The 137,945-nt window shown below is 57.7% G+C and overlaps 9 protein-coding genes and 1 non-coding gene across 12 annotated transcripts in view; 6 read left to right on the forward strand and 4 right to left on the reverse strand.

Moving 5' to 3' along the window:
• Positions 1-4,091: 4,091 nt before the first annotated feature.
• LOC119111065 (collagen alpha-1(I) chain) lies at positions 4,092-45,906 on the forward strand. Its single transcript, XM_037234891.1, has 12 exons — positions 4,092-4,133; positions 16,925-17,163; positions 37,091-37,189; positions 37,881-38,158; positions 39,113-39,238; positions 39,699-39,706; positions 41,101-42,499; positions 42,711-42,714; positions 43,203-43,386; positions 44,630-44,959; positions 45,284-45,697; positions 45,903-45,906. The coding sequence occupies exons 2-12, from the start codon at positions 16,965-16,967 to the stop codon at positions 45,904-45,906; spliced, it is 3,045 nt and encodes a 1,014-aa protein (XP_037090786.1). The 5' UTR covers positions 4,092-4,133; positions 16,925-16,964.
• Positions 45,907-49,605: 3,699 nt separating this feature from the next.
• LOC119112212 (chromobox protein homolog 7) lies at positions 49,606-52,709 on the reverse strand. The gene is made up of 2 exons (XM_037236309.1): positions 52,673-52,709; positions 49,606-50,919 (listed from the first exon to the last, which is right to left on the reverse strand). Exon 2 carries the CDS (start codon positions 50,877-50,879, stop codon positions 50,070-50,072), a length of 810 nt encoding a protein of 269 aa, XP_037092204.1. The 5' UTR covers positions 50,880-50,919; positions 52,673-52,709; the 3' UTR covers positions 49,606-50,069.
• A 725-nt stretch (positions 52,710-53,434) lies between these two features.
• LOC119111066 (integrator complex subunit 1) lies at positions 53,435-71,867 on the forward strand. Its single transcript, XM_037234892.1, has 26 exons — positions 53,435-53,469; positions 55,265-55,390; positions 56,189-56,316; positions 56,705-56,798; positions 57,140-57,246; positions 57,279-57,343; positions 58,344-58,540; positions 58,826-58,988; positions 59,214-59,342; positions 59,967-60,116; positions 60,321-60,434; positions 60,934-61,080; positions 61,825-62,159; positions 62,567-62,744; positions 63,821-64,032; positions 64,813-65,047; positions 65,337-65,483; positions 66,040-66,267; positions 66,569-66,710; positions 67,258-67,474; positions 68,001-68,179; positions 68,653-68,807; positions 69,097-69,258; positions 70,070-70,195; positions 71,281-71,412; positions 71,721-71,867. The coding sequence occupies exons 1-26, from the start codon at positions 53,435-53,437 to the stop codon at positions 71,865-71,867; spliced, it is 4,050 nt and encodes a 1,349-aa protein (XP_037090787.1).
• A 1,446-nt stretch (positions 71,868-73,313) lies between these two features.
• On the forward strand, positions 73,314-73,385 carry TRNAP-AGG (transfer RNA proline (anticodon AGG)). The gene has a single exon. It is a non-coding gene; the product is annotated as a tRNA-Pro (tRNA).
• A 1,229-nt stretch (positions 73,386-74,614) lies between these two features.
• On the reverse strand, positions 74,615-76,911 carry LOC119113064 (heat shock protein 68). Its single transcript, XM_037237387.1, has one exon. The coding sequence runs from the start codon at positions 76,784-76,786 to the stop codon at positions 74,885-74,887; it is 1,902 nt and encodes a 633-aa protein (XP_037093282.1). The 5' UTR covers positions 76,787-76,911; the 3' UTR covers positions 74,615-74,884.
• Positions 76,912-81,572: 4,661 nt separating this feature from the next.
• Positions 81,573-83,941, reverse strand: LOC119113063 (heat shock protein 68). The gene has a single exon (XM_037237386.1). It carries the CDS (start codon positions 83,817-83,819, stop codon positions 81,918-81,920), a length of 1,902 nt encoding a protein of 633 aa, XP_037093281.1. The 5' UTR covers positions 83,820-83,941; the 3' UTR covers positions 81,573-81,917.
• Positions 83,942-90,560: 6,619 nt separating this feature from the next.
• On the reverse strand, positions 90,561-92,846 carry LOC119113065 (heat shock protein 68-like). Its single transcript, XM_037237388.1, has one exon. The coding sequence runs from the start codon at positions 92,737-92,739 to the stop codon at positions 90,838-90,840; it is 1,902 nt and encodes a 633-aa protein (XP_037093283.1). The 5' UTR covers positions 92,740-92,846; the 3' UTR covers positions 90,561-90,837.
• A 5,100-nt stretch (positions 92,847-97,946) lies between these two features.
• LOC119113066 (integrator complex subunit 1) lies at positions 97,947-102,349 on the forward strand. The gene is made up of 7 exons (XM_037237389.1): positions 97,947-98,024; positions 98,271-98,421; positions 98,882-99,074; positions 99,824-99,945; positions 100,537-100,777; positions 101,194-101,395; positions 101,849-102,349. Exons 2-7 carry the CDS (start codon positions 98,360-98,362, stop codon positions 101,962-101,964), a joined length of 936 nt encoding a protein of 311 aa, XP_037093284.1. The 5' UTR covers positions 97,947-98,024; positions 98,271-98,359; the 3' UTR covers positions 101,965-102,349.
• A 1,863-nt stretch (positions 102,350-104,212) lies between these two features.
• LOC119112493 (COBW domain-containing protein 1) lies at positions 104,213-121,677 on the forward strand. Of its 3 annotated transcripts, none has more exons than XM_037236693.1 (13): positions 104,213-104,247; positions 105,565-105,748; positions 105,992-106,088; positions 106,829-106,920; positions 107,887-107,946; positions 108,870-108,907; positions 109,265-109,320; positions 110,320-110,451; positions 111,971-112,027; positions 114,340-114,385; positions 114,807-114,941; positions 118,132-118,258; positions 120,880-121,677. In XM_037236693.1, exons 2-13 carry the CDS (start codon positions 105,577-105,579, stop codon positions 120,960-120,962), a joined length of 1,095 nt encoding a protein of 364 aa, XP_037092588.1. In that variant the 5' UTR covers positions 104,213-104,247; positions 105,565-105,576; the 3' UTR covers positions 120,963-121,677. The 3 variants fall into 3 exon arrangements, with proteins under 3 accessions (XP_037092588.1, XP_037092587.1, XP_037092589.1); XM_037236692.1 differs by lacking the exon at positions 104,213-104,247 and adding an exon at positions 104,259-104,360; XM_037236694.1 differs by lacking the exon at positions 104,213-104,247 and adding an exon at positions 104,414-104,518.
• Positions 121,678-127,868: 6,191 nt separating this feature from the next.
• Positions 127,869-137,945, forward strand: part of LOC119111067 (forkhead box protein D3-like) — a 19,744-nt gene continuing 9,667 nt past the window's right edge. Inside the window, exons 1-2 of the mRNA XM_037234893.1 lie at positions 127,869-128,589; positions 128,866-128,936. Of these exons, the coding sequence (XP_037090788.1) occupies positions 127,888-128,589; positions 128,866-128,936 (773 nt within the window). The 5' untranslated portion in view covers positions 127,869-127,887. The remainder of the gene's footprint in view (positions 128,590-128,865; positions 128,937-137,945) is intronic.

Consider the following 137,945-nt stretch of genomic DNA (forward strand, 5'->3'; position numbering starts at 1 on the left):
TGCGGCCCGGCGCCGCACGTGGAAAGTGGGCCGGCCGAGCGGAACAAAGCCGCGCTGGCCGGCCGCCCCCAGAGCACGGGGGTCGGACGGTCCCGCCACACCGGCTACTGCGCACCCGGTGCCGGACGTCTGGGGCCGGTCTGCTGTCAGCCGCGGAGATGGGGATCTAGCTGGCTCTCCTCCCCAGCGATGTGGCCTCTTGTCCGGCGCATTCGGCTCCTCCAAATCGAGGCCTGAACTCACTGTGTTCTGTCGTGGGCTCGGAATATGCTTACCACGAGGCATGCCGTGGCCGTGGCCAGTCTGCGGTCCGAGTGTGATACAATCCAGGATCGTCTGACAGCGGCCGATCCAGGACGGCATGTCGTGGCCGTGGCCAGTCTGTGGTCCGAGTGTGATGCAGTCCAGGATCGTCCGACCCCGGCCGATCCAGGACGGCATGCCGTGGCCGTGGCCAGTCTGTGGTCCGAGTGCGATGCAGTCCAGGATCGTCCGACAGCGGCCGATCCAGGACGGCATGTCGTGGCCGTGGCCAGTCTGTGGTCCGAGTGTGATGTAGTCCAGGATCGTCCGACCCCGGCCGATCCAGGACGGCATGCCGTGGCCGTGGCCAGTCTGTGGTCCGAGTGTGATGCAGTCCAGGATCGTCCGACAGCGGCCGATCCAGGACGGCATGCTGTGGCCGTGGCCAGTCTGTGGTCCGAGTGTGATGCAGTCCAGGATCGTCCGACCCCGGCCGATCCAGGACGGCATGCCGTGGCCGTGGCCAGTCTGTGGTCCGAGTGCGATGCAGTCCAGGATCGTCCGACAGCGGCCGATCCAGGACGGCATGTCGTGGCCGTGGCCAGTCTGTGGTCCGAGTGTGATGCAGTCCAGGATCGTCCGACCCCGGACGATCCAGGACGGCATGTCGTGGCCGTGGCCAGTCTGTGGTCCGAGTGCGATACAGTCCAGGATCGTCCGGCAGCGGCCGGTCCAGGACTTCTCCAAGCTGGGGTGGGGAACGTTTCACTTTCCAAGTCGTTGCAGTAGGATGGGGTCCCATGAAGTGCGATGGTCGCTTATATCAAATTGTGAACAGAATATTTTAAAACAAGGCGAGGCAAATGTTGAAACGTGACAATGCAGTGGAGCGTGGCATGCATTTCGTGCTAATTTTGTATACCTTTGGGGCAGTGACGCTAGCAGGAAAAGGGGGTACAAGGGCACGTGGTCCGCTTATGTCCCGAAGGGCCTCTCGGGATAAGGGGCTTGATTTAAGGACGCGAAGAGCTGACCGGAGGTCGTATCAAAGGGCCCCGGTCCGCAGGGCCCTCAGATGCCAATCAAAAGGAGGGCCCTTTGCGCCGATTGGATGCCGCTGAGTCGATGAGGGCCTCTGTGTTTGTCAGGTGCCACCACGGGTTGAGGGGGTCCGAAGGCTGCCTCGGGACCGACGATCAGGAGACATCCTTGAGGACCGAAGGGCCCAAACGGCTGTATGTAGGGAACATTAAGGGCCCCAGCCTTTAGAGCCGGGACCTCAAATGTCAGTCAGAGGGCCTTTTGTACCGATTGGGGACCCCTGGAACAATGCGGGCCTCTATGTCGACCAGAGACCACCAACACTCAGCAGCCGGCTCCGTGTTGGGCTGGGCCCGAGGGCCCATTTGCTAAGCAGGGACAAGGCTGGGCCCGCGATTTTCGTTGGGCGGACCCTCTGACAGTGAAAGAAGATGTGGGAACTTCTGATTGGAGCGTGCAACAAAACAATGGAAGGGCCCTGTGCCAGTCATGGTCCCTGGTACCGAACCAGTACCAGTACCTAGTACCCCTCTACCCCCGCTCCAGACAAGGGCCGTTAAGTTGAACTGGTGTCTCTGCCTGCGTTAATGGGCCCTGCGTCGATCCGGGACCAACTGCCTCGGTCAGAGGGCGTGCTGCGTCAGGAAGGGGACCAATATATGATGTGTCCCTCTAAGGGTCTCCAGATCGATCAGGGGCCCCACCCCCCGTGCTGCTAGCATGACAGCAGGTAGGCGCCCCGCGCTTGGACGACATGGCCTTCAGGCACTGACGGGAAACCATAATGTTTCCCCGATTGTTCTATCCAATATTTTGCCAGAATTTAATGAATGAGAAAAGTGTTTAGCCCTCGTGCTCATAACCTTAGAAGCGAGAAAACAATGGCACGGGCTGTAATTTCAGTAAAACCGAACATCGTTGGTCGCGGTCAAAAAAGCTGTCGCTGGGCGCTGGGCGCGCAAGAACGACCATGTTGAAATAATGCTTCCGATTGTCTTTCAGAATTAGTTTGTACAGTTCATAGATGAGACCGTGGCGTATATTTCACCCGTGCCATTTTGAGGTTGTTCTCTGAACAGATGAACAGTTCCATTAGCACTACCAGAAAATTCACATTTACAGTAGCAGCTTAACCCATGGCATTACAGCACCAGTTCGCGGTGCTGTAAATGCTAATCTGTCCCTGTTATCAGTCTAAATATCGCGCAAGCGAAAAATCCGGACTACCCGCTAAACTTACGCATTGATGCTCAAAAACGTTAAAAGTGCCCTCGCGGGGTATGCGCCGCGCAATTAATGGAGACTTTACGTGGGGCGTCCGGGTTGTTGTTAGAATACCTGCGAATCCACGCGCTCGTTTAAGGTATGCTACGTAATTGTTTTCACTAATCGATTCTGAATGCAGGTCAGACACCCTCAAACGAGCATGGGTGGGCCATGTCAATACAAATGCTTGGCCCCATTTGGATCTGTTTCAATTTCGAATCCCGTACCTCACTCTTACCAAGACTGTCTGCGCCCCTAGTGTGGGACACGCAAAAGTTCTTCGGGCCTCGTAATTTGTGTTCGTCGCGGTGTACCATGTAGGCAGCAAGGGAGGGGCCGTGACCCCCATGGCCCCTTCCCTGGATCCCCTTGGATCCTCTGTTGTAGTGGGAATCATGGCGGCCTCCTGTCGCTCACGGTGTGAACAGACGCGTTCAGAGGAGCATCAGTGGACTCCCTGCTCCACAAAGGATGCAAGAGAAGGGAAACAGTTGCTGCCGGCGTTCGTGTCGTGTCTGGTGGCACCCTGAACACGCTGAACGGCTGCCTAGTGGGGTGCGGGTTCAGTCACGTCATGCGTAAGAATACTTTGGTGGGTCGTGCTCTGGTTCATTTCGAGCGCGGTCCCCAGCGCTTCTGCCTGCAGACATCCACGGTAAAATGCGCCCACCATGGCGCGGGATGCATCGCATGATGTCTCGCACCCTCCGGTTCTGGCCTTCGTGTTGATCGTGGACCGAGTTGATTTGCTGACTGCGCTGCAGCTGTGGCAGGCTTGCCATTCGCGCGGCGCAGGGTTCTCGGTCCCGGAGAACCGCTAGCCGTTCCTCGGCGCCGCGTGCCCGCCGTGTGCTGTAATGGCTGCCCGCTGTGTGGGTCAGCCGGTGTCGTGGCCGGCCGAGCGGCGCAGCGGCCCTCCTCAGCGCCGGAGTGCTGGCATCCTCTGCGCTGGAGTGCTGCCCTCCTCAGCGCCGGAGTGCTTCCCTCCTCTGCGCTGGAGTGCTGCCCTCTTCAGCGCTGGAGTGTTGCCATCTTCAGCGCCGGAGTGCTCGCCTCCTCTGTGGCAGATTGCTTCCCTCCTCTGCGCCGGAGTGCTGCCCTCCTCTGCCCTCCTCTGCTGCCCTCCTCAGCGCCGTAGTGCTACCCTCCTCTGCGGCAGATTGCCGTCCTCCTCTGCGCCGGACTGCTGCTCTCTGTCATGTCATTGGGGCCTTACGACGCACTCAGCTGCTGAGGCTATATGGCGTCGCCTGCCTCTCACCCTGGCAGGAAGGGCGGGCGCCGCGGGGAATCGAACCCCGCACCTCTGGTTTCCCAGACGCGCACTAGTGCTGCCCTCCCCTGCGCCGGAGTGCTGCTCTCCTTTGCACTGGAGTGCTGCCCTCCTCTGCGCCGGAGTGCTGCCCTCCTCTGCGGCAGATTGCTGCTCTACTCTGCGCCGGAGTAGTTGCCGGGCGTCGCTCACCGCGTCTCTCCGTCCTGTTGCAGGGCGCTGTCAGCTGATGGACGGGCGCCGCCCTCGGACGCCGCCGCTGCCCTGCTGCCGACGGTGTTGGAGAGCCCGCCGCCGACCGGCCCCGGAGGTAGGCGCGTGCGGAGCCGAACTGGGGGCAGTGATCAGCCCCGGTGCGGTACGCAGCGTTACGACAGTAGCTTCTACAGTGTAGGAGACGTTCAGCGTTGTTTTGTACAAACGCGCGGCTAGAGCGGTTTTGCTCACACTCTGGGGGTGGGGTGCATTACTTTATCGCACACGGTACATACAGCAGGTGCTGATGCAAGCGGAAGCATTCCGTGCGTAAGCGCTCCGACCTGGCTTTATTCTCGTGACCTGCCTGGGGGGGGGGGGGGGGTACTCCTGTGTCGGGTGTCTGCTCTCGTTCGGCGGGTCGCGCCATGTCCGTGCCATAACGACGATCACGGCTTTAAATGTCCAAGTTCTAGTAGAGTGTGTCCCCAGGTCTGACGTGTGACCGCCGGTGGGGCCGCAGCGGCTTCCGTGGCGGCGGAGTCGTGTTGTTGGTGCCATTTCCGCCAGCCGTTGGGAATGTTCCGCGTTCACAAGTGGCTTTGATATGCGTGCTGCGCAGTGTGAAGTGTGCGTGGGCTGGTGACGGGAGCAATTAAACAGCGTTCTTCGAAAACAACTGTACGCACGGGGTAATTGAAATGGCAAGTCTTTAACAAGAGCTGGCATGGTTTAAGCCGCAATGGCTTCCAAAGGGAGGCCGCCCAATGCTGCCGTGACCCGTCCACTTCCTGTTCGGAACAGCTGACGCGGACAGGCATCAGGACCGTCACTACTTGTCTGAGATAATCTATACTGTTCGGAGAACAGTGTCAGGCGTGTCTTTCTTGTTAACGGAACGTCTGTTCTATATTTTTTTCCGAAAAAAATAGAGGGTCCACCACAGCACATATATGTGCAGTTCGCCGACGTTACGCACCATCGCTCGGGTGCCTGCCAACGAGAGAAGGCATGGCCTGGCAGTTCACCGACGTTACGCACCATCGCTCGGGTGCCTGCCAACGAGAGAAGGCATGGCCTGGCAGTTCACCGACGTTACGCACCATCGCTCGGGTGCCTGCCAACGAGAGAAGGCATAGCCTGGCAGTTCACCCACGTTACGCACCATCGCTCGGGTGCCTGCCAACGAGAGAAGGCATGGCCTGTCGAGCTGGATCATTCCCACAGGTTTGCAGCTTCCGGCTGCAAAGAGCTCTGACATTTGGGGTGCGTCCAGGCGGTGTAGTGCCACCATGGTGCTGCTGGCGCGACCATTTTGAACCATTCTGAACACAAAGAGCTTCGTTTAGGCGCATTGAAGGTAAATTTTACGATAATTGCTTCGGAAAGGAAGCAAACACACGTCGGAACTTGTCGCAAACCAAGGAAACGCTGGATGTCAGCAACACTGTTTCGTTAACGACGTATTGTAAGGTCTTAGTGGCATACGTGTCCTTGTTTGGTGCTGTATGTCGCTGGAACCCTGGCGCATATATATATATATATATATATATATATATATATATATATATATATAAACGATAATGAACCCCTGTGAATGGCTGTCACAAGCTGTCTGAAGGTCTGAGCTTGTTAGGAAAAGAGCAAATTGAGAAATAACCTTCCTTAGCTTGTATATGTCATTCCCACATGACATCAATCAGTTATTCGTTCCTAATGGTGTGTGGAGCCTACGAGTTAGGCAGAAGAGCGGACAAATCATATGATGGCTTGTCATCTTCGGATGTAATTGTGCTGTTGCGTCCATGGGCACGCCTGTCTAAACACCATATGACGTCAGACCATGTTGATATCGTGCGGCACCACCACTGCCGGATGCCGCGGATCGGAGCAAAGTATGCCGGTTTTACAGCTAAGACTTTGCATCCCACGTCCTGTTTGTGCTGACGAATGATGCGGCGCGGCGCTTCAGATTCGGATGATCGCCGTCTCCGGGGGACAGTTTTCGGTTCGGCTTTGGAGATACGAGTAGTAAATACGCGCATGGCCCGGCAGTGCTTTGGCAAGTTCCTGCGGAGACTCATGGATGGAAGTGCCGTCTGAAAATGGCGTCATCCTCCAGGCTGTGTTCCACGTTGCGTGCCGTCTCGTCCCGGGCAGTAACAGCTGATCCTCCAAGGAGAGGGGCAAATCAGCGCTCACCTTCCAGCGCCCGAAACGACTTTCCGACACTTTCCGGTTTTTACCGGTCACAACCGGCACGAACTGGGAGAAACTGAAAGCTGTTCTGTCGGAAAACCAGCAATAGCATAGAAATAAAAACGCGCAGTCAAAATGTGCGGTGTATTTGTGCTGAATTGGCACATAATTGGTTCTGAAACCTGTGGCCGATAACCATTGACCATGGCTTGCATACACACAAGCCATATATCACATATGTGAGATATGAGGGTTCGTTTTACGACCTGTTAACACCCAGAGCCATGGATTTGCTATCCAGCGGTTAGTGAAGACGCGTAATCACATGCGAATGCACTGCACAAAAACAGAGCAGTCTACAGCTTGTAAACATCACGCAAAAGGAAGATACATTGCTGCCACTGTGCGGTCCACATCTGGACCCACCTGGCCCCAAATTCACAAGTTGTTGCAAAAGTCGTGAGTTTCGTGCTCTTTCCGGATTTAAACAGCTGCTTCTTTCATCTGGTTGATAAACTGAAATTGTAACCCCTACGTTTTGCTATTCAATAGCTACCATGCAGTTATCGGTCAATGGATTTGCCTCGCTATGATAATTGGTGCGATTTAGTCGCATGATAAGGCAAACAATAATAATGCCTTTGTCGTGTCAGCGCATGGTGGTGCTGTAACCAGCGCGTGGCGGTGTGGCATTGTGTGAACAGGCGGTGTAAGTAAAGTTTATCTGCTTTGTCATTTGTCCAACTATTGCCTTTTCTAGTTCGGTATAACTTCGGCTGTTCGGCTGAGTGTGTTCATCGACCAGTCCTTATTGTTACAGTGGGCGAAGCCGGGGTTGGCAGCGGGAAGGGCTCAGCAAGGCTACTGAAGGTATAATTTGTATCGTCCTGATGTCATCGTATTTGGCTCCATTAGCGATGAACCTAGTTTGCCATCTTCCAGTTATTGTCAATTTCGGCCTTTTTTACCAGCAGCTTCTGCCAGGCGCTTTTAAACGACAAAAATCGGGCAGCAGATACTGTTTCAGGGGCCTGCTGTCAATCCTGGGGCACATGCGACACTAGCTCACTCCTGTCTTTGCAGCAGCATGAGGATGGCGTCAAATCTGTGGTGAGATGGCCCCCTCTGTGGGCTGACGTCCTCCGTCCTTGGTGACAAGCGTGACGGGTGCAGATTGCGGCGCGGGCCTTCCGGTCCGAGGTCCACCCCTGCGGCGCCACACGTCCGGCATGCCTCCCGAGCTGTCGCAGCCGGCCGCCGCGCGCCGAGCCGGACCTGGCCCGGCCCACGTGCAGCGCCGGCCCGGAGATGTCCGGCCGCACGCCCGCTGCGGACGCTGCAGGCGGGCAGGATGGGCAGCTCCCCCGCTGCTCGGCCGCCGTGCACGGGTCCGGCAGTCCTCCGCCGCGCGGCCGCTCTGCTCCGCTGGCGCTCTGTCCTCTGTCGGACAGTCCGTTGTCTGCTCACAGCCGCTGTTTGGCGGGCTATGGTCCGGCCGCCGTCTTCGTCTGGTCTGGTCTGGCCTGATCTGGTCTGCGGGCCGGCTGGCTGCACCGCGTCCGCCTGACCCAGCGCGGCGCCGCTGTCACGGGCTCCAAGCATGCCAGACGGCCGCGGCGGCTTGGTCGCACTGCGGTATAGCGAGGCTGGACGGCAGCCTGTGCCGGACACACGGCGGGTTACCAGGACTGGTCGCTCCTGCCAGGACGCAGCACTGCCAGCCCGTTGGTACCCTCGGACTGGGCCGCTGAACCCGACGGACAGGTGGCAGACTGGCGGTGGCTGGTGGCCGGGGCAGTTCGATCAGGACTAGAGCCCACCGCAGGCGGGCGGGGTCGGCCGGCTCAGAGTCGAGCCCGCCGCCACTGGCCGGGGCAGCCCCGTCCGCACGCGGACCCACTGCCGGCTGTCGGTACTCGCGCGGCGCCAGGCTCCGAACATACCCATCTGGGTCCGAGCCTGCTGCGGTAGCGTGGAGCCGGCGGTTCTTATGCTGAGCACCGCCGTGGTGCGGTTTGTGGCCGTGCTGCGGGAGCTGTGCTGTAGTTCCCAGTGGGGCCTCCAAGCCGCAGCCTCAAGGTGACGGCCGCCGCTTATTCGCATACGAAACAAGTGTCTTGTCGATTGCATTGAGTACCCCACCCCTACAGGCTGATCTGAGTTACCTTAAAACTGGCCCCCGAGAGAAATTTGCAGCGACGCTTTGTGGTCTCTCACCTGCACTATGCACTGGTGCAGGAGATTTGCATGATAGCTTCATTTGTTTTTGTTCAAGGCGGAAACTTTCCCCAGACACGGCCATGATTTTCTTGATGGTGTTTTTGATAACGAGCTCAAGACAAGCGCAGACAATACAATCGCTAACAAGAGGTGCACGGAAGGGAGCAGGACGCTGTCCAGTCTCTTACATGGCAAATAAAATGCGAGGCTATAAACATCGGTAAAAAAACATGAAATCGGAGTGCTTGAGGCACCTCAGATTTCACGGTCCTGACTATAGCATGTCCAAACATAACGGCAAAATGCCCCAGGAAAGATGTTTTGAGTACAAGTATCTGCAACTTATACCAGGAGCCGCCATGAGAGTCATGGTCAGGAACCGCTCGAGATCCAGCCCTCCTTGTGAAAACGAGAGGTGGAGAAAATGACGCGCACGTGCCTGCTGCTAGCTTTGCTCACTCTATTAAAAGGCAAGCTGTATTGGTGCGTGGAAAAGAGACATTCTCTGCATACAAGGCCCCCTTGGATGGAAAATGGGTGGACTACGGAAAATTGCACACCTTGTATGCAACACTGTGCCTGAAATTATTTTCACCCGTTAGTCTCGCCACCAGAGCGTCTCGTGCCAGACCGAACTGACACAGACGCTAGATTGAGTCCGCGATTGTTATCAGCTGAGCGGTGGTCAAACAGCTTTTGATTTTAAAACCGTTTGATCTAACAAGCACGCAGAAGTTGGCTCAAATTGTCACCTGATAACGGACTGGTTGGTCGTGCGGCCGGCGACGCTTTCATTTGCGGAAGAGCCAGTCCCCTCCCCCCTCCCCCCCCCCCCCCCGAGTGGCCGGCCAGGCCCCAGCATCGGATCGGAAGCAGAGCAGGACAGAGCGAAAATTTGTTATCGGCTTAGTCTAAGGGAAAGCCCCGCTGTATTGACCTTCTCCGTCACCTGAACAGTTGTAGAGTTTCCACACTCATCCATGCAACGCTGTATGTACAAAGATATTCTTGCGCTACGTTTCGGTCAAACTGCCACAGGAGAAAAGAACAATTCAACGTGAGCGACACCGCGTACGTGACAAGTGCAGTCTCTGTACATTAGCCTACGCTTAAAATATGTTCTGATCCCAAAGCCATGCTTGCATTAGTTTCATACACATGTATAAAGTTTCCTGCTCACTTGTTTCTTTTAAGGAGGCTGGAGTCCACCTCGTAGAGGAAATGTAGAGAGCTGTCTTTGGTGTCGTTTCTTTTTGTAGAATGTTTTAAGCCATTTTTTCCGTGCTGAGCTCCCCCCCCCCCCGCTCACGCACACAAGCATATATTTTGTGATAATACAGTCCCTGTTTTTGCGCACAGCGTTGTGTTTGGGTGCTAACATTGGTTTGGGCGCAGCGAAGGGACCATGATTTTAGTTTCCGGACCTGAGGTTGGTGAGAACATGATGCAAAGGTTATCGAAAGACTGTGAACATGTATTTCCACAGTTAAAAGCACATGTATATGCGTCGAGAATAATATTCCGTTTCAACACTGCGTGTTGTATCGAGAACAAGCCCAGCTTCCTGACTTGTATCACCCGCACGTAATTAAGCCATTGATAACACCATAAAACGAGCTCACTGTCCTGGGGCATCAATCCACATTCCAATATTTACCGCACGTGCGCAGCATTCTTGAATCACGGCTTTAAAGATGCAACTTCTGGCAGACTCTGCTCGAGGTTCGACCATTTACCAGAATGCATTTCGCATTCTCCGTGACACACACAAATCTAAGTTGCTATCAACCTGAACACAGAGCCGGGATCCTCTGTTACTGGGTTTGGATGATTGAGGGATCCTTGCACGGTGTGTGTGTGGGTGTGGGTGTGGGTGTGGGTGTGGGTGTGGGTGTGGGTGTGGGTGTGGGTGTGGTGTGGGTGTGCGTGCGTGCGTGCGTGCGTGCGTGCGTGCGTGCGTGCGTGCGTGCGTGCGTGCGTGCGTGCGTGTGAAATCGACTACTCAGTACTTACTGGTGTAACCAGGCTGGGCTGTATGTATGGTGGACTTTTTATTTATTTGAACTGTGAAAACAAGACAAAGCTATGTCACCCAGTTCAATTTTGAGAAGTTTCTCATGTTCGAGAATCTTGAAAACAGTCCAAATGGCTGACCCTCGCCCCGTGATCTCTGTTTTTCAACTGAGTCAGTGATGGATTAATCACGTTTGAGTGGGCGATACTGCTCGTCAACACCACTGCGACTGAAAGGTCAGCCAGTGTGACCCGGGGGATGTACCCTGTCATGGTACGGAGTGCTGCTGTGGGGTAAAGAATGGAGGGGGTTTTGACCTTCATTTTAGCGGACGGTGTCGGTTGCGAACCTGTTTTGAAATGAGGCCCGGCAGATGTCGGGCAGCTGAAGCCTGCGACGCATTGCAGTGCAGAGGCACCTCCAGGGAGGGCGAGCCGCTGCTCGGGGTGGGGGTGAAGGGGGGGGGGATCCCATGGAGTGAGGGAGACCGTTGATTTTGGATGCCACACTGTTAACACTTGCATCGTTGCTAGCTTCAGGAGCTAACCCAAGACCCAGGGGGGTGATAAGTCCCCCACCCCCACCCGCACCGGCACCCCCGCCCCAAAGCCCACCCCACCAGCGCCGCCTCGTGAACGTCGAGTTGTTGGGATAACGGAGCTATGCTGCGATAAAAGGCCGGTCGCCGGGACTGATGCATCATGCAGGGAGATCGCTCGTGATATGGTCGAATTGGTGGGATTAATGTCTTTCATATTGTGATTTTTAGCATGACAATGTCCAATTGTCACTGTTTTGTGGTTTGAGGCTTGGCATTTTCTGACAGCGCCTGGCGGTAATCAAACTTAGTTTCCCATGGATCATGGTAATGAAATTATGCATGATACAGTGCCTAACGTTTGTTAGAACTAATGTTAGATAATGTCTTTGTGGTCTAGTGGTCGAGTGGCCCAGTGTGCCCGTGGTCTAGTGTCATTGTCTCCGTGGTTTAGTGTCAATATCTCTGTGGTCTAGGCGGGATCTTCGCCGTAACCTTGGTCTAGAATAAAGATGCTGGGCTGGTAACCCAGAGGCTCGGGTACGGGCCCAAGTGTGTGGCCCAACTGACATGGAGAGGTCAGCTGGCAACTGGCCAACGAGGGTCAACCCAGGCCTGGGGTGGCCGTGCCGCAGCATTGTACGGCACGTAAAACCCTCCGCTGTCCTATCTGGCGACCAGAGCCGCCCATGCAAACCATTCGGAATCATGGTATATTAAAAGGTGTACATGCTGTTTTTCACCTGCGCAAGGAGGAGCGGGGGACCGCGTGCCAGGATCATGACGGACAACCCCGAAACGCGCTTGTTTTGGAGCTGGGCGAAACTAACGTGGAAAAGGAAAATAGGAAGAATTAGGACACTTGCTGTGGGTTTTAGGTTATTTCGTAGTGATATGTCCGTATCCCTCTCAGAAAAAAATCAATGCAAATGTAGGTTTCCAGCCCTGTTTTTTGTTCATGCTATTTCTCAGGTGATCGAAATTGGTTTGGAAGTCATCACATTCGGGTCTTCGTAAACGATGGAGGAAAGCGTTACAGGTTACGGTCACTTATCGGCGGGAGAGAATGGGTTTTTATGAAGTCATGTGCTTTGGATCTCCAACTGTTCCGATCAGATCAATTTATATTGGGGTTTCGATCAAAGCAGCTAATGTATAACGCGGGACGAACCTTCAACAGGTTATTCAAATAGTTGTATAGTTTTAAGGTAATCAAAATATCTTAAGCGGGTTTTGACATGGGCTTCTGAACAAGGATAGCCCGGAAAGGAAAACAAAACGTTGACAAATATTCACAACGTAATCCCCGATCCGAATCCGATCCGAATCCCCGATCTTAAAGACCGATCTAAAAAGACCGAGTATCTGAATTTGAAAGTTTTAGTTCGGGGCATATCTCACTAGGGCTATTTTTATAATATGACAGCCGAAGTGAGAAAATTTCTGATTGACCGAGCGATGCGATGTGCACGTGCACTTGGATGTGATTGGTTGGAATGTGATGTCAAGTGCAAGACAACGGAACTGGGCTGAATCTCTTTTCTGCAAAAGAACATGTCTGTTTTCGACAAAAACAAAGAGCATGGTCGGTCCCAGCGTTTCATGCATTATTGTGTTCTATATTATTCTGGATACTCTTAAAGGCAAAAAACGTGTCCTTGCGTGGTCATACTGATGATTTTTGTCCAGATATTTAGGCACGCTATGGAAGTGCTCTAATTTTCAGATTATGTACGGCGTATTGGCAGAGCTGAAAGGTTAAGATGGCTGATCGGCGACAGGCCTACTTTTGTGCACCATTTTAGTAGAGAAGGTATGTCGTGCTGAGCCGGAGGGGATTTCAAGCTGACTTCTTGAGTTATTTGCGCGTCTCAGCGGTTCCAGTGCCGACTTAGTGACGTCGGAAGACGTCACTTAGAATGTCCACGCTGTAGCTTCTAATCATGGGTTACCCTAAGTCCACGCCGTAGCTCATAAATGTCCACTCCGTAGCTTCCAACCACGGGTTATCCTAATGCCCATGCCGTAGCTCATAAACGTCCACGCCGTAACTTCTAACCACGGGTTATCCTAAAACGATGTCTGCCGTTTACTTACAGGCTTTACATCAAGGCCCCGCCCCAGTGGACACATCGTGCCAAGCAGTCGTTACCATTGCAACGTCTTCTTGCGAAAATCATGATCCTGCCCCTTGTTTTGCTCTGCAGCTTGCAGCAAACGGTTCTTTTGGCATTGTGATATATTATTATTGTTATGCAGTGTGTGCTCGCTCATGAGTAATTTACGCGCAACGGAAATTTTAGCGTCGCAATCGCGACTTTTGCAGTCCGTGTGCCGGGTCCTCTAAATGTTGCGCTCGTTCCATGCAAGTTCAGGGTTCTTCCAGGGTTCATTGCATGCTGTGACCCTTTTGATTTGTCCGGCTTTTTGTAAACAAAACTCTCCGGGGAAGCTTTCCGACGATAATAAGGGACCGCTTTAGATATGGCCCCTGTGGTCTTGTGTGCGAGGTCGCGCACCGCTGTCATCACCGAGCTGAGCACATTGTGGGGTCTGGGAATAGAAAGTGGAAAATTGGCCGGTAGTAACTTTTTCAGATAGTAAAATTGATTAAGTGAAATTTGCCTGCGCTTTTTGGTAAGTGCGAGAGAACGGCTTCCAAGAGGCTACTTTTTTAATGCATATTGGTCGCAGTGAACTGGTCTGCATGCCTGCGTAATTTGCAAGGCACGGCTGGTTTCGGTTTTGGCCACAGTGCACCAGTCAACGCCAGTTAAAAATGGTGGCATCGTTCACTTCCAGATCGATAACTGACGTCCCTGTGAGTGAGACGTTGCTTAGGTCACTTATTCAGTTGGGGATGGGGTTGAGGTTCTTCCCCCCCCCCCCCCAATTTGTGTTCCGACCTCCAACTTTGAAATGAAGGTGGACCAAATCCGAAGAGAAGCCCGTTTGTTTGCTATTTTGGAGATATGTTGCGCCTTTTCCAGCTGCTAATCCCTCCCTATTTTATTTTGCGAAACTACGGCCCTGTATGCATCCATATTATATCGTAAGTCACGGAAGATAACCGTCCAGGTACCGCCAACATGCAGGTGCTGACTGAAAGGCGATGTTGCCACATACACTGAGCTGAACATATCTGCAATGGTAACCAAAAGCCGGGGACGGTGTGTTCCTTGACATGGGATGTTTAGGCACGACCGAGATACCGGAAGTGAAATTGTGTGACGTTATGTGCGCTGACCGAATCAATCGCGGCGTAGAACACTTCTCTCTACCTATCAGTCTCGCACATGTCTGTGTTCACTGTAAGGGGTAAGAGCAAACATGGCTTGTGCTAACTGGGCTTTGCTGTTCGAATCAGGATTCGAAACAGGGTTCGAATCCCGGTTGCCCCATGGCACCTGAGCGCTAATTTCGCTCATGTCGCTGGCGTTCAATTAAATGGACTTGACTACGCGCGTTTCGTAAAAAGGACAGGAACGACCTCGAATTGAACGCGATCGTGTGAGTTTTTTTGTGGCTTCTGGTTGGAAGGTCCGGTGTGTTGCTGTCTTCAGATGAATGCCATCAGCTCAAGTTATTCGCTAGTTATTGATTACGTTAAAGCTGGTATGGCGTAGAAATTACGCGCGACGCTGAACCATTGAATCCATGAGAACTACCAAACAAGATAAAAATGTGTTACAAACACTGCAAGACATTTATTAGGTATCATGGCGTCGACTTACAAGCTTATGTACCGGCTGTTCGGACTGATGCCATAGCTCATTTGCCAGATAAGATATGAGCTGAAATGTTTGCACCGTCTTTCATATGGTGTCCAAGCATGGCCTCTGTTTAAATATTGAATCGTCCGTGTTCTAATCTAAGATGTCTTGTTCAGCCAGCCCTGGCGATAAATAATGCAAAATGGGCATGTTCCATTAGGCCCAAACAGTATATGCTAGCCTTTATGGGCTAACGGGGCCCACTGCCTTGGTCGGAGGTCCCATGCCGACCTTCTGTGTGTCGGGGATGGGAACAGTGAAGGCTACCCTCGGAGGCTCTTCCGTCCGCACAGGTGACAGCGACGTACAGGTGTACCCGGAAGGCTCGGAATATCAATCCCGAACATTCGACATTGGCTTGTGCCTACTTGTTCTTGCCTAGCATTTCACCTTGGTGCGTTTCTGGGGAAACATTTTTTACCATGACCAAAGTGTTCTACTAATCACGCACAAACACTTTTTCCGAAAAAATGCGACTGAAATTTATAGAAGCTCTCTCGATTGCGGCTGTTGCCGTGGAATCTCTGCAACCACTTGGCGTATTGTTTGGTGATCTTTGATTTTTGGGGTAGATGGTACATTTCCGAAAAGTCTTGATGTTGATGACGGCGACGGTCTTAGATCGCGACCTCTTCCTACGGCTAGCCAGAATAAACTTATTCTTCTCCCGTGTCAGAACCGAAGTATGGTGAGAGGAATGGCTTTAAATTTATATCGATGTTCCGTCATGCAACAGCAGTTGATAAAAGCTACCAAACCAAAAAAGGCCGGAATGTTTTTCAGGACCTTTGTCTCTGTGGAATTTCTGCCCTCGACCTTTGGTTTTTGACAAAAATTGCAACGGCGACCTCGGCTCTGGGGATTCATTTTTGGTCCCCGTGCGGCATTAGGGGTGAAGTTTCGCAAAATGGATTGAGGGTGGGGGTTTGAACAGTGAAAAGTGGAGTAACCTACCACTAAAATAAACGAGGATCTCCCCGGCATTGTTCTACTTTTTCTCAAAGTTGGAGAGTTCGCCCCCTTCCCCCCACCCGACTGAATAGGAAACTAAACCCGGTGTGGTATGATATAATAATATGAATAATACCTGGGGCCAAGTGAGTGGGTCTTATCCCGTTTTACGTGGATCTTCGTCAAACGATGGATCTTGGCTCATTACGTAGACATCATGCATAAAGATAAAGTCAGCCTTCTGATTTCAGAGTTGGATCTGGGGGGGGGGGGGGAAGGGGTGGAACTGCGACGGCGAAGCTGAAGCCACTGGCTCAGAAATTTGTGCACGGAAAGCCGAAGTGGACGGCTTCAATCTAAAGAAACGGGGAGCTTAAGCTGAATCCATATGTTCGTGAAAATCGTGAAACTAAAGCCGAAGTGGAACCTAGTGTTCAACATGGTGTTACGATATCAAAACCATTTTGGGTGTGCTAAAGCCGCGTGCGATCAGAAAATATAAATCAAGGCTTACGGAGCAATTGAGACGAGTTGTAACAAACGGATGCGTCGCAGCCGGAAAAATTGCATGTATAATGCGGATGACGGGACAGTGAAAACTCGTGTAAGTAACGTCGCAACTGCATGGAAATAATCACCAAGTCAGCGCCGAAGTCTGGTCTAAGGCGGCATGAAACCGAAGCCGGACAGGAAACCGACGCCTGACATGAAACCGAAACCTGACAGGAAACCGAAGCCGGAGCCATGGTTCAAAAATTGTTGGAAGGCGAAGATAGCCGTTTCGAAATGACAAAAAGCTGAAGCGTAAACCAAAAAAAATCGTCAAAAATGCTGCGAACCCCAAGCCAAAGTCAGTCGTGAAAAATGGCCTGAAGCGGATACCGAATCTGAAGCGAAGAAAAGTGCACCCTTGCCAGCTGAGGCCGAGCCCAAAGCCGGCTGCGACCCCCATGCCTGGTTGACGTTCGGCAATATTTGTAAACTCCACATGCTGCCGTGGAATGGCTCGTTTGGTTAACATAACAGCTTTCAGCAGGCCGCAAGGTCGGTTCAGGGATCTTGCCAGCAGCCGTAAATACCCGGTTATTGGCAATGAAGCCACGGTTAGAACAAGAGGGCCTTTTCACAGTCGCGCTTCTTCTGTGTTACCTGCCATCGGCAACCGTCGCGAGCTGCTGAACGACAGCGTACTAACCGAACCCCTTCCACAGGCACGCATGAACCTGCCGGGGGCGCGGTCGTAGCCAAAGCATGATCAAGGAGCCGAAAGAGTCGAAGAAGGCGAAGCGGTCGGGCTCGGGCGGCGCGGCCGGTCCGCCCGACGGCGGCGTGCCGCTGGGGCTGACCGGCTCGCCGCCGCTGAAGCCCGACCCAGAGGGCCTGGTGGCCGCCGGGCCGCCGTCGGCCGAGACGGGCCCGTCGACCGACGTCGCCCCGACCACGCCGCAGGGTGAGCACGGGGCGCGCGTCGCCCGGCCTGGGCACGGCGGCTGACTGGGGCCGACTGGGTCACTGGTCGGGGCCGACGGGGCCACTGGTCGGGCGTCTCTTTCTGGAGGCCAATGGGAGATCCGTAGGGGTCTTAAGTCGAAAACACAAAATCCGGATTAAGTAGAATTTCATGACATTTACGAGTAGAATTGTAATTCCAAGACATTCGATGCAATGCAAAAGTTCAAGAATATTCAGTGCTTTGTAAATCAATGTGAATAACGAGCCTGTGCTCTTATTAAAGAGGAAGTGAAAAGTGTCTACTTTGATTTACACTGTTCTTATTGCCCTTTGTATGATAAGGGCAAAGGCTCTTATATCTTCTTACCCTACTTCGCACTTATTTGAAGTATGCCAATAAACTATATCCGAACTACCAACATCGTAGATATCGCAGCCCAGTCATTCAGTTGGAAGATGTCTCTGCACAGTTCGTGGTTTAATGTATCAAGGTCCCCCTCCACTGAACATTTGCGAAGCTTAGCAGATCGCCGCACGACGCTGTCCTTAAAGGCCGAGGAGATCCACAGGAATGATCCAGAATTCGGGGTCGGGCTCTCGAAGATCCGTTTTGCATCCATTGACCTGTCTGCATGACGGTGCGTTCCGCATCGGCAGGGTTCCGTGGCAGCGGCGGGGCGGCACCTCAGCCTGCGGCGTTCGCTGATGTCGCACCTATGCCACGCCGTCGGTCGATATCTCGGGAGGCACCGAAGCATGCGTCAGTGCAGTACATTTGTGGCGTTTTTGGTCCGTAAGCGTATTGGCCCGACACGAACGGGCGGAGGCAGTTGATGCGGTTGGTTGTGTAGGGGCATGGGGCCGACTTAAAAACACTGAGGAGGTGGTTCGCATGGCGGCGCGACCGCGCGGGCAGGACAGCTGGATGCATGCACTCGCTGCATTTGGTGTTGCAACCTCGTCTATCCTTTCCAGCTGTTCGCTTTCATTTCCAAGTTTTCCTGTATTCACTTGTATCTGTACGTCTATGGAGGAGTTTTAGGTGGCGTCGTCTGCAAATAGTTATGAAGCTTCTGTACGTTTCTTATCCGCGTTCTTACTTTCCTATCTGTCTTTATGTGGCGAGGTGTGGACCACATATAACGCTAGAGTCGTTCTTAAACTTCTTAAGGGACTCATATAGTGTTGTTTGCGGACTCAGCTCTCACTCAGAAGCCTCCAATGTTTGCCAAATTAGTGTATGTCATGGAGGTTCAGATGTATTTAGGTGCGTGCCCATGGTTCAATGTTTGCCCTCCAATGGCAGCCTCAGACACCACTTCGCGCTATGCACTCACCGTCGTCTTTCGTCGCTATTATTTAACCGGGCTGCGCAATGTGCAATGGCCCGGAATGATAATGATTTCTGGTTTTCGAGAAAACGTTTACCCCCTGCACGGTGTTGCGTTACTAGACCGTGAACAGGTGTGCAGCGTAGGATCTTTGCCTCGAGTGCCGGAGGCCATTGGCAATTTTGAGTCGTCCACGCACTGCTGCTAGATTTCTTTTCATTTTCTTCCACTCATTTGCTTCATTTTCGCCTTTTGCTTGGTGTTCTCTTGAAAGGACTATGCCATTGTGCGTGCTCTGTTCCATCAGCTGATTTTATGCGTGCTTTCGTGGCTATCACGCCAACGTTTTCGTCGTGGTGGGATCGTTTTAGAACGGCGTCTAACCACTTGAATCCCCTACGTGACAGTTTTTTCTTTTGCACTGTATACAGCAAGACAAGCGTATGGTGCGCTTTGGAATGTAATGTTTAGTCGACTGCCAGGCTGTTATTATTGTTCTCCCTTCTTCCGTATTATCCTCTGCCTGATCGTACAGACAAAGCTATCTTTCTGACATTGCCGGTCACTGCGCGCCCCGACCATCGCGAAGACTGATGGCTGACCAGGCGTGGCCCATCTGTCGGAGCCTGGCGATATTGAGCTGGGTCGGGCCGCCTTCATCCGACGGCTGGCGTCTGCAGCTGCAGCCTCCGCGCCCGCCCGACAGCTGGACAGTGCGCTCCGCAGACCTGATCTTCGCCTCTTGCACTCTGCGCTCGCAGCTGGACCGGGCCGGCACACGCGCTGCGGCGAGCCTGGCGCTCTGAGCCGGTCGCGGCCGGGGGTGCATGCAGAGAGGCGTCGTCGCGACACTGGCAGCCGCCGTCCAGCCAGTGTCGCGGTCGCTCTTGATCCGTGTATGCGTGTGTTGGGCTTATCGGAGCACTGATCCGACCCGATGAGTCCGCAGCCTGTGCGGATTTCTGCCGGTTCTGTGCGCTTGTCGTCCGCTTCTGTGCGCTCCGTACCGGCTCGTCCGGAACCCGTTGCCTCAATGCGTGTCTGGATAGGTGGTGGGCGCAACGTCAGCAGCCGATGTCACCCGTAAGTGCCACGTCGGCTCGTCCGGCCGCCCGCTCTGGTGATGGTCCCTGGAAGCGTAGATTTTAGGCTTTGTGCACTGCTGGCGTTGCGGGGCGTTCGCCTTGGCTGTCTCCTCCGTTCCTCTGCACAGTGGCCGGAGGGTACGAGAATGGCCTGGTGTCGGGGCTACACTGCCAGTGTTTGCTTCAGCGTCGCTGGCCACCACTGTAATGACCGTTTCACTCGTGAACGCTGCGCCAGCCGTGATGGCGGCTTCGGCACCAACCGAGGCATCGGCACCGTTCAGGAATGGCTGCCTTCGTAGACGGCCGCAGTGGCCCGTTTGTCCGACCGACGGCTGCCGCTCCAGAGCAGCGGCGGCGCCGCCATCGTACGTGGCGTCGCCGCCGGTCGCCGTCGGCCCGGTGTCGCCTCGGCCGGCGTCACCGGGTGGCGCCGCCGTGCAGCCGCGGCGCGGCCGCCGCCGGCGTGGTGATTGGGGTCAGGTGCACTCTGCAGGCAGCCAGCAGACGGCGCAGCCGCCGGCCCGCCTCCCACGGCCGGCCGGTGCGGCCGGGCGCGGGCCGCGCGGCGACGACGACGGCCAGCCTCCCACGGCCGGCCGGGCGGCCGGGCGCGGGCCGCGCGGCGACGACGACGGCCAGCCTCGTACGGCCGGCCGGGCGGCCGGGCGCGGGCCGCGCGGCGACGACGACGGCCAGCCTCGTACGGCCGGCCGGGCGGCCGGGCGCGGGCCGCGCGGCGACGACGACGGCCAGCCTCGTACGGCCGGCCGGCCTGCGGCCGGGCGCGGGCCGCGCGGCGACGACGACGGCCAGCCTCGTACGGCCGGCCGGGCGGCCGGGCGCGGGCCGCACGGCGGCGACGACGGCTGGCGCCGATGCGTGCCACGTTCCCGGCCCGGTCTCTGCGGCGGCCGCTTTTTAGCCGCCAACGGTGGGGTGATATAGTCAAGAAAGGATTGGGCCTCCTTTTGGTTATTGAATGCTCTTATGTTGAAAAGAACTGATCTGTTTTGCAAGAGGAATTGGTGGAAGGCAGATGTCAGGCAATGGCTGGCATATACTATGAAAATAGTTAACGTTTCGAGCACTAGTGGTCAGGAGCAGTCTCCTTATGCTATACCCCAATGATTGTTTGATATCTTCAATCATCGGTCACCCTAGGATTGGTGCCTTCTGACCTTCTCGTATATTTATCGTCTTTCATCATCGACATACGGGCTCATGATGATAACATGATACGTGTGTATCCAAAAACGTCTTTCATCATCGACATAAGGGCTCATGATGATAACATAATACGTGTGTATCCAAAAACCTCCTTGGTTCTCGGGTCTCCGTGTCAAGCGATAGGCATCGTCGCTTGTTGACCCACGCCTTGGTGTGTTGTGTTGGTGTGTTTGGGCTGTAGTGACGCGTGATCCTCGCTCGCGGGCGCTCGTGCGGACCAAGTCACCTCAGTTGATCGGAGGTGTGTATAGGCTAGGACGTCCGCTTGCGGTGTGAGGGTGACGTGATTCTGACGGGCCGTGGATGATCCAGTGAGGGTGACCTTTCCTCTCCGTGTGATGCGGATTAGCGTGCCTGGAGCTGGCCGGCGTTGATCTGTCGGGAGGGACGGGCTCCGTGAGAGGGCGCGGACGGCGACCGACGGCGACGGCGACGGCGGCTGCGCGGCGCTGCCTGAGGGCCGGCGGCTGCCCCGTGAGGTGTGGCCTCGGGTGGGGGCGGCGGCCGTCTGGCTGCCGGGGCTGGCCGGCTGGGTCGGGCCGACCGACCGGCCGCAGTCTGTTTGGCCGGGCGTCGGCCGCCGCCGCTGGAATGCGACTGGAGTGCGGAGGCTGGACGCGGGTCCGGCCGGCCTGTCGCGCGGCGCGACTTCAATCGCGCGCGCGCCGCCGCTATCTGCACGGCGCGTCTCAGCGAGGCCCACCGTCGCACTCCTGATTAATTGATCTATGGTGCCTCTCGCGAGACGCTAAGCCGGCGTGTTCACCAAAGATACGCGGGCCGCCGGCCGCGGTGCGGCGCCGCCGTCAAGGGCGATTATTGCCTGCCGCGATCTCGGCGATGTTTCAATAGGGCCGCCGTCCTGGCGGCGGCGCGTCAGGCGAAACTGGTATTTAGCGCGTGCGAGCGCGGCGGCGGTGTCGCGGCGCTCGGCGGACGGGCCGAGTCGGCGCCGGCCGCCGGGAACAAAGGCGGCGGCGGCCGGCCGCCAGTCGGGGTCCGCCGAGCCCAGCCGAGCCGCCCGCCCGCCCGCCCGCCGCCCGCCCGGCCGGCCACCAACAAGTGGCACTGATACATCAAACCGAGCGGTCGCCCGCCGCCCGATATTGGCCGATGCTTTGTGTCTTATCCGCGTATCCGTCAGTGGAGCGCTGACGGTCGGGGGGAGAGGGCGGTGACGGTGCGGCCGACGCGGCGCGCGGTGCACGGCGAGACGCCCGAGTGGTGCGTGGGAGTGCGTGGCCGTGACCGGCGCCGGCGCCGCGAGCGTCTCGGGTCAGGGATGGCCGGCCGACACCGCTGTCAGCGCCGACCGCTCAGACCATGAACGCCGCGATGACAGTGGCCCATGACTCAGGTGGGTGAGCTGCGCGGGTGGCCCGTGCCGGCTGACACGGGACACGTGATTCGGATCGGGTCCTGGTGAGCTACCGGGTGGTTACACGTGACGTGGGCCAGGTGGTGACTTCGCCGAGTGACGCGCGGCTCGGGTGTGCAGTTGTTACCGCCTTACCGTGAAGTGGTCCGTGATTGCTGGTACCTTGAAGTGAATGACTGATGAATGTCTAGTGTTGGGAATTGCTTGCGACGCAGGTCAGGGATGGGTGCATTGAGTGACCCACGGCACAGGTCTGGGATAAGTACCTTGTACTGACCCACGACGTAGGATCAGGTCAGGGATTTGGAGTGACCACATTGGATTGGCCTATGGCACAGAGTCAGGTGTTGGTACATTGGAGCGAGCTATGACGGTCAGGGATGGGTACCTTGCGGTGGCCTGTGACACAGGGTTTAGTGCATTGGACTGAACTATGACACAGGGTCAGGGATTGGTGTATGGGAGTGACCTATGACAGTCAGATATTTGTATCTTGGAGTGAACTTTGTTACAGCTCAGGGATGCCTTATGACTTGATGACCCACGGCACAGGGTCAGTGATTGGCACATTTGAGTAACTTATGTCACAGTGTCAGGGATTGGTCAGTGTAGTGACCTACGACGCGGGCCAGGGCTTTGTACTTTGGGGTGACTGACAACACAGGGTCAGAGATTGGTACCTTGTAGCAGCACAGGTCAGGGATGGGTGCATTGGATTAGCTTAGATACAGGACATACAGTACCTTGGAGTGGCCTCTGGTTACGACCTGGGATTAATAGTTAAGGTTAACTTATAACGGGGTCGGGGAACGGTGTCGTGCAGTGTCCTTCGACGTAGATCAGGACCTAACGCCGTGGGCCCGGCATAAAGGTCGGGGACGTTTGCCTTGGAGTGGCCTGCTAGGCAGCTGAGGGTTTGGTTCTTCGGAGCGGCTCGGCACTTGGAGTGACTTACAACTGAGAGTCGGGCCTGGTACCGTGGGGTGATCAGTGCCACAGGCTGGAGGAGGGTTGGGGTGACCCAGATCAGCGGTTGGTACGTTGGGCGGTTTATGGGGCAGTCCAGAAATTGGTTTCGTGGAAAGGCCAATGGCTCAGGGAAGGCGCGATTGCCTGGGTTTAACTGATGGATCAGGTCAGATATTGACACACGACGGTACCAGTGTCTGACCTTGAGTCATGACTCAGGTCAGGGATGAGTACTGTGGAGTGACCCATGACTAAGCTCAGCAGCTGTTGCCCAGGAGTAGCGCATGACTCGGGTGATTTCGTGATGTGACGGCGGCCGTGGAGTAAGCGCATGCTCGTGACTCGGGCTGACTCGACGCATTGACCAGTGACCCCGTGAGACCACACAGTACGGGGTACGTCACCATGAGGTCACACTCAGGGCACGGAACCAGGACTGGTTACCGGGCACTGAAGTCGGATCCATGACTCACGGTCTGGTGAAGGTCTGGCGCCACTAGAGGACTAACGGCCAGTGCCATAGTAGGCGCCATTGTAGGGCAGAGCCCAAGATCGAATCAACGCCAGGGCTTGTAGCGTGAAGCGGCCACTGGCTCGCGACCTGTGGCTGGTCGGGATTGTTTTCACGGTGGTCAGGAGGGTCCCAATGAGGATAGAACCCTCTCAGCATGACAGCGTCTCAGAAGTGGGCGGGGCAAGCTAACTACTCTGACTCAATTTGTCTCATGTATGAACACAGCGTAACTGTCACGTCCCCGTCCCCCCGAAATGAGGGTCGTATCCCCCTCGCCCTCGCCCCCCCCCCCCCAACGCTGTTCCCATTCTTAGGAGGACCACTGCGGCCGTGGGGGAGATAAGTGATATGCTCAAGTGTGGCACTACCTGCCGGTGGTCTGCGGTCGGACACCTCCGGTGCGCAAGTTCCCTGTGTGGAGGGGGCTCCCGTTGCACGCGGAGTCCCAGACCAGTTGTCGGAGGGTACCTGTGTTGTGAGCACGCGGAGCCCCAGACCAGTTGTCGGAGGGTGCCTGTGTTGTGAGCACACGGAGCCCCAGACCAGTTGTCGGAGGGTGCCTGTGTTGTGAGCACACGGAGCCCCAGACCCGTTGTCGGAGGGTGCCTGTGTTGTGAGCACGCGGAACCCCAGACCAGTTGTCGGAGGGTACCTGTGTTGTGAGCACGCGGAGCCCCAGACCAGTTGTCGGAGGGTGCCTGTGTTGTGAGCACACGGAGCCCCAGACCAGTTGTCGGAGGGTGCCTGTGCTGTGAGCACGCGGAGCCCCAGACCAGTTGTCGGAGGGTGCCTGTGTTGTGAGCACACGGAGCCCCAGACCAGTTGTCGGAGGGTGTCTGTGTTGTGAGCACGCGGAGCCCCAGACCAGTTGTCGGAGGGTACCTGTGTTGTGACGCTCTGGCTGTTGAGCCCACTATATGTTGGCTCGCTCGCGTAGCTGTGCTTTGGTCGCTTGACGCGTATTGTGAACCTGGGGAATTAACGCAGCAGAGGCGTGGGGATCGACAGTTTCAATGTTTGTCTTTTACGGAATGAAAATCATGATAACAGAAGTGAGCAGCCGGGAAAGGGAGAGCATGTTTGCCCCCACATGACATGTATTTCTTGCTGCCATTTCGTCTGCTAAAAGTCTGTGATTCAGTTGAGGGGTGTTTGGTGCGGCCCGTCGCCGTTGGGGATCAGAGTCCACGCTGCGCCTAACTTGTTTCGTAAGCTCTGACCCTGCTCCCTGAGCGATGTTTGGCTCACGAGATAATATCGATTCGGGCCTTTGAAGTAAATGTCGCCGAGGGTTGTTGAATGTGTCATGCATGTCTGAAGCAAAGTGGTCTGAGTTTTGGCAGTGATCTGCCGCCGACCGCTGCCGCGCGCCGTCAAATGCGGCTGGGCACGGGCAGCCAGTCGCGCTGCGCGGCGTGCCCGCGGCGGTTCTGCACAATGGCTTAAGCTGTCTGTCACCCAGTCTTTATTCGTGTTTCTACGCGCGTCGTTTCTAGCACGCCGATTTGACTGGATTCGGGGACAGGTGTAAAACGAAAGAGAACAGTTGCAGTAGCCCCGAGTCGTGCTCGACAGGTCGGACCGGGCTCGAACCCGTGCATCGGCTGCCCCTGTTTCCCTGCTTCAGTCGGGCAGGGGATCGCGACGTTTGTGGTAGCTTCATGCTTCGCGACATGATCGAAAGAGCACACCGATGCCACCTGCGCTGGTTGAGGCGTTTGGAGGAAAGGAAGGATGCTGACAGCAAAACCGGACGCGGTTTCTTGGTGGGGGACCGGGGGACACTGACAGGTCACCCTGTTGATGGGCTTGCCGTCGCACTCAAAAGCTAGGCTGTAGTGCTTTGCTTTGTTGACATGATTCACTTACCCTGTTTACATGGGCAGCTGTGATTCGAATTGAGCCGGGACCCGTCCTCGATCCGAACTATCCGGCCCATGTATACACTCACGCGCCGTTCCGCTGATTCGAATCGTGCGCCGGAGGAAATCCCTTCCCGTGAGAGGATCATCCGTTCAGGAAGGGATTTCGTCCGAATTATCGGCCGTCAGCTGTCTAAACAAAAAAAAAGAAAAATGCCTGGCGCACGCAGTTCTGTTCACGGCCATTTCAGCTTCGTTTGGTGTTGCCGCTTTTCCACGGGTTTTTAGCTATTGCTCGAGACGGTCCAAGTCCAAGATGGTAAAGGAAAAGAGAAAGAAGGTGAAGTTGACACCATGCTGCTAAAACTACCCTTATTATTGAGGGCCTTGAGGGGCTAGCAGCACAGAAATCCTCACGTAATTTAGCCTTGCTAGGCGCGTGATCTATGCAGACAGCAGGCGTCGGCGGTGCTTGGTGTTATCTTTCCGCCTAAAGGTTAGATTAATTTACATCTGGGGCAGGCTCCATGCTTCCAAAAGCCAAATGGAGGTAATATGGTCATTTTATATAGCTTTGACTTGTTCTCACTTTAATTTTTGGATTGCTCAAAATTCTTGCAGAGAATGCCTCCAAGTTTCTTTCATTAAGTTAATACCTTAAGGCCCCAGGAGTGTTTTTGCAGGTGTTCCTTAAATTAGGATGCTGGTTCCTTGTCAGTTAAATTTGTGTGAGAAAGGTAGCTTAAAAATTGCTGCATGATATGACGGATGAACAAATATAGATCATTGCAGTCAGCTCGGAATGTGAACTTTTTTAATGGTAGGACCGAAATTGCCCAATGACGGGGTCAGAACAGCAAGAAAGCAAATGTGAACACTGGATGAAAATAGTTGTCATCATTACTCTGCTAAATCCAAGTTTGTGTGTTCCATGTGCAGGAAAACAGTGCATAAACTAACACCTAACGTGATGGCACATGCTGCATGGAGAACACGTCTGTTGCATATCATCACCTGTTTTTGTACTGATGATTAAATATGTCACCTTGGTGCTTTTTTGTGATGGGTGTCTGCAGGCCATGAGGTAGGTACTTGAACTGTTCAACAATTCTTGCAGGGAGTACCAATAGTTTTTTGCATTAAGTGAATACATAAATGCCCCAGGATTGATTTTGCAGACATTCCTCCTGTGACTTGAACATTTGGTTGACCACCTATTGGCAGGAGGGATGTGCTGGATATTGGTGACTGGCTCGTCAAGGAAATATGAAGCTACATCACACTGGTAGACCAAATGGCAAGGAAGCCGGGGCTGGAATATTTGTTTTTGATGCGATTAGGCTGCTTGTTGCTTGTCGGTTTAGTGTGTGTGAGATAGGTAACTCAATAATTCCTGCATGATGCAAAGGATCAACAAATATAGGCAATAGATCATTGCAGTCAGTGCAGAATGTGAACTATTTTTAATGATGGGGCCAAAATTGCCCAGTGATGGTTCCAAAATGTCAGGAAAGCAAATGTGAGCACTGGATGAAAATAGCTGTCATCAGTACTCTGTCAAATCCAGGTTTGTGCATTTCATGTGGAAGAAAACAGTGCATAAACTAAGTAAACCTAACATAATGCCACATGAGGTGCAGAGAACATCTGTGGTGCACATCATTACCTGTTTTTGTACTGGTGAGTAAATATGTTACCTCGGTGCTTTTTTGTGACATGTATCATTGCAAACCATGAGGTGGATAATTGAGCTGTTGTTATAATAAATCATTTGTTATGAATTTTGAGCCCAGATTGCATTTGTCATGACAGCTCTGGGGCTAGTTCACATGTTATGATCTTTGGACTGTGCGAACACAGCTGTTTGTGCCACCTAGCCATCAGTCTATATCAGCCAATACTGTTGACTGCAAGGATATCAAAGCAGTATTTCAACCCTAGTATGTCAAGAAAGCAAATAGCTGCATTCTGACTTGCCAGTCCATGCCAAGTCTAAATGGCAATGCTGCCCTCAGGTACTGATGATGCATTGGATGGGGAAAGACAACATAGTTACACAATTTTTGCCACTAACTATGTAGCATTCATGAGTCATTTCTGTAGCTTAGCTCACTGTTGCAGGCTGCTCATAAATGCATTAGTGTGGGAGTAGGTAATGTGTTTCTTGGGCTGCGCAAAGTAGATGACATGATGCTGGGTGGCATACTGATATGAGTGTGGTAAGTTTGTGCGTGTCGTTGGCCAATACAAGAAAATACTGATTTCCTGCTAGCCAAAGTTTCCCGCTAGTAAAAATTTGCATATAACACTGTTTATGTGACAGATTTGGCAGTGCTGACTGCGCAACTCTTGTGTTTCAAGTGCTATGGCTTGTGCTGTAGCTATAAAGCCTATGAGTCCCGCACAGATCATTTTTCCAACGGAGTCCATCTTCCTCCTCGCCCTCAAAGCTGTCTCGCGCCCACCATGGCTCGTGACATTCGCCATCCATACGCAGAGTACCGGCTTTTTTCTTCTTGTTTTGTTCAGTTCGCCTCAAAAGCGCAGTTTTCGCCCATAATCCGTTCCTTGATTCGAACTAAGCGGGATCGAACTATCGACCGTTAATCCGACGTAAAGCCGGTTTCGCCCATGTAAACGCCCCTCGCCGAGAGGGTTAACGTCGCATGATCCGTTCCGATCTTAATTCGAATTATCCTCGGCTGCCCATGTAAACCGGGTAATTGATGCTGATGCCGGGTAAAATACCGAGTCATCAGCCTTGCCACGCGCCCTGGGATCATTCACCGCATATCCATTACTCACTGGCTCTATAATCATTAGCCCCTTCTCTGACATCCAGCAGTCGCATGTTCTCTCGGATCTCCCAGGCCGGCTCACGCGAGCTGCCGGGGGTCCGCGCCCCCGCCCGGCGCCGGGGTGTACCCGCTCACGCGTGGGTGCTGTTTGTCGGGATGGGGAGGGGACGGTGGCGTCTGGGTTCGAGCGGTCGCTGTGGTCGCGGCGGCCGCTCGAGAGGTGCCGGCCCGACGCCGGCCGGCGGTGGACGCTGCCGTGGACGCGCGAGGTCGTGCGGTGGGGCAGATCCGGGCCCCGAAGCTGCCCACCTCTCCGCCGCCGCGCCCTTTGGCGAGCTCCGGGTCTCGCGCCAGGCCCGCCGCCGCAGCCGCCGCCTGGAATGTGTGCGCCGGTGACGTCAGCCGGCGGCCGGGACGCTCCCCTCCCCTCCCTCCCTCCCTCGGTCGGGACCCTCCCCTCCGCGGCCGCCCGGCCGGCCGGCCGCCGACCGGGAGGGCGGCCGACAAATGGCACGTCCCCCTCCGCCGGCGGGCGGCCCGGCCGGCCCGACACCCCGCCGCTGAGGGGCCGGCTGCGGCGTCACCGGGGTCCGCGCGCCCGCCGGCCGCCGCCGGCCGCCCTCCGCCCGGCCGCCGAGGCGGTCGGCGGCGACGCGTCGACCGACGCGCACCTGCGACCGCGGCGACCTTGTGGCGGTGCGCTGTTTTCAAGCAGTAACGATGCCGTCCGCGCAGGTGTTTCATGAACACTTGGTGTGCGCCGGAGTGGCGGTCGGTGTGGTGGCACGTCTTGTCACGAGGGACCCGTTTTACGAGCCGGTTGGAGTCGCTCGCGCTCGCGCCGTGCCGGAACCTCGTCCACATTCTGAGCGCGCTGTTGTTGGCGTCGGATGTCACACCTGACGCGGCAGCCGGTTTAATCTCGCGCCGCATCTCTCGCACGGTGCGCGGCTCCCCTGCGCGCGGCACCTGTCGCGGTCGCACTCCTGTCGGTCTCGACAGCAGCCGCCCCAGCGTGGCGGCCGGGACTGTCATCGGGCGCCGACCGGCTGCAGCGGCGGCGCCGGGCCGCCGGCCGGCCGGCGCCGCCGCCCGCTCGCGCCCGCGTGCCTCGCCGCGCCGTCGCCGGCGCTCGCGGCCGCTGGCGCCGCCCGCCCCCCACTGTTTGTGTGCACTGCCGGAGGGGCCGACCCGGGCTGCCGCGCGCGGCCCCCGGGAACGGTGGCGCTGAGGCGCCGGCGAGAAACCGCCGGAAGGGAAGCTGGGGGACGGGTTGTTTGCCGCCGTTCGTGTAACTACTCTGCAGTTTGGAGGACTGTTTGAGTGTTGACTTTCTGAGAGTTGGATAACATTGCGGATGAAAGAAGCGGCTGCCCTCGGGTGTTCTGCTGTAGTTCGCGTCATTTTCGGCAGGACGGTGATAGCTAGAGAAAGCTTGCGCAGAAAGGGATCATTCAGGACGGTGGCCAGCGCTCGACAAAGTGGCTGCCTTTCGGGAAACTGTTTACGTCGGAGCCAGTGAGTCACCTCGCCAGTGTACCCGGAAAGAGCCATGACTGGCCGAGCGCGGCCGCTTCCGGCAGAGGCTGTGAATGCACCTGACGCGCTCCCAGCCGGCGGTCCGCGCCGCTGCCATCCCGCGCCGTCACACGCGGTCGCACGCGGACCGGCGCCCCCCAGCTCCGGCCAGGCGGCCGCCGCCGCAGGCCGTCTGGGCTCGGCTGTTGCGACGCTGTTTGGATGGCAGTCGCAGTGGGCCGTCCGTCCTGCCCGGGCGACGGTGGCGGGCGACGGCATCGCAGGTGCCGCTCCTGGCAGCTGTCCTGTCGCAGTGGGCCGTCCGTCCTGCCCGGGCGACGGTGGCGGATGACGGCATCGGCAGGCGCCGCGCCGCTCCTGGCAGCTGTCCTTTCGCAGTGGGCCGTCCGTCCTGCCGGGGCAATGGTAGGCGGGTGACGGCATCGCAGGCGCCGCTCCTGGCAGCTGTCCTCTCGCAGTGGGCCGTCCGTCCTGCCTGGGCGACGGTGGCGGATGACGGCATCGCAGGCACCGCTCCTGGCAGCTGTCCTGTCGCAGTGGGCCGTCCGTCCTGCCTGGGCGACGGTGGCGGGTGACGGCATCGCAGGCACCGCGCCGCTCCTGGCAGCTGTCCTGTCGCAGGCGCGGAAGCTGCGACGGCTCCGAAGCAGCGCGCCGCGAACACGCGCCGGCTGGAGTCCGTGCTGCCGCGGTTGGGAGCTGGAGCGGGCTTTCCAGTGGTGCCGCTCTCCGGCTGCCGACCCGGCTCGCCAAGGCCGGGGCAGCGGCGCGGAGCGGCGCCCCCCGCACGCCCACCCAGGTCACAGCCCGGCTCGGGTCCGAGCCGGCGGCGGCGGCGGGGGCGGGGGCGGGCGAGTCACCGCCGCGTGCACGAGCCGGCCCAGCTCTGCCGGCCGGCTGGCCGGCCCGCGCGGATCGATCAAACTTTCACCGCCGCCGAGTGGATGAGGCCATCGACGGCCGAGCGAGAAGGGCGCTGTCCGGCCTCGCACGGCACCGCGTCGTGTCGCGGGCCGACGCGGCGGGCCGGCGGTGGCCGGACCGGGCCGGCGGCGTGGGGCGGCCGCCCGAGGGCGCGTGGGAGCTGGCCGCTCCCCGCCGACCGTCAGGGTGCCGCAGCGAGCCCGACGGCCGGCTGCCTGTTTACACTTGCAGTGTTGATGTTTCGTGTTCACTGTCGCTGGCAGCCGGCCGGAACAGGGGTTTGATTATGCTCTGTTGTGATGCTGTTTCGAAGTGAGGGCCGGCTGCGAGAGACCGGGGGTCGTCGTCCCGCGCGCCGACGGCGTCCGCTGACGCGCCGAGAGCGCCGGCAGCACCTGAGTCACGACGGCGGGCTGGGGAGTTGGGTTGTGACGCCCCTGCCTTCTGCAGCCAAGTGCTCGGGTGCTCCAGCCATGCCGACGCTGATGGACGATCTGCATTGAGTTTACGATCCCGTTCAGGACTCCTGGTGTTTTGACGCCGCATCAGCAGTGCGATCGGCACACGCCAGCGGACATTCCGTCGGAAAGGCCGATGTTGATCCGCTCGTTATCGTGGCGCGCATTGCCCGCTTCTTGCCGCGCCGGCACAGCGCGCCGGCGCCGCCCGACTCCTAATATGTCGACGGTGGACCGGCCGTTGCCGCCGTGGTGACGGCTCGTGTCGGCTCCGTGTTTGGCGGCGCGGTTGGCAGTGCCCACCGCCGCCTGGGCCGCCGCCGGTGCCGGTGCCGGCTCCGTGTGTGACGGCGGGGCACGCCCACCGCGGCGCCGCGCGCCCACCGCCTCCGCCGGCTGTGACGGCTGGTGACGACGGTTTGTAAACACGAGCGCGGCGCCGGCCGGCGTCAGACCCCGCGGGCGGGCGACGCGCACGGCACCGTGGGCTCATGTCCCCCTTGTTCGACTGCGGGCGAGCCCGTCATCACACGCACCAGCTGCCGTCTCCGCCGTGTTTCGCTGCGGGCGAGCCCGTCACCGCACGTGCTGGTGTCTGCCCACGTTTGACGGCGACGGCAGTTGACACCGCCGGACATCGCCGGTGTCTGCCGTATCTGACCGCGGCGGTGGCGGCGGGTGGCGCTCACCACCACGCGGGCTCGCATCGGTCCTTGTCTGAACGTGGTCGTGGCGGTGGGTGTTGCCCACCGCCACACGCGCTGGTGTTTGCCCGCGTGACCGTGGGGCTCCCCACCACACCGGCTCGGGCAGGCAGCGAGCGGTGCATACAACCGCGCCCGTTCGGGTCTGTCCATGCCTGATTTTTGCGGCGACGGGGGGCATTGCCGACCGCGGCGGTGACAGCGGGCAGTGCCGACCGCGGCGGTGGTGGCGAGCAATGCCGACCGCGGCGGCGTCCCGGCCGGGCCGGAAATCAATGGCTGCGAGCGTCGCCGGCTCCGGCTCCGTCGGCCGGCTATCGACCTCAGCCAGGTGCCAATTTGTGCAGCCGCGAGCTCGGCCTCACGCCGGCTGACACCGGCATCGCAGGCCGCCGCCGGCGCCATCGGCCGATGTCGAGCGGCTGCCGGCGCGCCGGCGGGCAGGGCTGACGACCGAGGGCCGGAGGGAGCGGCGCCGGACGCTCTGTCGCTCTCCTCGGAGGATCAGCTGGCGCCGCTGTCGGCTCAGCGAGGTGTGGTTCGCAGGAGCGGAGACGGGCTGGCGGCTGGTGGCGGACGTGTGGACACACCTGCCGTCACACACCTGCCACCGGTCTGGGTGTGGGAAGCACCGGGCAGCGGTTATCCAAAGGGCAGCAGGAAAAGTGTAATCGTTCAGGTGGCAGGGTCACGTGTCGAGTCCTGTTCAGTGCACTATGTTCGATGTTTCATCAGATTGGGGCATCCCGGTGTCCAACAACACGCGACAAGCAGAAGCTATGCCACCAGGTAGGCAAGGGGAGGCCATCTTATTGCCGATTTGCCAAGTGTGGCAAACGCCTGTCCGCCCCTTCCCCTTGAAATTTCGGGAGGCTTCAGGCAACCGCACCAAAACATTCTCTCAAATCAAAGGGTACTAAAGGCTCGCAGGAGGTAATACCTGCCCAGTAGAAGCCCATAGATGGCCGACATCAGGCCTGATGGCTCGACATGAGGCCTTATTTAATCTAAAGAAGGTCCTGTCAGATGCATAGGAGAGCGCATTTTTACAGGAAGCCCCGGCAGCTCAAGAGAGACCGACTAGGAAGACGGGAGGCCCCACCAGGCCAAGAGGAGGATTTCCTCTGTTTTCGTCCTAGGGTAGGGTAGGTTCGTTCTTTCGAAAAGCGGTAGGGTGTTGTAAAGTGTAGGGATAGGAGGCCCCCAGGTCTATTTATGAGGCCTCAGGTCTGCTTCAGAGGCTTCTAGATCTATTGGCCCCCCTTGAAAAGCATGTGTCGCTGTCCATGGCGGTAATTTTGGTCGGCCACTCTGGGCGTGTCGGAAAGCCGGGGGAAACCGCCGTAGGTGTGTTCATTGATAGCTTTTCGATGTAGCGATGATCACGAGCGGAAAATGTAAAAACGTGGTGTATCAAGGAGTGCCAAAGCCAGCGTCCCTCAATCGGGCACGAAGCCTGGATTTTCCTCAATGGGCGGGGTACAGGTTTCAAATTGTTCCGGTTTCTTGCGAATTCGGGCAGAATTACTACGGAATCGCTCATATTTAGTGTAAACTTCTTTGCTTGAAGAAGGAAGGGAAGAGGAGGCACAGCCCCCGTTGCCTCCCTTGGCTACGCCACTGCCTTCGGAACGTTAAATCACGGTAATTTCAATGAAAGCTGGTGCGGTTGCTTTCACACCTGTTATACGGCATTCTGCGCCCGTGGCGATGACCGGCCTTTAGCCGGCAGCTGTCCTTTGGTGTGGTCTCCACATTATCCGCGGAGACTGCCTGGCGGTGCGGAGCCACACGGCCCTCGCTGACGTAGGGCGCGGCGTGGCCCCGGCGCAGTCATGCACCGGGACCCAGCCGTAGGTCATCGGATGGCGCGCCGCGCTGACACGGGTCTTCGGACCACGTCGTCGCGTACGCCGCTCGTTGGTATCCCCGGTACACTCACATGGCCTGCCGCTCCGTGTCCTGCCCGGTGCACCGACGCCGTGTTACCGCCGGTGCCCCGACGCCGTGCACCACTCCGCGGTGCCTGCCCCCCGGTGCTCCGGCGTCGTGCACCATCCCCGGTGCACCGACGCGCTGCGGTGACCGCTGCCGTGGGAGCGTCTCCGGTCGCGGTGGCTGGCCGCGCCTGACCGCGGCCGCCGTCCGACGCTCGTCGCTCGCTCGCTCGCTGCCGGCCCTGCTACGGTGACGGCCGCCGTCCGCCGCGCGTGGCGTCGCTCGCTCGCTCGCTCGCTGCCGGCCCCGCTCTGGTGACGGCCGCCGATCGAAGCGAGATGACGCCGTAGGGTGCCGCTCGGCAGCCGCCGCCGGCACGGCCGGCCGTGCCCGCCGCCGCGCCGGCGTCACCGGGGCGGCCATTAGAGCAGCCGCGGGGCGCCGCCGTCGCCTGCTCTGGAGCGGCGTTGCCCGTCCAGGCCATGCACAGGTGGTGTCATGGTGCCTCGTTGCGCCGGGTGAAGTCGGGCCGTGTGTTTTGTGCTCTCTGCCCGGCCGTCGCCGACGGTCGGGTTGCCATGGCATTAGGCGTCTTTCGCGGATGCATCGGCGGCCGCTGCACATTTTTGGGTCGGCATCGTGGCGCGGAGAGCCGGCCAGACCGGTCTGGCGACTGATAGCATCGGCCGGCCGCGGCCGCGCCGCGCGCGCGCGCATCCAGCGACACTCAATAACTGTATTGTACCGAGCTTCGCATCGACACGGCCGGGAGTGGCCGCGAGCCAACGACGGCGAACGGCGCGCCGCCGCTGCGGACGGCGCCGGTGACTGACGGCGGCGCGGGCGGCGGCTGGGAAACCCGGCCGGCGGCGGCGCGCCGCCGTGCCGTGCTGTGCCGCCATTAGGCGCCGGCCGGCCCGGCCGTGGCATCCCGTGCCCGAGTTGATGGCGTAATCGGGCCGGCGGACGACGGCCGCCGACCCGGACGCGGCGGCGCGCGCTTCGCGGGACAGCGCCTCGCGGCTCCCGGACGCCGCCGAACCCTCGCAGGACGCGCCCTGGAGGCTGCTGGCTGGCCGGTGACGTCACCGGCCGTTCGGTGACGTCACTGGCGGGCGGTGTTCGACGCCGCCGCTCAGTGACCCGCTTTTAGGTCGCGGCGTGGCCGGCTGTCGCGGTCGCAGGCGCCGTAACCCGCTCGGTCGGCAGCCGCCGCTGTATATTTGCTCTGGCGCCGCGCAGTGCTCCCCTGCGCCCGCGCGCCGGACTGTGTGGGTCGGCCGGGGACGGTGCTGCCGCCGCCGCCGCCGCAGCCGCACATCTGGCTCCCAGCTCTCGCGGCTGGTGGCGGAGCGGCGCGAGCGGCCTGGCCGCCGCCGCCGCCGACCCGGCTAACGGTGACGCGACCGACCCGGCTCCGCACGCGCGCCGCCCGGAGCCAGCGACCGCGTCACCTGGCCAACTGCGCCAACACGACGTGTCGGCGGCGATCGCCGTCGCCCGGCCCGGCCGCCAAGGTCGACGCTCGTCCTCCATCGGGGACGGCGAACCCGCACGGGAGCTGCCGAATGATTGCGATGACCACGGCGAAGCCCTTTTTCTGGGAGACAGTCCAGCTTGGCGCGCGCGAGAAACCTCTCCTATTATACCCGATCTCCTCGCCGAAGCGATTGACGACTCATCTTTCCCGAGATGCCGTTGCAGCCTGGCGGCGGCTGAGTGGGATGGTCTGTGACATGGATTGTCGCTCTGGGGAAGGCTCGAGCTGGACGGACGCATACTGGCGCGGTCTGCGTCCGACCCGACCCGCTCCATGATGGCGCACCTGGGAGACGGGCCGCCGGCCGGGCACTCCGCTCGCCGCCCGCCGCCCGGCGCCCGCCGGTAGCGGCCGGCCGCCGGGGCACGCGTACGTGAAACGTACCGCTGGAATGATTGTGCATGTGTTTTTGTCTCCGGAGGAAAAGGTAGAGGAGAGAGGAGGACAGACAGAGAAAGAAGGCAGAACAGGCAAAAACGTGTGCCAAATGGCGGTGTGCGGTGGCCGGCGCGCGCACCGCGGTCCGTGCGGCTGGCGGAGGGGCGCGGCCATCGCCGGCCAGCCGCTTCGCACGCATCGCGCCCGCCTCCTCCGCCGATCGCCAATCAGCACCGCACCGACGGTGCCGGTGGCGCCGGGCGGCGACGGTTGTCGCTGACAGGGCCGGGCTGGAGCTGGCGCCGTCGGGCAGCCCTGGCGGACCCCTGGGCGGCCGGCCGCCGCGATCAGCTGTGCGGGCCCGGTCAGCTGCCGGGGCTGCGTGCCGCCGCCCGGCCGACCGGTGCGGGCGGCGCGTGGCGTCACCGGCGCGGCCGTGTCGCAATCCGACGTGAGTCAAGCGGACGGGGAGCGCGCACGGGCCGGGGCGGGCTGGTGCGGCCCGATCGCTGCTGCCTGGCCGTTGTGTGTGCGAGAGGGGATGCCATGTGTCACGGGCGGCGCCGGAAAGGCCCCAGCGTGCTCACTGCGCCGGGCAGGCCCAGCGCGCTCGCTGCGCCGGGCAGGCCCCAGCGTGCTCACTGCGCCGGGCAGGCCCAGCGCGCTCGCTGCGCCGGGCAGGCCCCAGCGCGCTCACCGCGCCGGGCAGGCCCCAGCGCGCTCACCTTGTGGGGTAGGCCCCAGCCCACTCACCGCGTCGGCTAGGCCCGCTTCAGCCCGCTCACCGCGCCGGGCAGGCCCCAGCCCGTTCACCGCGTCGGGCAGGCCGCAGCCCGCTCACCGCGCCACGCTCTGCCCTCGGAGCACCGGTAGTCGGGCGCGTTCCTGATGTTGCGACTGAGCCGGCGCCGAGGGGCGCGGTAAGGCGTTTAGAGGTGCTGACAACAGGGCTTCGCCGCCAGTGTGAACAGAATGTTCGTCGGATTTAGTAGTGCGAGGACTTAACGTGCATCATATCCTGAGATTACCGAGGCACCCAGGGTGTTGATAATCATCTGCTGCCTGCTCCAGCATTGCGCCGGAGGATTTTTCACTGATCCCTTTCATGCAGGGCGGAGGTCTAGTTCGAAAATGGAGCTGTTGTGGGACTCATCTCCGCGAAACGGCCGGCGCCACACCTCTGCCGAGAGCGCTGTTCCAAACAGTGCCCGTGTGTGGCTGCTGACCTGCCGCTGTGTGAGCGCTGCCCTGACTGTCGCGCTCGTCCGCCGCCGCAGGTGGTAAACCGTCGTCGCTAGGCGGCCGCCTGACCGAGTCGTCCGTCGGCCAGTTCAAGACGGACGACGGCGCTTCGCTGGCGCCCGAGTTTGCAATCGGTGAGTGCGGCGCTCCCGCCCGCCCCTGAGAACGGGCCGCCGGTGCCGGCCTGTCGCCGGCCTCTTCTGTTTATGCTTGAAATGTCGTCTCGGCTGTATATTTTGGTCGGATGTCACGCACGTGGGGCCTACATGCCACTGCTTTCAGGGAGCGAGTGGTGAGATTCACGCTTGAAATCACGGTAGCGGTGGTTGAGCGCAAGCGTGTTCATTGTGGTATCTGCGCTGGGTATCTCCCGGGAAAAGAATGAACTCTCATCACAAACATCCAGTTAGTTGGGCGTTTTCCGAAGTCTTTTCCCATGGAGAATAAGCTATCGGTACTTAAGGGTATCACGGGCGTTGCAATCTGTGGCTCCTGTGCGACAAAATAACTATGGCATCCGAGGCATTGCATACGACCAGCCATCATCATCCCTCCTGCACGGCTATCTCGTGCGCTGCACATTTTTAGTGTGGCATGCTGCCCTTCCCCCCCTCCCCCCCGCCCACTTTACCGCGCTTAGTGTAGTCATTTCGCTGAATGCTGCCTGCGACATCCAATAAACTTAACCCTCCGTGCTCCTCCGGTGTCTGCAGTAGTCCTGTGTTGTGACTGGGACGTGTTGTCGGTGTTTTCTGGCCGCTCGGCGCCGGCCGTGTCGCGGCGTGCTGGCTGCTCGTGACCGGCGTCGTGTCTTGCCGCTTGCAGAGCGGTCGCTGCCGGCGGGCCGCCCGGGCGCCGGCGGCGCCGCCCGGCCAGCCATGGTGAGCGCCGGCAGCCCGGCGCCGGCGCAGCCGCTGCCCTCCAGCGGCGCCATCAACAAGCAGCCGATGACGGCCGACGCCCAGTACATGCAGCAGCAGAGCCATATCTTCGTCTTCTCGACGCAGCTGGCCAACCGGGCGTTCGAGTCGGTCATGCAGGGCCAGTACCCGACTATCATCTCGTACCACTGCTCGCAGCCGGGCACCAAGAAGTACCTGGATGTGAGTGGCGGGACGGCGGGCCTTCCGTGACGTCACGGCGCGAGGCGCTCGTGGTCAGCTGGTGGACATAGTCTTGCGCATTGCTCTGCATGGTATTGTTTTTGCTCGGCGCAAGAACTGATGTGTGAGGAGTGGGTTCAAGAGTATTTCCTGTGCGCCTCCTGGTAGGAACGTCTTGTCCTGTCGTGTCCATGTCGTGAGCGCGGCGTGTTGTGTTGATTCACGTCGTGATCTTATTGCGGGGCGGGTCATGATAAAATCGAAAGCCGTTCTTGTACGAGGGATATCCGACCTGCATGTCAATGTTATCTGAAATCATGATGTTTTCTATAGTGCATTACGTTGTCTGCCGGTTAGATTGGCCAGATGGCTGTTTTAACATCATCCATCAGTATTGTGCAGTATTATAAGGTGGATCTTCTCAAACTAACAACCGTCGACCTTCGAGATGTCAGAAGGTACTGGTTAACGACGTCATCAAGCAGGCATTGGGTATACTGACAAATCCCGACGTTCCACGCTGTACTGGTGGTCTTGAATCACTGTGCAAACTCGTGGGTTTTGTCAGTATAGTCCATCCTTGCTTGGTAGGGCCGTTTAGCCAGCAATTGTGGGCATATCGCAGGTCGACTGCTGTCAGCAGAACTTCCAATTTGTAGTACCGAAAGGTCGGGAGCTCCAGACCTCTTGTGGATGTCTTATATACTACTCGTGGCTCTACGTGAAGAGCAGCGGTCATTGAACCCACCGTATTTGGTTGTCACAAAACAGGCACTTTTCAACTTTTAACTGCAGGGAAACATCTACTTGTAGCGGTTAGCTAGCATTCAAATGTGTGACACCACATGACGGCTGTACCATTGGTTGTGCCGTGAGCGTGCCCTCTTGAGGGTTCCCCTGGCTCGTGAGCGCGTGTCTGCGGCTGAACGTCCGTCCGTCTGTCCGTCGCCGCAGCGTCACCCGCTGAAGAGCAGCCAGTTCACGCGCGGCCCGCAGCCGCCCTGGCTGAGCATGGTGAAGCGAGGCGGTGGCGCCGGCGGCGGCGCGGCCGCCAAGCTGCCGCCGGGCTCGCCGCTGCTGGCCGAGTTCGGCGCCGGCGGCCCGGCCGGCCCGGTCGCCTCCATGGCCGGCGCCTGGCCGCCCATGTCGCCGTCCGGACCGCCGGCCTCGCTGGCCGCGCTCGGCCAGCCGGCCGCCATGTCGGCCGCCGGCGCGGCGCCGCCCGCCTCCGCCGCCGGCCGGCTGCACATGGCCGGCGCGCCGCCCGCCTCCATGTCGGTGCCGCCCATGTCGCTGTCGGAGCCGGGCTTCGCCATGTCGAGCGGCGGCCCGACCCGGCCCGCGTCTTGTGACCCGGTACGTCGGGGTGGGCGGAACCATAGGTTGGCACAGGCCCGGACGAAGCGGCCGAGCGGGTGTGGCAGGGACTGTGCTATGTTGCGAGGGGTGTCGATAGTGTGGTGGTTAACGCGTCTGCGTTAACCATTACGCGCCTCTGAAACCAGGTTCGATTCCCCGCGGTACCCGCCCTCCGTGCCAGAGTGGGAGGTAGGCGACGCCGTATAGCATCATCAACTGAGTGCATCGTTAAGTTCCAGTGACGACGATAATGACATGTTGAGTGGGACAAACTGATAATGGTGGTGTGCGTGGTGTTTCACGAGGGACATAGTCTGTATGTTTTTTTCCTGGTTGCGTGTGCATTGTGGTTGAAAGCCAGCAGTTGGGAAGGTCCCCAAACAGCTGATTGTGTCTGCTTTTCCACTATAGGTATGTGCCCGGCCGTATCCGTTCCCAGCGTAGTTAATGGCTAACCTCGTGGTCGCGCCCATAAGCATGCTCTTCCGGTGCTCCAACCAGGCCCCGTTCGTTAGCCAGGCGGTGATTTGTGGATGGGGTCCTCTTCTTCGACTGGTCGACCAGCCGATGGCCTCATGGTTTCGCTATGGCCGCTTCTAATGTAATGCATTATCCCAGCTGATTGAATAATCACGATGTGCCAGGCATGGATATAATTAGTCATCCTCCCTTTGAACACGCCTTCTGTTGCCAGATGCAAATGTTCGGCTGGAGCTTACACCACAGTCTGGCACAGACATCATTTGTGGTGTAAGCCCGACCCTAATGAGACGTTGATAAAGGAAAAGTGTTCGCGTAACCACACGACTATATATTTGCCTTCATTTGCGGTTGTCTCACACGCGAATGTTAGTGAATGGGAGTGGCGGAGCCCAAGGTGCGTTGTTGAACGGTCGTGTTATGCCTCGTGATGGATGGTGCGGCACCAGAATTAACAGCAAAAGCCGTGGACCATGTTAAAGGCGCATTGGGGATGGCACTTGTCCAGCAATTAGATTATGAGCTCTGACTACGGGCAAGCACATTGGATGCATACCCCCGGATGTGGACAGACATACAAATCGCGATGCACGCTGGCACATTGGTTTGGTTTGCGATTTAACGTAGCGTGGTCCCACGCGACGTTGCGTGCCGCTGCTCTCGGCCTGGTCTTGTTTCGCGGCAGTGCAAAGATCGGCGTAGTTCTTGGCTTGCAGCCGGGCGGGCGCAGATGCAGTGTCCGTCTGTAGTTCGCGTATTGGCTCCAGAGCCAATGTCGGTCTGCCTTTGACCCGCGCGCCGTTGTCGGTCCCTCTACTACCGCCTGCTGTGTCCGTCTGTGCCCCGTGCGCTGTTGTCTGCCCCTCCACCACCTCCTGCCGTGTCCGTCTGTGACCCGTGCGCTGTTGTCTGTCCCTCTACCACCGCCTGCCGTATCCGTCTGTGACTCGCGTGCCGTGGTCGGCCGCCGCCTCTGGCTGACTCGTGTCTCCGCACCGCCGCCAGATTAAGTCGGCGCCGTCGCCGACCGTGCTGGCCGGGCCGGGCCGCGCCATGCCCGGCCCGGCGTCGGCGCCGTCGGCCGCTGCCGCCGCCGCCGACAGCGACGATGGCCGGCCGCAACGACTGCCGGACGGCGACTTGACGCTGGAGCAGCGCCACCACCGCGCCTCCAAGCTGGCGCGCATCAAGCGCATAGGCGAGATGCTGCTGCCGGACCAGCGACCGGGCGAGCCGGGCGGCGCTGCCGGCCAGAACGGCGCGTCCGGCCCCAACCGGCCGGCCGGGCCCAACGGGCCCATGGCCGGACCCAACGGGCCCATGGCCGGACCCAACGGGCCCATGATGATGGCCGGACCCAACGGACCCGTCATGATGGCCGGCCCCAGCGGTCCCGCCGGCCTGGGCGGGCCCGGCGGAGGCCCCATGGGAATGGGAGGGCCTAATGGGTCGGGTGGTATGGGAGCCCCGAATGGTCCCATGGGAATGGGCGGTCCAAACGGCCCGGCTGGAATGGGAGGTCACGGCGGTCCCGGGCTGGGAGGCCCCAATGGTCCGATGGGAATGGGAGGTCACAATGGTCCTGGTGGTGTGGGAGATCTCAGTAGTCCCTCTGGTATGGGAGGTCCCAATGGCCCCATTGGAATGGGTGGTCCTAACGGCCCCAGAGCAGGCATGAACGGCTCCATGGTCCCGGTCAGTATGAATGGCTCTATGCCGTCTGGCGCTATGAATGGCCCCATGCCCCCGTACAGCATGAATGGTCCAATGCCCTCAGTCAGCATGAATGGCCCCATGCCCCCTGGAAGCATGAATGGGCCCATGCCTCCGGGAGGTATGAATGGGCCCATGCCGCCGGGAGGCATGAATGGGCCCATGCCGCCGGGTGGCATGAATGGGCCCATGCCTCCGGGAGCGATGAATGGACCCATGCTTCCGGGAGGTATGAACGGGCCTATGCATCCAGGAGGCATGAATGGTCCCATGCCTCCTGGGGGCATGAACGGGCCCATGCCTCCTGGAGGCGTGATGGTGGGCCCCAACGGCCCAATCCCTCACAACATGTTCGGAGGTCCCGGTGGCGGTCAGATGGGTCCGATGGGTAGCCACGGACCGATGATGCCCCAGGGCGGCGCGATGGGGCCGGGCATGATGGGCCCGATGGACCCGCGCATGATGGCGCCGCACCAGCGGATGATGGTGCCCGGCATGATGGGGCCAGGCGGCCCGGCCAGCTCCATGGCCGCCCAGATGGAGTGGCAGCGACTGCAGAGCGAATTCTACGACGACCGGCGGCGCAAGGCGCCCGGTGCGCCGGCCAACATGCGCATGATGATGATGCCCAGCCGGATGCAGGGTCCGCCGCCGCCGTACCCGCAGAGCCAGCCGCGCGCGCTGCCCAGCCCCAGCCCGAGCTCGCGTTCGCCGACCACCTCGCTGCCTCGCACCTCCCCCCGGCTGGGCTCGCCGGCCGTCTGTCCGCGCCTGCCCACGCCCGGCCCGTCGCCGCACTCGCTGGCCGGCACGGCGGCGCCGTCGCCGCGGCCGGCGCCCTCGCCCTCGCCGCGCCACCTCAGCAACCCGGGCACGCCGGCGTCGCTGGCGTCGCCGGCGCCGGCCGCCGGCGGCCGTGTGCCGGCGCCCGAGTTCACGCCGCCGCAGAGCCAGCCGCCCGTGTCCGCCGGGCCCGGCAGCACGTCGCCGGCCGCTCCAGGTGGGTGGCGACGGCGTCCGGCAACGGCCGCATCACTCGGTAACAGTGCGGAGGCTCGTCTCCGCCTGCTTGCGTTTAATTGTTTGGTGTTGCTGGGCGACGAAAAATTAATGCGGAAAGTCATACCTGCTCGTGTTGGGCGGTAAATGCTGGATGCTCTGTGTGGCGTTGTGCTTATTTCATTGAAAAGATGGCGCCATTTGCTAAGAAAGGCAGGTCGCTTTACTTTCTGATGCAGGTGTTATGATAGGTCCAATGTTCAATTTATGAGGGTTTAGAAGCTTTTTTAGCCTTGCCAAGCCAAGGTTTAGCCTTGGAAAACTCTAAATGCTGACAGCGTAACGTTGTATGCTGGAAACCGTTATCCAGTGCTTAGTGCTACATTTGAGGTCGATTATAGTGAGCTTAAGAACTCCCAACCGACAACTAAAATTCATTCTGTCCCAGCTGGAGTCTCTGACGCTGTAACACGTCATCCCGGCGTTCTTGCAGGTGACATGTTCGGCCGGTCAGGAATGAACCCGAACTTCCCCGGCCACCTGACCAACGAAGCTAATCTGATGCCCGTGCCTTCGCCCCAACAAATACAGTACATCAACAACTTCGAGGGTCAAGAGCTGACCATCCACAAGCAGGCCAACACGGGCCTGCGGGACTCAGACATCCGTTCACCATCGTGAGTGCGAGGGGCGCCAGGGCGCGGCTAGGGCTGGGGGGGGGGGGGGCTAACGTCAGAAAGCTTCACCATCGTGAGTGCGAGGGGCGCCCGGGCGCGGCCGGGCTGGGGGGGGGGGGGGGGGGCTGACGCCAGATAGCTTCACCATCGTGATTGCGAGGGGCGCCCGGGCGCGGCTGGGCTGGGGGGTGCTAACGCCAGATAGCTTTACCATCGTGAGTGCGAGGGGCGCCCGGGCGCGGCTGGGCTGGGGGGGGGGGGGGGCTGACGCCAGATAGCTGCCCTTGGACGGGGCTGGGTTGCCGAGGGGCACAAGTCGGAGGTGTCGCGCTGGTGAGCATGTGTGAGGGCACAGCAGTGGACGGGTGGCATACGTTCGGTACCGCGGGTGGGTCGTGATGAGGGACGACGGGTGTTATGACATGCGGGTCCGAGGGTACGGCGTGTGCCGGTGCTCTGCTACGTGGTAGCCCGCTGCCCCATCTCTTTCATCGTGCTTGTGCTGTTGGTTGGGAGCCTCACTTGTCCGGTCCGTTCCGGTGTGCGTTCGCAATCACTTAGTACCTGTCCGTCCGTCCCCCCCCCTCGCCGCTGCACGGTAACCTCCAACCCCCCCCCCCCCCAGGGTAGAGATAATGTAGTGGTTAAGCTGTGCGTCTGGGAAACCAAAGGTACGAGGTGTGATTCTCCACGCTCTTGTCCTTCCTGCTAGGGTGAGGAGTCCGACCCGTTAGTTTCAGCGTGTCTGCCTTTTCCTTATATCCTTCTGATATTCCAGGTGCTTCTGCCCTGGTAGTGTCGCGTTTATTTGAGCTGGCAATGTTCGTCGCCGGGCGACCTGCGTGTCCGGCGCTGTTGTTCCTTCGCTGTTGCGTAGGTGTTGTGCACGCAGCCACAGTCAGGGTAGCACTCTGTCCGGTCCGTGTGAGCGTGGTGCGGTTGCCTGGTGACCCCTGTACCGCCTGTTTTGGTATGCCTTCGCCGTTGCCTGGTACCCGTCTGCCTTCCCCTCCCCTCGGTCCTGTGTATGTTCAGGGTGCCTTCGCCGTGCCCCGGTGACGCCCGGCCCCATCCGTTTCAGCGTGCCTTCGCTGTCCGCCGGCGACGTGTCTGGCGAGCCGGCGGCGCCGCAGCTCGTCACGAGCCGTGCCGGCCCCGGCACGCCGCTGACACCGGGCGGTGGCGGCGGCGGCGGCCCGGCGCCCAGCCCGCAGCAGCCGGCCGGGCCGCCGACGCCCGGCAGCGCCGACGGCAAGGCCCGCTTCCCAGGCCGCAGTCCGGGCGGGCCGCGCACGCCCGGTGCCGGCGGTGACGCCCGCTTCCTGGCGCCCAGCCCCAAGCCGGCGGGCTTCCCCGGCTGCGGCCCGAGCATGCTCGGCAGCCCGCGCATGCCGTTCATGGAGCCGATGCCGGGCCGGCCGGGCGAGCTGGACCTGCCGCTCGGCCACCCGCACCTGCCGCTCAACCCGCGCCAGTCGCCCGCGCTCGCCCCGGACAAGATGTTCGACCCGATCTCGTCCATGGTGCAGATGTCGCAGCAGCTGGGCGGCGGCGGCGGTGGCGGCGGCCCGGGCCCGCCCGGCCCACCCGGCCCGCCCGTCTCTAGCACGGCGGGCGCCTTCCTCTCTGGCGGGGGCGTGGAGTGTGGGCCCGGCCTGCCGCCGGCCGCCGCCAGTCCGCGCCTCATGCCGCCCTGCTCGGTCCAGCAGCCGACGGCGTCGCCGGGTCCGGCCGGCCGCGGCATGCCGCCGGCTCAGCCGTTTGGCCCCGGGCCGGGCATGGCGCCGCGCATGGCCGGCCCGGGCCGGCCGGCCGCCGCTGGCCCCGGCCCGGGTCCCGGCCCCGGCTCCGGCCCCGGGCCCGGCCCCGGCCCCGGCTCCGGTTCCGGCCCCTACAGTGGCGCCAGCGTGCAGGTGAAAGCGAGTGCACCCAACACGATCCAGTACTTGCCGACGCGACCGCAGACGTCCAGCGCGGGACCACGTGGACCGCCCAGCCTCGAGTTCCTGCAGCGCTTCACCGGGCCCGGCGGAGTCAGCCCCGGCGCCATGGGCATGATGGCCGACCAGGGCGGCCCCATGCCCGGCCAGGGCGGACCCATGCCCGGACAGGGCATGCCCATGACCGTGCCCAGTGGGCCGATGAGCGGCGGCGGCGTGCCCATGGGAGGACCCATGGCCGGCGGTGGCGTGCCCATGGGCGGACCGATGGGCGGTGGCATGCCCATGGGCGGACCGATGGGCGGCGGCATGCCGATGGGAGCGCCGATGGCCGGCGGCAGCCACATGGGAGGACCGATGAGTGGGCCGATGTGCGGCGCCGGCCCCATGGGCGGACCGATGAGTGGTGGTGTGTCGATGAGTGGACCGAGTATGAGTGTGAGCGGCCCCATGACCGCCTCGAACTCCATGTCGATGAGTGGGCCCGGCGCTCCCATGATGGGCATACCCGGCGGGCCCATGGGCGGCATGCCGATGGGCGCTGACCCGCGGCATGGCGGGCCTATGGGCCGCCAGATGAACATGATCATAGGTCCGAACGGCCCCATGATGAGCGGCCCCATGCAGCCGGGCTTCGGGCCGCCGATGGGCATGGGCCCCGGCGGGCCGGTGATGGTGTCTGGCGGCCCGATGCCGGGCCAGATGGTGCCGCGTGCCGCTATGATGCGCGGCCCCAGCCCCAGCATGGCCATGGCCGGCATGGCCGAGCCCATGTTCGGGCCCGGCGGGCCGCAGCCCATGATGGCCGGCGGCGGACCGACGCCGGCGCCCGCCATGTTCGGGCCCAAAGGCGGCGCAATGGCGCCGATGGGCGGCGGCCCGGGCGCGCCCGAGGCCGCCCAGCCGCTGCCGCCGTCCATGGGCCAGCCGGGCGCCATCAAGACTGGACAGTTCGGCTGGTACCACTGACCCGTCGCCGGCGCGCCCGGCCGCCCGACCGCCCCGTCGCGCCCCGCCGGTCCTGTGATGGTGCAATAAGAGCGATATTTCCTGTCGGTTGCGCGCGCAGTCGCCGAGTGGCCGCCGACCGGCCGCGTGGCGCCGCTGGAGTCTCCGTCGTGGCACGGACCGCCGCCGGTCGCCGCGCGTCGGCCAGGCGCCGCTCGGTCCGCACAGTATTACGACAGAGGGGGGCGGGGCAGGGCGGGCGGAGCTGGCCGCCGGCCGCCGGCGGCGGCGCTCGTCAGCGCCTGACGACGCGCGTGTCCTCGTCTTGGTCTGTTGCACCGGCGCACAGGCGGCTCATCACAGTGTTCGCGGAAACGGCGCGTGTTAAGATTATTATTTTGAAGAGTGTTTTTTAGACGATTTGTACAGTGTTCACCGCCCCTGTACAGGCAGCATCGCTCGAGACGGCTCAGTATCCATTATTCATTACTTGTGTATCTAGGTTGTACGTGTACATTTTTAATATATGATGCTGGCAAACCCGGTTTTTGTTGGTGGCACTTTCGTTGCCCTGGGGTCCCTTTCAGCATAACGGCAGTCTCGTTCGTGCAGCGTTCAGTGACTCCATGGCGTGCTGCGCTCAAATCAGGTCGAAGGTTCAGGGATGCAGGCTGATTCGGAGAGAGATAACGTCTGCACTAGCAGGAAGGGTGCCGCTCTGTGGTCTTTACCCAATCGTGACAAGTGCAGCGACAAGTTTTGACAGAGGGGGGGGGGGGGAGCTCTCGTTCAACCACTGGTGAATATTTTGGGGCTACATGTGGGATAACAAGTAACTGAAGCCGTCCTGAGTTGCTGCTGACGCGGAGGCGCCCGCACAAAACTAAGCCGAGGCTGCGCGGGCGCTCAGGGGTTTCCGACCAGGGTGGCCGTGGGCCCAGCTCGGCACACTCCCGGCGAGGAAAACGGCTGCGAGCGCGCGGGGTGAGGCGGTGCGAGTGGATAAGAGCGGCCTGGCGCCTTAGAACGGCACTGTGACACCAGCGATGTGCCCGCGGCAGAATGTCACAGGTTTTGATCCTTGAAGTCAAATTACGCGTCACTTTTCGGTTGTTGAAGATTAAAAATAGATCCCCGAACTCGTCAATGACTGTTAGCGTTGTGTCACGCAACGCGGCTCAACTGCGCAACTTATCTTTCGCACGTTCCTATAAAAAGGAGCACAACTGGTTCATCTTCAGAGTGAGAAGTTCCAGTTACACTACAAGAACTTACGGCAATTGTAGCAGTGCACCTTGCACTACGCTAAGGCTTCTGGGCCACATGATCCTCAGGACGTCAGCTTCATCATAGGTGCTAGTTTTGGCCGTCGACTAACCCGCTAAGGCAAAGGTGGGCTACGTCTGAAACGCCAATCCTGCTCGAGTTGTCACCTTTCAGCTTCATCTGAATTTGTATATATATATATATATATATATATATATATATATATATATATATATATTGGGGTACAAGTGGGATTGCAAGTAACTGAAGCCCCCTCCCCCGAGTTGCCTCCGACGCTGAGGCGCTCCGCACGGAACTAAGCCGAGGTTGTGCGGGTACTCAGGGGTTCACGACACCGATATTTATGTATTGTATGTATATATACATATATATATATATATATATATATATATATATATTTATATATATTGGGGTACAAGTGGATTGCAAGTAACTGAAGCCCCCTCCCCCGATTGCCTCCGACGCTGAGGCGCTCCGCACGGAACTAAGCCGAGGTTGTGCGGGTACTCAGGGTTCACGACACCGATATTTATGTATTTGTATGTATATATACATATATATATATATATATTATATATATAATAATATATTGGGGTACAATGGGATTGCAAGTAACTGAAGCCCCCTCCCCCAGTTGCCTCCGACGCTGAGGCGCTCCGCATCATATATATATATATATATATATATATATATATATATATATATATATATATATATATATATATATAGTTATATATAGTTCCAAACGCTTCTAACCAATCAATCGTCTGCCCGAAACACTGGCACGTTATCGTGTCTCAACCGGGCTGCCAGAAAACGTACTTTGGGTGTGCATTGTACGAATGCTGATGCAGTGTCACCTCGCAATATCCCCTTGACCATAGAAAGTGGCTTTTATTATCCTGATGAAGGGCGATATCACATCTTGAGAGGCACCGGCATCAGAACGATGTAGTACTGTCGAACAACCGGACTGCCCCATTGCACTAATGGCCGGTTCTGGACGACCGGGTCCGATTGTCTTGCTCTTTGACACACTGCCAAGCGCCCGCCTCGATTCTTCTTGGCACCTATTGCCCGTAAGTGCTTGGTTAGCGGACATGTCATTCTGAGCTCCCTCCACAACAGCGCTTCACACTCCGGAAACAACCAGAACACCGATTGGCTGAGTTTATTCGAGCCGTAATGAGTTTGGCTTCTTCATTAAGGTGTCCACGGCCATTCTGGTAATGGGCGAACCGCGGCCGGCTGCAAGGCCAGAGACAGGGGAGCGGCCAACGGCTAACAGGAAGCGCTTACCTCGCATCACTGTCGTTGCTCTGGAGCCATGCGATACTCCCCCCCCCCCCCGCATCGGCAGCGGCAAGGATATTGTTTTGTCTGTCCTCCCCACAACCACGATCTGAAATGCCCCTCTCCCCCCCTCCCCCCCCAACCATCAGAACACCAGTTTGCCCCAGAGCTGAGTTTTGGCAGGCCTTCTTTGCCGTCGTATTCTGACAACGCTCCGGGCCAGACAATCTCACTGTTAACCAAAGCCCGACAGACAACCGTAGGGCACGACGCACAATATTTAGCGTGCGGCGCTGCGAGCAACCGTCCTGGTCGTCCTATTCAGTTCTATAGAATGGCGTGCCGCCATGCGCTAGCGCAAGCGCAAATGAAGTTCATGTGCACAGATCTTGTGATGGTGTTCATAATACATACCTATCTCGTCGGTTTTCGGTGACACATGTCTCAGCAGCGTACCCTCGACCCATCTGCTTCGCTAAAGCTCGTCAGTTTCCCCGGCAGCTGTCAGGGAGTAATTACCAATGGTCATGGTACACACAACCATCTGCATTCCTTCTGACCGTACGTGCAGTAAAAAAAAACGGACACGAAGCCACTGAAATCGCATATATACATATATATATATATATATATATATATATATATATATATATATATATATATATATATATATATATATATATATATATGCCTGTTGCATTGGCGCAGCGCATTGACACAACCGATGTCATTTAGGCACGCGACCTCCACCCCCATGCGGAAACGGTAGAGCAAGACGTGCTACACGGTTCCACGCGGCGGGTGTAGCATCCAATCCAACATGAATATAGTACACCATGGATTTCGATCGAGTCAATAACGGACGTAAACAAGGGAAGTCAAAATGGAAGAGTCAAGAGGACCATTCGCTCCGCGTGGCTAATTCACGCCCACACGAGTACAATTGATTCTTACCTCCGCACAACGCAGCAACATGAGCGCAATCGATACCTATACGTACCATTTTGATACCCACATTTGATCCTCTAGTCATCATCTGGCTATCATACACAGCACAATGACTACAGCAAGTTCCAGCGTCGAAGTACACGAGAGAAACCGTCGAAAAATAGCTCAGATTTTCATCACGCACAGGCACGCTAACGACACGCGCGAGTCCAGAGCCCCCCCCCCCCCCCCCCCTCCCCCGCTGGCGGCAGCGCCCCGGTGCACTCCCTAAGCCGGCTGCGGGGCCGGCTTCTTGTCACCCTCGCCAACAGCGGGGGCGACGGCGGGAGCGGGGGCAGGGTCGGTGTCAGCGTCGGTCTCCGCGCCGCGGAAGAACCCCTCAGCAGTGGGACACTCGCGGATGGTGACGGTGCCAGCGTCCACCGTCACGTCCGTGATGACGATGCGGTCCATGAGCGGGTTGACGCGGCGCCAAAACTCGGCGGGTGGCATCACCAGCTGCTCGTCGGCCGGCTCGGCGCGGCGCCGGCCGCGTTCGGCCGGCTCCGGCGGCCGCGGCGGGATGATCTTGATCTTGGGCGACTTGGGCGGCGCGTCACCGGCCTCGGCCGACGCGCGGCGCGGCGACAGCTTGGCCAGCTTGGCCGACGGCGAGCGCGGCCCGGTGGTGGAGATGGTGACGCCGATCTTGCCGGCGTCGTTCAGCAGCTCGGCGCGTCGCTTGCCCGGTCTCTCGGGCTCCGGCTTGTCATCGGGCTCATCGCTGGGTTCGTCGGCCTCGGCCGGCTCGTCGGGCTCGGCAGGCTCGGCCGGGCCGGCGCGCTCGTCGGGCTCGCGCAGCCGGCGCGGCCGTGGCCCGCGCCGGCTCGGCGTGCCGTCCCGCTCCTTCTCCTTGCCCTGGAACGCCTCGATCAGCCGCTTGTCGAGAATGTTCTCCTCCGGCTCCCAGGTGTTGTACTTGGGGCTCCATCCCTTCCACTTGACGAGGAACTCGACGCGGCCCTTGCGGTAGCGCCGCTTCTGGATGCCCTCGGCGGCGTACACGCCGGTGGGCAGGCTGCCGATCTTGTCACTCATCGGGCCGGCGCGGCGGCGGCCGCTCGCTCATCAGCCACACCTGCACATGATGGTCATAATGAGTTCCCTGAATGTCTTACTGAGAGTCACTGGAAAAAAAACATGCTGAAATAACATGCTGATACCCCAGGACATCAGTGTATCAAATTCACCTTTTACACAGACATTAAACAATGGCATACATTGGCATATGATTGAAACAAAACAGAAATGGCAGAAATAGGAACAATACCAAGTGAAATGGTGAAGTAAAATTTCAGTCCATGACAAATGAGGCCATGTATATTAAAGACAAGTTATTTTTAGCATAAACATTCTGAATCATCCAAGATAGGGTGGCATAGGCCTTTCTAGCTTAATAGCATGATAATCATGTCAGCACTTAACAGCATGCATTTCACTAGCCATTTACACACTTAACCTTAACTCTTCTTAACTCTTCTATTAGAACACAATTAAAGTGGGCCTGTAATTCCACCTGCTTGCATTTATACCGTTTTATCCCCTTGTGGCTGACAGTCTCAAGAGCTCATGACTAGGAATGCAGTCAGCATATATAAAGCAGAGAGTATTGATACCACTTATTTCTGATTTTTTCCTTCCATTCCTCATCATTTGCTTCAAGTCATCAATAAGTTTGCATAGTCATCATGACATTCCATCCTTTTTAGTTTCACTGCTCTACGAAAATGGGTGACTGGATGACATATCTGGAAGATATTAATAGAACTTTGAGGCCTCATGCATTCCAGCAGTCAGGTGTTCTGACAAGACATAATGTGCCGATATTTCAAATAAAGTATTACTAGCTCAGGTTGCAGGCATGACACTTAAAACACCTGCAAGGAATGTGTGCTTCACATGGATTTAACTTACATTCAAATAACAAGTACATAACATGGATAAGCCAACAATGATTACTATAACTTGTCATGTTTAGCATGCAACAAATGAGATACAAGCCTGAAAAATACTAAGACAAGACATCATGCTGCCACTGGTAGGCTCTGTCTATCATGGGAGATAACATAGGAAAAGAGTTACTTGATGGTCCAATACTTAAACATATTAACAGATACCCCAAAAGTTATATGTTGCATGGAGATATATCACACATCTTGAAGATTATATAGATCTCAACGCACCTGGCATTCATCTAGTACCTGCAATATGTGTAGTCTTGATATTCAGTATGAATTCTGTGAAATGCTTTTACCATAAACATGCAATGGCATTTGGGCACTAGACCTTGACAGTGTTCTATATCAAAGACCTCAAATGCAGTGGCCAAGTACAAAAGTGAAAATATTTCATCATTCTGCATCCAGTGTGGCTGATAAGTTGCACTCTGGAATCATTATCCACTTTTATGTTGGAATCATAAAAGTTGTGACCTCCAGGCTGGCTGGCTGGGAATGATTCATGATATGCACACAAGCCTAACAAACTCTTTTCTTAGTACCATTCATGAAAAATATTATGAAGACACAAAAAAGTCTGGAATTTCAGTCATCAAACTCAGTATTATTTGAAACAGATTGCACATGCGACAAAAAACGACACAGCGCAGGCCCCAGCTCAGATGAACCCAATGCCTCATGCACTCTAGTTCTCGAAAGGCACCACGCACTATATTCTTAGCAATCCATAGCGCAGGCTCCAGCTCAAATGAACCCAATGCCTCATACTCTCTAGTTCTCGAAAGGCACCACGCACTATATTTTTAACAATCTACTGTGGGACCAATCGTCTTTTTAACACTTGCATAGTATTAAACTATTGTCATTACGTACCAAGTTAGCACCAATGCCAGCCAGTCCCTCGGACCAGCGTCAACGCCAAGCCAGACCCGCCGTCAACAACGTTCTGTAGCCGTCGGCGACTCAGGCGGAATGGCGGTATCTGGCCACACTATTCGATAATAACAACTTAAACTTCTTGAAGCCTTCTACGCTTAATAAATGGGTTGTAGTAGTTTTTAATTTTGCTTATTTGTTTTATGAATCCTATGTGGCAATCTCCTGCGCTTGTTACCAAGAAACCTACTTTAATAAGCAAGTTATTTTATAAGTCCGCTTGGTGCGGCACAACAGCAAAGTGTGTTTAACGTCCGGCAGACGCGGCATATTTGGCGCTTGTTTTGGAAAGAGGGTTTGTAGCCTCGGTGCTTAGCAGTCCGCAGGAAGGGGGGAGACCGGTGTGGGCCGGGGAGCCATAACGCTGGCACTGCAGAGTGCCAAAAGTGTAGGAGAAGTGTCATTGTTAGGGGACGAGCTTTGACCAAAGCTACGTCTTAGGCGAATGTCCTTAACTGAAGCGCAGTTACTTGTGGTCTGGAGCTGTTGGGTGTAGGATCGCCCTCCATCACAAGATCATCCCTTCACTTGCTGTCTCATTTTATTTTGTGTGCATTGTTTGTCGTTTGATTTTTATGCTTTATTGCCATATAAGTGCAATATCTATGGCTGAGGTGTACCTATACACATCCCATACAAAAAAATAGATGGTTGATTTTTCTTGTTTTCATATCTGTTCTGACTATTGGTCTAGCCAGGATGTTTTCCATCCATGTGTGGGCTAAGTACAAGCTGTGAGTTGTACTTAAATCAAATGTGGTGTAAAACACATAGGAAAAGTCACATTTTTAGCTAATGCACCAAGCTGACTAATATTTTTGCATGTCTTCTGAGCTTGCCATGAGCTCAGATTTTAGTCAGAAATGTTGCTGTCCTCTTGGACCACCAGGTAACCTTGAAATCTTTGAGCAGTGAGAGAAAGAAATAAAGGCAGTTGGCAGACAGCCTGATGTATTTCATCACAGTGTGGTTTGCCATCACTGTGGTACATGCCTGCTTTTGAACTATTTACCTGGTTTTAGGTCTAGATGTTTTCTGGTCACTTCTAGCTTTTAATCATTTACCATGTGGCTTTAGTTTCAAAATATACAGTGATGTCATTGACCACCTCACATGGCACCCAAATTTGAAATATGTAATGCAGCTCATACCCATGTCTTGTATATTTTCCACCATGCTGTGGGGCTGTTTTTTGGTACCTGACTTGTACCACCTATGTGCTTATGAGTACCTTTTTCAGGTTTTACATTTTACTAAGTATTGATGGAAAGAAATAAGCATGGCATTGGTCCATCCAAAAGAGGTGGGAAGGCAAAGTCCATGGCCCCTCTCCATGGAGACCTTATTGCCTTGGGCTCAAAAGGAGCTACAAGACTGGAAATGGAATCCAAACACCAGCCATCTGCACAGATGAAACCAGGCAACATCCTGCTCTGTAAGAATGTGATGTGTGTTTAGTTTGAATGGTTTGATTTTCATGTCATGATTTAGGTGTGTAAATGCATAGAATTGTATCCATAGAATTTTATGCAATTGCATCTTAGTAGCAGTTGTTTTCTAAATGGAACAATGATTGTCTTAGGCCTGAGATATTCAACCCATCTGTTTGTCTAAATGCTATAAATGATGGCAGATGCATATTTTACTTCATATCCATGTAGTTGATATACGGGATAGTTATTTCGTGAATGTTTTGGTTACCAGCTAAATCTGAGAAGAAAATGGAGCCTGGAACATCTGGCCTGCTGAAAAAACCAAAGCCACAGCTGGGCATGACTGCAGGTGGAAGACCACCAACAGACAGACAGGTAATGTTATGATATATATATATATATATATATATATATATATATATATATATATATATATATATATATATCTGTGTGTGTGTATGTGTGTGTGCGTGCGTGCGTGCGTGCGTGCGTGCGTGCGTGCGTGCGTGCGTGCGTGCGTGCGTGCGTGCATGCATGCATGTGTGTGTGTGCATGTGTGTTTCATAAATGTTTTGTGATGCTGATGTGTACCATATATCTTCAGAGAAGCAGATGGAATGCAAAGGTCCAAATTAAATATAAGCATCCACTCCAGCGAGCGTCCATCTGTCAGCGGCTCAGTGTCCATACATGATTGCTTTCTTTCGCCAACAAGCCCCCCATTGAACCCCAGCTCAGCCAAAACCCCATGCCCTGGCGATCCCAGCCCAGTCCACAGTAGATCCTTCCCCCTCTGATCGGCCGCGCTGCCGTCCGTGCAGGCGCCGCGGCCGGCCGAGACGGAGGCGTGGCTGGCGGTGGCCGTGGAGCTGCCGGCCAGCGCCGACCTGGTGACGGCCGTGGCCGAGGCCGACTTCCTGCGCGCGGAGGCGCTCATCTGTGGCGCCGTGCGCCAGCTGCACATGCAGCGCGCCAAGCCCGAGCCGGGCCTCACCATCAGCCTGCTGCTGCTGGCCAAGACCCAGCCGGCCGCCTTCTGCTCGGAGACGGCGCTGGCCGCCGTCTGCTCACTGCTGCGCCGCGACGCCGCCGCCAGCTTCAAGTCCAAAGGCAACCCGCAGGTGCAGGTGCTCGCCGCCAATCTGCTCTACTCGGTGTTCCGCGACGAGACGCACTGGAAGGAGATCTTCGTACGGGTGAGAGTCTGCCGCGGCCGGACTGGGTCCGGGCGTCGACCGTGCCGTGGCCGGGCTGGGTCCCGGCGTCGACCGTATGCGGCGGCGGTGAGAGGCCGCCGCGGCCGGGCTGGGTCCGGGCGTCGACCGTGTGCGGCGGCGGTGAGAGGCCGCCGCCGGGCTGGGTCCGGGCGTCGACCGTGTGCGGCGGCGGTGAGAGGCCGCCGCCGGGCTGGGTCCGGGCGTCGACCGTGTGCGGCGGCGGTGAGAGGCCGCCGCCGGGCTGGGTCCGGGCGTCGACCGTGTGCGGCGGCGGTGAGAGGCCGCCGCCGGGCTGGGTCCGGGCGTCGACCGTGTGCGGCGGCGGTGAGAGGCCGCCGCCGGGCTGGGTTCGGGCGTCGACCGTGTGCGGCGGCGGTGAGAGGCCGCGGCCGGGCTGGGTTCGGGCGTCGACCGTGTGCGGCGGCGGTGAGAGGCCGCCTCGGCCGGGCTGGGTCCGGGCGTCGACCGTGTGCACTGTCCGTGCGGTCGGTGGCGCTGTCCGCGAACACGCAGCGGCAATGTGATGTCGAATGATGGTTGGTTGCGGCGCTGGCTGCAGCCCATTTGTCCCAGATGGAATGGTCTGTCAGGAGCGGTCTTGAACGCGTTAGAGCTACTGACGTAGTATCAATGCCTCGACGCTCTCTGTGCGTTCGCATCGGTCGTCGCGAGCGTCGCGGCTCCCGTCGCGGCCGCGCAGCCGCACGCGCGGCCCCCAGCCGCGTGCCGCCGCGGCTGACCGGGCACGTCCGCCGCCAGGTGTACCTGGACGACGCGGCCGGCGACCGGCTCTGGGTGGACAGCGAGGAGTGCCGGCCGTTCGTCGACAACGTGGTGACGGCGTTCGGCACGCGCGTCTCGCCCAAGTCGATGCTGCAGCCGGACATCACACTGAGCGCGCGGCCCGACTGTCCGTCGCCACCCGGCGCCTGTGGGTGGAGATACCGCCGAGCTACGAACTCCTGGAGGCTGAAGTCGTCCTGTTGACACTAGCTGCTGGAGTCTTAAGCTTTGCCCTCCTCTTGCGCTTGGGACCCTGCTGGGAGTGCTGTTCATAGACCTGAATGGTTTGAGTTTTGCCATGTAAGGAGCATGTGATTGTTGTTGCCATTGTGGTATGCGCCCATTTGTTCTCAGCGTGGTGTTGTCCAAGGCACCTGTTCAGGCGCATGCTGTCTAGGCGCCATTTCGTCTGAACAGCGTTGCGACTGCGCTTACAGCGCCTGCAACAGGATCCCGTTGCAATGAGCGCAGGCCGTGCGGGGCGTTCGCTTCGTGCGCTCGAGCGGTCACGTGACGCCCCGTCGTCCCCGCCGCAGCGTCCTCCAGTTCGGCGCCGGGCAACGACGACGACGACAGCATGGGCTTCAGTATAGTGCTGGACGAGAAGTCGGGCCACACCGTCATGCCTAGGTGAGTCGGCATTCGGGCAGCCCGTCACGGTCGGCGAGCCAAGCTGGCGACCGTGCGTGCTGAGCTGACATCGGCTCGCCCCGTGCGGCGATCCTAGCGGACCTGCCGTGTTTGCGAGCGGTCGTAACGGACCTGCCGTGTGTGCTGGCGGTCGTGACAGGCCTACCGCGTGTGCGGGCGGTCGTAACGGACCTACCGAGGGCGGTCGTAACGAACCTGCCGTGTGTGCGGGTGGTGGTGGCGGACCTCCAGCCATATGGCGCGTGCTCCGGTCTGACCTGCCGCGCCGTGCCGGAGGTCACGCCCTGACCCCCCGCCGCCGCCGTGCCGGGCCGCCTCAGGTACGAGACGCAGCAGGAGCGGATCCGAGCGCTGGTGCTCGACGCCGTGAAGGAGTACATCGGCCCCCGGAAGCAGCCGATCGAGACCGTCACCAGGAACATCCTGCGCCTGCTGGCCTCCGTCTGCGGCATACCGGAGGTGAGCGGGGCCTCCCGCCGCACGGTCGGCGCTGGCTGGCGTCCGCCGTCTGCGGCATACCCGAGGTGAGTGGGGCCTCCCGCCGCACGGTCGGCGCTGGCGCTGGCTGGTGTCCACCGTCTGCGGCATACCCGAGGTGAGCGACCTCCGCCGTACGGTCGGCGATGGCGCTGGCTGGTGTCCGCCGTCTGCGGCATACCTTAGGTGAGCGGGGCCTCCCGCCGCACGGTCGGCGCTGGCGCTGGCTGGCGTCCGCCGTCTGCGGCATACCCGAGGTGAGCGGCCTCTGCCGCACGGTCGGCGCTGGCGCTGGCTGGCGTCCGCCGTCTGCGGCCTACCCGAGGTGAGCGGGGCCTCCCGTCGCACGGTCGGCGCTGGCGCTGGCTGGCGTCCGCCGTCTGCGGCATGCCTGAGGTGAGTGGGGCCTCCCGCCGCACGGTCGGCGCTGGCGCTGGCTGGTGTCCACCGTCTGCGGCATACCCGAGGTGAGCGGGGCCTCCCGCCGCACGGTCGGCGCTGGCTGGCGTCCGCCGTCTGCGGCATACCCGAGGTGAGCGGGGCCTCCCGCCGCACGGTCGGCGCTGGCGCTGGCTGGTGTCCACCGTCTGCGGCATACCCGAGGTGAGCGGCCTCTGCCGCACGGTCGGCGATGGCACTTGCTGGTGTCCACTGTGCGTGGGATGGAAGCCGCCGCCGCATAGAGGCGACAGCTGCTCCTTCCCTGCTTCCAGGCCTAACTTGCGGCTATGGGGATGGCACGGAAAAAATATTTAAAGGAAAACTACATGTAAAACGTGATGCACCTTCAACTCTCGACTGTGGCAGTACCTGCGCTGGCATTGCGCACACGTTCTTTATTGCGAGCATGCTGACCACTGGTGTGGGGGGGGGGGAGGGGGGAGGAAGGGGGAGGCTGATTGTTGCGTCATGTAGTTCGTGATCTGCTTTTCTGACGTGAAGTTTGAATCGGCTGGTATTTAGGTGGTGAGTTGTGTCATGCGGCACATACCCTGCGCTGGCCGTCCAACCAGCTGTGACGGTCGGTCCGTGCCTTGTGCGCGGCAGGTGCGCCAGCGCGTGGTGTCCCGCCTGGAGGTGTGGCTGCAGAACCCCAAGTGGTCGCGGCCGGCCCAGGAGCTGCTCGTCTCGCTCTGCACCAATCTGACATCGCACACCCAGTTCGACACGGACGTCATCTCGCAGCTGGTCCGCTTCAGACTCAAGGCCAAGCCCATCATCAACCTCTACCTCAACTGCATGAGGTGCGCCCGGACCGTGCTGTCGCCACGCTCCCTCCCGTCCGGCCAACTCCTAACTGAGCAGCAGAAAACCTCCGGAGAGCTATGATTGGAGAGCGCTACTCGATGATACTTTGCCTCGTTTGTGTTCTGGGTTGAAGCCGTTCCATTGATTACCTGGCATGTTCCGTAACGTAGTGTCAGTAAAGATGAAATGCTGCGTATTCTTGTCCCGTTATACGTTCCGCGCGCGGCGACATCCGAGGCGGCGTGACTTAGACGTGTGACGATCGCATCGCTTGCTGGCAGGGAGCTGTTGGCGGCGCACCCGGAGAACATGGCCACCCTGCTGAAGCACACCATCTACAATGAGCTGTCGCAGGCGCGCAACCCGCACAACATGGCCGTGCTGGGCACCGTGTTCCAGCACTCGACCCAGCAGGCGGCTGGCATCCTGGCTGAGGTGTTCCTGGTAAGTGGCGGCGGCGGCGGTCGCTGGGACTCCGGGGCGAGCCCTGACCCGGTCTCGGCCAGGCAGATGATTAAGACAAAATGTTGCAAGAATTTGTTGATCTCTCCAGGTCCCGGGAGATGGCCAGGCAGATGAGGTCTGGCAGGAGCTGGGAGATGGGACTGGTGGGAGCTACAGTCGCCATCGGACCGGGGGTTGACGGCGTCTGTGCTTGCCGATGCGCAGGAGCTGCTGCTCAACAAGGACGACTACTACCTGCGTGCGCTGCGACCACTCTGGAGGGAGATTTGCCGCTCACTACGCTACGAAGTGGACTTCTTTAAGTTCTGTTCTGGGCTCTTCCAAGATAGAAAGGTGTGAACTGCGTGCGGACTTTTTGTGCCCGTGTGCCGTTTAGTATTTGCTGGTGCACGGACGTAGCAGTGTGTGCACGTATGTAGCTGGTTATGTGTTCATTTATCGGCGACTTTCCATGCACATGGTACTTTTTGGTGGGTCTCGACGTATGACACAAGTCACCGTCCTCTCTCTCCTTTCTCGTCAAACATTGACCAGAAAGTTCGTTAAACATTGACGAGTTAACATAAACTCGTTAAACATTGCGTCACATGGTCTGATATAAAAAGCACACGACCTCTAAGTGTTTGGATGATTGTCGCTGCTCAGGGCGGACTTCAGCCTCCTCATCGGTACCGTGTGCCGATGGAGTGGCGCGCAGGTGGCCATGTAAGGAATCACTCAGTGCATTATTGCCAGCTGCGGCGCGGTTTCCAGGCATCACATAAAGCAGCGGTGCGTTCGTGTTCCGTCCCTTGCAGTTTCGGGTGCGCGCCGTGGGCCGCTGCGCCGTGTTCCGTGTTGTACCGGTCTCTGACCGCGAACACGCCGCTGGCAGTGGGCGGGCGGTGCGCCGTGTACGTCGACTCGCGGCTTACCGTATCGTGCCGCATCTTGACCATCGTCACGTGCTGCCGGCAGGAGGCGGTGCGCGAATTCGAGTTCCGTGAGCGGTACGTCACGTCCGTCTGCGACCTGGTGTCGCTCAGCATCCTGCTGGCCATTACCGCCGCCGTCAAGGAGGCCGCCTCGTCCCGGCCGGGCGAGAAGCGGGACACGGCCGCGCTCACGGTACGTCCCGGTCCCGGGGTCACGGGCGAGGCCGCGGGTGCTCCGGTCTGTCCCGGGAGGCCGGCCGGATCGCGCCAGTGACAGCCTACCGGCGCAGACGGTGCTCGGCTGTGCCCGGCTCCGCTGTCGCCTGACGTCGGCCGCTACTCGGTTGTGCTCGGCTCCGCTGTCGCCTGACGTCGGCCGCCGCCCCGCTGCCCGCAGGCGTACCAGACGCAGGTGTCGCTGATCCAGCAGGACGCCGTCCAGTGGCTGTACGGGGCCGTGCCGGAGATGACGGCCAAGGGCTGGACGGACTTCACGCACTGCGTCTACAAGGTGCGGCTCGGTGTCACTTCTTGAGTAATGGCCGACGGGGGCTGGCAGGACGGGGAGGGGACGGCAGGGCGCACGGAGTTGCCGGGGTCAGAGACGAGACAGGCGAGCCTCCGTGGGTCGGAGACTGGAGGCGAGGGGTGTGTATGCAGTATTTGGGGAAACTTGGGTACTTTGGTATCTGGAACATTCCGTATAGGTGCCGTGAATACTGCGCAAACTTGTGTAAAGTCTTGGGCAAAGTTCCCTTGTTGGATTCTTCCGAGCTAGAATGCACAGGGGCGTGGCCGGTGTTTCTGATGATCTTTTCGACAACCAAAGATTTTAGAAAGCAGCTGTTGTGTTGAACGCAGCATCATCTTTTTGACAACCAAAGATTTTAGAACGCAGCTGTTTCAGGCTCCCCAGCGTGTGTCGCACTGTGCAGCACATCCGCTGTGCAGGGCCGTGCCCCGCGGCTCCCGTGTCTCCCCTACACACCGCACGCACTGCGCGTCGCCAGGTGCTGTTCATGGAGCCGGCCGAGACGTACCACAAGCACGACAACTGGCCGCCGGAGCCGGAGCGCGCGCTCATGATCCGTGTGGCGTCCGAGGTGCCCGTGCTGCAGGACACCCTGCTGCGTGTGCTGCTTATCGGCCTCTCCAAGGTACCGGGCGGCGGCCGCGCCTTGCACGGCCCGGGTTGACGTGCGCTCCGCCCTGGTCAGCTGATGATCGGGGTCGATCTGTGGTGCCGTTCCCAACGCCGGCCCGGAACTTACCGTTTTCAAGCTGTTTCGAACGCAGCCTGCTCGAGAATGATCCGAGAACTGCCTTGGCACCGCCTCTATCCGGTCCCCGTGCCGCTCGCCGCCCGCTCTGTCGGCAGCTGTGTCTGAGTGGCGGTGCCGGGCTGACAATCAGCTGGTCCGAGAACTGCCTTGGCACCGCCTCTGAGCGGTCCCCGTGCCGCTCGCCGCCCGCTCTGTCGGCAGCTGCGTCTGAGTGGCGGTGCCGGGCTGACACTCAGCTGGTCCGAGAACTGCCCTGGCACCGCTTCTGTGTGTTCCCCGTGCCGCTCGCCGCCCGCTCTGTCGGCAGCTGCGTCTGGGTGGCGACGCCGGGCGGACACTCAGCTGATCCGAGAACTGTCTTGGCACCGCCTCTGTGTGGTCCCCGTGCCGCTCGCCGCCCGCTTTGTTGGCAGCCGTGTCTGAGTGGCGGCGCCGGGCTGACACTCAGCTGATTCGAGAACTGTCTTGGCACCGCCTCTGTGTGGTCCCCGTGCCGCTCGTCGCCCGCTCTGTCGGCAACTGCGTCTGAGTGGCGGCGCCGGGCTGACACTCAGCTGACTGCAGCAGCCCCGGGCGCCGTGACCGGCCGGTGACCCGACGCGTCCGCGGTGTCGGCAGGCGCACCCGATGCCGGCGGCCAACGCGCTGGAGGTGGCCGAGAACCTGGTGCGCCGCTCGGCCCAGTGTCACCTGCAGTCGGAGGGCGCGGCCACCCTGCAGCTCGATAAGCTGGAACTGGTGGACGTGCTGTTCAACCTGACGGTGTACCAGCAGCCCGAGCACATGAGCCTGCCGGAGGGCTACGTGCCGCCGCAATTGGCCATCCAGGAGCGCTACTGGCGGGTCTGGGTCATCCTGCTCATCATCTGCGCTCACAATCCCACCAACTTTGGCAAGATGGCCTGGGAGCACTATGACACGCTTAAGATGTTGATGGAGATGTGTATAACCAAGTAAGCGCGCCGTCAATTTGTTCATTCAGGCCCGGCGGAGATGTGTATAACCAAGTGAGCACGCCGCCAATTTGTTCATGCACGCCCAGAGCCGCTTCTCGGTTGGCGGTAACGACTGTTCATGACGCTCTCGTCTGGTGGCTTCTTACGTGGGCTCCGTGTATGACGCACCAGACTTCCCGGAGAGTCGGCTGCGATTACACGGATCAAATGCTCTTCCTGGGCTGTTTGTGTTCGCCTGTAATGACAATACCCCACATTGTAGAGGAGCTTTGTAGTCTGTACCGTTCTGACTCCTTCGTCACCATTTACCTGGTAGCTCTATGTGCTGATTCATTCGTCACGTGATCCAGACCTCTCCTTTCTCGACACGGACAGCACGTAACGCCTGATCCGGTTTTGTCCAGCTCGTTCCGGTTTCCGCCGCCGACGATGGCGGCCGGCGACCGGGCGGACGAGGCGCGCACCAAGGAGCTGCAGATCGCGGCTATCGAGGGCCGCCAGATCCTCGAGTACGAGTCCCACCTGGCGGCAGCCTCCACCGGCCAGACCATCACAGAGGCCAACAGTCTGCTGCTGACACAGGTGTGGACATGCGTGAGGGCGTCAGGGCCCGCTCTCACACAGGCACTGACTCTTTGATACGGGGCTGACATTCCGACACGACGCTGACCCTCTGACATAGTACTGACATGTTGACACAGAAACTGACGCGCTGACACAGAAGCTGACACGCTGACGCAGTACTGACCTCTGACACAGTACTGACCTCTGACACAGTATGGCTCACTGGCACAGTACTGACCCGCTAACTTAGTACTGACTCGCTGACACAGTACTGACCTGCGACACAGTATGACTCGCTGACAGTACTGACTTCTGACACAGTACTGACCTCTGACATAGTACTGACCTCTGACACAGGAGCTGACAGGAGCCCTGCTGACACAGGAGCTGACCTTCTCACGCAGTACTGACCTCTGACACAGCACTGACCTGCTGACACAGAAATTGACCTGTTGAAAGAATTGTCTGACTGAGATGGGCAGTGGCCTGCTGAGACAGGTACCATTCCACCGGCATGGGTACCAGGCCACTGGTGCATGCTGATCTGGTACTAAGATAGGCTCCCACCGGACTGTGCCTGCCGGCCCGCTGGCACAGGCACGGGCACACTGACTCGGGCACTGGCTCACTGATGCAGGTCCCAGCCTGCTCGCACAGGCACTTGCCCAGTGACGGTGGTACTTACGCACGAATACGGGCACTGGCCGGTTGCTGACACAGATGGAAGAACCGGGGGGGGGGGGGGGGGGGGTCTGAGTTTCCCGACTTTCAGAAAATTTATGTCAGTTTGAGAGCAATGAATAAAAAATGACTATCGGCCATTTCCCCCGCCGGACTTGGAAGGGTCCTTATTGTCCCCGGGGGCTGACCTGTTGCCGATGCCGGTGCCGATCCGATAACGTAGACGGCCCCCCGCTGCCGACTCATTCAGTAGCCGGCAGCTGGCCCACTGATACACCACCAGCCTGCTTCCGTTACGTGCCGCGACGCCAGCTCGGCAGAGGTGCGGTCGGACCGTCTCCGTCCGAGCCGGCCGGCGCCCGGCTGCTCAGCCGGCGTCACCCGCTGACGCCGCCGCCGCCGGCCTGTTGCAGCTGATCTCGCTGGACCCGGGCGGGCCGTGCCGCCGGCCGCCGGCAGCCGTGCTGGAGCAGCTGACGCAGCTGAACGGCACGCTACGGCTAGGCCAGCTGCTTTGCACGTCACGCGAGCCAGACTTCCTGCTGGACATCCTGCACCGCCAGGGGCCGAACCAGAGCATGCCCTGGCTCTCCGACCTGGTGGAGAACAACGAGGGCGCGTTCAGGTGAGACTGGCCGGCGGGGAAGGACGCGCTGCCCGACCTCAGCCAATGACAGCGTGTTGTCGGTCTGGTTCAGGTGGGACTGGCCGGAGGGGAATGACGCGCTGCCCGACCTCAGCCAATGGCAGTCTGCTGTCGGTCTGGTTCAGGTGGGACTTGCCGGAGGGGAAGGACGCGCTGCCCGACCTCAGCCAATGGCAGCGTGTTGTCGGTCTGGTTCGCTAGGGGTATTCACGGCTGCCAATCCCGTGGCTCAAATCATCATCATCGCGTGTGCGCGCCGCGCGTAGGGCGTGCAATAGTCTCGGCTCTCGCTTCGGGAGCGGTCATTGACCCCTCGGTCTGACGATGTCGAGCCTGTGCTGTATGGCTGGTAGCATCAGACTGTGACTGTGAGCGGGCTGGGATGTCCCTGTCTGGTCGCTGAACAGTATGCATTGTTCTGGCTACGCCATGCGAGTCATATCAGCGGTTTCTGCGACATTTGGGGCGTGTTGTGGCCACTGTGTGGAAATGGGTTCTTCTCCACTACCAGCCCATAGCAGCCTGTTGCTATGGTCAGTAACACTTCCATTCAGGCATGCCCACAGCGTGCTGCCTGCTGGTATCTGTTTAGCCTGCATAATGGGTGTTTCTAAAGGCGCAGTGCTCTAGTGACACTCTCCCACTGTGAGTCTGCATCATTTCGCGTGTTCGAGAGTCACTCACTTCGCCTGTTTGAGTTTGATTCACTTACTCCGCCTATGTGTGTGCGTCATTCACTGCGCCGGCGCGTGCCCGCAGTGTCCTGCCAGTGCAGTGTCTGTGCGAGTTCCTGCTGACCCAGTCAGTGGGCACGGTGGAGGAGGGCGGCGCCGCTCGGCCGCCCACGCAGGCCAAGCACCAGCAGCTGCTGTCGCACCTGCAGCGGCTGGTGCGCCACCCGGGCCACGACCAGCGCGCCTACGTCGAGCTGGTCGAGTACTTCCTGCGCAGGCTGAGCTCGCAGCAGCGCCAAGCGCGCCTGCAGGCGGCCAAGGTGCGTTCAGACGGCAGGCGCAGGCGGCGCGCCTTGTCGGCGCCGCGGGCCGACCAGTGGCGGCGACGGGATAGTTGGAAGTGACGGGATCCCAGTCAGCTGACTTGCAGCATTCGTGCCTCGTTGTATCATGGTCCCCCTGCATCGCGTGACGCTAGCGCGGCGTGCCGATGCCGGTGCCCTGTTTGTCGGCGTGCGCCCAGCCCGCCTTCGCCCCGACCGCCCGCGTCGTGTCGGTGCGTGCTGCTCGGACTCCTCGGTGCGACTTGGTCCGTCCGTGCGCGGCCAGGGGTTCGAGCTGGTGCTGCTGCCGCCGGACGTGACGTCATCAGAGGGCCAGGAGCCGTACGCCTGGCTGCTGCGCCATCTGCCGGCGGTGCCCAACTTCTCCCATCTGAGGCAGGGTGCCATACAGGGGCTGAGGATCGCCTGTCACGTGAGTGCCGCTGACACGGGGCACAGCGTCTCCCGCCTGAGACAGAGTGCAGCTTCCCCTACCCGCAGCGGGTACTGAGAACGGAGCCGGCTCCTCGTCACGCATCCGGCGTTGCATCTCCACTCCGCTCTAGTGCGCGACGGGAGCCTGTTCCTTGTCACGCCTTGCACTGCATCCGTCGTCTGCCTCAGTACGGCCATAAGCCTGTATCATGACGCGCCTCACGTTGCCGCCTTCCCTCCTCTCCCCCTCCCCCTCCCCTGCCTGAGGATGAGACAAAGCTTGTTCCGTCACGTCTCGTCGCCGTGCGTGTCCCGTGTACCTCTGTATGAGAGCGTTCTCCATGTACGCGTGGCATGGTGTCTTGCCTCCGCCTCAGTGAGGGACGGAGCCTGTTGGGCCTCACACGCCGTCGTACTGCGGCTCCTGCTCCGCCTCAGGACGAGCCTGGCTCACCCTGATCGTGCTCGTCACACGGCACCCCCGGTCACTGCAGCAGGAGACGGACCTGCTCCGCGTCACGTCCCGCTCACTCCGCGCGCTCGCTCCGCCGCAGTACGAGACGGAGCCGGGTCTTGTGGGCGCCTACATCCAGTTCCTGGTGGCGCACGGCGCGGCCGACCCGCTGCCCGAGCTCACCGAGACGGTGGTGGACCTGGCGCAGCTGGTGGTGGAGCGCAGCAACATCGTGAACGCGCTGCTGCCGACCGAGCCCGGCGCGCTGCCCGCCGCTTACATCACCCTCCGCGCCCTGCTGCACATCTTCAACACCTACATGCAGCAGGTCAGGGCCCTGTTGGGAGATGGGATAGCGGGGAACGAGGGATTGGGTCGTTCTGCAGGTGAGAATTCCGGACCCTGTTACCGACTTGTGACGACAGGAATAGTGCATGTGTGCTGGTACTGTATGCGACCAATTGTATTTGATGCATAGCATTGATGAAAAATGCGAGACCCGGCGTATTTTGAACCATGTAATGCATAATGATGGGAAGCAGTAGTGATGCCCGTGACTTCTGTGCGGAGCGGAAATGGCGCTGACACCCTGCCCGAGTCACAGCTGCGGGTGTGTATGCCGTCGCCAGGTGGGCGAGCCGGACGGCGCCGTCGGCTGGGCCGAGTCGGCCGAAATGGTGCTGGTGCGCTGGTCGTCGGGCCGCACGGCCGCCATCAACACGCTGGTGGTGCAGGCCTCGGTCATCCTACTCACCTACCACCCGGGACCAGGTGTGTGTGTGTGTGTGTTGGCCGATCCGGACCGCGGCGGCCGACTGTGCGCTGGCCGCCGCGGTCTAGTGACCCGCTCCGTGACGGCCGCCCGCCGCCGTGGTTCGGTGCCCCGCTCGGTGTCGGCTGGCCCGGGCTGGCGGCCGACTGCGCGCCGGCCGCCGTGGTCTAGTGCCCCGCTCCGTGACGACCGCCGGCCGCCGTGGTTCGGTGACCCGCTCCGTGACGGTACCTGGGGGTGTGCTGGCACTGGCGTGTATTATGTACTGTCAGTAGCGTGCTAGTCGGGTGTTGCGAGCTTGTGTCTGCGTTGAGCAGTCATCTGTCGGTTGGCAGCATGGTGATCCGCGTTGTGGTGCCTTTCCTCCAGGTCGCCGTTGTGTGTGTGTGGTTAAGTTCGGTGTGATGTTTATGGAAAGTCGTCGCTGTCGCGGTTGCAGCTGGGTCGTGCGCTTTCCGCGCGCTGTGTGGTGTCACAGCGCCGCCAGTCCACCTCTCGTTGCACCCTCCCTCCCCCTCACATCCCCGACTCCCTCTCGCCCTGCAGAGCACGCCCTGTTCGACCAGCTGATCGACCTGTGGTTCCCGGTGTCGGGGCCGCCGCCGCGCGCTCTGGACGCCACGCCGCTGTACCAGGACTGGCTGAAGCTGCGCATGGTGCGCAGCACCACCGCCCGATTGGTGGACGCGGCGCTGGCCGACCTCGAGCCCGCCCAGCTGGTGCTCTTCATCCAGTCGTTCGGCGTGCCGGTGCCCAGCATGACGTGAGTGTCCGGCGGCGGCCGATCGCGGCTGAGGAGGAGCGAACCGGCTTGTGGTGAACGGTGCTGGTGGCTGGCCGCGGCGAGATGTCGCCGGCAGGCGGGGTGTCTCGGACCCCCGGGGTGGAACCGCCGGCTGAGGAGGAGCGGGCCGGCCTCTGGTGGACGGCGCTGGTGGCTGGTCTGGGGCAGATGTCGCCGGCAGGCGGGGTGTCTCAGACCCCCGGGGTGGAACCGCCGGCAAGCGGTGATCGCCGCTGCGTGCCGCGCGTGGCAGTATTGTTTGTGTTCAATCTGGTTTGTTTCACCATCACAATCACCTGGTTTGTTTTCTGTGTGTGTGTGCGAGCCACGTTTCCCGAGTGTGCATGGCTCTGTATGTCAGTCAGCCTGCGCAGTCGGTGCGGTCGGCGCCGCCGCCGAGCCTCTGGATGCGTGGCGCGCCAGCGGGGCCGTCGCGCTCCTGCTGCCCTCGCCCCGCAGGCGGCCTGGGCTGACCCGTCTGACCGGCGCCGCCCGCCGTCGGCAGTAAGCTGCTGTGCGCGCTGGACGCGGCCGTGTCGACGGACCCGGTGGCCGTGGCTGCCGCCGTCATGAACAAGGAGTACATGGCGCAGCTGGTGGAGGTGCAGCACCAGCGCGGCGCCCAGGGCGGCCACCAGTTCGCCGCGATACTCGACACCGACGCGGAAAAGAAGTCACCCGAGCGTGAGTCCCTCACGGAGTGCTGGCTTTGCTGTGGATCATGAGCTGCCTTTATGGTCAAACTCCTTTGGCCACGTATTTTGGCAAGCGACTGGAGTCAATATGTGTGTCGTTGTTCAAGCCGTGCAAACGGAACTGGCAGCAGCTTATGTCACCCTGTTTCGCTCGATAGATGCAGGGAATCCCTTAAGCTCGTGGTTTGTTGACATTGTGAGTTCTTATCTTGATAATAACCGACTCTAAGTATATCAGGAGGTACAGTTTAAGCGTAGACTTCGCAATCATGAGCATCGCATGATCATTAGCACTGCCAGAAGCTTCAAAAATGCTCATGATATATCCCAATGATTGCTTGATGTCGTAATTTAACATGTCGTACCCCGTGGTATATTGATGTACGGTTACTCCTAACACTAGAGCTCCGCGCCCTGTTCCCACGCCGCTGGTGCTGACGGCGCGCCGCGACCCTGTTGCAGCGGTGCTGGAGCTGCCGTCGCCGGTGCGGCCCAGTCCCGTGGCCGTGACCCGGCCGGTGACGGCTCTGGCGCCCTCTCAGGTGCTCTGGTTCGTTCGGGAGCTGTTCGACCAGTCGGAGACTACACACCAGGACCAGCTGCGCAGCCTGCAGCGGGTGCGTGTAGCCGGCCGCGTGGCTCGCAATAGCCGCGTATTGAGCACGTGACCGCAAGTGCTAAGATGTTTAGAGTTGGTGTTCAGAGGCCCAGTGTATTAAGAAAACAGGGTAACATTGACCACACACAGACACTCACAGCACCACACAACAATGCGTGGTGCTTATCGTGTGGTCGTCGGCTAGGGTCCGGCTACGTTCATTGCTGGTTTGACTGTCATGTCGTTTTCTGCGCATGGCGGCAGGCGGTTAGGGGCACTCGTCCTCACATGTTGGTCTCTATTTGCAGTGCATCTCGATGGAGGCCCGCGAGACAGGCCGTCTGGTGACCAAGGCGACGATCGCGGCGTTGCTGCAGCTGCTGAGGGAGGACGGCGGCGCGGCGTTCCTGAGGCAGCTGCACACGCGACCCACGGCCGCCTGCTGTCTGCTGCGGCTCCTCACGGCCGTGGTGGGTACCGTTCATTCGCTCGCTCGCTCGCTCGCGCGCTCACGCACTCAGTCACTCAGTTTTTTACTCAGTCACTACTCACCCACTCACTCACTCACTCACTCACTCACTCACTTGCTCACCCACTCACTCACTCACTCACTCACTCACTCACTCACTCACTCACTCACTCACTCACTCACTCACTCACTCACTCACTCACTCACTCACTCACTCACTCACTCACTCACTCACTCACTCACTCACTCACTCACTCACTCACCCTTTCAGTCAGTCAGTCAATCCGCTTCATGGGCCGAGACTGCCCTGTATGCGTCAGCTGCTCACAGCCGTGGGAGGAGAGCTCGTCGTCGTCGTCTCACAGACCCGAACTGCTGTTTCCCTCGGCTCCTCGCAGTGGTGACATTCCCTCATCTCCCTCCCTCCCGCCCTCTTTCTCGGTCACAGACTGCGGCGCGGGCATCGGCTCCTCACAGTGGCATAGGTGACCTGCCCTTCCTGGCAGGGCAGGGCCGGCATGCTTCACATGAAGCTCACCTGAACGCTGATCTGGATATAGATTCCGTCCGCAGCAGTTGTCGCCGACAAGCGGCTTTCTGCGGATTGGAGCCGATGCCCTTAGCCGCACACACGGCTGCTCGGAGTCCTGTCTGCGATCACCGCGGTTGACAAAGACTGTCCTGCGCTCCCCCGCGTGTCGCACACGCCTGCACCGTGACCCGTGGCGTCCCGGCCGCCGCTCCAGTGTGTCTGATCTGCGCCGTGACGGCGGCCGTGACGCCCGCCGTGACGGCCTCGGCTGCGCCGCCAGGTGCGGCCAGAGTCGCCGCTCAGCGCCGACCTGCTGACCGTGTGCGAGATGATCGTGTCGCGCTCGCCGGCGCCGCCCGGCCCGCTGGTCACCATCTGCCAGACGTACCGGCGCCAGCAGCGGCGCGCGCCGGCCGCGCCGCGTCGCCCGGCCGCCGCCGCGCTCGACGACCAGCAGCTGGCCGAGCGTGAGTGTAGCTGGTCAGCTGTTGGCTGCCAGTCCCGGCCCGGAGCACGAGCAGGGTTTGGTGGGCGTCAGGCCGTGATGACGCAGCGGACGGATCAGTTCCATGTTGCAGTTTCGGGGTGTGCTTTGTGAGTGCGGGGACAGATGGTCTATGAGACTTGGTTTACGTCTTATAAAGTTCGTGGCTTTTCATGACGCGAAGTGAAAACGTTGAACAAGCCCTCCGCTCATGCCATACCTGCCCTTTATTAGTACGTCCCTGTCTGAATGGGTCGCGATTCGGTCGTGACCGGCCGCCGTCTCCGGCAGTGATCTCCGACACGCCGCCGGCCCGGATGGAGTCGACTGTGCGCCGGCTGGTGGATGAGTGTCTAACCACGGAGCGTACACCTCACCTGGTGGCGGCCATTTCGCGCTGCCTGCTGCGCCACAACTCGGCCACCGCTGCCGCCGCCGCCGCCGCCGCCGGCGCCGGCGCCGGCGCCGCCCCGGCCATCATCGGCCCCGATGCCGACCCCGGCTCCGGCTCCGGCCCCGGCTCCGGCTCCGGCCCCAGCCCCGGCCCCGGCCCCGGCCCCGGCTCCGGCTCCGGCTTCGGCTCCGGCTCCGGCTCCGGCCCCGGCCCCGGCTCCGGCTCCGGCTCCGGCTCCGGCTCCGGCTCGGGCGAGGTCAAGGTGAGGGGGCGCGTGGCCCGGCGGCAGGTGAAGCGGGTCTGGACGTCGGCTGACGGGGACTGCTGTGCTATAGTGTTCGGGGTGGCGGTGTGGGCTGGATTATCGATTTGTTGGGCTCAGCGAGTTCCGTCACACAGGCCAATGGGCTGAAATCGGGCCTAACAACATTAACTCTGCAAATTTTAGTACCGCCAAACTGCATGTGTAAAAACGCCCGAACGTGTAAGGATAAAAAACTTGGGCAGCTCGCGCGAAACCCGGAAGGCTGCGCTCTGCTACCGACACACATTAAACCATCCGGGCCGCTTCCAACCTGGCCGATCGCTACAGTCTTGCGCGTCGTCTCGCCAGATGGAGGTGGACGAGGAGGAGGAGGAGGAGGCGGCGGCCAGCCTGACGCAGGGCCAGGTGGGCCTGCTGGTGGACTGGCTGGAGCTGCTGGAACCAGAGATCATCTCGTCCTGTGCCGACATCCAGCTGCAGGTGATGAGAGCCGTTCCTAACACCGTAGGAAGGGGGGGGGGCTGGTCAGTCATTGGACCGCTGGGGCCGCTTGTCCACTGCCTAATCGCTCCCTGCATGTGTGCGAGCATTATGCACAATTTGCTGTAGCCGGTAGATGGACAAGGCACCCTGGCCTTTCGTCTGAGACTCCGCAGATATTGTCCCAATGCCCCCTGCTCTGTATGGGAGTAGGGGGGGGGGGGGGGGTTGCACGCCTGGCGTCTGCTGCGCGGGCTGGCTCTCCGCCTGCGCTCCCGTCGTGCTGAGCGCGCTGCCGTGCTCGTCAGATGCTGTTCGCGTCTCGCGGCGGCGGCGAGCAGCGAGGCCTGCTGAGTAACCGGGCGTACCTGCTGGCGCTGCTGACGCACCAGGCCAGCTGGGCCACGCTGCACGCCACCATCGACGTCCTGCTCGGCACCGACTGCCACAGGTGAGCACCAGCTGTGGCGGACAGGCGCCAGCTGTGACAGGGGTACTAGCTGCAACAGGTGGCTTCAGCTGTGTCGTGGCGGGGGGGGGGGGGGGGGGCGCCAGCTGTCGCAGGCGGGCACCAGCTGTCATAGGGAGCGCCAGCTGTGGTAGGTGGGCACCAGCTATAACAGAGGGGGGGGGGGGGGGCCGCGCCAGCTGTCACAGGTGGACACCAACTGTGACAGCTGTCAAACCATAAATCGGTGGAATCGTCGACCGCCGCTGCCGCCAACATTCCAGTCCACTGGCAGCGGAGTATGCTGGAAACAGGCATGCCAATCAGTGGGCCAAGAAGGGCTCTGTATGTGAAAAGTCATGTGTAACAACTAAACGCAACAGGGACGAAGTGAGGTAAGGTAAAGAGAGGGCGTTGATCACAGCACCCCAGATATTTATCTAGGTGCAGCGGCATAAAACGTTGTGACCGGAGACCTCGAGCGGTGATCAGATCGACGCCGTATTAGCGTTCCCACGCCCCCGCTGGAACATGTAACCGAGGGACGTGATCGTGCAGTTTTGCCAGTTTTTTAAATGCTTCTTTCGTGGCCTGGCAAACACCAGAATTGTAAGAAATCCCATCAAAGACCTAATTTGGAAGTGTGTTTTAATTCGTCTTCATAGCACAACTGTTCCTGAGCCCTCAAGCCCCACTGACGTTTCAGCGCCGTTTATTTTGATAACGATGTCATTTCTCATGCGTTTGAATATGCATAGCCAAATTTCAGACAAACTCGGGGAAGATTAAGATTAAGAATTCTCTTAATGGGGGGGGGGGGGGGGGGGGCTTTACCTCTATAATAGCTGCATGTTCCTACACCAGCATCCACCTTCGGCACACAAATTAGTCATGTTCATTGCGCAACAGTGTACACGGACGCTTGAACCTAATTTTATGCAACAAGTCGTTTAGAGGTGTATGGGTTTTTAGCGAAACGTGTGCACAAACCGCAGCAATGTTGCTATCTTTGTTGGTAATGAGGGTAACACAAATATGATCACTCCCTCTGGACCAACGGCCTCCTGGCTAATGACAAACACTGCCAATGCTAGGTCAGATTTACCACGTTTTACGGTTGGGTTCCCATGTTGCCCGTATTGAGTAGATCGGACTGTAGGAAGCGATGCTGGTGCTCGTCGGTGCTCAGCGCCCCACCTCTGTAGGCGAGGTGGGGCGCAGCTAATTACGTCGGGTTCCCGCGGAACACAACACAAGTGCTCTTCTTGTTATTTTGCATTCATCTAGTACAAGATTCGGATATGCACGTGGTGAGCATGGCTTAGGTAGTGAAGGCGTCTGGGTGTTCGATGAGCCCCACTCACATCTCAGCTAGAAACGACAGAGGTTTGAGGGTGGGTGTGTGGTATTGACTATTGTGATATAATCGTTGATTATGGGCGGCGTTGGCCGTGGCTCGTTGGTCTAGGGGTATGATTCTCGCTTAGGGTGCGAGAGGTCCCGGGTTCAAATCCCGGACGAGCCCTGCGTTTTGACCGTGTCTTCTGCATGCGTGTAGTACCACCAGCATTTTACGATGGCGTCTCTCTGGTTGACGAATGAAAGGGAAAATGAGACTTAAAAAGGCCAAAGAAAAGCTGGTAGCGGCGGTTGATCTTCGTCCCACTCACACGATCTTTTCCAACGGATAACCGGGCGACGAAATAATCAAACAGTGAGAGGATCCATATGAAATTAGACGAATGAAATTGAGAGGATAAGATGAGGCGTCAGGCGCGGCTGAGCGGGGGCGTAGTTTGACTGGATCGAAATATAAACCCCTAGCATTTAGTGTCATACCATGCAAGCTAAACGCCAGGAACTAGTGTAACGGCGGGTGGCGTGGCGGGCGTGTCGTTTGAGTGCAGCGCGTGTTCGTCAATCTTTTCGTTTTGTACCCACTCTGACCGGATGTAATTTGGCCACTGCGTCCACCCCCTGCGTTCCACCGTGACAAATGTTTCGGAGACGTGTGGATGCTGACGGTGCCCTGGGCCGGGCTAGTGTGGCCCGCTTCCCCTCCTCGGTCGGTGCCGGCTCCCACGGCCATTTCCGGACGGCAGACACGAACCGGGAGGGATCTGCACGGGTTTGCAGGACGACAGCGTCTCATAACAGGACGACATACCTTGAGCTGAACGATTGGAATGACGTTTACATGAAAACATTTTAACTAACACTGTTTACCTCACAAATTCTACGGGCTGTTGGGCTGGTCAGCATGTTGACGTGGCGAGCTTGCGTGGGCTGAACCCAAGTTATGCCGGGTTGGGATGGCCTATGGGTTGGCGTTTTTGAAAGTCTCTTTTTTGGACGTCCGTTGCTCACAAACAACAACGGTTTTCAAGATGGTCCTGGGCCGAAGGAGGCGATCGCTGGATCCAGGGACGCAGCGAGAGGGGCTAGCCCATCCCCCTCCCCTCAGGCCTGTTTTCTTAGCACATAGACGGCTCCCTTTTAATGAGTGTGAACTGCGCTACCCCCAAGAAAATCCTGGCTGCAACCCCTGGTGGGCATTTAAGCAGACCAAATCCAGCTCAATAGATAGGAGTGGTCGTGCACCTCTTCTATCCTTGGTCAGGCCCACGCCTTGCAGCGTTTCGGCAGAACCGTACCACAGTGGGCGTTCGCAGCATTTGAAACAGCGCCTGCCTATCTGCATTGTAGATCATTGTACCTGCATTGTACATAGTCAACTCCTCAACCAAGAGCAGCCTTGAACGTGTCTATTTATTGATACCACACTTTATGATCACATGTTTCCACAAACCACAACTCACAATACATCCGCATTTCACAGCTCTGACGCAAGGAACCATATCAATATCAACAGTCAACAAAACGCCTACATGGTCGCTCCAACCATGGGGAACTATGTAGACAGCCCGAGCTTAAAGCTGATGCTCACCAGGGTACTTGGCGTACCAAAGACAGTACTAAAATATCACACAAGAGTATGCCCAGCTGCATGAATGAGGTGACATTTTAGTCTACCTCCTCCACGGTCGGTCCCCGTTCATTAGCAGACTGCTGGCCGCACTGTCCACCGGTGGCGCCCTGGTGAATCTTCGTCATGATCGGGCTGCACGTCTTCTGCAGCTCCTGCAGCCGGTGCTCGAGCTCCTCCTTCTCGGCCAGCGTGTTCGAGTCCAGCCACTTGACGGTCTCGTCACAGAGCTCGGTGACCCGCCGCCGGTCGTCCTCCGGCACCTTATCGCCGGCATCGCCCACGGCTTGTTTCACGGAGAAGACGTAGCCCTCCAGCTGGTTTCTGGCGGCGACTCGCTCTCGCTGCGCGTCGTCCTCGGCCTTGAACTTCTGGGCGTCGTTGACCATGCGCTCGATGTCCGCCTTGCTGAGGCGGCCCTTGTCGTTGGTGATGGTGATGTTGTTGGACTTGCCGGTGGACTTGTCCTCGGCGCTGACGCTGAGGATGCCGTTGGCGTCGATGTCGAAGGTGACGAGCACCTGCGGCACGCCGCGCGGCGCCGGAGGCAGTCCGGTGAGGTCGAACGTGCCCAGCAGGTGGTTGTCTCGGGTCATGGCCCTCTCGCCCTCATACACCTGGATGGTGACGGCCGGCTGGTTGTCGGCGTACGTGGTGAACGTGTTCTGCTGCTTGCAAGGCACCCGGCTGTTGCGCTGGATGAGGTTGGTCATGACACCGCCGGCCGTCTCGATGCCGAGCGAGAGCGGCGCCACGTCGACGAGCAGTACGTCCTGGATGACGGAGCTCTTGTCGCCGGAGAGTACGGCCGCCTGCACGGCGGCGCCGTACGCCACCGCCTCGTCCGGGTTGATGGACTTGTTGAGCTCCTTGCCGTTGAAGCAGTCCTGCAGCAGCTTCTGGATCTTGGGGATGCGCGTGGAGCCGCCCACGAGCACGATCTCGTTGATGGCCGACTTGTCGAGCTTGGCGTCCCGCAGCGCCTTCTCCACGGGCTGCAGGGTGCCGCGGAACAGGTCGATGCACAGCTCCTCGAAGCGGGCACGCGAGATCCTGCTGTAGAAGTCGACGCCCTGGTAGAGGGCGTCGATCTCGATGTTGGCCTCGGTGCTGCTGGACAGGGTGCGCTTGGCTCGCTCGCACGCCGTCCTCAGTCGCCGCATGGCTCGGGCGTCGCCCTTGAGGTCCTTTTTGTGCTTGCGCTGGAACTCGTCGGCGAAATGGTTGACCAGCCTGTTGTCGAAGTCCTCGCCGCCCAGGTGCGTGTCGCCGGCGGTGGAGCGCACTTCGAACATGGCGCCGTCGGCGATGGTCAAGATGGACACGTCGAACGTGCCACCGCCGAGGTCGAAGATGAGCACATTCTTGTCGCCGCTGAGCTTCTTGTCGAGGCCGTAGGCCAGCGCGGCCGCCGTCGGCTCATTGATGATGCGCTTGACGTTGAGGCCGGCGATGGCGCCGGCGTCCTTGGTGGCCTGCCGCTGCGAGTCGTTGAAGTAGGCGGGCACCGTGATGACGGCGTCCGTCACGCGGGTGCCCAGGTACGCCTCGGCCGTCTCCTTCATCTTTGTCAGCACCATGGAGCTGATCTCCTCAGGCGTGAACCGCTTCGTCTCGCCCTTGTGCTCGACCTGGACCCTGGGCTTGCCGCCATCGTTGATCACGGCGAACGGCCAGTGCTTGAGATCGTGCTGGATGTTGTCGTCGTCGAAGCGACGTCCGATGAGACGCTTGGCGTCGAAGACGGTGTTCTTGGGGTTCAGGGCCACCTGGCCCTTGGCCGCGTCTCCAATGAGACGCTCGGTGTCCGTGAAGGCCACGTAGCTGGGCGTGGTCCTGTTGCCCTGGTCGTTGGCGATGATCTCCACCTTGCCGTGCTGGAACACCCCTACGCAAGAGTAGGTGGTGCCCAGATCGATGCCGATCGTCGGACCCTTCATAATGCTGCTGTCCACTTTGCCTCTTGCCACAGGAAGTCACGATTGTTGAAGAGAATCGCGCTCTATCACACTGTCGCACGGCGCACACCCTCCTCCGTGTGGTTCGGTGTGTATGTGACGCTCCAACCCCATCCACGGGTTATATACCCCAGCGCGAGCGCGCTCCACTACTTACTACGACTTTCACGAATACTCCAGGCGTGGGGATGCGCTGACTCGTCTCATTGGTTCAAACGTCACGTGCAGCTACAACGCTGGCCCTGATTGGTGGGTAGCTGAGCGGCAGTATGAATGGTGGCGATCGCCAGCTGGCGTTCCGGTGTTTTCGAGAACGGTCACCAGGCGGCTAGAGCCTTGCGGTGGTCGGGTGATTCAGCCGTGGGGAGGAGCGTACACTACAAATACATGCTCCGAACGAGAGCTGCCGAACAGCTAGGGCTTAGCCTAAAATGTGTGAATCAGCAGCCACTACCTGTACGGGGGAGGGAGGGGTGAGGAGAGTTGGATCAGTTTTTACTCTGAGCCCCCCAAATTCTATCAATTCCATTAGACATACGCACAATCCCAGACAAAAACCGACGCCGCATTTGTGAACTACCTTTACGCACAAATTGTCCTGTCGTGGATATCAAAGGCTTTTTCCTGACGCAGAACTCGTCGCCTGCATTTCCCTACCGTTCTGGACAAATATTTACTGCCTCTTGTATTTAATCTGGCGCTTAACACATCAAACATCGAGGGCACCCTCAGGTTGGAGTATTTGAAGCCATTCTAAGCATGAGCGGCTGCGCTACGGGTTTTAAGTTGGGCAGGATTTCCCCGAGGGTCTCGTGGACAAAATGGGGCCTCCTTCCAGAGTGTGTGTGTGGGGGAGGGGGGGGGGGGGGGCTCCTGCGCAGCGTCGTATTCTAGGGGAGTCGGTATCGGGGGTTATTTGCCGTCTTATCAAGCTGTTACCTGTATTATATCCAAGCAAATTAAATGTCGGCAGCTAAAAAAAAGCCAGAATGGGGGCCCTTTGATTATGCAGCAAAGGATTTTGCTAACGTAAAACAGGACGTACTGTTCCAGAACAGAGCCTCCTGATGCACAGAGGCCTCTTAATCCAGAACAGGATGCATACGATTCACGAAGTTAGCCTTGAAACCTAGCCAGGGGACCTCGCTATTCCAAAACACAGCATCAATGTCAGGAATGGCGGACATCTGTTGCATGGAAGAGATCTGCTGTTCTAGAATGGGGGCTTCCTGAATGAGAAGAGTATGTTCTAAACCAGAATAGGGGCCTCCTGGTTTGTCGCGGGGCGTTCCGAGCCAGAAGAGGGGCCTCCTTAATACAACATTGACCATCCTGATGTAGAGAGTTGACTGCCTTATTCGTAAATGGGCCTCAGGGCCCGAACAACGGGTCACTTGATGTAGGAAAGGGTCTTCTAAGCATGATTTATTACCTTTTAACTCAGTTATGGCCCCTCCTTCATTTGAATTTGGATACTCTGCGTCTAGCTACCGATTCTTTAGTTAGGGAGAAGGGGGCTTCCCAATTTTGGGGGAACAGACGCTCGCCCCCGCCCCCTGCCTCCGGAGAGGGGATATCTACGTCTCTGCGTATCCCCCTCGGAGCGGCATCTCATTCCAAGGCATGGAGTCGTGTCCTTACATCACATATTGGTTTAAACGTTCATAATATTCCTGACATTTAACTCATTTTCTTTGACTAGATTGAATTACATTTCATTTAACTAGAGCCGTGCAGTGTTGGGTGGGGGTGATTCAGGCGCGGATATGAATAGGGGGGGGGGGGGGGGAAGACGGGGGCGCTACGGATATGTGTAAGTGTGCGCTGTTTCGGGTCAATACGCACATTACAAATACATGCTTAGAACGAAAGCTGTCGATCATATGGGGCTTAGCCCAAAACGCGTCATCGAATCAGTATGTATGATGTATGAGTGTGGGGGGGGGGGGGAAGGGGGTAGGGAGAGTTGTATCAGTTTTTACTCTGAGCCCTGCCCTGCTATAACTTCTGAGGGTAGGACTAAGGTTCTCATTTGCAGACAGCTATAACCTTCGGCTTGATTTGTCGCGGTGACGTTTTGGACATAACGTCTTTGTTTTGTGTTTTTGGCAAATGATTATGAATGCACCGCTTCCAGCAAAACAATCGACCCGTCCCCTGGGTAAACTGTATCACATAGTGATGGAAGTTGTGCTTCTGTGTTGTTACCTACAGTAAGTTGCATTGCACGCAAGCTGAACACTTAACGACGTGCATACCAGACGCGTTCGTCCGTGCTATTTTGTGGTTCGTCGTAATTACTCGATGACAAATTTTTGCCCTTGTAATCAATCACTGTTTCGTCGAAATTGCTCCGTGACAAATGTTTGCCCTTTAATCAATCACTACTGTCAACCGTCAACTGCTTAATCAACAGTGTTACCAACAGTCGGTGTCAGTCGGCCACTGGCTCTAAATCAGTCAAAAACATATTGCAGGTTCGACGCAAACCAGTCAAAAACATATTGCATTAACGACGCAGCTTGTCCATGCAAAGCTGAAACAGCACGTACGACCCGACATCTGTCATTGTTCGTGCCACCCTGAAGTCATTGGCTAGCATGTTCCAGGTGTTTTGCAGTATGCACGACACATCGCTCCGTCACCACCCAGTATAACGTTCAGATCGATCGAGATATGGCTTAAAGCTCTTATACACACATTTACACCGATCGCTATGGTTTTCAGCGATATGTCGAAGACCTAATTTTTCACAAAAACCTGCTCTTCGCGGCATGCCATACCAAAATGCGTGTAGGTATGCCGCTGGAAGTGCACTGAAAGATAGGGCGAGCTGTTGTGCGTTAGCTGAGTGACTGAAAACCGCCATCGGTCGCAAAAATGGAAATAAATTGCCCTGGTCCTACTTGGACATGATTCAGCTGACTCCCCCCCCCCCCCCCCACTTTCCCCTACGTCCGAAATTGTTGAATTCAAGTTCCGAAATATCCTTTTTACAAAATCCAAACATGTTTGATTTTTCCGTGCGCTGTGGGCGTTGTGGGAGCATGGCAAATAAAGCAAGGTGACTGGTGGATATTTCCTGCCTTGCCGGGGACACGATTTGTGAAGGATTCACCAATCACTCAACCTACGCTTCTCCATCATCATATCAAGCACAAGGGCTCTCAAAATCCTCTCAACTGTGTGAGACATACACACCTCAAATAATAACCGACGTCACAGTCACCAAGTACATTCACGCACAAATGCCCAGTCGCTAATGCCAAACGCTTTTTCCAGTCGCAGTACTCGTCGCCTGCATTTGCCTATCAGTCTGGAATCATTTGTGCCGGTGTTTGTGTTTAACGATCACATAACGTAACCAACATCGAGGCCACCGTCAATTAGACTATTTGGAACTGTTCCAAGCAGCAGCGACTGCGCCACGTGTTCTAAGTTGGAGCAGAATTTGATAATGACATTTCTGACGTTCAACTCACATGTTCACTATGTGATACAATGGCACATTTGGAACACTGTCGTTCCGAGAGGAATACAGTAAGCCCCTGTCCACCGTCTGGTCCTATGGCTGGCAATTCTGCTCCACGACTAAAAACTTAGTATTTACCGCCACCGAACTGGAGTTATAGCCACGTCCTGCGACACATAACCCTATATATAATATGTATCTACCAATAATCCTAATCCCACCTCCGGAGGAGCAACGCTTGATATTTGGTTTTCGGTGTCCACCGAAACGCTTCTTTCCCGCTGTTCTACAGCCGCATTGGGAATCGCATCCCAGGAGATGATTTTCAATCGAGGGGCTCAATCAGCTATGAAGTAATGATATTGTGTGCGGGGAGCCTTCAAATTGGAACAGACAAATGCTGTTTTTGAGCTGAATGGCTTTGAATAACTTTGGCATGCATACCTTTTATCTTAGCTTATTTACCGTAGAAAATCTGTGGGCTGTGGGCTCGTCACTATGTGGGTGTGGCGGGCTTGGTGTGTTGTGGTGCTCGAACATAGCAACGGCTCTCTACATGGTGCCGAGATGTACAGACGATCATTGGCCCCTCCCCTCCCCCTTCTTCGAGGCCCCTAGGCCGGCGTTTGATACTTAAGCATCATGGACAGCTTATTCGGTTCCCTCACAATGGATGGTCAATGAATTCTGCCTCCTTCCCCCAGCCCATCCCGCTAAGCAAGTCCTGGCTCTAGCCCTGGGTGGGCCTTTAGGGAGACCAAATCGATTTCAATAGATAAGAGTGGTCGTGCACTTCCTCTGTCGTTAGCCAAGCCCTCGTCTTGCAGTGTTTCGGCAGAACCGTACCTCAGTAGGCGTTCGCGGCATTTCAAACCGCACCTGGTCATCTGCACTGCAAATAAACTCAACCACAAAGAAGCTTGAACGTGCATATTTATTGATACGGTGTCGCATGATGGCATGTTATCAAAATCCACAACTCACAAGATATCTGCATCTCACAGCCCTGGCGCGCGTAACCACGTCAATAGCAGATGACAACGCCCACGCGGACGTCGGTAGAACCAGGGTCCACCCCCCCCCCCCCCCCCCGAAGGAATCCTGGCTGCGGCCTTGCATGGACCGTTAAGCAGACGAAGTCTGTTTGTTAGGGTAAGAGTAGCCGTGTGCCTTCTCTGCCGTTGGCTAAGCTCTCGCCTTGCGTTATTTGGGCGGGACCGTACCTCAGCGGGCGTTCACAGCCTGTCAAATCGCACCAGATCATGTCCGCGGTAAACTGCTCGACCACGAGCAGGCTTGAACGTACATATTTATTGATACGACACTGTATGATTACATATTTCCACAATCCACACTTCGCAATACATCCGCACCTCACAGCTCTGACGCGAGGAACCATATCAATAACAACGGGCGACAAAACACTCACGCGGTCGCTCCAGCCATAAAGAACTATGTGGACAGCCCTGAGCTTAAAGGTATTGCTCACGAGGCTACTTGATCATGGGCGCTGCATGACGATTTTCAGGTGACGCGCCCTAAAACTCCAAAGAGTCATCATCACGAGGGTACTTGGCGTGTCAAGGGCCGTACCAAAAGCTCACACAAAAGAATGACTAGCTGTATGAATGAGGTGACATTTTAGTCTACCTCCTCCACGGTCGGTCCCCGTTCACTAGCAGACTGCTGGCCGCACTGTCCACCGGTGGCACCCTGGTGGATCTTCGTCATGATCGGGCTGCACGTCTTCTGCAGCTCCTGCAGCCGGTGCTCGAACTCCTCCTTCTCTGCCAGCGTGTTCGAGTCCAGCCACTTGACGGTCTCGTCACAGAGCTCGGTGACCCGCCGCCGGTCGTCTTCTGGCACCTTGTCGCCGGCATCGCCCACGGCTTGTTTCACGGAGAAGACGTAGCCCTCCAGCTGGTTTCTGGCGGCGACTCGCTCTCGCTGCGCGTCGTCCTCGGCCTTGAACTTCTGGGCGTCGTTGACCATGCGCTCGATGTCCGCCTTGCTGAGGCGGCCCTTGTCGTTGGTGATGGTGATGTTGTTGGACTTGCCGGTGGACTTGTCCTCGGCGCTGACGCTGAGGATGCCGTTGGCGTCGATGTCGAAGGTGACGAGCACCTGCGGCACGCCGCGCGGCGCCGGAGGCAGTCCGGTGAGGTCGAACGTGCCCAGCAGGTGGTTGTCTCGGGTCATGGCCCTCTCGCCCTCATACACCTGGATGGTGACGGCCGGCTGGTTGTCGGCGTACGTGGTGAACGTGTTCTGCTGCTTGCAAGGCACCCGGCTGTTGCGCTGGATGAGGTTGGTCATGACACCGCCGGCCGTCTCGATGCCGAGCGAGAGCGGCGCCACGTCGACGAGCAGTACGTCCTGGATGACGGAGCTCTTGTCGCCGGAGAGTACGGCCGCCTGCACGGCGGCGCCGTACGCCACCGCCTCGTCCGGGTTGATGGACTTGTTGAGCTCCTTGCCGTTGAAGCAGTCCTGCAGCAGCTTCTGGATCTTGGGGATGCGCGTGGAGCCGCCCACGAGCACGATCTCGTTGATGGCCGACTTGTCGAGCTTGGCGTCCCGCAGCGCCTTCTCCACGGGCTGCAGGGTGCCGCGGAACAGGTCGATGCACAGCTCCTCGAAGCGGGCACGCGAGATCCTGCTGTAGAAGTCGACGCCCTGGTAGAGGGCGTCGATCTCGATGTTGGCCTCGGTGCTGCTGGACAGGGTGCGCTTGGCTCGCTCGCACGCCGTCCTCAGTCGCCGCATGGCTCGGGCATCGCCCTTGAGGTCCTTTTTGTGCTTGCGCTGGAACTCGTAGGCGAAATGGTTGACCAGCCTGTTGTCGAAGTCCTCGCCGCCCAGGTGCGTGTCGCCGGCGGTGGAGCGCACTTCGAACATGGCGCCGTCGGCGATGGTCAAGATGGACACGTCGAACGTGCCACCGCCGAGGTCGAAGATGAGCACATTCTTGTCGCCGCTGAGCTTCTTGTCGAGGCCGTAGGCCAGCGCGGCCGCCGTCGGCTCGTTGATGATGCGCTTGACGTTGAGGCCGGCGATGGCGCCGGCGTCCTTGGTGGCCTGCCGCTGCGAGTCGTTGAAGTAGGCGGGCACCGTGATGACGGCGTCCGTCACGCGGGTGCCCAGGTACGCCTCGGCCGTCTCCTTCATCTTCGTCAGCACCATGGAGCTGATCTCCTCAGGCGTGAACCGCTTCGTCTCGCCCTTGTGCTCGACCTGGACCCTGGGCTTGCCGCCATCGTTGATCACGGCGAACGGCCAGTGCTTGAGATCGTGCTGGATGTTGTCGTCGTCGAAGCGACGCCCGATGAGACGCTTGGCGTCGAAGACGGTGTTCTTGGGGTTCAGGGCCACCTGGCCCTTGGCCGCGTCTCCAATGAGACGCTCGGTGTCCGTGAAGGCCACGTAGCTGGGCGTGGTCCTGTTGCCCTGGTCGTTGGCGATGATCTCCACCTTGCCGTGCTGGAACACCCCTACGCAAGAGTAGGTGGTGCCCAGATCGATGCCGATCGTCGGACCCTTCATAATGCTGCTGTCCACTTTGCCTCTTGCCACAGGAAGTCACGATTGTTGAAGAGAATCGCGCTCTATCACACTGTCGCACGGCACACACCTCCCTCCGTGTGGTTCGGTTCGTATCTGACGCTCCAACCCCATCCACGGGTTATATACCCCAGCGCGAGCGCGCTCCACTACTTACTACGACTTTCACGAATACTCCAGGCGTGGGGATGCGCTGACTCGTCTCATTGGTTCAAACGTCACGTGCAGCTACAACGCTGGCCCTGATTGGTGGGTAGCTGAGCGGCAGTATGAATGGTGGCGATCGCCAGCTGGCGTTCTGGTTTTTTCGAGAACGGTCACCAGGTGGCTAGAGCCTTGCGGTGGTCGGGTGATTCAGCCGCGGGGAGTAGCGTACACTACAAATACATGCTCCAAACGAGAGCTGCCGAACAGCTAGGGCTTAGCCTAAAATGTGTGAATCAGCAGCCATTACCTGTACGGGGGAGGGAGGGGTGAGGAGAGTTGGATCAGTTTTTACTCTGAGCCCTTTCCTGCTACAACCACTGAGGGTAGGACTAAGATGTTCGTATCTGCAGTTATTCATAACCTTGAAATTGATATGAAATTGTCAAGTTTTGGTGTTCACATGTTTTTTGTTAGGTAAATGACCTCTGAATGAGTCCTCTTGAAACGAGGCAACGCACCCCGCAGCGGGGTAAATGGTGTCACGTAGTGGTAGATGCTGTTCTTACATGTTCCTCATGGAATTAGTTGCATTAGCAGCAAGCTGAACGATGTGTGTATCAAATGCGTTGGTTCGTGCTCTTTCGTATTTCCTCGGTATTATGGCATGGCAAATTGTATGCCCTTTTAATCAGTGTTGTCAACCGTCAGTCGTTCAATCAGCAATGTTTCCAACAGCCAGTGTCAGTCAGCCATTGACAATTATTCAGTCAATAACATATTGTTGGTTCATTGTATCAACGATACAGCATGCCCATGCAAGGCTGAAACAACGTGTAAGCATCGTACTTCTGGGAAAAGTTTGCACCACCCTGAAATCATTGGCTAGCAGATCCAAAATGCTCAACTGCTCGTCGGCTCAACAGCTAATATTGAGCTGCGGCCAACGTGTGGACAAAATAATGACGCTTTTGAAAGAAGTACCTTTGAACGCTTCAGGACATTACATCTTACATTTACAAGGCAGTCTGGATGCATATTTCACGAGTGCGATTTTTAGACTGTTGATAAGACCGAATTGGCCATTAAAGCACCGCTGTGAAATGGTGCCGGAATCTGGTGGTGGAACTGGAAGAGGTGGGTTCTCTAATTTTCGTGTTTTTGTAACTATTTATTTGTCCAGAAGGCAGACTAACACGGCGCTCGCCGTCTGATGGTACTTGCAGTGGCCGAAGCCGTTCGGAAATACGGAGGCTGCAACCCAGACCATCGTTGTCCTTGCTCTTGAGGTCGCGGGCGGTCATGTTCAAACTTTTTGATGCACTTTTTCACTAATCTTTTCTGAAAAATGAGTGTTCTTTGGCAAACATGGGTTTGCCTTGTTTGTTTTTTTTTTGATACATTAATTTCGCCCTAATCTATTCAGCAATAATGAGACCTCAACTCTACCCAACAATAATGAGGCCCCTTACTTCCTCCGGGCAGTGGGCCCCTCGAGTAGAACACCAAGAGCACATTTCTGGTTCCGGTCAAGTGCCGAAGGGCCACGCCGTCACATCGCGAAGCGTCTTCTGGCTGTCATTCTAGCGACGCGGGGCGGGATCTTCTGGTCGATCCGGTGGCCATCGGAAGGATATGTCATCACATTGTTCCCCTCCCTCACACGGGATGCCTTCTGACCCACGCAGTTTACCCCGGATCAGCATAGGAATCCCCATTGACACAAGAACATCCCTGATCGCTTAAGGTGGTCCAGTCAATGTCACACAGGCTCCAGTTCCGTGTCTTTCTGTTTTTCTTCAGAGATATTGAGGAATCCTTGAACGTAGGTTGTAGATGAAATGGGGTCTTAAGCTTGCATTAACATGGCTAGTCCTTGCTCGTCTTAAAATGTTCAAGATTCAGTCAGAATTGATTGCTGATAGGACACTATGCAATATGGTTTTGGATATAAACGCTCGCAAGTCATAGCAACAATAGGCTTAACGCCTGGCGTTGCAGTCTCCATAGGGCGCGTGGCGTCGGCTTGCGGCTTTGATACTAAGGAATGGTCAATAAGCAAACGAAAAAGATGACGCATCTTGGGGAAGATGACTGGTGAAATAGGTAAATCGGCATTTATATTTAAGTTTGGTGCAAAAGTAAGCTAAACACAACCTCGATCTCAAAAGTGGGGGTGGAGGCATGGCCCACCCGTCCCCCCCCCCCCCCGTTCCTACGCCCACGGTATCGGCGGCGTTTACCATCTTATCAAGGGCTGTTATGTGTATTATATCCCAAGTAAATGAAATGTCGGCAGCTAAAAAAGCCAGAATGGGGGCCTTTTGATTATCCAGCAAAGGATCTTGATAACGTAAAACAGGACCCGCTGTTCCAGGACAGAGCCTCCTGATGCATAGAGGCCTATTTATCCAGAACAGGATGCATACGATTCACGAAGTTGGCCTAGAAGTCTAGCCAAGGGGCCTCGCTTTTCCAAAACACAGCATCAAGATCAGGAATGGCGGACATCTGTTGCGTGGAAGAGATCTGCTGTTCTGGAATGGGGGCTTCCTGAATGAGAAGGGGATGTTTTAAACCAAAATAGGGGCTTCCTGGTTTGTCGCGGGGGCCTTCCGAGCCAGAAGAGGGGCCTCCTTAATACAACATTGACCATCCTGATGTAGAGAGTTGGCTACTTTATTCGTAAATGGGCCCCAGGACCCGAACAACGGGCCACTTGATGTAGCAAAGGGTATCCTTAGCACGATTTATTACCTTTTAACTCAGTTATGGCCCCTCCTTCATTTGAATTTCGATACTTTTCGTCGTGGTACCGGTTCTTGAGTTAGGGAAAAGGGGGCCTCCCAATTTTTTGGAACAGACTCTCGCCCCCGCCCCCTGCCTCCGGAGAGGGGGACATCTGCGTCTCTGCGTATCCCCCTTCTGAGCGGCTTCTCAGGCCAAGGCATGGAGTGGCGTGCTTACATCACATATTTGTTTAGGCGTTCATGGTATTTCTGACATTTAACTCATATTTTATTTGACTAGATTAAATAACATTTCATTAAACTAGAGCCGTGCAGTGTTGGGTGGGGGCGATTCAGGCGCGGAGATGAATAAGGGGGGGGGGGGAGGGGGGAGACGGGGCGCTACGGATATGTGTAACTGTGCGCTGTTTCGGGTCAACACGCACATTACAAATACATGCTTCAGAACGAGAATGTCCGAACATATGGGGCTTAGCCCAAAACGCGTCATCAAATCAGTATGTATGATGTATGAGTGGGGGGGGGGGGGAAGGGGGTAGGGAGAGTTGTATCAGTTTTTACTCTGAGCTCTGCCCTGCTATAACTACTGAGGGTAGGACCTAATATTCTTTATGTTTGCAGGCAGCTGTAACATTCAGCTTGGTTTGTCGCGATGACGTTTTGGAGATGACGTCCCTGTTTGTTTTTTGTTTTTTTTATTTGCTGTTTTGTTTTGGTAGATGATTATTAATGCACCGCTTCAAACGATACAACCGAGCCCTCCCCTTGGTAAAATGTATCACATAGTGATTGGAGCTGCGCTTATGTGTTTTTACATACAGTAAGTTGCATTGCACGCAAGCCGAACACTGAACGACATGCATACCAAACGCGTGCGTCCGTGCTATTTCGTGGTCCGTCGAAATTACTCAGCGACAAATTTTTGTCCTTGTAATCAATCGATATTGTCAGCCGTCAGCCGTTTAATCAGCAGTGTTACCAACAGTCCGTGTCAGTCATCCACTGACATCAAATCAGTCAAAAACATATTGCAAGGTCCGTTGTATCGACGACGCAGCATATCCATGTGAAGCTGAAACAGCATGTACGACCCGACGTCTGTCATTGTTCGTGCCAGTGGCTAGCATGTTCCGAGTGTTTTGCAGTATGCGCGATTTACGCACACGCACACATTCACACCGATCGCTATGGTTTTCAGCGATATGTCAAAAACCTGATTTTTCACGCTGAATGCAAGATGTGTAGGTACGCCACTGGAAGTGCAGTGAAATATAGGGCGAGCCGTTGTGCGTTAGCTGAGTGACTGAATACTGCCATCGGTCGCAAAAAAGGAAATAAATTGCCCTGGTCCTACTTGGACATGATTCAGCTGTCCCCGCCCTCCCTTTTCCTCTGTGTCCGAAGTCGTGGAGTTAACCTCCAAAATATATTTTTACACAATCCAAACATGTTTGATTTTTCCGTACGCTGCGGGCGTTGCCTTGGGAGCATGGCAAATTAGGCAAGGCAGGGTATTTGCTGGCTTGCCGGGAACACGATTTGTGAAGGATTGACCACTCACTCAACCTGCGCTTCTCCGTCACCATGTCAAGTAACCGGGACTCAAAAATCCCGTCAACTGTGTGAGACATACACATAACCGCAAAGAATGACCAACGCCACAGCCGCAAACTACATTCACGCACGAATGTCCAGTCACTGGTGCCAAACGTTTTTTTTCGGTCGGAGTACTCGTCGCCTGCATTTCCCTATCGGTCTGGAGTCAGATGTACGGGTGCATATGTTTAACTGGCACATGACGCAACAAACATCAAGTGCACTCTCAGGTTAGAAAATTTGAAGCCATTCTAAGCAGGGGCGGCGGCGCCACGTGTTTTGAATTGGAGCAGGATTTTCGAGGGTTCTCTTGGACAAAATGTAGCCTCGTAGGGGGAGGGCTCCTGCGCAGCGTCGTATCCCAGGGCAAGGGGCATCGAAGGAATGTGTTTTGTATCAAACTGTAGTGTATATTCTATCCCCACACAAGTAACTGTCGACAGCTAAAAATCCAGAGTGGGGCCTTTTGATTTTCCAGCAAATGGTCTCGCTTACTTAAAACAGGGCCTTCGTATTCCACAACAGGACCTTCCGATGCATAGAGAGGCCTCGCAATCCAGTAGAGGATGTAAATGGTTCATGAAGAAGGCCTTGAAATATAGCTAAGGGTCCTCGCTTTCTCAAAACAGGACATCCTATACATGAAAGGGGCCTACTGTTCCAGAAATGGACTTCCTATATAGAGAGAGCCCCTAAACCACAACAGGGACCTCCTTATTTGTTTTGGGGCCTCCCGACTAGCAAAGGGGTTTCCTTAATACAACTTCGAGCATCCTGACCTAGAGATTTTCCTGCCTTGTTCAAAAAGGCGACTTCAGGTCCTGGACAACTGGTCATTTGATTTATCAAAAGGTCTTCTGAGCACGATTTTTTACTCCCTGGCTCAATTACCGTCCCTCCTCCATTTGGATTTCGGTACTCTACTTCCAGCTACTTTTTTGTGGCGGAAAAGGGTCCCCGAATTTTTGGAAACAGACTTGCTCCCCCCCCTGTCTGCGTGCAGAGACAACTGCTCCTCTGCCTATCCTCCTCCCCTACTGCGCCGCCCTTGCTGAACAACATTTCAACACAACGCATAGAGCGGCATTTATACATGGCATACCAGCTCATACGATGATGATCTTTCTGATGTTTAAATTATAAATTTACAATATGGTACTTCTTGTATGCAACATACTCCCGGCCGAGTACATCGATCCGAAGGACAACAGTGGCGTAAACTCTGGGGTGCAGGCACTGACATCATCGAGATACATGGGGAACGTGTTTGGGCTCCCCAGGGCACATTTGGAACACCGTCGCTCAGAGAGAAATACTGCTCCCGAAACGCAAACAAGCTCCCTGTCCGCCGTCTGGTCCTTGGACTAGTAATTCTGCTCCCCAACTACAAACTTTGCATTCACCGTCACTGAACTGGAGTTATAGCCACATCCTGCGCCACATAATCCTGTGTATGATATGTATCCACCAATAATCCTAATCTTCCTCCAGAGGAGCAACGCTTGACATCAGGTTTTCAGTATGTACCATAACGTCTCTTTCCGATGTCCTACAGCCTCACATCCTCGCAAACGCTCTTCTTTCAACCGAGGGGCTGAATCGGTTATGATATACTGCTATTGTCCGGGGAAATCTTCAAATGGCACCCGATAAGAGAGATAAATGCTGCATTTGAGCTGAATAGCTTTAAATCACATTGACATACATACTTTTGGCTCAATCTTCTCTACCTTGCCAAATCTATGGTTGTGGGCTCGTCAGTATATGAACGTGGCGGACTTCTGTGGGCTGGGTGAAAGTGAGCCTTGGATGGGGCAGGCTGCCGGCTCGCACTCCTGAAAATGTTGCTTTCCCTTTCTGGACGTGTGGTGCTCCAAAACAGCGACGGCTCTTAAGATGGTGCCGGACCGTGCAGGCCGATCGTTGGGCCCTTACCGTAAGCCCTTAGTCCCGCGTATCGTACATTAACATAATGCGCGGCTTATTCGGTTCCCTTGCAATGAGTGGTCACTCAACTCTGCCTCCCCCCCCCCCCCCCCCTGAGAAAGTTCTTGTTGTGGCCACTGGTGGGCATAATCCAGTTCAATCGATAAGAGTGGTCGTGCATCTCCAATACTGTTGGCAAACCCTTCGTCTTGCAACGTTTCCGCAGAACCGTGCCTCAGTCGGCGTTCACAGCATTTCAAACGGCACCTGCCTATCTGCATTGTAGATCAACTCCTCACAACCACAACCAAGCTTCAACGTGCATATTTATTGATACGACACTGTATAATCATATGTTTTCACAATCAAAAACTCACAATAAATACACCTGCATTCCACAGCTCTGACGCGAAGAACCATATCAACAACAGGCGACAAAACGCTCACACGGTCGCTCCAACCATTAGGAATTATGTAGACGGCCCTGAGCTTAAAGCTGATGCTCACCAGGATACTTGGCGTACCAAAGACAGTACCAAAATATCACACAAGAGTATGCCCAGCTGCATGAATGAGGTGACGTTTTAGTCTACCTCCTCCACGGTCGGTCCCCGTTCATTAGCAGACTGCTTGCCGCACTGTCCACCGGTGGCGCCCTGGTGGATCTTCGTCATGATCGGGCTGCACGTCTTCTGCAGCTCCTGCAGCCGGTGCTCGAGCTCCTCCTTCTCGGCCAGCGTGTTCGAGTCCAGCCACTTGACGGCCTCGTCACAGAGCTCGGTGACCCGCCGCCGGTCGTCCTCCGGCACCTTATCGCCGGCATCGCCCACGGCTTGTTTTACGGAGAAGACGTAGCCCTCCAGCTGGTTTCTGGCGGCGACTCGCTCTCGCTGCGCGTCGTCATCGGCCTTGAACTTCTCGGCGTCGTTGACCATGCGCTCGATGTCCGCCTTGCTGAGGCGGCCCTTGTCGTTGGTGATGGTGATGTTGTTGGACTTGCCGGTGGACTTGTCCTCGGCGCTGACGCTGAGGATGCCGTTGGCGTCGATGTCGAAGGTGACGAGCACTTGCGGCACGCCGCGCGGCGCCGGAGGCAGTCCGGTGAGGTCGAACGTGCCCAGCAGGTGATTGTCTCGGGTCATGGCCCTCTCGCCCTCATACACCTGGATGGTGACGGCCGGTTGGTTGTCGGCGTACGTGGTGAACGTCTTCTGCTGCTTGCAAGGCACCCGGCTGTTGCGCTGGATGAGGTTGGTCATGACACCGCCGGCCGTCTCAATGCCGAGCGAGAGCGGCGCCACGTCGACGAGCAGCACGTCCTGGATGACGGAGCTCTTGTCGCCGGAGAGTACGGCCGCCTGCACGGCGGCGCCGTACGCCACCGCCTCGTCCGGGTTGATGGACTTGTTGAGCTCCTTGCCGTTGAAGCAGTCCTGCAGCAGCTTCTGGATCTTGGGGATGCGCGTGGAGCCGCCCACGAGCACGATCTCGTTGATGGCCGACTTGTCGAGCTTGGCGTCCCGCAGCGCCTTCTCCACGGGCTGCAGGGTGCCGCGGAACAGGTCGATGCACAGCTCCTCGAAGCGGGCACGCGAGATCCTGCTGTAGAAGTCGACGCCCTGGTAGAGGGCGTCGATCTCGATGTTGGCCTCGGTGCTGCTGGACAGGGTGCGCTTGGCTCGCTCGCACGCCGTCCTCAGTCGCCGCATGGCTCGGGCATCGCCCTTGAGGTCCTTTTTGTGCTTGCGCTGGAACTCGTAGGCGAAGTGGTTGACCAGCCTGTTGTCGAAGTCCTCGCCGCCCAGGTGCGTGTCGCCGGCGGTGGAGCGCACTTCGAACATGGCGCCGTCGGCGATGGTCAAGATGGACACGTCGAACGTGCCACCGCCGAGGTCGAAAATGAGCACATTCTTGTCGCCGCTGAGCTTCTTGTCGAGGCCGTAGGCCAGCGCGGCCGCCGTCGGCTCGTTGATGATGCGCTTGACGTTGAGGCCGGCGATGGCGCCGGCGTCCTTGGTGGCCTGCCGCTGCGAGTCGTTGAAGTAGGCGGGCACCGTGATGACGGCGTCCGTCACGCGGGTGCCCAGGTACGCCTCGGCTGTCTCCTTCATCTTCGTCAGCACCATGGAGCTGATCTCCTCAGGCGTGAACCGCTTCGTCTCGCCCTTGTGCTCGACCTGGACCCTGGGCTTGCCGCCATCGTTGATCACGGCGAACGACCAGTGCTTGAGATCGTGCTGGATGTTGTCGTCGTCGAAGCGACGCCCGATGAGACGCTTGGCGTCGAAGACGGTGTTCTTGGGGTTCAGGGCCACCTGGCCCTTGGCCGCGTCTCCAATGAGACGCTCGGTGTCCGTGAAGGCCACGTAGCTGGGCGTGGTCCTGTTGCCCTGGTCGTTGGCGATGATCTCTACCTTGCCGTGCTGGAACACCCCTACGCAAGAGTAGGTGGTGCCCAGATCGATGCCGATCGTCGGACCCTTCATAATGCTGCTGTGCACTTCGCCTTCTTGCCACAGGAAGTCACGGTTGTTGAAGAGAATCGCGCTCTATCACACTGTTGCACGGCACACCTTCCTCCGTTTGGTTCAGCCTGTATCTGACGCTCCAACCCCATCCACCGCTATATATCCCATCGCGATAGCGTTCCACAACTTACTACGGGTTTCACGAATTCTCCAGGCGTGGAGATGCGCTGACGCGTGTCATTGGTCCAAACGTCGCATGTAGCTACAACGCTGGCCCTGATTGGTGGGTAGCTGAGCGGCAGTATGAATGGTGGCGATCGCCAGCTGGCGTTCTGGTGTTTTCGAGAACGGTCGCCAGGCGGCTAGAGCCGTTCAGAGCGTGTGGGAGGGTGATTTGGCGTAGGGGTGAGAGGAGGTGCTATGTCCATGTATTGCGCAATGCCACTAAACACTCGAGTTTGAAGATATTTCAATAAGTATATTGTTCACAAGTGTGTTACATGTTCCGAACGTCTGGTTGGGACAATGCTAAATATACCTAGGACCATAGTCTAAACACTCATTCCATCCACGATTATTATTTCTCTGCCTTAATTATTCCGTAAAACTATATGTACTTATTATTTGCTGCGCCCTTTCAGTGTAGACTATCTTTGAATACAGTTATTTCCATAGGCAGATATGGGCCTTCTTGTTTTTAAAGCGTGTTTTATTATTGCATCCTGGTTTTGAAGTGCTGTAAATCCGAAACCTTAGCACTAGTCGAGGTAAACGTTTCCAGGCGTAACCCCACAGCTAAGATTAGGTCTTTCGGAACGTTTCTGCAGCTGAAGGAGGAGGCAGGCAGACCATTGGCTGCCTACGAATCAAAAGAATTGGTCTTAGCGTTGTCGCGGTGATGATGGATGAAAGAAGCGGTAAAACGCATGTGTATGCTTCCTGTGTCAGCATCATTACGGAGTAGATGCACAGATGAAGCGTGTGGAAGGGGAAACCCTCCAAGGCAGAATAGCGGGAATCACGTAGAAGCCAAATATAGGATGAAGTCATGTAGCGAATGGACGTTCACCCGATATGTTTTCATCAGAGCACGGTAGGCTCGTTTACTGGAGCCTTGCAAGGTATTTTGCATGTGTCAATGAAGAACTTGAAATGCCGTTGCGTACTTGTGCTGCCGACAGATACGGCTCCTTTGAAGCGTATCGCGTGCGTGCTGGCTGTTTGTGCGAATACAGTTGGCTGTATATGACGCTATGAAATGCAAGACTTTTGGCTTGAGATACAAAACGTGTCAGCGCTCCGTTTTATTGTCACCGGATGATGGGAAAAATTTCATTGCTTTCCTCAAGCAGTCCTACTAAGTTGCATACAAATGGTTAAAAAGTTGTCTCACATTCAGGTTCTTCGCGCGGAAGATGGGCCGCGCATAGCAGTTGTCGAAAGAAAGAATATTATTTTGTAGTCTGCGACCCAAAAGATGTAAAGCTGAAGCCCACGTCGGAGTGTGCGCAGTCACATGGATGCGTGCGGATGCCCGCATTTCGTCGACCCACGCAACGATTTTATCGAGCCTCCAGAAAATTGTGGAAATGCCTCAGCTCGTCGAGGTAGTGTTGATCTGTTTCGCGAACATGCTCCACATTGGCCATGACGTCACGGAATGTGTCCTGTCTCGTTGGGCGGTTCGTACATGACGTCATGTACGTACTGAGCTCTCATTGGTCACTGGGAATTCGCAATGGTTCTGGAACGCGGCGGAGCTCGAGAGCCATCGCGATGTTCGGTCTTGCATCGGGAACGTTCTCGGCTTTCAGCGGACCAGTTTCTTCTAGTATATAACCACAAGGCATCTTTCTGCGACATCAGAATCATTCCGTTCGTCAGGGAAGGTGGAGCTCGCGTGGAAACGGCTGGAGAGCAAGAGAGACCAACATGTCGACGCTGTTGTTTTTCGAGCCTCGCCGGATGCCGTGCTGGGATCCGCGGTCTGAGATTACGCGGTTTGAGCGCCGCACGTGCGACCCGCTCGTCCACGGCTTGCAGCGGGCGCTGAAACGCGACTTCTGTCAGGCGCTTGAGCCGATGGCAACGAAGCGACTGTGCCTACGCGAGGAAGAGGAGCGGCCGGAAGGCCAGGGCTTCCGGCTAACGGTCGACGCCGCCGGTTACCGGCCGGAGGAGGTGACAGTCAAGCTGTCGGGCAGAGTGGTGACGGTGCGTGCCCTCCACAAGGAGCGCTCCGATAGCGGCTTCGTCTCCAGCAGGATGGTGCGGAGGGTGACTGCTGCCGGACCACGTGCGAGCTGACGGACTCACCTCCCGACTGACCCGGTCAGGCCAGCTGGTGCTGGAGGCCCCGCCGCTCGATCGGCCGGCGCTGGGGGCGAGAATGGTGAAGGTGATATACGACGCTCCCAGCGCTCACGCTGTGGAGGATAAGTCGGCGGGAACTCCGGCGACGCGGTTGGAGGAGAAGGAAGCGGAGCCAGCGGCGGATACTGACACGGCTGCGTCCGGAGAACGCGCTGACAGGGAGGATGCCGACGATAGCAAGCGGACTGCTGACGACAGAGCTGCGTCGCCAGCGGGAGAAAACGCCGCACAGCGGGCGGTCGTGGCTGGTTCTGACCAGGACCCTGCCGGCACGCGAGCCGCTCCGGCTGGAGATCATCAGCCAGAGGTCGGGGACGTGGCCGGCACCGCCGATGACAGCCAGGACGAAGGCGAAGCTGATGGGGAAGTCGCTGCCGACTGCCCGGCGTCCGCGTCGGAGAACACCGCCAGCGCGGCCTGTGAACCAGAGGGCGATGAGGTCATGGATGTGGCGCAGGGTGGCGCAGGGGCAAGTCCAAGAGGTCGTGGAGCGGCGCCAGGAGGGTGAAGTGGTTGCGGAGCAGCATCAGGGCTCAGGGGATGAGATCTGAGCAGCGCAGGGAAGACATGTTCTGTCTGACAGTGGACGTGCGGGACTTCCTGCCGGAGGAGGTCGGCGTCAGCGTCGCTGACGGCGTGCTGACGGTGAAGGCCGTCCACGAGGAGGAGGCCGAGGGTGGAAGCACGACGGTCCACCTCGAGCGCAGGGTCGCGCTGCCTCCTGGCGCCGACCCTGACCGCGTGACCTCGCGGCTGACGCGTGGCGGCCAGCTGGTAGTCGAAGCGCCAGTGGGGACTGCGCATGCGTCGAAGGGGTTGGTCTCCGGTGCGTGATGGCAGTAATGGCGGAAACGTGTCTGTCTAGACCCCCAGATTGCGTTTTAAGGGATATTTTGGAGACGCATCGTCTCCGTGTAGCAGCGCTCATGTCTTATCTCATAGTGTGACAACTGACGGATACCAGGCGGCGCATACGCTTTATGTTGCGTTCATGAATGTCAAGTGCGCTTGCGTGTTGCCTTTCCGTTATGTTGACTGCTGTGTCGTGGTCCTTCGGCGTGTTCGACGGCATTGACTGCTCTGGCGTCGCTGCCCACATCGGTTGCGTGTTTCAGCGATGTCTAATGATTACTACTTGCACAATGATGAAAATACATGTCGAATACGATATGGCCTTTGACATTGGGAGACGGTGATGTCAGAACGGAGGACCGTTGATCGTATCAGGTACCGACGGAGTAAAGACCAGACTCGGCTGTGGACGCGCCGGCGATGAAGTCATGGTCATGACATATGACGCCATGACCGCCTCAGGCGGCGCGGAAGTCCCACTGCAGGAACGGGAATGCTACTTGGGACGAAAAAAAGCACCTGGACGCCAGAATCCTCGCATTACCTCCCCTCCCCCCCCCCCCCCCCCTCCCCTCGGCATCCGGGCACAAGTCGCACGGTCTAGGGCTCGTAATGAATAATGTGCCGGTCCTTGTGTTCAGATAAAAATGATCTCGAAAGGTAGAAATGATGTCGTAATTTCAGGTTTGAAAGGATGCTTTTCGAACCGCCCCTGGTGACAGCTGATGACACCACTGGGCGTGCAGGATAACGCATGATGGACCTTGAATGGGAGACATCGCTAAACTCCTGTCAACAGGGGCCACCACACTAGACATCCTCAAAACACCCACGGTGGAAATTCTCCCTGCCCTCAATGCACCAAGGTCATGGTGATCGCCAGCAGCAAAGAAAAATGGTTGAAGGATTGTTTGTCCATGACGCTCTCATGATGGAAGGGATGAGCCCCTTGTTGTGAGGATGACCAGACCTGACTTTTGAATCTACATTCTCGTAAGCCGTTGGAGCCTTTGGGCCAGATTTTGTGCCGGGAGCACACTTCTGCGCCAGTTTAGGCCAAGATTGGGGGTGGTGTGCCTGACAGTGTCCGCAGGGGCCGTGTATTTGACCCCATGAGGGCTGCGCCCAACCCCCTGTGACCTCGTGTGACACTACGTGACCGCGCCAGACTGTCCGCGCGCCAGAGGCCGCTTGGATTGAGACGTGGCGCGCCGTGTTTCAGGTACGACTCCACGATCGTGCTGGATTTCCTGTGGGCGTGCCTGTACGTGCCGCGCCTGTGGCAGGGCCAGGACAAGTCGGTCGCCTCGCGCCAGGAGAGCGGTGAGCTGCTGCGGCTGAGTCTCCCGCAGGTAGGTGGCGCCACCGGCGCACATGGCGCATCCCTGTAACATCGCTCCAGAGCCGGTGGTATGGGTCCGTGGACAGGGCGGTCCTCGAGCTGTTAGACTGCGTCGGCACGTCGCTGATCCCCTCAGTGGGCGTCTTGGCCAGCATGGGCAGCCCTCTGCTGCGTGTGGGCGACGCCGCAAACTTGTGTTGGTCTCGGATGTCGGTAATTTTACCGCCATGCACCGTCATGCAATAACAATGCTATAGTTTTGTAACGTCATGCAATAACCTGTGCTGTCTGCTGCGTTTGGGTGACCCTGGAGACCTGCGCTGTTATTGTCGTTCTTCCGCGTTTCTTCAGCCGTGCGCCGCGCTCTGCCAACGCTGATGCAGTGGCGGATCCTCTGTCATCGGTATCGTTACAACGTGGTCCCGTCCCTCGCGCTCGATTTTTTTAACCGCCGTTCCGCTGCGCTAGATGGTGAGCCTGGTGCGTCACGTGGTGAGCGAAATGGGCAGCGCGGACGGCGCCGACGTGCGCTCTCGGCTGCCGCTGCTGCTGCGCTGCTGTCGCCGGCGGCCGCCGCTAGTCGCCGCCACCGTCGCGCACCTGCTGTCCGCGCGTGCCGCGGGCGGCCCGGCGGCGGCGCCGGCCGAGCGTCTGCTGCTGGAGCTGTACCTGCAGCTGCCGCACATCATCTCGCAGCTGGCCGACGACGCCGAGTTCCTGCAGTCGGCGCTGATAGGTCGGTCGGTGCTGCTGGCTCAGTGCTCCAACAGTCATCCAGTTGGGTGTTGGGGGTGTAAAGATCAGTGCATGCTACCAGACTTGTGACTGTCGGCACTGACGGCCAGCGTGGGCAGCCACCGCCCGTCTGCGTGTTCTACTGGCCACATCTCCGGAGAGTCGGTCGACACAGGCGTCGCGTCTGAGTCGCGTTTCGTCCAGCGTCAGCCGGTGTGGTCGTGACCGGTCGGCTCGCGCCCGGCAGACGGCGGCGTCAGCGTGCTGGACTCCCTCTCGCACACCCTGCTGACGGCCATCGGCGCCACGCGGCCCGGCAAGGAGTGGATCACCACCATGAGGGACTTCGAGATCTCACTCCGCAAGATGGCCGCCACGCATCCGGTGCTCTTCCTGCGGTCAGTGACGGCCGCGGGGTGGGGCTCGGTCAGCCGGGAGGGGCCGGCTCACCTGCGGGGAGGGGCGGGGCACGGTGCAGCGCTGGTGACGCTGTAGGCGTGGGGGCGGACCGATGATATGAACAAGCTCGTCCGCTTCCATTCTTTCGTAACTGACGGCGCAGATGTAGAGTGAGAAGTATGGCTGCTCGTTTTGCAGCGATAGCACATTCGAGTTGAGAAGTTTGGGTCTGCCTTCTGCTCTGCGTGACCACCCTACGTTGTTTGACGTGCGGTTGTTTGATGCAGTCACGGTTGATACAGATACAGCACAGTCACGAATCATGTGAGTGGCGTGTGTATGTGCGCGTAGTTACTCGATACCGAGAACCCAGTGCTGAGCAGCAGACATTGTTGCGGGAATATGTTAATGTGTTGAAGCCTGACGGTCATGTGTATGTGTGTATATGTGTGTGTGCAGCCAGCTGCCGATCATGGCGTCGCTGATGCGCGGCCGGACCCACCTGGACGGCCCCGTATTCCGGCTGAGGAACCACGCCGTGCTGTTCGCCCAGCTGCTGGGCGTGCTGGAGCTGCTGCAGCCGCACGTCTACCTGTCGCAGCACCGCACCGCGCTGGTCGACATTCTCGACTCGTACTGCCACATGCTGCAGGTGACCGACACGTCTGCGCTGCGTGGCGCCGGCCGCCGACAGCGCTGGGCTCCCACTGGCACGTAGGCTGGGGTGACCTCTCTGGCAGAGCAGCACGGCGCTCGTCGGTGTACCGGGCTCCTGTCACGCGCGTCACGTGCTCCTGATGCGCTGTCACTTGCTGCTCTCGTCGCACGCACACCGCTGGACAGTACGGTGAACTTCTCCTGTCACGCGCGTCACGTGCTCCTGATGCGTTGTTGCGTGCTGCTCTCGTCGCACGCGCACCGTTGGGCAGCACACTGACCTCCTGTCATGTGTTCCAGTTGACCCTTCCAACATCGTCCGTATGGTATATTTGTCTTGGGATGTGCGCGGCACGTCCCGCACTATGCTCGTGGCCGCCTCCAGTGGTTCTCAGTTATTCGCATCGAGATAAACGCTGACATCGGACGTTGCGGGGGATGCAATGTTTGACCGGGTCAGCAGCAGTAGACGGATCCGAGAGAGCTTCGAGGTGGTTGCCGCCTGCTTGCAAACGCCTTGTCTTTGGATCAAACACGCCGCTGCCGCTGCATGGTCTAAGGACAAACGGTTCAATGTCGCTTGGAGTGTCTTCGATCCCATGTCCAAGCTCAGTTATTAGTATTTCCTTTTTTATTGTCAGCTGTGCAGTGAGTCTGACGCAGTGCGAACCCGTTCATACATGCCGACTTCGTTCACATCCCTCTCGTTCATGTGTCATTCACACGTGTTTATGTTGTCGGCAGAGACATAACCTGAAGGAGGTGACGGCAATGATTCCCCGCATCGCCGTCATTCTCAACAATTTCGTCTCTCACGCGCCGGCGGAAGCGTCCCAGTTTCTCAACAAGTACTCCAACCTCATCATGTAGGCTGCCCTTCTGCGTCACAGTTCGCTTAACTCTTGGGGCGCTATTGACTGTTTTGAAAATTACGTCACTTGGTCTTGGAAGCCCATCTTTGTTTAGGCGTAAATCGAATTGAAATATACCGAATGTCGTTCGTCGTTTCCGCGCTCGCCAGCTTTGCGTCTCGTATCTGCCCAGGTAGAGCCCCGCCGCCAGCCGTGTCCCTCACCCTCCCCGTGTCCCACCACTCGCTCGCGTGCCACGTCTGACCGGCTCTGCACGGCGCCGCCAGCCGTGTCCCTCACCCTCCCCCCCCCCCCCCGTGTTTCACCACGTACTCCCGTGCCGCGTCTGACCGGCTACATGCGGCGTCGCCAGCTCTGTCCCTCGTCCTCCCCTCCCCGTGTCCCACCACCCGCTGCCGTGCCGCGTCTGACCGGCTCTGTACGGCGCCACCAGCCCTGTCCCTCACCCTCCCCGTGTCCCACCATCCGCTGCCGTGCCGCGTCTGACCGGCTCTGTACGGCGCCACCAGCCCTGCCCCTCACCCTCCCCGTGTCCCACCACCCGCTGCCGTGCCGCGTCTGACCGGCTCTGTACGGCGCCACCAGCTCTCTGTCGGCCCGGTTCTCGGACCAGCCGCTGCTGCGAGCGCTGGCCTCGTGCCTGACGTCGGCCGGTGCCGGGCCGGCGCCGCTGCCGGCCGGCCCCGACCAGGGCCCCTCGCCGGCCCAGCTGTCCGGCCTCATGATGAAGCTCAACAGCGCCGAGAGCAGCGACGAGCTGACGACCGTGCTGCAGGACCTAAAGGCGCTGGCCGCCCGCCGCGTCGGCGTGCTCGATCAGTTCGTGGTGAGTGGCGGCGCGCAGGTGTAGGGAGAGGGGTGGTGGACGAGAGCGATGGGGAGTTCACGGAGAAGGCAGCGAGATGGGCAGCGAGGTAGGATTTCGTCTGGTGCAATATGTCCCTGTCAGTCAGAATTGCATATGTATTCCTCAAGCACATCAACGACGGCGATATAAATATACAGTCAGGTGCTCTATGTTGCACATGTAGTCCCTGTTACATGTCTGTTATATGTATATTTATATCTGTGTGAGTTGCAAGTCCATATGTGTTATTCAAGTGCATGAACGACGTGAACGTAAATCTGTAGTCAGGTGCACCCACTGCGAAAACAGGCGTTAGACTCCTATGGCGTGCCGTTCCTCCGCTGCCCAGCACACGTCGCCCTGTACCGTCAACGCACGGCCTGCGTGTCCGGCAGGACGACCTCTGCGACCTGCTGTCGAGCAGCGGCGCGTCGGTGCGCGAACTGGCGCACGAGCTGCTGCTGCGCCACCTGCAGCAGACGCCGACGGCCGCCGACCGCTGCGTGTCGGCCTACTTCGAGTGTCTGGACAGCGGCGACGAGTGCGTGCGCTCGATGGTGCTCGACCGGCTGCCGGAGATCGTCGTGCTGGCGCAGGGTGAGGGCCGAGACGGACGGCCGGCGCCGGCGCCGGAGGCAGGGGGAGCGGGGGCGGCGATGGAATCGGCTGACCAATCAGCGGGGGGAGCCGGTCGGCCGAACAGTGGCACACGGGGGAACCAGTGCCAAGAGCTGTCGCTGGCTTCGCGTTGTGCCGGGTTTGGGACGGCGTGCGACTGCTGTGTCAGCATTTCACGCTTTTAGTTCAGGTTCGGCGTAGAGTCTGCTGTCCCGCGGAGAGTGGTTCCTTCAGCTGTGTTTACATCCGGAAGGACTGTGGGGTTGCGGTCTGCTGATGCTCGCTGACATTTTGCCGAAGGTCATTGTATATGTGGAGGTCATGTGAGGATCCGCTGTACAACGCTCGAGGGTGTCTAGTGATGGAGACGCCGTTTGTGGCGAGGCATGCGACTACTAACCGGTAACCCTCTGACCGTTCTCTCCCTTCCAGAGTATGCCAGCCAGCTGATGCAGAAGGCCTTCGATGTGGCCATCTCGACCAACGTGAACACCGCGTCGTATATTAGTGATGCGATGGCTCTGCTGAACGTGCAGATCGGCGCGTGAAGAACACATTTGCACCAAAGCACCATTGGTGATCGTGGCGCTGAACGGGAGGACCAGTGGTGGCGCAGTATCACCTGTGATGTCCCGGCCAACATCGATGTACTGACAGCGCTGAACATGCGGACGAACAGGCGGCCGGGGGAGCAGGCGGTGGTTTCGTGATCAGCGTGTGTGCTGTAAAGACGTGAATAGTGATTTTCACAGAACCCATGTTTATGAGTGTGCGTCAGAACTTGCGTGGAAGGTTGGTATATCGAAGTAAAAAGTCGGTCAGACGGCTGACGGTCCATGTCATGGCAAGGTGATGAAGCGGAGCAGTGCAAGACATCGCAATGTTTAAAACTGCATTTATTTTACTGATACTCAGCTTTCATTCACGGCAGTGTCCCGGCTTTCTGCCTACACTAAGCCCAGCAGGCTTGATGACACGTAGCGCTCACCTGCATGCGACAGGCCGGCAAACCTTGGACGATGCAAGATTGCACACCCGGTATGCTGGGCGTGGGAGATCGATGCTGGGATCTCAGATGCGGATTTTGCAATTGTTCGGTACCCGACAGGCTTGCTGAAGCGGCGTTGGCTCGGGATGCTTGGGTGTGTAGTACGTATTTATATTGTTCTGTTTAAAGCCGCTCCCAACCTTCGGATATTTGAGCCGCCTGCAAAGTTTTCTTGAGTGGTCATGTAAAGTTGTTTTGTCCAGGAGAACGATTTTTAACGCCAAGTCTAACGTTCAGTGAGCCAACGCAGGTGTTCATTTGATATTTATGTATGGTAGCTCAACACGAGCGGAAAGGCCGCCCAGCAGTGACTGGAGGCCCAGTTTCATCAAGGTGGGGTGTGAAGCACAGTCCCAAGAGCTAGGCTGAAGATGTCACCTGGACTCCGGTCCCCCAACGTGAAAGCTTGCCTCGAACCCACACCACGGGTCTGTGGCGGTAGTGTGTCGATCTAGATATCTGTTTAGACCCCAACATCTGTATTTACGGTGATATTACGCTATGCATATTTGTCGCTTCGTCGGCCCTGGGCTTTGTTTAGTGGGTTCTTGCTTTTGGGAGGTGTCCGACTCCCGGCCTTCGGTGGTCATCGCCCGAGCGCGGGATAGCCGCGGTCTGGGGTTGAAGGGTTTGGATACGAGGACTTCGCGTTGCCGGGTGACGGTTGGCGGCGGGTTCGCCCTCCACGTCTGGGGAGAGCGAGACATTCCAAGGTATGATCAGCTCAGCCTGGGTGGGCCGGTCACCCGTCCGTAGGTCCCCCTCGGCTAAGGCATGGCAAGCCAGCCACAGTGCTGCAGCGCAAAGCTGCCGGACGCCCAGGCCGACGTTTAAGGCATCTTCGGACGCTTCCAAGGAGCTGCGACGCAGGAGAACGCGAAATCGCGACAAAACACGAAATCGCGTCAGTGCGTGCGTGTGTGTGTGTCCCTGCTAGCTGTGTTTCATGAAATATTTGAAGACAGGTGCTTACCAACGGCGAGGACAGTGGGGCCGATGCCTCATACGTGAGGGGGGGGGGGGGGGCAGCAGCGTTCACATTTCTCTCCCACACTTCACAATCGATTTGTATTTCTTGGTTGTTGTGCTAACTAAAATATTCGCAACGAATAACCATTTGCACAAACCACCACCCATCTTCTTCAAGACATGTGAAAAAGTTTCATGCTTTACGTAAAGAAGTCCTCGGAGGCCGCTTCAGCCTCGGCCGGACACCACCAATAATGAGCAGCTCGTCTTTCGTAGGCGCGGGGAAGGGGGCGTTTCCCAAGCAGGGACAAGGCCGGGGCCCGCGAATGTCGGTCAGACGGCCTCTCGCATTGGTCCGACCCACCTGAGAAAGTTTGGGGTCCCTGTGTCGGCCAGGGTGTCCAGGGGCTATCAGGGGATCGTATGCCGAGGAGGGGCTTGGGTGGGGCAGGGACACTGCTGAACAAGGACGGAACATTCCCCCGAAACTGCATCTTTTCGGTAACTATAGATGGCTTGTGACAGAAAGTAAAGAATTAGAGCAATGAATTATTATTGGGCTCCCCTTCCTCCTTACAGAAATGCTGACAGCTATCTTAGTCTGAGATCCTTACGAAGACTGACCTTTGCTGAACTATGGGTACGGTCTGAATTGGACTGGTAGTACCTTCAAACACGACCGAAGCTTTTTCTTGCATGCAGCGATTTGGCAACGCAGCAGCTGCATGTAAGTCGACGCTCCTGATACAAACCTGTGCTACCGTGGGCACCGTGGTGATATCCAAGCTGGAATTGTGAATAGCCCGGGACTTCGGTACGGCTCAAGTGGGGTTTTGTTGGTTTTAAACAACTCTGCGTGATTCTGATTGAGACCTAAGCTCTAGATTACCGTTCAGAACGTTGAGCTGCAAAGGAGACGAATAATTGGTGTGTAGTTCACACCCCTATGTGGAACTGAACAGTGCTTGGGCGTGCTTGTTTCGGGCATGTGGAAGCCAGAGTCTAGACTGAAAAACTTCATGCTACGCCGAACACATTAGGCGTAGTAGCAAAACCATGGCAAAATTTTCAGTGTTTAAACAAGTGTGAGCACCCAGTTCAGTGCTTGATGGGCACTAATTTCATTGTAAGGCTAGTCAGTGTTCCAAGAAATTGTTATGTTGCAGACATAATATGGGGCAGAATGATTTCAAAATATTTTTGTGGCTAAGCTAGATGCATGCAAGTCCTTGGTTTAGCTCAGCAATGTTATGTGAGCAGTTGGAGCAGTAGGTGGATCTTATGTGCACTGGTGTTGAAGTTCAGTAAAGAAATTGTGGTTAGTACCCTCTAAGCTTAATGTGTGGTATAACATGAAGTGACCTAATGGTCATCCTGCATATATTATCTTAATGGACTAACTTACTAGTTGTGACACTTTGAAACTCTAAAACTTCAATCCTCATTATGATAGGAATATGTGTTGGCAGTGACAAGAAACAATATTTATGAGTAGTCATCAGCATGCTGTGAGTTATCCACACATGTACCCCATCATTGAAACATTTCAGAACCTGATGGCAGTAAAGAATACCTGGTTAGAATTGTCCCATGATAGATATATACAATGTGCATACCATCAGCAGGTCAGGTAGAAAGAAATGAGTAAATGTTTTGATTGGGCACAACCCTTCAAAAGATATCAGGAGTAGACCAACATATCATCATGGGAATAACACATATTTGTGATCAGCTGCATGAATGCTGATAGCTTAAACACCAGTTAAATGTTAAATAACCTGCATTAGCTGTCAGGCATGCTGTCAGATATAAACACAACACATATACTCAAATGTTAATGTTTGCCAGTGAATTATTGGCAGGAGCATCATGTATTGGATGTCATGGGTAGGTAGTCATGTGCATAACATACACAATAAAGCTGTTTTTGGGTAAGAAGTGGTCAGATATAGCTATGTCAATGTGGAACTATTCATCATGTTGTCATTGATTTAATGGTCCTTTGATGCAGATACCTTGTGTGAATCTGGGAAGGAACATATACTCTGTTCCAATTCTACTATACCTCAGATATGTATCAAGATGCTGATCAAATGTGTAAAACTTTCTGAATGGAATTACTTTTTTACAGCACAGCTCCATCATGTCTGATGATGAGGACTGCATCCCAGAGCTGGTGCCTGCTGAATATGCTCCTATCCCAGTGCTCATCATCACAGGCTGTCTGGGAGCTGGAAAAACTACACTGCTGAACTACATACTGACAGAGCAGCATAATAAGAGGATAGCTGTCATCCTAAATGAGTTTGGTGAAGGTAATGATGTCACTCATTTGGTAAGCCAGTTTGAAATATTTTAAATGATTGATGAATGGATAATCCAATAGTTAAATTGTCTTTGTTATAATGGACACTTCACATGTAACTAGCTCAGATTACCCACCACTAGGACCTGAGAGGTGCCACCTATAGATGGACTTATCCACTTGTTTGGCTGCATTTGTATGTAACTGATGGCTGATTATAAATGGACTCTCAAAGATTGAATTCCATTTCCAGGCAGTGCTATGGAGAAGAGTCTCTCCATAGGCGAGCAAGGCAACATGTATGAGGAGTGGCTGGAGCTGAGGAATGGATGTCTCTGCTGCTCAGTCAAGTAAAGCATGACGACAAGCTCATTAATTCTACCAGCGCAGTTTATAAATGTGGTATATTCATCGATGGGACGCGGCACCAATAGCGATTCTTCCATAACAAAATGCTGAGATCGTCGTGAATGGGGATTCACGACACACTCAGCTGCTGAGGTCACATGGCGTTGCCTGTCTCTCACCCGGCAGGAAGGGCGTGCATTGCGGGGAATCGAACCCCTTACCTCTGGTTTCCCATACATGCAGTGGTTACTGCCGACGCATTGACCGCTACACCATTGGCTCCCCAATGCTGAAATGCAATGCAGTGCCATACTGAATCCCGAGATCATCGTGTTAATAAGTGAAGTTTTGCTGGCCTACATTTCAATTGCAAAGATAACGCGGAAGGCGTCTGCACTTTCCATATTCGTTTGCAGTCAGTTTCACAGAGCCACGTGATCCAAAACCCATCCAGTAGTGAAGGGATGTCCTCAGACTTTTACGTTGTGTCACGTATATGCGAACTTATTTGCTTATTATCTGTGCTAGGTAGACCATCTGTTTTAGGTATTTAGCTGGGAGCTGAGCATTGGATTATGTGTGGCCACAGCGGGACTGCAAGCTGGGGGCCTGCTGTGTTCCCTGCATACTGGGCACCTGTGATCTTTCCGTGGTCATGCGTACAGTGTATTGAGCTAGGCACAGCATGTCTATGTCCTGTATGCCGTTGATGTAGGCTTTTTACGTTCCCTTTTTTCCGTAGGGACAACGGCGTGAAGGCGATAGAAAACCTGATGAAGAAGCGCGGACGCTTTGACTATATCCTGCTGGAGACTACGGGACTGGCAGACCCCGGTGAGAATCTGGTCGTTGCGTTTCGCTGGTGCAGCCGTCCAGGGTGCGACCCACCACTGACCGCTCACTAGATAGTGACGTTTGCAGTGTCTGGCCTGCTACTCAGGTGGCTTTGTGCCCTGTCCAGAGTGTGTCGCCAGCCCTGCTTCTTAGGTTCAGTTGCAGCCACATGGCTTGTGCCCTGTCCAGAGTGTGTCGCCAGCCCTGCTCCTCAGGTTCAGGTGCAACCACATGGCTTGTGCCCTGTCCAGAGTTTGTCGCCAGCCCTGCTTCTTAGGTTCAGTTGCAGCCACATGGCTTGTGCCCTGTCCAGTGTGTCGCCAGCCCTGCTTCTCAGGCTCAGTTACAGCCACATGGCTTGTGCCCTGTCCAGAGTGTGTTCGCCAGCCTGCCTTCTCCGGCCTCAGTTACAGCCACATGGCTTGTGCCCTGTCCAGATGTTTGTTGTCGCCAGCCCTGCTCCTCAGGTTCAGGTGCAACCACATGGCTTGTGCCCTGTCCAGAGTTTGTCACCAGCCCTGCTTCTTAGGTTCAGTTACAGCCACATAGCTTGTGCCCTGTCCAGAGTGTGTCGCCAGCCCTGCTTCTCAGGTTCAGTTACAGCCACATGGCTTGTGCCCTGTCCAGAGTGTGTCGCCAGCCCTGCTTCTTAGGCTCAGTTACAGCCACATGGCTTGTGCCCTGTCCAGAGTGTGTCGCCAGCCCTGCTTCTCAGGCTCAGTTACAGCCACATGGCTTGTGCCCTGTCCAGAGTGTGTCGTCAGCCCTGCTTCTTAGGTTCAGTTACAGCCACATGGCTTGCGCCCTGTCCAGAGTGTGTCGCCAGCGGGATTTATGCAGTGCTGTCCCACTTTGCGGCGCCAAGCGGCTCGTGAGCCGGCTGGCTCCCAGCTGGTCGGCTCAGGCGCTACCGCGCTGACTCGGGCCACGTGCAGGCTGTGGGTGATGTCACTGCGCCGCTTTCAGGACCGGTCGCCTCCATCTTCTGGCTGGACAAGGAGCTGGGTAGTGACGTGTATCTGGACGGTAAGCCAAGACGGAGCTGAGTCAGTGGAGTCCATGCGGCTTTGCGGCAGCGGTCATGGCTCTGCGCCGGGCCCTTCCGTTCGGAAAATAGGTGTTTTGCGATCAATATTTATGTCGCATGGAGTCGACGGAATTCCCATCTCGAATATTCCGGTCCATGCGTCATTATGTCTCGGTGTCCCCGATGAGTGGTGTATGAAAAGGTCCAGTTCCACGAGTCACGGTGGCTGTCTCCGCTCTGCCGTATGCCGTCATACTGCGTGCCATGCTTCCGTCCATCCACCTCGCGCATGAAATTTTGTTTCGTCAGCTATTTAAATTTCCTAATGGCCACAACGTCATCGTTGAAAATCTTCTTATTAGACCGAAGCATGTTGGGTATGGAGATCATTCGAGAAAGATCCGCTTAGTGCGGCCTCGTCTTCTTTGTTATGCCTCCTGTTTTTCCTAAAACGAGCGGAGGTTAGGACAGGGTGTATCCAGTCGTGATGTCTGAACATTATACCGAGCATTAGTTTAATAATGTATTGGAAAAATTACGAAAGGCTAGTTGGGTCATTTTTATAGGTGTAGTTTAACCGTCACTGTAGGCTGGCTGTGCATGGTGTGTTGTTTTTGGCTATTGTTATATTTTCAAGGTTGTTAACGCTGAGCATTGTCATTATTGCGGGTCATTCTCAAAAATAGCATCGATGTACTATTGACAATCTCATGCTTCTGGGAAGTGCACAGTATGCTGTGTTCGCATCCACCACCACCACCATTCATCGGTGTTAGTGGTGTAATAAACGGATGTCCAACAGTTCAGGTTCATCTGTTGCACAGGTGATTTTGACTTCGTCGGGACGCTGTAAAATATTAATTCCTCCAAGCTTCCGTAGCTTTCTTTCATGTCTGATCGCTGTATTATTGCGTACTTTCAGGAATAGTTACGGTTGCTGATGCCAAGAACATACTCAAGGTGAGTGGTAGCTGTTTATTTATTACCTTTTATCGTTCCGCCCCGCCGCGCTGCAACGTGAGCACATTGTATGCACTCGGCGAGTGTCGTCTGCATAAATACTAGTTGATTTAGGAGCCGGCAGATGGTGTTCTTGGCGCGGAGGCGCCATATACTCGCGCGCGAACGAGCCAATCTAAATACTCCTGCAGTGAAAGTAACCATTACGTCTGCTGTGATGTGCGCGGCGTCTGTCGCTGCAACGGCCGCCGCCGTCTGTCGGGCCGTTTCGTGGCCGGGCTAAATGGCGGCCGAGTTATGGCCGGTGATCTGTCAGCCCGTCCAACATGGCGGACGCGCGTCTGTGGCTGCTTGCAGGCGCTGAGTGCGGCCGAGGGCGAGGCGAATGACGCGTCCCCGCAGACGCCGGCCAGGTGAGGAGCGCGGGACTGGCGGGGGTCAGGAGACGGTCACTGGAAGGTGGCAGGAGGTCCTGGTGTCCACAAATGGACAGTCCGTGGAGGTGTCAGAAACTCCGGTGTCCTTCGGTGACCAGTCCGAAGCTGGCCACCAGTCGGCCCTGTTCCTGTCTTCCCGGTAGCCTCGCATGGCGCCCGCAACTGAAGGCCGGTCATGATGGGCAGGCTTGTCTTTGGATGCGGAGACTGAAGGCCGGTCACGATCGGCGGGCTTGTCTTTGGATGCGGAGACTGAAGGCCGGTCACGATCGGCAGGCTCGTCTTTGGATGCGGAGCGGCCAGCCTGGCTTGATCCGGTCGAGCTCTCTGTGTTGACGGGCCTCTAGTCGGCGCCGCCCGGGCTGCCGGCACATTCGATTAGCCCCGCCCGGCCGCGCTGATTTCGTTGCGTCCTCTCGCTCGTGACAAATCCGTTTTGCCAAATTGGCTGATTAATATCGGTGATGTGGTTTGTCAGCTGTCTGTGCGCGCGGCCGTGGTCCGCTCTGAGCCAATCAAGCACGTCTGGATCAGACGTCGCCGGCTGCGCTTGAGACAGCTGATGGCCGCCCTCGGTCTGGTGGGGCGGTGGAGGGGAGGCGGTGCCGGTGAACGGCGATGGCTTCAGCGGACGGCGCCGCTGGGCTGGGGGCGTCGGCAGCTGCGGTCGCTGACGACAGCGGGGGCGGTTAGCCGTAGCGATGACCATGTCGAGATGACGTCGGTGTTCAAATGTGACGCTGATGGGAATTATTTTGATCGCTAGCGATGGTGGCGATTTACGACGGACGTGCGACCAAAGCTGCTGGGAAACGTTGACATCTAACGGCGGCTGTGATCTCGGGCGGTAACGATCGCGTGTTCTCTGGAGATGGGACCCGCACATGGCTCATGCCGTGCCATGGTCTGAATCCGTACCATGTGCCCCGCTCTCGGAGGTGTCCGGTGCGTGACGCGCGCTACCCGGCGTCGCAGGCAGGTGGCGCTGGCCGACCTGCTGATCCTGAACAAGACGGACCTGGTGACGGCCGATCAGCTGACGGAGGTGCGGGCCCGACTGCGGGGCATCAACGGCGCCGCCCGCCTGCTGGAGACGTCACGCTGCAGGTCGGGGCGCAGGCTCGGTACACTAGCGGTGATCAAATTGTCGATTGTATGTCAGCGATCAGACGGCCGGGCGGTGGGCTGCAGTGGTCAGGCGGACGTGTACCGCAGACGCTGTAGATAAGGCATCAAACGGTTGACGGTGGTGGTCAGACGGCGAGGCGGTGGGCTGCAGTGGTCAGATGGAGGTGTACTGCGGACGCTGTAGATAAGGCATCAGACGGTTGACGGTGGGGGTCAGACGGCCAGGCGGCGGGCTGCAGTGGTCAGACGGAGGTGTACTGCAGACGCTTTAGATAAGGTATCAGACGGTGACGGTGGGGGTCAGACGGCCAGGCGGCGGGCTGCAGTGGTCAGACGGAGGTGTACTGCGGACGCTCTAGATAAGGCATCAGACAGTTGACGGTGGTCAGACGGCCAGGCGGCGGACTGCAGTGGTCAGACGGAGGTGTACTGCGGACGCTGTAGATAAGGCATCAGACAGTTGACGGTGGTCAGACGGCCAGGCGGCGGGCTGCAGTGGTCAGACGGAGGTGTACCGCAGACGCTGTAGATAAGGCATCAGACGGTTGACGGTGGTGGTCAGACGGCCAGGCGGCGGGCTGCAGTGGTCAGACGGAGGTGTACCGCAGATGCTGTAGATGAGGCATCAGCCGACCCGCTGCGGCTGTGCCTGCGGTAGGATGGGCCACTGCAGTCGCTGGTAACGCGGCTCGGCGGTCACTGGTCAGGTAGTGCGATGAAGCTCGGCAGCGAGGTAACCAATGTGTTGTGCTCCAGTGTGCGCAGGCATCACTGCACCGGTGCCGTCGCGCCGTAGGGCGGCGGTTGCGCTCAGCTCGAACGCTCCTCCCTGCCGGATGTCAGGCGTCGTCTGCGATGGCATGCTCTCATAGATACTCCAACGATCACTATTGCGTTATCAGATGTGCGTATGTCAGCGCGGCCAGGCGTCCCATGTTTTAGCGCGCGTTTGATGTTTTTGCAGCATATTTTGGGAGCGAAGCAGAAGTCATCATCGACTTCCAACTGCGCTTCAGATTAGCATACGACTTGTTCCGCACATCAGGAAGACCATTAGCGAACGTTTTATGAACCCTTGTAAATGTCCTCCTTTCTGTCAAATGTTTTCATTGCCTGAAAGAGTGGCAGCTGTGGACGTGGAACCCCCTTATGAAATTGCCTGTGAATTTCTACGTTGCGCTTCCTTTAATGGTTATTGAATTGTGTTCGAGATTCTACGTCATTGTATTTAGAGCACAGCGAGAAGCCGGCAAAAAAACGTTGCGTGTAGGATGTATCCATACGATGGATGTATGCGTGTAGAATGTATTTATATTTAGCCGCATTATTATATGTATTTATACGATCTCTATTACACTTATCCATAACATAGATCTGAAGGGATGGAATATTGCTTATGGGTGAACGTCAGTGTTATCCAGCAGCTGCATAGGTGCCATTTTTGTGAGTTGTGGTACCTAACGTCGTCTTTCTATTAAACGTTTCTTCCTCTTTCCAGGGTGAATCTGGACTTCATCCTAGATCTTCATGCTTATGACCAGGTGGACTTTCAGAAGTAAGTAGACGTCGGTCGTTTTTAAGATGTTGCCGACTGGTTTGCAGCAGTGCCTTTTTGACCAAAGTCCCGCTAAGCACATGTCATGAAAACCCTGCAACGACGACTCCAGTAGAGTAGCTCTAGTTTAACGGATATTCTTGCCGAGAAAAGAATCCTACCATGTTTTCTCCGTATGGGGGAAACACATCGACGTTAATTTACTGTCAACCACGTTGTAAATTAGACCCAGGCGCATGGATGTGGCTTTCGTCGACGCTTTGGCGTGGGACCAAGAGCGCTCGCCACGGTAGCTGAGTGTGTGTTGTTTTTTCGTTCCTCGCCACACATCATCGTCATAGGCAAGTTGAAAAGCACATGCTGAAAGCTGAACTTCCCTGGGCCACCTGGTTGTTCGGCTGGTGTGAGTGCAGGGATCAGCGCCTTCAGCATAGTAATTGAGGGTGAGACAATAGGTGGGTCAAGAGCACCCTTCTGTCCGGCCTCTCGTATGCTCCTCTGCGTGTAGCCCAGTACTCTTTTTTCACTCGAGCAACTGCGTGCAACTGGCCAAATGGCGCTCATTTGGGTAATGACATCGCGCGCGTCAAATTGTGTTGATTAAAACAAGCTGTGGTCCATCATCAAAGAGCTTCGATCATCTTTTACCCGCAGTTTTTCTTTCCTACATTGTGAGGTAATCGACTTGCTTTTCAAGATACGTTTCGCATTTTGCGTTCCGTTTTCCGTCCGCCACCGTTGCGATAGTTCAACGTTTTCAAAAGCTGCCATGACTGACTTGAAAATGTATCGGTGGCTCAATAACTAGTTGTGCCCCCCCCCCCCCCCATCCCCCCTTATCGCGCGGCAATATTTGTCGGACGCGCTCGGTGTCGCCCAGCCCATCCGAACGCATTGCCGTTTAATGCGCCGCAGATAATCCCGCGTCCGCCCCCTCGCTGAAATTAATCTGCGCCAATCTGTCGCCGCCGGGGGCCGGTTGGCGCATCCCTGTCATAACCCGGCTCGACAAAAGCCGGCTCCATAAAATTATCATACGCGTTATAAACGATGCCGGGCACCTGTCAGCGGGGCATTGTGTGTGGCGGCCGCTGGTGGCCGGAGCCGGGCGCTAATGGTGCGCTAGCGGCGTCAGTGCCCGCCGACAACTATCGCCCGCCCCCGCCGCCGCCCCCGCCGCCGCCCGCGCCCGCGCGCGCGCGCCTCCTCTGTTTGCCCACGCGGGGGCAGCAGGCGACGCCGCGCGGTGGTCGGATGGGCGCACGCGAGAATGTTGCTTGTCAGGGGAACGGGGAGGGTGGATTGGAGTATAGGGATCGAACTTGGCGAGACCACGAGCGCCTCCTTCTGGTGTAGACTTCTGTTGGGTTTCTGCGCAACACACGTTATGTTCTTATTCTTCGGGTAATTGTCTTGGTTGTCTTGTGCAGTCCTTGGAAGCTGCAGATTTGTCGGCTGTTTTCGGGCGACTTCGCGCTGTAGATCGCTGAAGCTGGAAGTAAAATATCTTGCCATCATCCGTCACTGTGTGGCTAGGAATTGGTCGGTCGCAATCCCAGCGATTGACATTGCCACGCAGTGTTCCAAAATGCAAAGTAGCGGTACTCCTCGCTAAGTGGTTAGGAAAAAAACAGAACAAGTGAAAGACAAGCAGATTGTGATTATTAGCCGAACCTTGAGGACGGCCTTGAAAAAACGAATCAGGTCACAATACTATATCACTACTAGATTACCGGAGCTATACCAAGACATAAAAAATAGGTCGTGTCCTAATACCGTGTCATAATCAGATTGCCTGAACCGCGCCTTACGTTCCCGGCATGGGCGCAAGAATGCATTGATGGGTGAGGGCGGGTACCGTATGTAGAACCGTATGTAGAACTTGGCTCTTTCCACGTATGATAACAAGGTTAATGTTAAACTTTTACGGTCGTGTCCTAATACCGTGTCATAGTCAGATTACCTGAACCGCGCCTTATGTTCCCGGCATGGGCGCAAGAATGCATTGATGGGTGAGGGCGGGTACCGTATGTAGAACCGTATGTAGAACGTGGCTCTTTCCACGTATGATTACAAGGTTAATGTTAAATTTTACGGAAAGTGCAAGCACCCTGGCCTCAGTCCCCTGCCCTGGCCCTTGCGCCCGTACTACCGGCTCTTTCCACGTATGATTACAAGGTTAATGTTAAACTTTTACGGAAAGTGCAAGCACCCTGGTCTCAGTCCCCTGCCCTGGCTCTTGCGCCCGTACTACCCAGCATTGGCATGGCAGGCATGGTGAAATTGAAACATCGTTTTCTGCCTTGTTTCAGTGTAGAAAAACAATTCACTTTACCGGAAGGAACACACATAGACAAGGTAAGTCGGCAGGAAACCCGAAAGCTTGTTTGGATTCGAATATCATTAGTGGATGGGCGAATGTGACATTCGCAGTGACATACTATCAGAAGGTTTCTTGCAGCGCTGTAGCACCACTATCTGTGTTGTCAAGCGAGTGACACAGCATGCAGTGTTGCTTTGCTTAGATATTTTTCAAAGGACATAATATGCCGATTTCTCCACCGCCTGGTGTAGCTCGGGCTCACGTGATGGATTTGCGGCCTTTTCAACTGTAAGGAAAAAATATCGCCATGAACGCCATCGGCCGCCTGGTCTGGCACCGGCTCCGGTTTCAGACCTTGAGTACGGTTACTCTGCCGCCTGGTCTGGCACTGGCTCCGGTTTCAGACCTTGAGTACGGTTGCTCTGCCGCCTGGTCTGGCACTGGCTCCGGTTTCAGACCTTGAGTACGGTTACTCTGGAGGTCAGTGGCAGCGTGCGGCAGGAAGACTTCGAATCGTTTGTGCACGGTCTGCTTTGGGAGAAGAACGTGCTGAACACGAGAGGTGAACCGTTGGAGATGCTCAGGATGAAGGTGGGTTACAATCCTTTCAACGCGCTGTCCACTTGTTCACGATGTCCACGATGTCCTCAGCCGTCTATCTGTACCTTGCTGCTAACATCTCTCGTAGTTTTCTGTTCGTGCTGTGGATGCTGCTCTTGTCTGTATATGCCGTCCATGTGCTGTGGATGTCGTCAATTGTCTGTCTGTGTCGTCCATGTGCTGTGGATGTCGTCATTTGTCTGGTCGTGTTCATGTACTGTGTGTGTCGCCAGTTGTCTGCCTGTGCCGTCCATGTGCTGTGGATGTCGTCAGTTGTCTATCTGTGCCGTACATGTGCTGTGTGTGCCGTCAATTGTCTGCCTGTGCCCCCCATGTGCTGTGGATACCGTCAGTTGTCTGTCTGTGCCGTCCATGTGCTGTGGATGTCGTCATTTGTCTGGTAGTGTTCATGTATTGTGTGTGTCGTCAGTTGGCTGATTGTGCTGCACATGTGTTGTGGATGTCGTCAGTTGTCTGTCTGTGCCGCCCATGTGTTGTGGATGTCGTCATTTGTCTGGTTGTGTTCATGAACTGTGTGTGTCGTCAGTTGTCTGATCGTAATGCACATGTGCTATGGATGTCGTCAGTTGTCTGTCTGTGCCGTCCATGTGCGGTGGATACTGTCAGTTGTCTGATCGTGGCGCACATGTGCTGTGAATGTCGTCCATTGCACGTCTGCGCTCTGTTGCCAACCGTTTCCCGTGACTGTCGGCGGCTCGGCGCCATTGTCGGCGCTGTCCCGTGGCTGGAGGCGGCGCTGCACTGCTGTCGGCGCTGTCCCGTGACTGTCGGTGGCTCGGCACTGCCATCGGCGCTGTCCCGTGACTGTCGGTGGCTCGGCACTGCCATCGGCGCTGTCCCGTGGCGTTCCGTGATCGGTGTCTTTGGCATGGCTCTGGGTGACTGCACGGGTGTCAGTGTCTTGCTGCAGCTTTGTGGCTGTGTACTGTTGTCCTCCTTCCCCTGGTAGCCACCGGTGTGGCTACCAGGGGTGTCACGTTGTGTAATTGAGAGGGGGGGGGCTATTATAATTATGTGATTCAGGGATGCTAATCGAAGTGGCCGAAATCTAGAGAGAAATCGTGATTTGAGAGAAGGTCAGGTAACCCTAGTGAGTCAGCCTTCCCCTCCCCCCCCCCCCCCATCTAACTGATCTCAGAAAGTGACACGCCTGGTGGCTTCCTCCGTCACCGAGCTGTGGCTGTGGGTATGACCGTGGCTGCGGCTGTGGCTGTGGCTGTGGGTATGGCCGTGGCTGTGGCTGCGGCTGTGGCCGTGACCGTGGCTGTGACTGTGACTGTGGCCGTGGCCGTGGCCGTGGCCGTGGCCGTGGCTGTGGCTGTGGCGGTGGCCGTGGCGGTGGCCGTGGCCGTGGCCGTGGCCGTGGCCGTGGCCGTGGCCGTGGCTGTGGCTGTGGCTGTGACTGTGACTGTGACTGTGACTGTGGCCGTGGCTGTGGCTGTGGCTGTGGGTATGGCCGTGGCTGTGGCCGTGGCCGTGACTGTGGCTGCGGCTGCGGCTGTGGCTATGACTGTGACTGTGGCCGTGGCCGTGGCTGTGGCTGTGGCTGTGTCCTTGGCTGTGGCTGTGGCCGTGGCTGTGTCCTTGGCTGTGGCTGTGACTGTGGCTGCGGGTGCAGCGGTGGCGGGACACCGCTGCGGGACCGTCTTGGCAGAGGCCGATCTGCGATCCCTTCGTGACGCCTGCCGACGCCGTTGACCGGCGCTGAACACGGCCGCCCGGCCGCCGACCGCGCCGCTAATCCGGCAGCCATTTGGAGCCAGCTCGGCCCAGCTTGGCGGCCGGGACGCCCGAGAGAGAGCGCCGGAGCGGTGGGCAGAGCGGCGGCGCTTCTCGGTCGACGCCTTTGTCCCGGCCGCACAGTGGGCCAGTTCTATCTGCCCCGGTAAACTCCATTCACACGCACTTAATGAAAGACCGCGAGCCGGCCGGCCCGACAAAGGCCGCTGTTTACCTCATGAATATAAAAGGTAGTATGATATCAATGGGCCCGCTGCTGCCTGTAGTGGATGAGTGGTGGCGCACGGCTCCCAGGCACCGGCCGCGGATCGGCCGGCCGGCCGGCCACGCCGCCGCCTTCGCCCGCGGGATAAAACTCTTGTCATAATAGTTTTCCACCCGGTGAAAGGCGGCGCTGCGCCCCTGAAAAGGAGATTTTTTGCCGGCGGCGGCGGTGTACACTTCCGTAGTGCGGCCGGCTGTGGCGCGGCCGCGGATTATCAGGTCGCTGATCGGATCGTGGAGAGCCTCTCCCGGCCGCCAGCCGGCACAAACGCGCTGGCTTCTGGTGAACGGGCGGTGAATGCAGGCCGAGCCGCCGCTGAATGCCTCCCGGCCGCCGAGTGCCCAAAATAGGAGCACTCTTTCACGCCGTCTGTGAGAGTGAGTTGTCCCGCGCCGATATGAAAATATCATCAAAAATCGGGAACCGTGGTGCGGCATGCTCGAGCCCCATTCTTCTGTGCGCTGTGTTTTGTGTTATGTCGTGGTGATTTAGGGTGAACATCAGAGAGCGTTGAGCTTGTGATAGGAGCGCTGTGGTGTGTATCTGAGAGTCGTAGAGAGTAGTTTGTGCTGTCGGTCTCGCAGCAGTCCTCGATTGTTGTCTCGCTACTGATAAACGCGTTCATGGAGGTCTTTACCAGGTACGCAACATTGTGTTTATTTTGATCGGGTCTGCGATGAGCCCGCTATCAGCCGTCGGTGCCGTGTCCTTGTTCCGTCGCCCGCACGGCCTGTGGATTGTTATCGTTGTCCCCACCACTGGACTACTTGTCACCCATGAATAGGCCGCGAGGAGTGCTCCTGTCCCGATCCATGGTGGCCTATGGTGCCGCACTCTAGCCGCCGTTCATTCCGTGTAAAATTAACCGCGCAAGGCGCGGCATCCCTCGCAGCATAAGAGACGACGTAAAATAAAACGAGCTTAACTCAGCGTAAAGCATGGAACTCCGTGGGGCCAATACCGTCTTGCCGATATGGCGGTCTCCTGCTGCATTTTCTTGCGATATATCTGTCGTTCAATCAGCCACGGGTGCCACTTTACGAGTTTACCCAGAAGCCCATGCTTGATCCAGCCACTGCTGCAGCGCTTATCACCGTCGTATTGTGGCCTCTGTCGCGCGCCCTGCCGTGACCGCCGCCGCCGTGTGTCGCGCAGGGTGTGGTGAGCGTGGCCGGTCAGCCGCGGCGGCTGATCCTGCAGGCGGTGGGCGAGATCTGCGACACCGAGTACACCAGCCGGTGGCGGCCCGACGAAGCCCGGCTCGCGCGGCTCATCTGCATCGGTCAGTCAGGGTACACGCGGGCAGGGCGGGCTCAGCCTCCGGCAGCCGGCAGCCCGTGTGCCCTGAGTTCAGTCGGGGTACACGCGGGCAGGGCGGGCTCAGGCCGCCGGCAGCCGGCAGCCGGTGTACCCTGAGTCAGTCGGGGTACACGCGGGCAGGGCGGGCTCGGCCGCCGGCAGCCGGCAGTCCGTGTGCCCTGAGTTAGTCGGGGTACACGCGGGCAGGGCGGGCTCGGCCGCCGGCAGCCGGCAGTCCGTGTGCCCTGAGTTAGTCGGGGTACACGCGGGCAGGGCGGGCTCGGCCGCCGGCAGCCGGCAGTCCGTGTGCCCTGATTCAGTCAGGATACACCGGCTTCCGGCGGGCTCAGACGCGCCCGCGCAGACGCTGCAGCGGCCGCGGCGATGGACGCGGGGGGGCGGAGTTGCGCTGGCATCTCCGTGCTGGGCAGAGAAATCTCGTTTCAGCCAGGTGTGGTTGTTCTGCGAGCAGGCCTTGTCGGTTCTTCGGCATCGTTGTGACACGACGGTCGAGAGCTCCATGGGGTTTGATCGAACCCAACTCCGCCCGTCATGCGATGATTTAGATGCAATCAATATTTTGGAACAGGATTGGATCCAGCAAAGACCGGTGTTATGGAAGGTTGAATGACGGCACGGGCCAGTGCCATGCTCCTTTATTTTCCAGTTACGAGATACTCGTTGATACAATTGTGGATAATAAGCGCTCAAGTGGAAAAGTAATGTCTCTCTCCCTCACTCTCTGTATTTGTCCTTAAGAAATGCCTTATCTTAAGGCCCAATTTTCAGCTGATAACCTTACGATACCTTGCCTCAAGTCGTGTTTAATGGCGCAAAAAGAGCCTCTCTCGAACACGAAACAAGAAAATTGTCAAAACCATATTCATATGGTACAGTGTGGGTTAAGCCGCGGAACGCCGCTGGCCCATCGGCGCACCTTCAACGTCGCTTAGCTGGCACGGTCGCGCCTCGCGACCCCTCGGCGGCGGTGGCTGCCGTCTCGTCACTAGCGGGACGAGCTCAGCGCCGGCCGCGCCGCCGCCGGAGCCGGCCGACAATGGCGGCGCGGCGGCGGCGTGTCGCGGCCCGGCCCGGCCCGGCCCGGCTGCCGGATCATTAGCCGTGTCGCCGTACCCGGGCGCCGTCAGCCGTGAGCGACTGTCAGCGCCAGCCGAGCGTGCGCGCCCCAGCTGGCCGGCCGCCGCCTGAGCCGGCCGGCCCGCACCGGCGCCGCGGGACGGCGGCCAGCCCCCGTGTTACGGGCTGTTCGGCGCGCGTGGGTTGGCTGTTGATGGGCCGCGGCGGTGTCGTGTTTGGTCTCGTGCGCTGTCGTGTTTGGCCTCGTGCGCTGTGTCGTATCGTTTGATAGAGACTATGCTGATCTCCGCTGTGCGTCGGGTATGGTGTCGCTGCTGGCCCTCACATGAGGCGCTGCACAGATGCTCACCCATTAAGAAAAGCGCATGTGACATTTGGCATCGTGAGACGTGTCCCCGAGTGCAAGTCGATGCAGCCAAAAACGGCCACGAGTTTTGCTCGAAAAGGCAGCGCTGTGCTGCCTTTGTCATGGAGCGCCGCATAACTCGTGATATGCGTCATTTTGGGATGTCCTATGTGCTGAATTGGTCTACATATCCGAGAAGCTCAACGTTGTCCAGCCGCGGAGCGTGTTTTCTTTGGAACGATGGACGTGTCCTGTGTCTGAGTGTGCTGCTGCGGTGGTGCGCGCGCGAGTGTGAGCGTGTCCGCCGACCTCGGGTTAATGGTCGATCTGCAGGCGCACCCAAATAGGTTCGCTGGCGTGCGACCTGTATGTCCGCCCCTCGCCATGCTGCTGCTGTCGTGCCGGTCCGCGGCCGTGCCGTACCGTGCCCCGGCGTCAGCCGCCGCCCCGCCCCCGCCCCCGCCCCCGCCGTCGTCACCTGCGGCCGGTGCGTGCGCGGATCCCTGGCGGCGGTTGCGGCGCGCCGGGCGGCCCTTCCGTCTCGGTGGCGCGCGGCGGGGAGGCGGCGGCGATACGGGGCCGCGCTGTTTGTGGCGCCGCCGCTGGCCCTGCCGGGGGGGCCGCGCCGCTCAAAGCCGCGCCGCGCCGAACTCGCCGCCTCAGAAGTGCCGCGCTCGCCGCTTTTTGCGGCGCGGCGGAGGGTCAGCGCGCGTCTGGCGGCAGCAAGAACTGGACCGCCGGCCGCTCGAGTGTGATAATGGGGTCGGACGGCTCGCCGGGTCACGGAACGGTGCTGACGGCCGCGTAGGTCAATGATGGGCAACGGTGCCAACTGTTGCGGGACAACAGGGGGGGGGGGGGGGGGTCGGCGCCCTGCACAAGTCTCACATGACTAAGTGTCTCAGATGAGTCTTTGTTTCAGATGACTCAGTGTCTCAAATGACGCAGTGTGTAAGATGGCTCAATGTCCCAAGTGACTCAGTGTGTCAGGTGACTCAGTGTTTCGGATGACTCAGTGTGTCAGATGACCGAGGCTGTAAGGTTACTGTGTGTGGTGGACCAGGTTCATGTCCCCAGGCGTGGTACCGGAGGCTGGCGCTGTCCTGTGGTGTGACCGGGGTTTGCGGCTATCCGCGTATGACGCATGACCGGTGTTTCAGGTCGGCACCTGGACCGCGCAGCGCTGCGCACTGCTTTTGAGTCGGCAGTGCCGGTCCAAGCTGAAGACTCATCCGCTGTGTGACGTCATGGCTGGCGGTGTGACGTCACAGTCCGCCATAGCTCGTTTTTTGCATTGGTCTTGGACATGTCGCTGTTCGCTGTTGCCCGGGCCGGATGTGCGCCGTGCGAAATCGACCCGTGATTGGTGGATTTATAACAGAATATTTATTAGACATTCTGCAGGACAGGTTTACAGGTTGCATGCTAGCACCTCCAGGGTTGCTCCCTGCCTTCATTCATCCCCGGTCGGAAGAATGGTGCTCCTCAGTTACTGAAACAAGCCGGAAAGGTTGACAACGCACTGAGCCTCGCCAGCGGACCTCGTTAACTTCAGCCATGGCGTAACCAGCCGCGACGCATCCTTGCGTCTTGGCTTGGGCGTCGGTCCGACGGTGAATCAATAGCCGCTTGTCAATGGTGTTCAAGACCATAACGTAAGCCAGCGAGTTACCGCGGCGGGCTTCGGGGTCCTGGGACTCTTGTATGCGCCGCCACCTGTAACTTTGCAACGGTGAACATGCGATGGTTTGTGGACTGAACGTGAGCTTTCTTCTTGCTGACAGTGAAACATCTCGCCCGAGCACCCCTCATCTTTGAATGGTTTCCATGGTAACTGAAGTGATGTGTTGGACTCACCGAGTGAACCGTGGAACTTTTGTCTCCTGTCGCTAACTTGTGTGCAAATGGCTACTTGTGGCATCCTCATAACTGCGGAATAAAGACCAAGACTATAATGAGATCTTCTGTTTCTCGCTGTTTCTAAACCTTCAGTCAGTGCATCTGCAAGGAGCCTGTCATCATTCTCCAGTGGTTGAATGCTGAACCTGATTTGCAATACCGTTATACGTCATTCTGGTCTGAGTCTCGATTAAAATCATAAACCACCGAAACGATTCCGACGAATGGACGCGTACACAGGGGTAGACGCTGCATGCATGCATGCATGCAAAACATGTTTGTCCGGGGTCCCAGTGGCGACCACGGCCACCAACGCCACGTTCGGAGGCTCTCACTGTAATGTTCGTGGGCGCGGTGTCAGCGGAAAGAGTCGCAGTCTTTTTGCGCTGGGATGTACCAACACTGGGTGCACTGTACACGCGCCCGACGACAGTTTGTTCATCGCAAGAGGGTAACAGGTGCACCTCGTCAAGTAACAATCTGAGACAAGCAAGCAAGCAGGCAACAAGGCAGGTGTATGGCGGGGAGCAGTTGTCTTGCTAGGTCGCCAAACAAAACGTCGATTTCGAAAACGCTGAAAACGCAAGCTTTACGTTTCCAGCTTTCCAACCTTTAAGTTCAACAACTTCACGGATTGCCGTGTTTCATGCATGCCTGTGACCGTTCACCTCTCCTGTCTGCTCCCCAGCACCACACGCGAGTTTGGCGCCGCGCCGCTGCGCGTTGGTGTCACACTTCCGCTCGCCCCTCCAGAGCTCCGCCGCGTGCCTTGCGCCTTTCCTGATGCGTGTCATGCCTCTCCTGATGCGTGTCCTGCCTCTCCTGATGCGTGCCTCGCCCTTCCAGACGCGTGTCCTGCCTCTCCTGACGCGTGTCTCGCCTCTCCTGACCTGTCTCCAGCGATGTTTCCCGTCCCTGCACCGCCGTCCTCGGCCGCTCCCCTGCCTTACCGCGTCCGGTCAAGCTCCGACCCCGCTCTGCCGACGGGCCGACCGGCCGGCCGGCCGTCCCGGAATGCGGCCCGGCCGATATGGCGGCTCCGACAACGACTGCTCGTTACCGGAGCTGGACCCGACCGGAGATTGCCGGCGGCGGCCGGCGGCGCCGGCCCAGCTCCCGGCCGGCCACGCAGCCGCCGCCGCAGAGACGTGCTCGGGGGCATATTGCACCTCGCGGCGAGTTACGGTGGCGTTGCGGCGAGTTACGGCGGCGCGATGGGGACTTGCGACGCTGTTGCAGAAGCGCGGCATGGCGGGGAGAGATGTAGAGGCGCATTCCGTGGGCTTTTGCTGTCTCAATGGACGGATGCCGGGCGCTCATCATGTCTCTGACGTCATTGCGTCCGCTCGGGCTGTGACGCAGTCGTGTCGGAAGTCTGGCATATGGTAGTAGCGGCCGTTTATAACCATCCTCTTGCTCTGTGGTTCGTTAGCTGTGAGTACGTTTGTGCCCGAGTATTTATGACAGATTGAATGCATGCTACCAATTAGGACGTCATCGCACATTCAAAACAAGCGTCTCGACGCTATTTTTAAGTGGAACGTTTCGGTCGCCGCTGAATAGTGTCATATGCTGCGACACACTGGAACGTTTGCCTGCATCGAACTCAGTCCCTTGTTCGGAGTCCGAGACTGCTGACGGACGGTGGCTGCCCTATCAGTGTGGGTGTCTGTCGACGTTTGCCTCGTCATCTGACGCCCACGCATCCGTCCGGTTCTAAATGAAGCGGTTCTCAGAGTCCACAAGGAGGATTTAACGCATCTCACTGAGAAAGATCGGGTTGTCGGTCTCAGCATTAATGCTCACAGTAAAGGTATTAAAGCCAGCTGACTTGCCTCGCGATGGAACCCCCCCCCCCCCCCCCCCCCCCCCCCCTGTGTCATCGTGCGTGCATCCATTCACCGGTCGACCACACCGACGCTGCGAGAAGCGTTGAGTGATGAGGCATGGCTGCGGGGACGCGGGGCTCGCAGGCCGCCGGCCCCCGGCCCCGGGCCCAGCCGCCGTCTCTTCAGAGGACGCGGGTGCCGGGCACTCCTAGACCCTGGACGGCGCCCTTTTAACGGCGCGGAACACGCGGCCCGTCGTCTCCTCTCCAGAGGACGCGGGCGCCGGGCGCTCCTGGACGGCGCCCTTTTAACGGTGCGGAACACGCGGTCCACCGCCTCCAGTCCAGCCGCCGTCTCCTCTCCAGAGGACGCGGGCGCCGGGCGCTCCTGGACGGCGCCCTTTTAGCGGCGCGGAACACGCGGTCCGCCGCCTCCTCTCCAGAGGACGCAGGCGCCAGGCGCTCCTGGACGGCGCCCCTTTTAATGGCGCGGAACACGCGGTCCGCCGCCTCCTCTCCAGAGGACGCGGGCGCCGGGCGGTCCTGAACGGCGCCCTTTCAACGGCGCGGAACACGCGGTCCGCCGCCTCCTCTCCAGAGGACGCGGGCGCCGGGCGCTCCTGAACGGCGCCCCTGTAACGGCGCAGAATTCACGGCGGCCGGCAGCGTGGTTGACTGCAGCTGCGCCTTCACCGACTGAAGCAGCTAAGGTACTCGATGCGAAGGAGCGGAGGCAGGTCTTGCGCCTCGCCTGCGGCACAGTCTTGCTCCCCGTGCCTTGCGACACAGAGCAGAGGTAACGGGAGCACAGAGACTGGCGCGGAGTTACGGTGTCTACGTCATCTTAGGCACGCCACAGAGCCAACGGCTGGCCGGGTCGACGGTGTACCCCAAGGCACGCCGGGGCTGTGATTAAGCTCGCGATGGGTCGTTGCTGTGCTCCGAAATGGCCGGAGACGTGTATGCAGGGCCTGGATTGTAGCAATTGTGCGGAGTAGGAGAGCAGAGGAGGGGCGCGCTGTTTCTCCCTAGCTTTAAAGGCCCCAAACTGAGGGGTACGAGGTCAGTGGTGTGGTGCGGTAAAACAGCCCCTCAAAATATCCCCATCCCAAAATTACCGCGCCCCTGACACTGGGGTGGGCCGGGACGGGGTCACACTCGGAGCGATGGCTGGTATTGAGGTCAGCACGTGGTACAAGCATGACTGTAACCAACACTGTCCGTGAGGTCAAGCCCCAGTAACCGTTGGACAGGCTCACCTTTTTTGCATTTTGACCACATAAAACGGCGTCAACACAGGGATGAACTCCAGTTACATTTGAGGCGTGGCTTTGTCCGGGGGCGCAGCCGGTGGGCAGCAGCCGTCGCCAAGGCTGGAATTCAGCAACCAGTCAGCAAAGGCGGGCAGGATACCCGACATGATTCACATACGTGATGGTGAGAGATGGATGGGCAGGTCAGTCAGTACTGCCACAAATTTAGCAGAACGTTATGATGTGCTATCAAAATAAACGCACGCAAAATTCTACACTTCACATCCCAATGTAATGGAGGCCCCATGCCCGCGTGGCCGTCACTCCCTCCACTCGCGAAAATAGATGCGTTCCGGGGTGGCATTGCCCATGTCACAGCCCACCAATAAGGAGAGCGAGAATGTCACGTTTGATGTTATCTCAAAGCACTCGACAATGAATACTCGACAGTGTTCGTTGCGCACGACGCTGTGAGGGCTGCTGACATTATTTTTGACATGATGGGGGCTGCGCTTAACGCGTGTGTCATAACGTCATAACGTCATGACGTGTGCGCCCGTGTGGCCTGAAGTATGCAATGAGCAACGCGCGTGGAACATGTTTCGAATGTAGTAAGCTCGTGTAAGTTATTAAGGGTAATGTTTCACTGTCAATGCGGCGCTTCCGCCGTAGCTGCTGGCAATCAGCTTAAACGGCCCTCCAATTGAGCCGCAACGTTGGCGGAAGGTCCGACACTGCTGGCGTTTGTCGTCCAGTAGTTCATGTGATGAAGCCGTCGAGCCGCCCGGACTGGGCTGCAATGGCATGTTTTGATGCGCGTGTTACAGGAACAAAGGAGTCACTAAGTTCAATGAATGAATACCGGGCGTCCGCTAACGGTCTGAACCCCGCCTTCCGGGGAAAACAATTTTGTAGATTTTCTGGATGTGCATGTGGATATCTGGACAAGTATAGGTATATTCATAGGTATATTTCTGGATACAAATATAGATATATTTTATGAGCCGCAAGCGCCTGTCGTAAGCGGCATTGTGCGTAGACTCACTCATGTTAGGTCAATGGTCAAAGAGGAATATTCCAAGTGGTTAAGAAAGTCAATGTAGAGAAGCTCGGTACGCCGATGATAGTGATGCCGCTCCATGCCTGATGAAGCCCTGAGGTGGCCTCAGCAGGCGTGTGTTTAAGTAGTACGCCCTTGTCGTAGCCACCAGTGAGGGGCTGCTCCGCCCAGCTCCAGGCCGGCAGCTCCCTCGACCCCTGGCTGACAGCTCCGCCCAGCTCCAGGCCGGCAGCTCCCCCGACTCCTGGCCGACAGCTCCGCCCAGCTCCAGGCCGGCAGCTCCCTCGATTCCTGGCCGACAGCTCTGCCCAGCCCTAGGCCGACAGCTCCGCCCAGCCCTAGGCCGACAGCTCCCCGACTCCTGGCCGACAGCTCCGCCCGGCTCCAGGCCGACAGCTCCCCGACTCCTGGCCGACATCTCCGCCCAGCTCCAGGCCGACAGCTCTCCCGACTCCTGACCGACAGCTCCGCCCAGCTCCAGGTCGGCAGCTCCCCCGACACCGGCCCGACAGCCCCGCGCTGCCAGCAGCCGCCGGCCGTGTTTCGACAGGCCGTTCCTCCTGTAGCCGCTGTTGATGTGGTAAATATTTTGCCTCCGTGACAAAACCGCCATAGACAGCCGCCAGCTGGACAGGCTGCCGCTAATGTAAACGTCCGCCCACTCGTCCGCCCTCTCACCCGCCGTCCGTCCGCCCGTCCGTCCTTCCGTCCGTCTGTTCGTCCGTCCGTCCGTCCGTCCGTCCATTTTTCCGTCCATCCGTCCGCCCGTCCGTCTGTCCATCCGTCCGCCTGTCCTTCCGTCCGTCTGTCCGTCCGTCCGTCCGTCCGTCCGTCCGTCCGTCCGTCCGTCCGTCTGTCCGTCCGTCCGCCCGTCCGTCCGCCCGTCCGTCCGGTCGTCCGTCCATCCCTGCCTCCGTTCCTTCGTCACTCGGCCGCTCCACCGGTTGGCTGGTCGGTGCGTCCGTCATGCCGCCGTCCACCGGCGCGTCGGCCTCATTACGTCGGAATCCCGGCGGCGCGCGCCCTCCCATTCCTCCGGCGCCGGCACCATAAACCGTTTATTTACCGATAGCCCAACGCGCCGTGTTGAAAGCGGCATGTCGCGGCGATGCTATCGCTCGGGGCGAAATTAGACATTCTGCCGGCGCGGGCCGATGATATCAGACGCACTCGCCGCCTCATATCCTTTTGTCTCGCGCTGTTCATCGCCGCTCCCCGTCGGCTATTACAAATCAGCACGCAATATCAGCGCTTGACGCGCGCAGGCCGACAAATATTTCTGATCTTATAACAAATATTAGATCAGAGCGGCGGCGGCCGCTGCTGCGTCAGCGCGAGGCGAGGATGGCAGCCGAGCGCGCCGATATTCGGGCGCCGCGCCAGAACTGTCGACTGTCAGCCGGCCGCGCCGGCAGCCGGCGGAATGTGTTGTTTAGTGTCGGCTATTTGATTTACGCGTGAAGGACGCCGCCGAAAATACTTGTCGTATTGAGCGGCGAGCTGCGCCCAGCGTGGCAGCGCAGGCGGCGTGCGTTTGATAGCGCGGATAATCCGGGTGTAAATAGCACGGGCGCCGCGCCGCCAAAGGCGTCCGGCTGTCCCGGCGCGGCAGCAGTCGGCGGTCTCATTCGCTCGTTAGGCCCTTCACCTAATCCCATTCAGTCGTCGGACGCGGATTATTTTTAACTCGGCCCGTTTGCAAACGCGGCCGGCGGTAAGGGGCGGCGGCGGCCGGCGCGCGGACGTGCCGGCGCCGGCTGGCGACGCCTCCGGCAATATTTTCTCCCAAAGCGCTCGGCCAGCCTGCGGCGGTGTCGACATTGCACAGCCAGGCCTCTCTTATATCTCAACACGTCGAAATGGGTTGTTTGCACTCACGGGATAATAATTATTTTCTCCATGCCAAAGTTGTCTCACATCTGCGCTCGCCAGCTAATCCGCCGGCCGGGCGCGACCAATGAGCGCGCGGCTCCGCCCCCGGGGGCGGAGTCTGGTGACGTTTGACTGATAGACATGTTTCCATTGGCTGCGCGCGGCAACAATTTGTTTGGGGAGGGCGATAAACATTTGGCGGGCGTTCTGTTACAACAGTTTACGGAGGGCGGCGCGGCGGTCAGTCGGCTCTGCGATGGCGGTGCACGGCGAGCCTGTCGGCCCGCTCGGCTACAGTGTGCGCGACATCCTCGGTCTGCGGGGCATCGCCCAGTTCGCCGAGTCGGCGCTCGACTTCACGCTGCCGGCGGCGGCGGCGGCCGACGACGGACCCGAGCACCACGAGGCCGCCCTGCAGCGGCTGCACTGCTCCAGCGAGCCTGCCTCCGAGGACGACGAGCACGTCAACGTCGACAGCGACGGCACGGACGAGGGCGCGCCCGAGGAGCCGGAGCGCGCCGTCGACGAGCGCGACGAGAGGCGGCCGGACGAGCCCGGCGACGAGCCGGTGACCGAGGCAGAGCCGGCCGACGGCGACGACGCCAAGAAGGGTGCGCTCGTCAAGCCGCCGTACTCGTACATCGCGCTCATCACCATGTCGATCCTGCAGTCGCCGCAGAAGAAGCTGACGCTGAGCGGCATCTGCGACTTCATCATGAACCGCTTCAGCTATTACAAGGCCAAGTTCCCCGTGTGGCAGAACAGCATCCGGCACAACCTAAGCCTGAACGACTGCTTCGTCAAGATCCCGCGCGAGCCGGGCAACCCGGGCAAGGGCAACTACTGGACGCTGGACCCCGCCTCGCTCGACATGTTCGACAACGGCAGCTTCCTACGCCGCCGCAAGCGTTACAAGCGCCACCAGCCGGACCCGTTCGCCGAGCTGTACGGGCCGGCGGCGCGGCTCGAGCCGTACCGCGCCGCGCTCATGCTGCGTCAGCCGGCGGCGCCGCACCCGCACCTGCACCCGTACCTGCCGGCGCCGTTCCCGTTCGGCGCGCTGCCGCCGGCGCCGATGCTGCCGCCGGCCATCGTCAAGCCGGTGCCGATGCTGTCGGCGCCGCGGCCGGCGCCGCCGCGCGCCGCACCTTTCAGCATTGAGGCCATCATGGCGCGCGACGCCGCCCGCTCGCCGCCGCTGCCCCCGCCGCCGCCGCCGCCACCTCCGCCGCAGTCGCCGCAGGTAACGCTGCCGTTCCGGCTGGCCGCACAAGAGCTGTATCGGCTGCAGTGTTCGCTGAACAGGTGAGCCGGGTCAGGCCGGGTCAGGTGGGTAGGGTCGCGTCGCGTTCCGTTGTGATCCGTGTTTCGCTGCGATGTTGCACGCGCCGCCCGCCGCGCCGGGCTCGTCTGAGCACCGCGTGCCCCGCCAGGTTAGCCAGAAACGCTCTCCGTGTGTGGACAGCTCTGGACGCGTCGCTCTCGGAGGATCGCGCTAGTCGGCCGACGCGGCGCCAGCAGCGAGTGCTTCGGCTGGTCCCCCTTGCAGATAATATTTATCGTATTTTGTTGTTTAATTTAAATATGTTTTAGTGTCATGCTCCCGCGCGCGAGCGTGTGTGTTTTACAGTCGCGTGCTGGTGTTATGGCCTACGCGGGTGCGTTGCTTCAACAGCGCTGTCGCTGTGCGTTGCCATGACAGCGTCGTCGCTGCGCCAGGTCACGTGTCTGTGCGCCGGCCTGCTGGCTGTGCGTGGCCGGGGGCGGTGGCCGCCATCGAAGGGCGGCGTTGTTTCGAGTCGTTATGATCTCAGTGTGTGTCAACACCCGCCGCTTTCGAGGAATACACATTGAATGTCCCAGATCTGTGTGGTTCTTGTGTGAAAAGAGGCGGCGGCGCGTTGCAGAGGTGTCAGCTCCTTACATAGTGAGCGCCATGGCCGTGGAGGGGAGGCACAGGAGCCTCGAAGGTTTTGAGAAAAGGGAGAAAACTGCACGGCGAGCTCCTGAAGGCTCACATCGGAGCTCGGTAAAAGGTCACAACAAAATAGATAGAAGGATAGAGAGAGAGAAAGATAGAGAGGGAGAGAGAGAGGGGGATGACGGAAGGAGACGGCTGCAACGAAGGATAGCGTTCAGACTATGGTCGAAGCAGGTTCACATAAGGGCGAGGAAGGGTAGATACTTCTTTATCGGGCTCCGCGTCCCAAATAACAAGCTCCTCCTGGCCGGTGCTACATGAGCAGACGCAAGATTGGAGCTCTCGGCGCTGTTTGAAATCGATTATCATGCTACCGATGACTAAACAATAGATACACACTTACAAAACATAAATCAAGATAGGAATCAACTAGCACCCACACCTCGTCCGCAGCAGGCACAGCTAGCAGTCTCCGGCGCCGCCCGTATCGCTGCAGGACCAGTCAGGCACGCAGTCCGTCCGCGCCCCGCTGGATACCAGCGGCCTCACGGTCCGAAGCTCCGCTGCCTGAGACGAGAGTCTCCCGGCACACCGACCAGGGCTGAGCTGCAGGGAGACGTCAGCGACGCCAGGGCCAGGCGACGCTCGGGAGGGCATCTCCACACACGCAGAAACGACGCATTCCGCGCGCTGGACACCCGCGCATCTCTGGAACTCCGTAGTGGATCGGTTACGTCAGATGCACTTCGTTTCCCACAGCCTTTCTGTTTCGGCATAATCTGCGCATTGGTATTTCTTTCTGCCTGCGTTATATCAACATGATAAACTGATGCACAGGGAATGTGTGGGCGTACCCACGCAGCTTACAAGCTAAAAGTCACTGAACTGGCAGGAGGCATGATAGTTGGCAGGAGGCATGTGTAGGCACTATCGAAAGGTGTGCGAGACCAGCGGGCTGATGGCTCCAGACCGCGACGAGGCCATGTTTTGCTTGTCTGGAAAACCTTTACGCAGAAGGGCTTATCGCCTGTCGGAAGGGCCGCGAAGCGGTGGCAGGAAACGGCTGAGTCGTGGTTTCCTGCCAGCCCCTCAAAAATATGTCGAAATGAGCAGTCACCCAAGCCCCCGCATCGTAACACCCCCACGCTAAGGGTCGCACGAAACACAGACAGCTGGGCCGAAAACGTCAGGCGGTACAAACATTGCACGGGGCAGCGAAAATCCCGTGTATTCAAATCTTTAGCTGTCCCTATAACATTCATTTTAGCAACAGCTGAAAGCAACGCGGACCTCAAGGTATTAGAATTGCTGCAGGTTCGTAATCTCCGTCCGATGCTGAACACAGATACATCACCACGGGCCCTGATTTAAGCAGCATTGTTAAGGTAAGGCACGTGGAAAACTAGCTCTACATTTGTTGTGATGATCACCAATGCCCGCTGGCAGATTTCTTTTTATCCTGATGCTCGGTGTGGGCCTTTGAAACCTTTCGGCCTAGCTGTCTGGGTTTTGGGAAGCCCTTAGCAATACGAATGCGGTGTTTTCTCAGGGGATGTGAGAACCTGAATACCCGGGATGTTTGTAAGGTTTGTGCAATGTTCTTGCTGACAAATGTTTGTGGTACGTAATTTTCTACCCTGATGCACGTGATGAGTCATCGTGGCCTTACGGGTTAGGCGCCTGTGTCTCCTGTAGCCCTTAGGATAGGGCCGTTTGCTGGTGTTATGATGTGTAACGTCCGATGAATTGTGATTTTTGTATCATTGAAGTGGCAGTGTCTGCACAGTTTTGGGGCATTTTCAGGATCCCTGCATCTCGGTTCTTAGCCTTAGCTTCTTAGCCTTAACTGCACCGCCCTGTTGGAATGTTGACACGGCAACGCTAGCGGAAGAAGTGTTTTTCGATGGCAAAATGTAAAAATCACATCAGTTTCAAGGGCAGCCGGTGTAGCTGCTGCCACACGCGTCATATTTTCATATTTGCATGTTCTCCATTCTCCACTGCGCTTTCAGACTGTTCTACGGCTGTGATGGTGATGGTTACTACAGCTGCGCAGCCACACTTGGATATATGGTCGCTGATGGGAGCAAAAGCGTGCCCAGGAGGATAGCCTTTGGGGCCATGGACTCAATAGCTTCACCCGCCAGAAGTAATGGCGGACTCCTGGTTCCTGGGGCCGAGGACCCAGCACTTTTCGCCAGATACAGATGCTTGATGGACTTGCTAAGGCGGAAATCGGCCCTCGAGCCAATGTCACGCTTTACGGTGGATGCAAGATTTACCCAAAACACCGCTTATTGGTGCTGTCGTTTCGTTACTGTCCGCTGTTTATCTAGCGACGTGTTATCTCCAGCAAGACGCTCCGTACAGGCACGCCTGCTGTTAGAGGAATGCCAAGGCGACGGTCATGGTGTTTGTGGTGTTGTAGTGCTAAACATAAGCTACGTATTGTAATCCTGGTGTAGGAATGTTAAATTATCAGTATTTTAGACACTGAAACTGTCGAGGGTCAAAAAAAAACTCCAAATACAGATACGAGGTCGCTCTTACACACCACCGGCGCAATCAACACATGAAAGGCGCGGAGGGGACGCATTGGCACTATGTCCACGACACGCTCCGGATCTGTTCGTGCTTACTAAATGTGATGGGAGGCATGCTTATTACATCCGCTGGGCGCTGCACATGAACCGACGAGTGGATGCACAGCGATGGCTGTTTTGAACGGCGAGGCACACACTTCTAGGATTGACGTTGTTCATGCCGGACAGTGTGAAAAGAGAGTGTTTAGCCGTACACCAGCCCAGTCAGCTGGTGCAGGTTCGCTGATGTACTGTGCAGAACCGGAACAGCCCAGCTGCTGGTGATAGCGGCAGAAGCAGTGATAGCAGTCCACTGCAATCACGGCCATAGGTGAAACTTTTCGCACATTTGGAAGGGCTCGAGCCCCTTGTTCTCTCCATGTCATTGCTCACCGGACATGACCATGAGTACAGGAGAAGGTAGATGTCTGTTCACATCATGTTCACGCGCTGATTCATACGAATCATCCTGGCCTGATGCCCACAGTTCCAGTCCTGTCTTCTCGCGTGTGTGCAGTTTCTGCAAAGCTAGATGCAGGGGCTACAGATGTGTTCCCAAGTAGAGGAGAGTGGCTGACAGTCACTCTTGTTAATTTTATTTCAGTCATTACGCACAGGGCCAATGTAATATTTTTTTAGAAAGTTGGGTGGCTTGGCCCTTGAATTTTTCGCCCGCGCTTAGACGGGCGAGGTCGAGGTAGAATAACATACCGTTGCAGTACGTCACCTCGTTACGGGGCCAGTGTTTGTTGTCTCAATGGCCCAGGAGCATGTCAAACAGGAATGAGCTGTCAGCGGTTGTTTGCATTTGAAATATTGCCTTTTATTACTCAGGCAAAAAGACTACTATAGTTGCGGTCTAAATGAACCCGCGTCTCCAATCAGGGCCTGCCGACCTGACATCAAAGCCAGCTCCCTTGACCTCGTCCTTGAGAGTTCTGATCTTTTATTGGACAATGAAGCTTTTTCGCTGAGTCTTCTTACAGATTTCACTCATCACTATCAAAATAATTTTTGGTACAAACGATATCTACATTACGTTTGTCCATCCGCGGGCGAACATTTGTTTCGAAGATGTTACGATGACCGTCTTTGTAACACTGTCACAATGTGCGAGCGGACAGGTATGCATATAAACACCATATACAGGGGCATGTAAATCACGTACGTTTTATAGCAGGTTATCTTCATCTAAATGCATCGCCTCCAAGAAAAATGGGAGTGATAACCATGAAATGCAAACGTCGATTGCAGCACCAAAGCCTGACCACAACTACTGACGGCGAATTTTGGAGTATTTCAGACATCTATTTTGTGGTGAGCTGGCGACCACCACACTGATCATCACAAACCTGGGTGGAACGTGTCATGCATTTGGGGCGACGCAGCACCCGTCAGGGTAGTGTCTGCGTCATTCCACCTCTTAATGATTCGCTCCTTGGATAGTTTTACTTCCCGTTTCAAAACTATCGGCCATGAAGTCGCCCCGGCTCACCGACCCAAGATCAGCGGGGGTCAGGTCATGGCCTCAGTCTGACCCGGTGTGGGGCAGGAATCAGGGACATCGGTGCCCCCAAGCGCGTGGCCCGAGGAGGCAGCGGCCAGGGCTACTCGGACGCCGGGGCTGTTCCGGCTCTGCTGACGCCTGCAGCACGGCGGCTGGCTGGGGTTCGGCTCTGGGAGAGGTTGCCGACCGCCGGCCCGCCGCCCGCCCAGCGTGAGGGTCGGGGCTAGGCCAGGCCGTCGTGGCCAGGTACGCCGGTGTCGTCCACATGCACGCAGACAGTCTCCGTTCACCAAGACGCTCCTCTGGAAAACGAGGGTTTGGCGCGGTTTTGTCCATGAGTGTGAATTAGCTCCCCAAAGATACCAACGCACAAGCCATACTGTGCATGCTGGGGCGCCATTGGCAGCTTGCACGCTTTCGTAAAATACGCTATTTTCGGCAGCGCACGTTGGCGTCGTGGCCGATGCATAGGGCCGACCTTTGCCGAGGCATCAGCCACCAGACCTGGAGCCGTGGTCGATGCATCGGGCCGACCTTTGCCGACGCCTCAGCCACCAGACCTGGAGCTGTGGCCGATTCATCGGGCCGACCTTTGCCGAGGCATCAGCCACCAGACCTGGAGCCGTGGCCGATGCATTGGACCGACCTTTGCCGACGCCTCAGTCACCAGACCTGGAGCTGTGGTCCGGGCTTCCGAGGCCCAGGAGTACATTTAACAACGGACTAAATCCCCTTCATCAAAAACTAATGCGTAAGTTTCGCTCTCCCTAGCTGTAAGCGGTACACCTTTCATCATAAGATATACTTCCTTTACGACACACTTAATCATCTGATCTTTACCAGGAAAATTACGTTTTGTACTTAAGTGAAACATCTCATTGTCAATTCACACCACCCCGGTTTTGATGGCTTTATGACAGTTGTTTTTGTCAGCAGATGTTACGAATGTTGCAGAGGTGGTTCGGTTGACCGCACATGTGTCTTCACTTAATGGGTGTCATCAGCGCTGCGAGCTGCTGGTATGACAGCCTCCGGCCGTTTGGGCCGGACGCTGGCTGCTGCCGCCGGGAATGGCATGACAGCCTCCGGCCGTTTGGGCTGGACGCTGGCTGCTGCCGCCGGGAATGGCATGACAGCCTCCGGCCGTTTGGGCTGGACGCTGGCTGCTGCCGCCGGGAATGCAGGCCTGACACCATACGCACCCCTCTGTGACATGGTGGCGCTGTGAATGCGGACGCCCGCGGGCCACGAGTTACCCACAGGCGGTGCGAACGGGCGGCCTCCTGAGGCTCGTGCGGTACCCAAAGCTACAAATTATGTGTAATGTATAGCAAGTTTGTCATTGCTTCGGTTCAATACACCCAATCCTGTGCTGTGTACAACCCTCATCAGGGCGTCACTTTAGATACTTTCGGGGGGCCTGAACCCCCCTCCCCCCCAATGATGACTTGAGCCCCCCCCCATGCTCCTATGAGCCCCTCAATGCATATGAGCAAAGAGGGGATACTGAAACAAACAAATAGAGAACAATAATTATCTGAACTATTGGCATGCTAGGTAGTAGGTACTTGCACACACCATTGTCATTATCATGTATATTTTGTCCGAATAGTATCCTCTATGTACCTATTGTTTTTGTCATGCCAAACACTTCATGTTTTAAGTCATTCTGCAAGTGTTTTACAAGTTTTTCAGTAGATAGCGCTTGGATTGGCATAAAGAAGAATTTACTGTAACAGGTGGCAGCTCTCAAAAGCACAGGGTGGTCCTGATGAGAGCTAACTTATTTTCACCCAACAGTGGGTAGTGTATTTGTCGCATAATGTGGCTGTGGCGGCTTTACAACACTATCAACGACAGTGGTAGTCATCAGTGGTCCCTTACTTAGGTTAACTAATGTTTTTTTTCTGTGAATTACATCCTATTCCAACCATTTTACAAAGTGGCAGCTCTCACTAACTTGAAGCGAAAAGTTGTTCCGCCCCAGAAAAAAACAACTTTGAACCTAAAAATATTGCAAAGTTGCTGTTTTTTATTTCTACAGCGAACAAGCAACTTAAATGGCCAAAACCCGGGGACAAATCGAGTTTTAAGGGTAGGTGAGGGCAACCTTTTCGGTTGAGCCCTTCCCCAACCGAATCTAGAAAGAAACGCCGGATTTGGAGCCATCCTCTATGTATGAGGAGGCCCCTATTCTATACCAGGAGTCCGCCTCTCACGGGTCCCTTTATGAGCCGGCAAGATGCTGTCCTGGATTAGGAGTCCATGGCACAAGAGGCCCTGTCTCGAGAGCGGTGACAGGAGGCCCTGTCACCGCTCTCAAACCTCCACTCTCAGTTTGATCATGCTCCCTCGCACTCCGCCGTGTACACAGTCACTCATAGCCCACCAGCTTTCCAACGTCATGCAGCAGTCATCCTCTCCGAACTCCTATGCAGCCCGCCCTGCCCGGGTTCCCGCACTCATGATCCTGCCCGGGCTCCCACGCTCCTGATCCTGCTCGCGCTCCCGCCCCACCCGCTTCCGCGCCTTACTCATGTTCCCACGCCCTTCATACTGCCTGGATTCACATATGCTGCATAGTACACACAGCCCCCGCTCGCAACACTAAAATGACCTTAACCATGCACAAGGCTGCTACACTTCGCGCTGCTGGGGTAAACGCATTCTCCGCTTTCAAGCCTCTCCGCCCTCTGCTCTCCCGACTCCGACCCTCTCACGTTCCGACTCTCACTACCCGACTCACACTACCCGAACCTTCGGACTTCACACTCCCTGTCCCTGGACTTCCACTCTCCCTGTGTTCCATCTCGTTCACTCGCCTCTCTCCTGACTCCCAGACTTCCCGTCCTCCAGACTCTCACACTCCCCGTGCTCCTGACTCCTTGGCTCTCCTGGGAGCGCGCTGGCAGGCTCCCGCGGCGGCGGAAGTGCTCGCACGTCACTGCTAACAAGCCGGAACCGTTTGAAGCGCGCTGCCGTCCGGCCGGCGACAAAGCGGCGCCTGTTCGCGCCGGCCGCGTGGCGCGAACAGGAGACGCGCCGATTGGCCGCCGGCGCCGGGCGCGCGCTTTCCGCCGCTGTTTACGCGCCGTAATGGGCGCGGCCGCGCGGCCGACCTTTGCTGCGGCGCGCGCTGCACTAACGTTTGGTGGAAACGGTAAACGGAGTCGCAAGATCAAAGCGCGCGCCAGCTCATAACCTGTCGGCGGCGACGGGTGGGCGGCGGCGGCGCCGGCCGCCTCTGCCGAGGCGACCCCATAGGGCGGGGCGGGTGTGTTCCGGCAGAGACGGCGACTCGACAGAGGAGCCGGCCTCGGCGCAGGCCGGCGGAACGCGGGGCTGCCATGTTCAGCCGGCGCCGCGCTCTCGACGCGTGTCGTTCTGTCTCAGCCTGGACCTCTGCTTTAAGACAAACGGAACCCATGAGGTGGGCTGCAAAAGCGCACACGACATTCACTTCAACGTCGGATGAAAACTGGGGAATCGGTTATGGAAATGGCCTCCCTTCAATGTGCTTTATGTAACATGTAAATCGCATCGGCAATTCACATCGAAGCATTCGCATGAGTCATTGGTTTATACCGGGATGACGTCCGCTCGTTATCCATCCTCGTCCGATGTGTCTCTCGAGAAGAGAACTCGCCAAGGCCCACAGCGGGGAAAGACGGGCATGGGGGCAGCCAACCCGGCAGCGGGCGCTCAGAGCAGCTCCAGCTCCGCTGCCCGCAGCTGCGACGAGTGTGGTGTCTGGGCCGGTGCTGGACCGCAGCCTCGAGGCCGCACAGGAAGATCCGGCCGGGCGCGCCGAGCGCTCCCGTCCACGACTGACTACAGGACGGCTTCGGACGCCGCCCCGCCGGCCTCGCGGTCCAGAGCTCGGTCGTCCGCGGCCGGCGCGCGGTCACCAGGTCCGCCGCCGCAGCTCGCCGCCAGCGGCCGGCACAGGTGACAGAAACGAGGAGGCGGTCACGGCCCGGCCAGCAGGCGGTAAATATTTAGCGGCCGACGCGACGGTCCGCGGCGGCCGGACTCACGCGGCGGCGCCCGCGCGCCCGGCGGGGGCCGCGCCGCCGCGCGCGTACCTTGGCACGCGCGCGAGGGCGGGTTCTGCCGGCGCGCCGCACGGCCGCTTTGTTCCCGTTGGCGCGGCGGCCATTTTGATGCCGGGCTGGCGAGTGCGCGGATTGCCGTCGGCGGACGACAGCGGCTGTTGTTCATTTGCCGTGATTGAAATGTGATGGTGGCTGTGTTTGATTTTCTTTGGGTGGTGTTTGCCATCTCCCTGCGGCTCCAGCAAAAGG

Source organism: Pollicipes pollicipes, unplaced genomic scaffold, assembly GCF_011947565.3.
Source record: "Pollicipes pollicipes isolate AB1234 unplaced genomic scaffold, Ppol_2.1 Scaffold_7261;HRSCAF=8764_pilon_pilon_pilon, whole genome shotgun sequence".
NCBI lineage: Eukaryota > Metazoa > Arthropoda > Thecostraca > Pollicipedomorpha > Pollicipedidae > Pollicipes > Pollicipes pollicipes.

What these genes read in the sequence shown, in the direction of transcription:
- LOC119111065 (XM_037234891.1), top strand. Translation starts at nt 16,965, where the DNA reads ATGATCAAGGAGCCGAAAGAGTCGAAGAAGGCGAAGCGGTCGGGCTCG. An exon ending in GGCGCCCGAGTTTGCAATCG is followed by an intron (nt 37,190 to 37,880) that starts GTGAGTGCGGCG and finishes TGCCGCTTGCAG; the next exon opens with AGCGGTCGCTGCCGGCGGGC. An exon ending in TCAGACATCCGTTCACCATC is followed by an intron (nt 43,387 to 44,629) that starts GTGAGTGCGAGG and finishes GACGCCCGGCAG; the next exon opens with CGCCGACGGCAAGGCCCGCT.
- LOC119112212 (XM_037236309.1), bottom strand. Translation starts at nt 50,879, where the DNA reads ATGAGTGACAAGATCGGCAGCCTGCCCACCGGCGTGTACGCCGCCGAG.
- LOC119111066 (XM_037234892.1), top strand. Translation starts at nt 53,435, where the DNA reads ATGTTTTCCATCCATGTGTGGGCTAAGTACAAGCT. An exon ending in GGCCACACCGTCATGCCTAG is followed by an intron (nt 56,799 to 57,139) that starts GTGAGTCGGCAT and finishes GGGCCGCCTCAG; the next exon opens with GTACGAGACGCAGCAGGAGC. An exon ending in GGGACACGGCCGCGCTCACG is followed by an intron (nt 60,117 to 60,320) that starts GTACGTCCCGGT and finishes CGCTGCCCGCAG; the next exon opens with GCGTACCAGACGCAGGTGTC.
- LOC119113064 (XM_037237387.1), bottom strand. Translation starts at nt 76,786, where the DNA reads ATGAAGGGTCCGACGATCGGCATCGATCTGGGCACCACCTACTCTTGC.
- LOC119113063 (XM_037237386.1), bottom strand. Translation starts at nt 83,819, where the DNA reads ATGAAGGGTCCGACGATCGGCATCGATCTGGGCACCACCTACTCTTGC.
- LOC119113065 (XM_037237388.1), bottom strand. Translation starts at nt 92,739, where the DNA reads ATGAAGGGTCCGACGATCGGCATCGATCTGGGCACCACCTACTCTTGC.
- LOC119113066 (XM_037237389.1), top strand. Translation starts at nt 98,360, where the DNA reads ATGAGGGACTTCGAGATCTCACTCCGCAAGATGGCCGCCACGCATCCG. An exon ending in AAGTACTCCAACCTCATCAT is followed by an intron (nt 99,946 to 100,536) that starts GTAGGCTGCCCT and finishes CGGCGCCACCAG; the next exon opens with CTCTCTGTCGGCCCGGTTCT. An exon ending in GATCGTCGTGCTGGCGCAGG is followed by an intron (nt 101,396 to 101,848) that starts GTGAGGGCCGAG and finishes TCTCCCTTCCAG; the next exon opens with AGTATGCCAGCCAGCTGATG.
- LOC119112493 (XM_037236693.1), top strand. Translation starts at nt 105,577, where the DNA reads ATGTCTGATGATGAGGACTGCATCCCAGAGCTGGTGCCTGCTGAATAT. An exon ending in CCTAAATGAGTTTGGTGAAG is followed by an intron (nt 105,749 to 105,991) that starts GTAATGATGTCA and finishes TTCCATTTCCAG; the next exon opens with GCAGTGCTATGGAGAAGAGT. An exon ending in TCCCCGCAGACGCCGGCCAG is followed by an intron (nt 109,321 to 110,319) that starts GTGAGGAGCGCG and finishes CCGGCGTCGCAG; the next exon opens with GCAGGTGGCGCTGGCCGACC.